The sequence below is a fragment of the Xenopus laevis genome, chromosome 7L, assembly GCF_017654675.1.
Source record: "Xenopus laevis strain J_2021 chromosome 7L, Xenopus_laevis_v10.1, whole genome shotgun sequence".
Classification (NCBI taxonomy): domain Eukaryota; kingdom Metazoa; phylum Chordata; class Amphibia; order Anura; family Pipidae; genus Xenopus; species Xenopus laevis.
In genome coordinates, this window is record NC_054383.1 from 87,877,619 (window position 1) to 88,021,797 (window position 144,179).

At 38.4% G+C, this 144,179-nt stretch overlaps 3 protein-coding genes across 5 annotated transcripts; 2 read left to right on the forward strand and 1 right to left on the reverse strand.

The window, feature by feature from the left end:
• Positions 1–12,668: 12,668 nt before the first annotated feature.
• Positions 12,669–35,279, forward strand: LOC108696512 (G protein-activated inward rectifier potassium channel 4-like). 2 transcript variants are annotated; one of them, XM_041569313.1, is made up of 6 exons: positions 12,669–12,806; positions 17,129–17,213; positions 21,822–22,099; positions 24,906–25,185; positions 26,336–27,590; positions 34,692–35,279. In XM_041569313.1, the coding sequence occupies exons 4-6, from the start codon at positions 24,967–24,969 to the stop codon at positions 35,036–35,038; spliced, it is 1,821 nt and encodes a 606-aa protein (XP_041425247.1). In that variant the 5' UTR covers positions 12,669–12,806; positions 17,129–17,213; positions 21,822–22,099; positions 24,906–24,966; the 3' UTR covers positions 35,039–35,279. The 2 variants fall into 2 exon arrangements, with proteins under 2 accessions (XP_041425247.1, XP_018081438.2); XM_018225949.2 differs by lacking the exon at positions 21,822–22,099 and having other exon boundaries at positions 34,692–35,278.
• Positions 35,280–40,632: 5,353 nt separating this feature from the next.
• zw10.L (zw10 kinetochore protein L homeolog) lies at positions 40,633–73,510 on the forward strand. The gene is given in 16 exon segments (NM_001092962.1): positions 40,633–40,761; positions 45,780–45,914; positions 47,597–47,698; positions 48,184–48,261; positions 48,670–48,829; positions 50,411–50,560; positions 51,088–51,279; positions 52,114–52,277; positions 54,412–54,594; positions 58,458–58,690; positions 61,543–61,614; positions 65,392–65,561; positions 65,831–65,961; positions 69,421–69,552; positions 69,993–70,195; positions 73,302–73,510. Coding segments are annotated over 16 exon segments (2,331 nt in total). The 5' UTR covers positions 40,633–40,656; the 3' UTR covers positions 73,423–73,510.
• A 4,885-nt stretch (positions 73,511–78,395) lies between these two features.
• LOC108696514 (transmembrane protease serine 5) lies at positions 78,396–120,495 on the reverse strand. 2 transcript variants are annotated; one of them, XM_018225951.2, is made up of 13 exons: positions 120,355–120,486; positions 115,636–115,725; positions 111,473–111,571; positions 104,343–104,459; positions 102,681–102,816; positions 99,734–99,847; positions 96,511–96,554; positions 88,625–88,787; positions 83,174–83,355; positions 80,877–80,975; positions 79,092–79,234; positions 78,663–78,815; positions 78,440–78,582 (listed from the first exon to the last, which is right to left on the reverse strand). In XM_018225951.2, exons 2-13 carry the CDS (start codon positions 115,655–115,657, stop codon positions 78,574–78,576), a joined length of 1,281 nt encoding a protein of 426 aa, XP_018081440.1. In that variant the 5' UTR covers positions 115,658–115,725; positions 120,355–120,486; the 3' UTR covers positions 78,440–78,573. The 2 variants fall into 2 exon arrangements, with proteins under 2 accessions (XP_041425248.1, XP_018081440.1); XM_041569314.1 differs by having other exon boundaries at positions 78,396–78,815; positions 120,355–120,495.
• Positions 120,496–144,179: the final 23,684 nt, after the last annotated feature.

Genomic DNA, 144,179 nt, shown 5'->3' on the forward strand with positions numbered 1-144,179 from the left:
ACTCATTTGCAGAGGAAGGTACATGGTACATTCTTGGCAGATTGAGCCCTTGCCCGCCAGCATGTGTAGTGTAGGTGCTTGGCAGGCAGGGTTAAGGCTTGCCCACCATATAGTGTTAATATTATGACTTATGCACATTACCACCTCAGAATTTTAGAAACAATGTTAGCATATACACATTCTATTGATACAAAATAGCATTATACCATTTTTATCATTTAAATGCTGCATAGTGCAACTGTGATACTTAACTGTAACTGTTTGCTTGCAGTTCAGGATTTGAATATAACACTAGAGAGATCTGCAGAGGAAGTGAAGAAGGATAGAAGGGTCTTTATGAATAATGGAGAATGGGACCTTCTTTATGTGTTGTCAAAATATAATTCCTTTGAGGATTATGAAGAAACATATGCAGAGCAGGTTTTGACTGTAAGTTTAAGACAAATTCAAATATTGCAGTCTATGAAATGTTATCATTAAACCATTATATAAACCACCAAGTAAATAAATAATAATGAATTCATAATAATAATGAAAACCAATGTAATGACTACACACAGGCCAACGTAATATATTAACTAAAATGAATAAATTATACTAAGGTGAATGGCATATAACACAATTTTTTAGGGCAATACTATGTGGGTATTATGCACATTGTAACTATCTTCTCTTTTTTAGGAGTACGTGTCTTGCATTGTGAAGGGCTCTGTAGCTCCTTATAGCCCTCCTCACCCTAATCATGATGGTTTCTGTTGTTCTCTAAAGATGGCCATACACAAGCCAATATATATTAAGCTGCAGACAGATTAAGTCAGCAGTTTATTGGGCAGTGTATGGGGCACTTGAGAAAGGAGGTTGTACCTCCGAAACGTCGCATGGACAGCTCAAATAAAACCACTGAATTTGTAGCACAATTGCTGAAGTGTGTGCCATCTGATTTTTTATTTTTCATATGGAATATTGAAACCCATTTATGCAGCAAGGTTTCTGGATAGAGCACCACAACATTTATATTGCAGTCTTTTGAACTATTGGGCAGTGTATGGAGCCCTCCAACGGCTTCCCTGATCGATATCTGGCTGAAAGCGGGTAGATGTTGATTAGGCAGGTCATAAATTGGACCGAGAACCACATTGGTTCGTTGATGCGGTGCTCCATCCGACCAACCGTATTATCATTGTTGTGATCAGCCCTATATCGCTCAACCTCAACAAACCAGCTCATCTCTGTATGTATGGCTAACTTAAGTCCTACCTCCTCAAAAGTCATAATCCAGCATCTTACATTGATGATATCTAAAAATATCAAAATAGGCTGTCTACCTGGATATATGTCTGTGCTAGTAACAGCAGTTCTGGTTGCATAGTTGGCCACAGGGATATTAAGGAGTGATTTATATGTCTCTGCCCACAGTTCCTAAGGTGAGGGTTAAAGCCTATCATTTTTTTTAAGGCAGTGTTAAGTGTATAGCATATGGCATGTAAGTAACTCAGTAGTGGTGGTGATCTTTATTCAGCTTTCAATCTGAAGCATTTGTCAGAATAGTGGTGTACCTACACCTGTAATTTATGCTGTCGCCATTTCTCATCAAATTATAATCACATAAAGTTGATCACAACACATTTTATAGACTTAAATTGCGTTGAATATCTTTCTTATTCAGGAGAAGCACATCCTAAGTGTGTTTATGTTGCCTTTTGCTCTACACCTAAAGACCACTCTGGGGTAGTGTGTATCCTAAGGACCCTCCATTGATAAAACATTAGCACACATTTAAAAGCTAAGTTGTTGCAAAGCAAAATGCTGTATCTAGACTGTTGTTTAATTAATGCATTCTACTGCAGGTGGTGATCAGAAGAAGACCTCTTTTTTATTTTGTGCACCTGATTATGCCTAGTGCATTTCTCATGGTTCTAGACATCCTTGGATTTTATCAACCACCAGAAAGCGGAGAAAGAATTTCTTTCAAGATCACCCTGCTTTTGGGCTACTCTGTCTTTCTTATTATTGTATCTGATAATTTACCTGTGACATCCAGGGGAACACCGCTGATAGGTAAGAACAGAAAAATCATTACCAAAGCTTTTTCTTATTAGTTATATTTGCAGGAAGTTCTTTAGTTCATTGTGTGAATTGTATTTTAATTCTTCTACCACCATTAAAAAAATACAGTGGTTATTTATTTCAGCAGTAGAGTGAGCAGATCTTGGACTGGAAAAATGTTCTAGATTAAGGGTCAGATTTATCAAGGTTCAAATTGAAAATTTGAATTTTTAAAATTGAATTTTGAATTTATTTTATTGTAATTTGACTAGGGAATAGTCCAAATTCGATAAAAAAACATTAATTTACTGCCCTTCAAGAATTCAAATTCGACTACCTACCATCTAAAACCTGCCAAATTGGTGTTTTAGCCTATGGGGGACCTCCTACAATAAATTTGGAGTCGTTTTTTAGAATTTTATTTTTAAAAAAAACTCTAATCGCATTTGATTTGAGTTTGCAGGTCGATCATATTCCGATCCGATATTTTTTTTAATAAATTGGAGTGGTCATTTTTTTTCTTTGAATTTCGTGTTTATGGGCGTTTTTATAAGCATCAAACGAAATACTCCAGCACACGTTTTCTGCTTAAGGGTTAACCTGTGTTTAATGTCAAGGTAACCTTTTTTGGCTTGACATTAGACACGGGTTAACCCTTACGTTGAAAACGTGTGCTGGAGTATTTAGTTTGAATTGATAGGTGGAGGTGCCGTCCTCCTATACCCCAAGCATCGTACGGGATATTGAGAGACCAGGGGGCAGATTTATCAAGGGTCGAATTTGAAGTTAAAAATACTTCGAAATTAGACCATCGAATTAAAATACTTTGATTTAGAATTCAAACTTTTTTTCATCAAATTTGGCTATTCTGCACTCGAAGTAAAATCGAACGATTAAATCCTTCGAAACGAACGATTTTATCTTACGATCGAACAATTTTTACTTCGACTTCAAAAACTTAGAAAAATGCTGTAGAAGGTCCCCCATAGGCTAAACTATCACTTCGGCATTCAAATTTTTTTAAAGAGACAGTACTTTGATTATCGAATAGTCGAATATTCAAACTATTTTTACTTCGAATTGAATTCGAAGTAAATTCGAAGTCGTAGGGGCCGATTCACTAAGGGTCGAATTTCGAAGTTAAAAATACTTCGAAATTCGACCCTCGGATTGAAATCCTTCGACTTCGAATATCGAAGTCGAAGGATTTAGCGATTAAATCCTTCGAATTGAACGATTCGAAGGATTTGAATCCAACGATCGAACGAAAATCCTTCGATCAAAAAAAGGTTAGCAAGCCTATGGGGACCTTCCCCATAGGCTAACATTGACTTCGGTAGGTTTTACCTGCCGAAGTAGGGGGTCGAAGTTTTTTTTAAAGGGCAAGTACTTCGACTATCGAATGGTCGAATAGTCGAACGATTTTTCGTTCGATTCGTTCGATTTCGTTCGAATTCGAATTCGAACGAATTTAACCAATTCGATGGTCGAAGTACCAAAAAAATACTTCGAAATTCGAAGTATTTTTCATTCGAATCCTTCACTCGAGCTTAGTGAATCTGCCCCGTAGTATACTATTCGATGGTCGCAGTATCCAAAAATTACTTAGAAATTTCAAATTTTTTTTCCCTCTAATTCACTTCGACCCTTGCTAAATCTGCCCCAAGGTGTGCACCTGTAACCTTTGCTGATCTACGTTTTTATAAACGCCCATAAGCTCAAAATTCGACCCTTGATAAATATGCACTATGAGTTGCACTTTCTAGTTAGAAAGTTACAATGCCAAAGAACATCAATCCCTGTTAACTAAAGTTAAGAAAATGTAATTTGCTTTCATCTTAAACTTTCCACTGCTATGTGAATGGTTTGCTCCCAACACACACCATCACTGAAACATCCTACAAAAAGTGTAAGAGATCTAACTTTCTGTTCTGTGTGCTAGGAATATACTTTATAGTCTGTATGGCGCTACTTGTAATCAGCGTGGGGGAGAGCATTTTCATAATCCGAATAAATAATAAGCAACATCTACAGCCGAAAGTTCCCAAGTGGATAGAGAGACTGGTCCTGGAGAAGATCACTGGCTTACTGTGCATCAGAAACCAAAAGATGTTTAGGCCACCAAGGGCATGTAGTTCACCTTCATCACAGGAAGTGGAGAGAACCAGTACTGGTGAGATGAATTATTTGGCATTTTATGTTTAAACAATCTATAAATGCAGTGGAGGTGGAGTATAAATGCAGAATAATGTACTTAAAATAGTTCCATTATATCCAGGTTGATAAAAGGTGCAATGTAACAGGAGGTTATCTATAAATGGAACTCATGGTGGTTTCATCATATTTCTACTTTAGATTGCGGGCAGCAGCATGTAGGGCAGGGGTGTCCAAACTTTTTGCAACAAAGGGCAGATTTAGTGAGGTGAAAATGTGTGGGGCCGGGCATTCAGCCTCACATCCATTCCGAGGTAGCTACTGTAGCTTGTGATCAGGATCACTCACTCCTGGAGATAGACGCGCACACATCGTTTCGGAAGTGGAGTCTGTTTGAAATTACCGCGCCTCATTTAAACAAGGAATCGCATAGCCGTAGCAGTAAAATTTGGGCACATGATTAGTAAAATAATCGTCTATACTGCTGCCTGTGTGCTGAAGGTGTTAGCAATAGACACATACTGGTACGTAGTGATGCATCGCTCTTGCATACTTCTTTAGTTTACTGTACTGGCACATCAGTACGTCTATTGCACCTTCAGCCCTAAAGAAGTATGTGAGAGCAGCGCGTCACTCTGTACCAGTACATGTCTATTGCTAACACCTTCAGCACACAGGCAGCAGTTTAGAGAAAGTGGCAAATCATTTCACTAATGTGCCCAAATATTACTGCTACGGCTGTGCAATTCCTGATCACACTGTGCTGGGGGGGCCACATTATTATTAATTTCTTGATGGAGGCTGAGGGCCGGTGTAAATTTGAAATTGGGCCGTAATTGGCCCACTGGCCTGACTTTGGACATGCCTGATGTAGGGCAACCTTCATGCAACTTTATGCGAAAATACAATATAATAACTATTGCAAATATAAGGATTTTAATCACTGAATAAATAAGCATCCATAGGTGCAAACCCCAATCTCCTAATATTTTTGATTATTACATTTAAAAATAATTTTTGCATATTCAGAATTTATAATTGTAAGCACATTTCCAATATACAATTAAACATTTTCATAGTTAAAATGAAAATTGTAATTGCAAAATGTAAATGTAATTGCAATTAAAAGCAGTATTTGTTTTCTCCTTTCTATTCAAGAGCCATACAAATCCTGTAAATTCTACCTTTATAAATAGTTTTTTCTAATGTCATCAGTTATAATCAGTGCTTGTGATGTAAATTCTGTCCCATGTCTCAGTCTGAACCTTGTGTATTATAATAAATAATTCTCCTCCTGTACAGGGAGTCAATTTTTCACTATGTATATAAAATAGCCAGTATAGTTTTTTATACATTTTCAAATGGCCCCTGCGTATTATGCCAAAATATTTGTGGTCACCCGAATTTCCTAAAATACACAAGTGAGCACCAATTATAACTGATGATATCACTGGGCATTATTTATAAGCTTTATTTTACAGCTTATTCATAGCTCTTGTTTCTTATATGTCAATGAACTAGTTAGGCTAGCAAATACAATGTTATGATATAAAACCAATTATTAGTTCAAATAATAGTTAATTGGGATTTGAGTTTGTCCAGTATAATAATGTGTCCAGGGACCAAAAAAGAAAAATAGAGAAACCATTGAAAGGGAAAATAACAGTTATCTAATGTAAAATGGAAGCCACATGTCTAATTTCAGTAGCAATTAAACTTTTTCCACATCCTGCTGTTATATAAGAACAAGATGAATTGATTCTGTTTTGCAGATCAAGTGACCAAATACAACCTCGAAAATGTTGCCAACTGCAGAAACTCAATGAAAGAAAACCCTGACATGCTGGATAGTATCCTACAGGAGGTTATCAGCATCAGGAAAACTGTGGAAAGCAGTTCCAGTCATGACAGTGAGGTGGAGTGGCTACAGATTGCATATGTCCTGGACATCCTCCTATTTCGACTGTATCTAGTAGCAGTTTTCACATATTTCCTTACCTTAGGAATCTTGTGGTCTAACTGGCACACATCTTTGAAAAATATTTAGGTTGTGCTTGTACAGACAATGTGATGGAAAACCACTTTACAGCACTGTATGCATAAGTAGCACATATACATAAAAATGTACATACGTTCAAGAATTATATTTAAAAAAATCTAGGTTATTTATTATTTCTAGAGCTAAACAGGGCAAACAGGGAAAGCAAAGCTATTGGAATAGCTTAATTTTCCCTGGTTGTCCTGTTTATTTCAAGAAATATTTATTATCATTATTAATATTATTATTATTATATATAGAGATAGATTAGATAGAAAGATAACTAGATAGATAGATAGATAGATAGATAGATAGATAGATAGATAGATAGATAGATAGATAGATAGATAGATAGTATAAATATGTCACCAGAGTAGATGCACAGTTACAATTGCATAGCTATGTCTATGATAGCTTCTATATTCATATTATAGAACTCATGTTTGTAGTCACTAATATTCTTCTCTACCACTCATTCATATGAGGAATACATGTCAAGAGCTTATAAGCATTTTTGTGCAACATTAATAATGTCATTAATTCCTGGCACCATCTCTATTTCCAGTGTCTTTCAGAATAAAAAGCTTTCTCTGCAATTGGTCGTTATTAATTTCACTCTTCAGAGGCTGTGGGATACATTCTCTAAACACTGTAAAATATTAGGCCAGATGTTCTTGGTGTTTTTTCAGCTAAACTGTCTTTTTTCTCTTTTGTAGAAGGGCCTATTTACAACCACAATCAATAATGGATGCAACGCTTGCATGCATTTACATCATTCATGAATGGTACTTGCATCATTTACCAGTGCAGGGCAACAGTGTATGATCTTTTTGTCATTTGTTTGGTCATAAACAAAAAAACTGCAGAAATATTTCATTCTACTGATTCTTCCTATAATAGGAAATGTAACAGTGTTTTGTCAAACAAAGGCATATCTTGTCTTTCTGTTGTTTGACCTTATTTGCAGTTTGCAAACTTGCACTGACAAGGGGACCCCTCAATTGACTCTTCGCTCTCAGTCATCTCACTGAACCCCATTGTTACATACCTTAATGACACACCAGGAGCCAGAAATGGAGTAAAATGGCCCCATTTATTCACATTTTGTTAAATAAATAGTACCTTGCCAGCCTAACCCAAGACAATATTCTAAAGCCAGGATTCCTTACGGGATAGCTACTATGCTCTGCCATTCCTCACTAAAGACTTGAAGGGGCAGATTTACTAAGCTCGAGTGAATTTTCGAAGTTAAAAAAGTTCGAATTTCGAAGTAATTTTTTGGGTACTTCAACCATCGAATAGGATACTACGACTTCGAATTTACTTCGACTTCGATTTGAAGTAAAAATCGTTCGCATATTCGACCATTCGATAATCAAAGTACTGTCTCTTTAAAAAAAACTTCGAAGTCATACTTTGACAAATTAAAGCTACCAAAGTGCAATGTTAGCCTATGGGGACGTTCCACAGCACTTTTCTACGTTTTTTTTGGTCTAATAAAAATCCTTTGATCGATCGCTAAAAATCGTTCGAATCGTTTGAAACTATTTTTATTTGATCGCAGGATTGCCAAATTTGTTGAAAAAACGTTGAATTCGATATTCGAATTTGAAGTTTTTTAATTCGAAGGTCGAATTTCTAAGTTTTCTATACTTCGAAATTTGACCCTTAGTAAATCTGCCCCTCAGTGATTACATCCACCACTGAGTATTAGGCTGCTTCCACCTACATAGAGGATGGCCCCAAACTCTGCTGCATCTCCCACTATAAAAGAAATTCAGCAGCCCTGCTGCCACTCCTGAATCTGCAGTCTCAATGACAGGAAATCCAGGAATGGGCAAAACAGCAAGTTTCATAATTTCCCACATTCTCTCTGTTTTGAAACACTTGTTAGCCTCAAGTCAAATTTGTTTCAGCCCCATATTGTGAAAAGTGGATGGCATAATTAAAGTGATGTTCTGCCAAATAATGAATACATAATGGATGTTCTGCTAATGAAACTATCTGTACCCTTTGTAAGCTATGAGCTATGTAAGTTACTGGGCAGGTTATCGCAGTCTCTGAAAAGAGCTATATAAATGTGTCAGCACTACACACATAATAGTTAATAATCCTATATAATAAAGTTGAAGTGTCTCTGCATCCAGTCCCTGTGTCCGTGGGATTGCGCTACTGCGCATGTGCCCCACGGACCGTCTCTGGCGAATTTTTTTTAGACTAGAACAATTCTGTTTTTATAAATGTTTGACTACATATGTTCTAGTGCCCGTTAATTTAACGGGCTTAATGTCTAGTTAATAATAATAATAATAATAATAATAATATGAGCTTCAGTGAGACCAACAATTTTGGATGCATAAAACAGAGGTTTAGAGAAGTGAATTGTGGGAATTTGCTCATAACTAACTGTTGTTGAAAAACAACTTCTTGTAAATGAAACTATTAGCTGTACACCATCACTATGGGAAAAGCCATGTGTTGTCCATGTTTGAAAAAGTGTTTTTTACCCCAAAACACTGCACATCTACAATAAAGAAGCCAGGGTAGGTCCCTGCTTGTCACTGCCTTGAGTGCCAGTGTATCCTTTCTCCATCTTTGACATCTATGACACCATGAGCGCTTTCTTTATGTATCTCTCAAATGATTTTCTGTAATCTCTTTCTTTCATGGTGTGTAAGCATAAAATGAATAAATGTGATTTTCTTATGATATTCTCATGATATTTCTCAGAAACAAAGCCATGGTAAGCGTGCCTCCTTGATTGTGATTGGCTGCTGTCTGCGGCAAAGGATTTTCCATTTGTCTGCTCAAAATTACTATTGCAGCATAAATGCTGGCTCTGAGCATTTCATCTATATAGGAGGATTAGAGCTGTAAGCTCCAATTTATCCTGCCTTATTTTTATCCAGGAAGATAAGCATTCATGCCTAAAGAGGAACTGTTGCTACTTATATTTAATGGCCATACCTTGGAAATTGGGCATGCTATTAAAATGGAGGCTAACAAAGCAGACTGTAATATTAAAAATATCCAGAAAGAAGCTAAAAAGCATGACATTTATGTTGTGCATTGTACTGCACGTTATGCAATATTTGATTTAGTAGTACTCTCTAGTTCAATTTGTTGCAATGCACATGCCATTCTTCTCAAGTACAAGCCCACAATTATAGCAGCTTATAAGGCATTAAAAATCTGTCTCCCATCAACCAAAATACTGTACTTCTTATTCCTCTGTGCTGTTTGCTTGCCTGTACTCTGTGATAACCCAGTGCAGGGTGTTGCAGATAGGGTTGCCCCCTTTTCAATATGGGGAAAATGGGCTGGGGCTGGGGTAGATGACATTGGGGGTGGTCCAGTGATGTCGGGGGACTGGCTAGTGATGTTGGGGCTGATTACAACAAGCCTTGATAAAGGGCCCAGTAGAGTCCGAAGTGTTGCCCTTACCTTGTATGTACATGGGCTAAATAAACAAAGAATTCACTTGCTTCACTTCAAATCAGTGGGGTCACTTTACTAAAGCGCAGTAAATGCGATTATATTTTTCCGCACGATATCACTGTGAATTTCTTTCCACCAAATTATTCACATCGACAAAGTTTACGAAACGGTTATGTGCTCTGAAATCATTGAGATCAGTTGCCTTAACTATGCTAACGTACCCGCTTAAGTTATTGTTAATTTCAGCGAGTTTCGAATTTTCTGGCGATCAGAATAGATTTGTGAATATTTTTGCTATAAAATAGTCTTAATCTTTGCGATTTTTTTGCCTATAAAATAGACATTTTATGGCAATTTTTAGTGACAGAAATGTGGTTCTTAATTGATAAAACTTTATTGAACATGCTGTATTGACAGCAATACAATAGAAATTTAATATGCTTTTTCAAAACTTGATAGATTGGTATGGCCTAGTTCAGGGATCCCCAACCTTTTTTACCTGTGAGCAACATTCAGATGTAAAAGGAGTTGGGGAGCAACACAAGCATGAAAAATGTTCCTGGGGTGCCAAATAAGGGCTGTAATTGGCTATTTGGCAGCCTCTATGTGAATTACCACCATATAGGAGGGTTTGTTTGTCAGTACACCTGTTTTTTCTGCAACCAAAATTAACCTCCAAGCCATGAATTTAAAAATAAGCAACTGCTTTGAGGCCACTGAGAGCAACGTCCAAGGGGTTGGAGAGAAACATGTTTCTCACGAGCTACTGGTTGGGGATCACTGGCCTAGTTTAATAGTATGATAGATAGTGGGCCTGCCTATTTAATCGGAATAACTCTCTGAAATTACTGTCACTCGTTATTTTCAGTGGATGCAATAACATGCGATCACATATTCTTACGCAAAATAATTCGCAACATAATATTTAACGCAAGTTAGTAAACTGCCGATAACATATTTGGCAAATATTCTGTCTATAATTTATGCGCATATTTTTACTGCGCTTTAGGAAACGGACACCAGTGTGCTGCTGGTTAATTTTTACATTGGATACAGGACCTGTTGGCTAAGAGAAGGTCATCGAGATCAAGCACCTGACACCCATATTGGTTATACACCAGAAAGGGTGAGCACTCCAAACTGGATAAAGTATTAACTTCAATGTCCTGTCCGAATTTCCTAATTCCTCATTCCAAAACTAGGCTGTTCATCCGGACAGGTGGCAACCTTAATTGCTGAACTGGAAGAATGCACACACAGATGCCAGACTGCAGCGTAGAAGTCAGCTTTATACTGCACTTAGCTTAGCTTCTGGTTTTCTAACACTTCTGGTGCACAACAGAAGGAACTATTTTTTCAAACAACTTGTCCACTAGATGTCATTTCACTGCAGTTTATGGAAAACATCTTATACATACATCCCAGATGATAAGGTTGTTTTGGGGAATTCTCCTGTTTATCTGTGGCAATAAATGTGGCTTCTGTCTTTTCCCAGACCTCATCACACTGTTCTGTCTTTCTCATTGCTAGGACTAGCTGAAAGCACAAACAGAACCTGGTAAAGTAGAAAAGAGTTATGCTCTGTTCTAGAGTCCGGCACAGGTCCTGCAACCCAACCCACACCCACCACACCGCCATATTCCCCTACTCTGACCCACTACCCAAACCCACCAGCAGTGAGTTTACTTACTACCCGACCTGGGAACTCAAAAAAACTGGAAATGACAGCACCTTGGTCCGGAAGTGGTGTAATTTTGAAGGCAGATCGGCAGAATCAAGAACTTTCTACTCAAAACCTAAACGCTTTGTGGGTACCCGACCTGCTGCAGGTTTCTATTCTATGCTCCAGAAAGGGGAAAGGGTCTGCTGCAGGCCAGCCTGACACTGCAACATTTTTACAGAAATTTGACTGGGTTTTTAAGGAGAAGTTTGCTAGTTAAAACACTGATGAGCAGAATATCCAGAATACAAGAGTTTGATTTATTAGTAAGGGGTGGGGTGAGTGAAAATGGATATACTACAATATACTGTACAGAATCATGGGCTGATACTGTAAGAAGTGGATTACAACAAAGTGGGGCAAATCACTGCAGCTAATGTACAGAAAAGCTAGCAAACTCACTATTTTGTGATTAGTTGGGACTGTTTGCATAAGCATTGGTAGGTAGATTGTTTAAATGGGGCTTACTATACAGAGTTTTACTTTTTAGGTTTGGGATAAATTGTAGATTTTGCAGGTCTGTCTGCTGAGAACTAATGTTGCCCTTCAGTGACGAGCATTGCTCTATAAGGTGCGCCAATGGAAACAGCACACCTAGTGGTTTCTGGGGGACTCCCTAGAGGGGGCCCTGATTGATGCACATTATAATTAGTAGATATGCTTTAGATTGTAAGCTCTTGTGCCTAGGGCCCTCTGGTCCTATTTTTACCCTGTAACTCTTGTTTCTTAAATTATTGTAAGACTGCTGTTAACTATAGATTAATGTAAAAAGCTGTGTTACATGCTGGCACTATACGGTATAAATAAATGATGATAATGGTCTGGTTTATTTTCCATACACAATACATTGCAAGTGCATCCCATGGTATGTGTTTGTTTGTATGTCTGCTAATACTGTACACAGTGAAAGAGAAGTATTGCTAAAGGGACTTTCTCGATATTCTCTTTAAAGCATTAATATATCTTATGGTATTGTTCCATTTACTCTAATATTCCGTGACTTGCTTATATAAGGGGGACATCTGGGAGTCTGAAGAACTTAATATAAATTGTGCTAATGAAAAGCCTTAACCACATCCCACACTGGGAGCCAATGAAAAGAGGTAACCAACCTTCTCTCACTGTCTTATTAACCCTGACATGTCCAGGCTGCTGCTGGTAGCTTGTCCAGTGGTTACATTTTCTAACAGTAATTCTGCTTGACATTGAGACAGATTAGCAAGTGACCTCCTTCTGAAAAGGATTGGAATCTCAGTTACACTGCAACACATTCAGCACTGGCATATTCATCAGCAATGTACTGGGTCTCAGACCTTACGTCTGAATGATTCTTCCAGTTGAAAAGTCAACCTGGATCATAATTTCATCTTCAATAGGGTTTCTCAAGATTATCACAGATGATATAATGAGGTAGGCGCAATTATTCACTTTATTTGCAGTATTTATGTTTCTCTACATAACAATTTCACAGATTATATCGTTTTAAGCTAATACACAAAATGATTTACTACTGCCTACATATTTTTCTGCTCTTGGTATCTTAAAAGTAGATGATATGCAAAGTTTTTGGGAGTAAAACTGCTGGTTACTAAGGTCTAAGCTACTGCATGTAATAGCTGTACTTTTCCCCAAGGGGTTTGGTTAAAGAAAAAAATGCTTTAAATCAGAAAGCAAAATGAAGAACATAGGGGCCGATTCACTAAGCTCGAGTGAAGGATTCGAATGAAAAATACTTCGAATTTCGAAGTATTTTTTGGGTACTTCGACCATCGAATGGGCTACTTCGACCTTCGACTACGACCTTCGACTTCGATTCGAACGATTCGAACGAAAAATCGTTCGACTATTCGACCATTCGATAGTCGAAGTACTTTCCCTTTAAAAAAAACTTCGACCCCCTACTTCGGCAGATAAAACCTACCGAAGTCAATGTTAGCCTATGGGGAAGGTCCCCATAGGCTTTCTAAACATTTTTTGATCGAAGGATTTTCCTTAGATCGTTGGATTAAAATCCTTCGAATCGTTCGATTCGAAGGATTTAATCGTTCGATCGAACGAAAAATCCTTCGATCGATCGAACGAACGTTTTGCGCTAAATCCTTCGACTTCGATATTCGAAGTCGAAGGATTTCAATTCGAGGGTCGAATTTCGAAGTATTTTTTACTTCGAAATTCGACCCTTAGTGAATCTGCCCCATAGTGTATTATTAAAGTAATACTTTATTGGAAAAATTGTATGTTAGTTTAACAATTAATGCATTTACCCAGAACATGGAAGTTCTTTCATCTTTCATATGGTGTATATGTTATAAGCATTGCAGTTATTGAAAATATTGTGCCATGACCAATAACTAATACAACAGTCGCTTGTACTTGATGGTAACTGAGCTACATAAATCCATATTGGTCCAAAACAATTCTATTTTTAAATGTTTAAATGTAAAGTAAACTTAATAATTGTATTTACAGTACTTGGAAATCGATAGAATGTGTTTGTTTGAAAGGTCTGTCCAGTTGATTTAATAGGTACCACTACTTTTTGCAAAATGAAATGTTAAAATTAAATCTCAGAGTTTATTTGCAAAGTTCTACACAGAAGCTGTATTGGGCTAATGTTTGCCCTAGTGCCCCTGCAACTCCTAGAAGGTAACACACCTTTCACAACATAAATATTCCAAATCCATCTCTATCATCCATGTACATGCAGAATGGGGACAGTTTTTGTTACCCATATGCGAACCATTTTCAGGGATCAATACTAATATGGAAAAAAATGATAACTATTGTAAATGTATTATTCTACAATGGTGTTTGTCAATTATTATGTGTTTACTACATTAAACTATCAGGAAAATGAAAATTGAATATAAGCTTCATCAAACGGAAATTGACAGGTAGATCCAATATATCTTATAGGGGGGCTCCTTTTGCCAAGAGAATGTATTAGAGATAACTCTATTAAAATCACCAGACATCATGTCTCTCTACGTGCAGTATTTGTGCAAAAGGCAGGGTTTTTTTTTAGATTTATTTTGTACTGGAGTCAATTATTTGAGTGAGCTCTAATACATCTGCTAAGAAATGAGCCCCCCTATAAGGTATATTGGATCTAACTGTCAATGATTATCTGACACCCAACTGCTGCATGAAGACAGAATGAATAGAAACAGATGTTGAGAGAGGGATATTGAAGATAAACTTGATTATTTCATAAACAATGCAGAATATTGAATTGATTTTATTTAGAAGTTGTTGTACGATGAAGCTTATATTATCCTTTCATTTTCGTGATAGTTCCCTTTTAATGTAATAAACATATAACAATTGACAAACACCACACTGCGATAGTTCCCCTTTAAAAAGAGAAATACGTGTAATTCAGACAAACATGTTTCTGAAATATCTAAGGAATTAAAGGAATAACTCTTGACATGTAATTATGATAGTTTAGCTGCCGCAAAAACTCATTATTAAGTAATGAAAGGCTGACATTTATGACTACCTATTACAAAATGATGCTTCTATATAAATATAAAACGAATGACTTTGTACCAGAATCACTTCCTCTCTGTTATTATACAGCTTAATCTGTGTGTTTTTTCTGCGATTATACAACTGTGCCAGGATATACACACATGTTCTGACTAAGCCGTGCACATTTGCAGACACACATACACACACAACAAACTGTGGAGCACGAAACAAGATTTGTAGGCACAGAGTTCTTCTTGCTCTTATATAAACTTATATAGTCATGATGCATAAATTCAAATATATATACAGCCTGTATATTTAAGCTGTAAATGCTGCCATAGCTAAATTAATTTAAAAGTATTCGCAAAGTCTACAGCTTATGTTATTTTGTAAATATGTCCAAAAGTGTTAGTTTCACTAGCTTCATAGACATTCCACTAGACGAAAAATTCCTGCCAATTTTGACTGTGGTCTTTATTATGTATCTTTAAACATTTGTATAGGTATTTTAATTTTGCTATGATTTTTTCCAATCTGGAATTTGAATTGAAATCTAGTTGCAAAGACCAGAAGAAAGAAAGACACAATGATTATGATGCATGCAGGGTGGTTATAATGTCAACTGATTATGGCCCACAAATATTCCTTTTTGACTTGATGTAGACTTATGATGTTGTATACCTTCCTGACATCACTACATGTGGCAGCTTTAAACTCTTACACTTTCTCCCCTGTAGAATTCACATCCCCTTTACATAGAATAATACAGTGTACCCTCAAATGAATTCCAATAACAAACCCACAATGCTTTTTCCAAAGTTGTAATGCAAAATGTATTGTGTTCAAGATACCATAGAAGATCACAGCATATCAGACATCCCCTGAATTATTATAAGGCACTATAACATTAAACATTGTTATCTGTGGTTCAGTAAGGCAGAGATTGCAGAGTAACTTGCTATAAGAAGGCAAAATGCTACAGGGATATGAATGCCTAATCCTGGAAACTACATCTTGTATAAGTACATAAATGGACTGTATACATTTCAGGACAGATCTGCACAATGCACTTACAGTCAAGTCCCAAAAGAAAAGTATGGTTTACTACCTGGTCAAGTTTTGCAATGTATTTGTCCATCTTTGAATAGTCTGTACATAAATATTATTACTTTAGGTAAGGAGTTTTTACCTAAAATACTAATAGATTATTCAAAGATAATATCTTCCTCTACCCTCAGTAGCTTCTGAAGCCAGACAGTAAACTGTTCCAGAGGATTTTGCATTGTATTAGTAATATAAATCAATACATTCTTATGGTTATAGTTATAATTATTCTGTGATGGAAATTCAAAATGTATATTACAGTAATGCTTGCGTCTTACAAGGCTCTACAGAGCTGCTTTACGGTATGGAGTATTTTATTTGTACTAAGAATATAGGACATCTTGTTGAATAGAACTATAATATTGAGCCTCAAAAAAGCTGATGTTTCCAGCTGTATTTTATGATAAGTTGCCAACTTGCCATGCAATCCTTGCAATGTTATTGCCTAAAGGTAGGGAAATATACAGTTAGGTCCATAAATCTTTGAACAGAGACAACTTTTTTCTAGTTTTGGTTCTGTACATTACAACAATGAATTTTAAATGAAACAACTCAGATGCAGTTGAACTACAGACTTTCAGCTTTAATTCAGTGGGTTGAACAAAAACATTGCATAAAAATGTGAGGAACTTAAGCTGGCCACAGACGCAAACATCCGATCGTACAAATCAACGTACGATTGGACTTTTCCATCTCCCGACCTGCCACTAACCATTCCGATCAAATAAAGTAATAAAAGAACAGATCAGCGATGTTCTGCCCCTGACAGCAATTGTACGAAAGTTATGTCTGACCAAAGCTAGTGACAGTCTCCCTCTGAAAATCGTACGATCGGCAATTCATGCAGAGATATTAATTTGGTATGAATTTCATAAATCTTTATTTTGAATGTCTATTACTAATAAATGTTTTTTGCGTGTAAAACTGGTAACTTTGGTTTTGTATTTCGAATACATTCAGGGCTTTGGCAGTGAACTGCACACATAAAGGCTTTTCCTATTATTATTAATTAATAGATACTAACATTCCCCTTTATTAAATGCATTGTGCAGTGTTGTTCACATATATTTGGCAATTTCATTGATGGTACTTAATCTCACATCAGTTAAGAAAGATAAATATTTCTTTCACCAACGATATTGTTGTTCTCACAGCCCTGCACCCAGACAAGGTGCATCTAGATGGAGGACTGCCTGAGTGAAACCAGGGAGAATAGCATCCCAGTGGCTGAGGTTCAAGGTAAGTCCACATTTTACTAAGAAGAGTACCTCAATGTAGGGGGAGTCCAATTAGCCAGTTCACACAGGGCAATGTAGGTTCCGGAAATTTACCCCGGCTCCCAGGGCACTCACAGAACTTTTTCTCAATTGATTTCACGTTTTACATAAGCCTCAAACAAAAAAGTTATAGTACACCATCTAGGCAACTTTCAAAGAACTACATAGCAGTGATAAGTGTCCACAGGTGTTAGAGTTAATTTTAAACCAATATGTTTCTTTTCATTTTTATTAAAATCTCATTACATTGTTTTTACATACTGTTATTTAGCTTGGAGAGTTGGAGTATTCATTGCTTGTTGCATTGGAGAAAGTGAGAAAGGCACAAAAGGCCCAAAATATGTCCGGTAGTCAGCAATAAAATTTGATTACAGCAGTTATAGTGCATGGAGAGTACTCTATATACTACACAATAGACTTGTGGAAGGTCTATGAGGATTGATGCACCACAACTTTAATTAATTGAACAGTGCACTGGAATACTTGTTAGTATTACCACTTAATGACGCTTCAGTATTGATTTGCATGAAAGGTAAATTCGCCAATGTATTATGCCAAGAAAGTATGTTTAGTAATGCCACCAGTCACTCAAAGCATAGCTTTGTTTGGTTATTAATTTAAATAATCTGGCAGTTAACAGAAATTTGTTTGGCCAGGTTGTCATGGTCCACTTTGGAATTATCCTATTGGTTGATTTAGTGATCTAAGGCCCATACAGAGGCTAACAGAATACAGGTATGGGACCCTTTCACCAGAATGCTCAGGAACTGGAGTTTTCCAGATAAAGAGTCTTTCCATTATTTCTAACTCCATACCTTGTCTACTAATATATCATTTAAACAGTATATAAACCCAATAGGATTGTTTTGCCTCCAGTAAGGATTAATTATACTAGATCTTAGTATCAAGTACAAGGTAATGTTTAATTATTACAGAGAAAAAGGAATTATTTAAAAGAAAAAAATAGAATTATTTGCTTATAATGGAGTCTATGGGAGATAGTTTTTCTGTAATTTGGAGCTTTCTGGATAACTGGTTTCCGGATAATAGATCCCACCCCATCTGTAATTTGGAGCTTTCTGGATAACTGGTTTCCGGATAATAGATCCCATCCCATCCCAAACAGATAGAGTTAGCAGCCCCACTTCCAATATTTTCCAAAGTCTTGCCAACTTCAATTAAAGCACCAGAGTGTGTTAAAAGTTGTGGAGGCCTATTTACCAACAGTTTCATTTAAGTGGTTTTAGGGGTTTTTGAAGCCACAGCTACATTCACTTTCTCTAAAAACATGAATGTCATGAAATGTATTAAAAGATCCTAAAACGTAAAAAGCCCGACCGTGAAAAGTTGCAGAAAACTTTTTTGACTTGTCGCACAATAACTACAACTTTTTTGTATTGTATTATCATATAAAAGCCAGCTTCAAAAACACCGAAAACCTCTAAAGCCACAAATTAAAGAAAATATCTTCTAGTTGTAAATCGAACACCTGCCATTGATTTTTTTCAGATATTTTTGGATTTGGAATTGTCAAAGTTTTGTTGCATAATAAATCCCAGAAAAATTGTGCTTTTTTTCCTTATATTTTCTTTTCAGGTTTAATAAATAGGCCCCTTATACATTTTAAAAAATAATATTTTCAAAGCTAACGATGAAGTAGATAAAGTAGCATGTGCTAGGATTCAGAAATGTGAATTATGTTTTTAATAACACCATTAAATGGAATTATAGAACAGAAATATTGTCCATTAGCAGGGAATTCGTCTATATAATTGCAAAAATGATCTTGAAGCAGGTTTAGTAACATTCTGCTGTATTTATTTCAGTTAGAATGGACAGCAGAGGATTCCTTCACACCACTTGTCTCGTCCACCCAAATATTCATTCCTATGATCCCTAATGTATATGTTTGGATGTTTTACAAAATCCACAAACTAATACCAAATAATTATTCTTTTTATTTTTGTAAATCCTACTAAATCCAGAAGATCGCTTAGATGTTACAATTCCCGCCCCTCCCCCCCCCCACTTCTAGCTTAAAGGAAAACTATACCCCCCAAACAATGTAGGTCTCTATTAAAAGATACTGAGAAGAACAGCTCATGTGTAAAACCGTACTTCATGTAAATTAACCATTATCATAATAATATACTTTTTTAGTAGTATGTGCCATTGGGTAATCATAAATAGAAAATTGACATTTTAAAAAATAAGGGCCGCCCCCTGGGATCATACGATTCACTGTGCACACATACAAACCACATGTAAGGTCACATGAGCCAATTAACAGACAGAGTTCTGCCTTTTGCTTCCTCACTTCTTCCTGTTACAGTTAGTGTTGTAGTATTTCTGGTCAGGTGATCTCTGAGGCAGCACAGATAGAGTCACGAAATGGTGGTTCAAGTCAAGAGATGTAAAAGGGCAATATTTATGTAAATATATATTTCAGTTTGGTAAGATTCTTTAATATGTCATTCAATTTGATATAAACTATCTGTTGCTTAAGTATTAATTTTGGGGGTATAGTTTTCCTTTAAGAAACGGAATCAACAATTTAAATTTATTCGCTAAAGGGAGTCTTTGGAGGATGAACCGTTATTTAACTCTGCATATGCATCATAGGAAAACAAGATTCTATGCTCATGCAGAAAAATTATTCCTTATACATAAATTAATCTTCATTTTTTATATTTATATTATATGTAGAACAGCCACTGAAAAATTGCTTATAATAGGTTCATCTATAACATACTAAAAGTTTGTATAAAGGCAAGCTTCTCTTTTCATATGATACTTGTGGAAGTGCAATCCATGTTGACCACTGCCCAGATAGACATAGCTACAGGTGTCATTGATCAACATTGGTTTTCATTTTGGACAATCAATAGTTTGAACACAGCAAAATGAGATTGTTCAAATCTTTTGTTCATGTCCCCTATACATAGACTGATGATCATCTAATATGCAATAACCACAGGTAGAATTGAATGACTTGGTCATTGTCATGCGTTGCCTATTTAAAGGATGCCAGGGTATGTAGTTCAGCAATAGCTGAAGAGCTACACTTTGCAGATCCCTGACAATCATGATTTCATTTCCTTTTCATTAATATAATTCCCAAAGTGTGTTTGATTAAAAGCTTCACATCTTGATACTGAGTAGCAGGTCTGATGAAGATACAGTGAGTAAGATCATGGCAATGGTTTTAATCAAGCAGAGTGGAGATTTAAGGGATCACTAAGCAAAGTATTTGGTATGGCAGAGCTGGCTGTGTGAGAGGGGAGGAGCTGAGGGATAATGCAGGTCAGTAGAAAGGCCATAGGCAGTACTGTGTGGGCACTCTGTCCAGGAATAGTAAGGATTATCCTGGCGACACATGATAAAATGAGCTGTACCACAAAGAGATCTGCAGCTTCTTATGTATTGGAACCACAAACAGGTCACTATTACAGTGTATTGTAGTAAGAGAAACAGATAGTAACTTTTTGCTGAAGCAAATAAAAACATTCTTTGGTGCATTTTGTCAAATATTTTTTTATTAATTAAATGTATTTAATTACATAAATCGTAGCACACATGCAAATAAAACTATTGACTTATTTTGAGAACACGGCACCTCAAAATATGAATGTAAAATTGATTCCTATGAGTGCATATTAACCACCACTTACTAGTTCTGCAATTCCGAAATTTCATTTTATTTAAAGGGGAACACCACACAAACATAACATAAGCTTTTTTGAAAAGTAACATAATTTCAAGCAACTATGCAATATACATCAATTAAAAAATATGCAGACGTTTCATGATTTTGGAACAGTTCCCTAAGCCTAGCACCCTTCTCTCCTGCTGCTCTGTCTGACTACTTTGCTGAGCTGGCTGACTACTGTTACTTTGTATCAACAGCCATCTGTCTTTAGCCTGCATCCTCCAAACCCCACAATTCCCTGCACATATGATTGCAATAAGGAAAAGAACATCACAGTGCAATGCATTGTGGCTTATATAGTTCCTGCATGCTGTCTGTAAGCTGTGGAGAAGTTGTTACAATGTGTAACATCAGTGTTTAGTCTCTCCTTCCTTGCCAGGATTTCAAATGATGCAGAAAGAGAAGAACTGTTAAACAGCTGGATTTCAGCATAGAAAATGGCATTTATTCTTACTTTTTGAAGAAACAGATAACTGTGATAGGAGTATTAGGGGTTTCTATGTTATGTGGGCCTCTTTGTCATATTTTATTTGGAAGCTGGAGTTCCCCTTTAATTTAAAATTTTGATAAATCTGCCCCCAAGGGTGACATTAGTGCTCTCTATAGAAAAACTCACCCACTTTCTATTCATTCACCAATTGATATAAGTTTCATAAATACAGTTCCCATAAGAATTCCATAGGAATGAATGGAAAGTGGGTGAATTTTTCTGTAGTGAGCTCTAATCTCACCCTTTGATAAATCTGCCCCTAATGGGCCGATTTATGAAAGTTCATGGAACATTCGTTACTCCAAATCGTACATTTTAGCGCAAATAAACACATTTTTGGTATAGTCACTTAATCCATGATTTTTTCATAGGTAAAATCCATAAAATCTGTGAATTCAAGTACAGCAAGCTGCCGAGGTCATGTAGTAATCAATGAAAGCTCCCTTTCTTTTCTTGCAACGATCATGGTTTTAAAAAACTTTTAATACCATTAAAATTGGACCTTCAGTAAATTGGCAACTAAGTGAAACATTATAACATTCCAAGTGTTTTGATCTCCACCTACATATGCAGCTCTGGCAAATGCTGCTTCTACCGAATACAGGGAGGTGCAACAACCTTTTGACTGCGACATGAGATTAGCACTAAGGTAAGGCAGTGGTTGACAAAGTTTTTCAGTTCCTGTCCAACCTTTGGCCAGGCCCCCCCAAGCTCATGAAATAAGTGCAGATATAAAACATTGTAGAATATATTGATGCATTAGTCATTTATTTATTATTTATTATTGACATCTATTTATAAAGCACCAACATAGTGTGCATATTGTAAACATGTTCTGAATGTAATCAGTATTTCATGCAAAAATAACAACAAGTAAATTTCAAATATATCTAGGATAGCTAATAAATATTCATCTGAAATGAATGCAGTCCCACATTTTGTGAACCACTGAGTAAAGCGCAAATAAAAAAACACAATTTGCACCTTTCCCACAATAATTAATAAGCCCTTCTCTCTTTAACTGTAAAACAGATTGAAACCCCTTTTAGAAGCTGACACGCAGCAGAAAAGAGTGACTTAGGGGCCAATTCACCAAGCTAGAGTGAAGGATTCGAAGTAAAAAAACGTTGAATTTCAAAGTGTTTTTTGGGCTTCTTCGACCATCGAATGGGCTACTTCGACTACGACTTTGAATCGAAGGATTCGAACTAAAAATCGTTCGACTATTCGACCATTCCATAGTCGAAGTACTGTCTCTTTAAGAAAAAACTTTGACCCCCTAGTTCGCCATCTAAAACCTACCAAACTCAATGTTAGCCTATGGGGAAGGTCCCCATAGGCTTTCCTAAATTTTTTTGGACGAAGGATAATCCTTCGATCGTTGGATTAAAATCCTTCGAACTATTTGCACTAAAATCCTTCGACTTCGATATTCGAAGTCTAAGGATTTTAATTCCCAGTCGAATATCGAGGGTTAATTAACCCTCTATATTCGACCCTTGGTGAATCGGCCCCTAACTGTATAGATAAAAAACATTTTATACGAAGCAGTTTTTCTGTATTCTATCTGCAACATAATCTTCGCTTTTCATGAGCTTCAGGCCTCATTTGCAGAGGATTACAGTCTATCATAATCCGAGCACTAAACCTGTTCCCTTTCTGCTTAGATTATTATGCACCATGTACAGAGTGTACAGAGGGATGTTCTGTGCTAATAAAGAATCTCTCTCCAGTAAGAGACGGCTCAACATACAGTGGCACAGATGTTCAGCGATGTTCACTATTTTCCTAACAAAAATATACTGTAAATATTATCTATGGCCGCTACATACTTAGGGGGTATCTACCTGTAGTTGTTTTTTAACATCCCCATGGCATTCCACTCCAGGAACCTACTTCATGATGCAATTCCAGGCAATACATTTATATGCATTATTCTAGTTACACAGATAACCCTTAATAGGCCAAGTGATCACTGAATATGCAAGCCAGGCACTATGAACATAATTTTGTTCTATGGAACTGATGAAACATCATGCACATACAGGTCATGCTGTATTTCCTATCTACTACTTGAATGAACAGATATGTATGTACATACAGTATGTATAAATTAATTTATAAAGCACTACTAGGATATGCAGCATTGTACAGCTTTACAATATCTAAAGGTGCACACAGGGAAGACAACTTTAAATTAAATAAATATAAGTATAAATATACAGCGTTTAAGTGCAATGTGAAAGGAGACACAGGAGGAAGGAAGTCTCACAGAGCTTTTACATTTTAAGTTCACGACTATAAATGCCTTTTCTAATATAATACAGACCAGCTCACCATAATAAAGCTTGATTTTCAAATTGGAATATGCAAAGCTCCTAAAGGATTTCATTCAAACAAGACATCTGGGGTCAAATTTACTAAAGGGTGAAGTGACTAATGCAGGCGTAACTTCGCTAGCAAAGGAGATAGACTGTATCGGTACTTCGCTCCCTCTCATGCTTATGATTAAGGGCGTTCTTGCCCGAAATGCGTCAAGTGTGATGCTGTGTGTGCCTATGACTATCGTCTAATAAAGATTTTGGATTTTAATTACTATCGGTGTGCGGGAAAACTCTATTTTCTTTTCCTTCGCTCCCTAACGCCTGGCGAAGTTGTGCTCTGGCGAATGGACGTAACTACGCAAATTCACTAAGATGCAGATTTTACTGAAAGTTATCTCTTGCGCCAGACTTGCCTTCGCCACCTCAGACCAGGCGAAGTGCAATAGAGTAGATAGGACTTCCTAAAACAATTGTTGTCCCAAAAAACGCTAGCGTCTTTTCCTTTTTCAGGTTGATAGGCTGAAAAATAGCGTTACATTTTGTTGGGGTAACCTGCTTCCCCCCTACATTTCCTAACATATGGCACATAAACTATACACTGGGCTCATGTGTAGGGCAATATGACAACTTTAGTTTATTTTATTAAGGTTTCCCGGGCTTGTGTAGTGTAATGTATTGGCTGCAACATATATGTCCATTAAACTTTAATTTCCCGCTGTATGCAAATGAGGCAACGCTAGTGCAACTTCGCTTTGCTTGCCGCAGTAACACTAGCACTACTTCGCCAGCATTCGGTGCCCTGGACGCAACTTCTGATTTTAGTGAATTAGCGTTGTCCTGGCGAATCTACGCCTGGCGAAGTGAGCGAAGCCGTCGCTGGTGAATTTCGGGGGATAGTAAATTTGCCCCTTGGTAAGGAGACTTGTATGCAAAGATTATGAAACCTGAAATGTGCTAGTTTTCACCATTGACCCTTGGGAATGAAATTAACCCTTTCAATGTCTTTTTATACATCTACCTGATTAAATAAGCCATTTATAATAGTTCATTAATAGTTCATTTAAATTTGTTTTAAAAATTATTGAAAGTTGATCAATATACAGATGATCTGTTGCTTTCTGTTTATGTTAGAATCCAACAGCAGCAGACACATGTGCTTGACTGGCCTGGAAAGGTTACCCTCTGATCCACAATGGATTTGTCTGTTCCAAGCAGCAGCAGCATGCACTTGCAGCAGGACAATGGCTCCTGCATACAGAATAACATCAGTGACAACAGGTTAAAAGTGGATGATCCTCGGGTGAGGAGATATTCCATCCCACCAGCAAAGACTCCCACGGCCAAGCATATGCTTGCATATCTACCACGGCCTCCTACAGACACCAGCAGATATGGAACCTTTCCTCAAAAGGTAAAAAAAAACACTCACTAATTTAATGGTTGATCCATTACTGGAAACATGAACCTAATAGCAGATATTTATTCAGTTAACTGATAAAAGTATTTAACTGAATAACAATGCCATACAAAGATTCATGGTATTCTGGAGTTATTTTCTTTTTCTCCCTACTGTAAATATTCTACCTAAGGCCATTTGCCGTAGGCACATGGTGTGTTTATTGTTGCTATCCTCCAAGAATCATATGTGATTGGCATTAATGGAAAGTACAATGGGCAGTGGCCAGCTGAAAAGAGAATCCTGCGTGGGTCAGTTTTAGTGCACCTACGAAGCAACCTACTTTTTTTTGTGAAGTGTCTGTCTACCCAAACCCACCCGAGCAAGAGATTTCCCCCAGCCCCTGAAAAAAACAGAAGTGACATCAGTAGTAGGGTCTCTAAAAAACAGAAGTGACAGAAGTAGGATGAAATGGACATGGGGAACTGGAAGTGATGTAACTAAGAGGCTGATTACAGTATTTCTTTTTCTAGCAATGCTTTAAGGCCATCCACAGTCTACCTAACTTCATCTGCAGAGTACCCATGACTACCCACATGAAATTTGGACTGGTCTTTATAAAAGCTTCACAGTTCAAATTTTCTGTGTGGTTTCTTAAAAAAAACAACAACAACAACAACAACATTGAACTAAACAATGCACAGTTCCTTTCATAATTTTATAAAATGTTATTGTCAAAAAATTTTTTTTTTTAATCATTCCATAATCATCTATTCTTACAACCATTGCTTGTTATAGGGTCATGATCCTTGCATCCAGATAGCAGCTTAAATGGCAAAATAAAAAGATATTAGCAAAACATTTTTTTTTTATAAATGTTAGTATCCTGAATTTACATAGCATCAATATATTCTGCAGAGCTTTACCCAAATTATGCTCCAATGATCTAACAAACGAGGTCTACCATCAGATACAACATATTCTGCAGAGCTTTACTCAAATGATGCCTCATTCACCTAAATCCTTGCTCCAAAGATCTCACAATCTAGGTTTTTAATCACATACACACACTATTGCCTATTATGTAAGGGAGAACATGCAGAGATGACCAATTACTACATTGTGTAGTTTGATTTTTTGCCTGATTGCCTTTCATCTTTTCCAGCCTGAAACCATGGTCGTTTCAACAACTTCTAGTGATGATTATCATCAGAAAACAGAGCATAAAACAGAACATAATGGTCCTAAAAAAGGAAGCATAATCTCAATCTCAAACTTTATCCCACATTCTGCCAATAGTACTAAGGAATCTCGTCAAAGGAGATCTAGTGCTGTGGATCCTACCAACTCAACTGCTGCCACCCAGCCTGTAAAACATAGACCTAGTGTAACTATAAACACAGAAGACTTACCACGCTACCAACAAGCAGCAAAGCAAGAAACACCAATACAGGAGGTCAGCAACAAGTGGCACCCTAAACATGCCCTTAGTGTTCCAAATATCCCCATGCGCAGTAAGACTCCGACTCGTAGTGTTGTATCAGCTCCAGTCACTACAAAATCCCACAGGATGCGTTGTAAGCTTATGTATGATGACCGACAGCTCTTCAACCTCACCAACCGACAGACACGTCAGAGATATGTGACTAAGGATGGAAAATGCAGGGTAAACCTTGGACGAATTGACGAAAAAAAGAGATTCTTGTCAGATATTTTTACCACTATTGTGGATTTAAAATATCGCTGGTTCATCTTTGTTTTTATGTTGTGTTACATTGTCACTTGGGTTGCATTTGCAGTCATATATTTTGTGGATGCCCTACTTAGAGATGATGTGAACCATATTGGGGACCCTAACTGGAAGCCTTGTATTGACAATGTAGACAATTTTCTTTCTGCCTTACTTTTCTCTGTGGAAACTCAAAGAACAATTGGCTATGGATCAAGGATGGTATCAGCAGATTGTCCTGAGGGTGTTATACTGATTATGGCCCAATCAATATTAGGGTCTATGATTGATGCGCTTATGGTTGGTTGTATGTTTGTCAAGATTTCTCGTCCAAAAAAACGGGCAGAAACATTAATTTTCAGTAAGAAGTGTGTGGTGTCCCACAGGGATGAAAAGTTGTGCTTAATGTTTAGGATTGGAGATCTAAGAGACAGTCACATGGTAGATGCAAAGATAAGAGCTAAACTGATAAAATCCCGTCAGACAAAGGAAGGGGAATTTATACCCTTGGAACAATCGGAGATCAACTTGGGTTATGATACTGGAGAGGATCGGCTTTTCCTTGTAGAGCCTCAGATCATCTGTCATTTCATCAATGACCATAGTCCTTTTTGGGAAATGACTGCAGAGTCATTGAAAAGAGAGGAATTTGAAATAATTGTAATACTAGAGGGCATTGTTGAAGCCACAGGTAAGATGTTATATTCTCTGACATCAACTTGTGTCTCTTTATACTAAAAGATAAATAAGTAAATAGAACCCCTTATATTATTTGTTTTACATAGTTATGCAATATAGTCTGCACCTTTTTAAAGTTATGTGTTGGTCTTTCTTGATTGGGTTTTCTTTTCTATTGGATATTACATATTCATCAAGAAATACTACAATGTAGTTGAGTTGTTATTTCTCAGTATTTTTTGCCTAGCCATGGTTACAGTGAGAGTAACCCCTTGCACAAGACCAGTGCTTTAGAAAATATGTTATATGCTATGTGCATGTAACAGTAATAAAGGACTAACTAGGACTTTGTACGATAACATTCTCCATCTTGTTAAAGGAGAGCGAAAGGCAAATTACACTTGGGTTGCACTGGCCTGAGTCTTCCAGTAAGCACCATGGAGAGAGCTTTCTCATTTCCTCTGACTTCTTGCTTGCGCAGTAGAGTGTAAAGCTGAACTGTAATGAAAAATCCGGCTATTTAATTCTACTGCGCATTTGACTGCCCTGGGAAATTTGAAAACCGAAGAACTGAAGAAGGAAGAGAATCGCTCTGTGGTGCTTGCTGAAAGATTTGTGCTAATAGGAGCACCAGCCCCGGTGTTAGGTAATTAAATAGAATCACTTGGGTATGCCTAACGTTTGGCACCCCCAATGTAAATTAACTTTCTATCTCCTTTAAGCAAGCAATGTCTTTGGGTTAGAAAAACACATTTTTTCCTTTGTGCTTCCCTCTCATAAGATTATTCTGAATCCAGTAGCAGAATATACAAATACATGCCATTCCATTACTGCCTTTATCCTAATGGTACCATGCTGTTGGTAAACCCAGCTCTACGCTATGAAAGAACTGAATCGCTTCCAGATTATAAATTGCTAAGGAAACTATTGGGGATTTATGAACAATCTGTTATAGGAAGAACACTAATGCTAAACTTAGATTTATTCATGCAAAACAGCAAGTCCGGGACAAAATACAGTTTTTTTTTGCACGGTTCCCTGAATATAACATGTTGATTCCCAGCTGTCACAGTTTGTCCTCCCAATATTTAAAGTGCTATGCATAAAGCCCCATGCAACTGGTTTCATAGCAGTTCTGCACAAAGTAGGTATAAATGCAACTTTCTGTAATTAATCTGGTCACAGTTGTGTTACTCTGTAATGTTTTATTTGAAGTTGTGTTGATCTATGGTGTGTTCCCTTACTTTTATTCCTTATTGTCTTTTGTTACACGTGTAATTTTTTTTTTGTAACTTCTTTTATTGATTTTGATCAGTTAAACATAATAAAATATTGTTTACACTTGTACCTTTCACACATCAAAATCAAGGTCACCATTGTAGTTATGCATATTATTCTGTCAGTCTTCTTAGGTTAAAAAAAAATAATAAGAAAAAACACAAGCTAATGTAGAAACATTAATTAAAATAGTGAAAAGAAAAGTAATGATATAATAATAACATATATCATATGTAACCTCTTTTCCAAAGCCAAATGTAATACTTTTCATGCCTGCAAACTTTGTACTTCATCAGAGTTTCTGATGAATTGCCAAGTTTGCGGACATGAAACGTGTTAGATTTTCACACCCACTGTTGTAATGTAACCTGATTATGCGCCTTAATAAAGCCAAGTTGTTATTAAAGATACCGGATTCCTAGATATACTTTGATCAGAGCTCCGCAGGGATCCAGAAGGAGATATTGTAGTCAGCAAGAAGTGACCGGCATATCATGAGAGCTGCGATTGGGTAGGAGACGGCACACTCTGAGTGAGCTCCGCTTTGTCGCATCGTTGTGGTGTGCTAGCATCCTTGAAGTTGCCAAATAATTACTCTTTATGTTTTGAATGCTCTGTAACTATGATTTTGCTGTCCTCTAAAACTGTACTTTAAGAGTGGAAGAAAACAGAACAAAGTTCTACTATCTCTGATACCTGTATAAGAAAACATATATGATTTGGGAATTGGCATTAATACTACTTTGGTTGTGCCTTTGCTTATTTTGTCTAACTTGGCATATGGTCAAGTCCAAGGGGCCCATTTACTGAGTTCGAGTGAAGGAATAGAATAAAAAAAACGTCAAATTGGCTACTTCGACCTTCGACTACGACTCTGAATCGAACGATTCGAACTAATAAAATCGTTCGACTATTCGATAGTCTAAGTACTTTCTCTTTAAAAATAAACTCGACCCCCTACTTCGCCACCTAAAACCTACCGAGATGCCATGTTAGCCTATGGGGAAGGTCCCCATGGGCTTTCTATCAATTTTTAGGTCGAACAAAAATCGTTCGATCTATGGATTAAAATCCTTTGAATCATTTGATCGCTTGATCAAACTATTAGTGCTAAATCCTTCGATATTCGAAGTCGAAGGATTTACATTCGGCAGTCGAATATCGAGGGTTAATTAACCCTCGATATTCGACCCTATGTAAATCTGCCCCCAAGTGTCATGTATATATTTTAAAAAGCCCCTTAATAAATGTTGCACATTTATAGCATAATAATGCAACTTGTTAAATGCCCCTAACACAGATTCTCCCCCCCACTTGGATTTTGTGCAACTGCCCTTTAGCATCTTTCCTAGTCCGGAGCCAAGAGGGAAATGCTCCCAAAAAAGCTGCTTTTTGTACGTGTCCCATCCTTCTCTGCGCATGCAACAGTGATGAGCCAGGGGGGCAGAGCAATTGGCTGCAAGAGTAGTCCAAAAGGTACATACCTAGCACCCCCCCCAAAGATGGGATCCCAATTCCTGAATCATTCTTGGTGCTACTAGTGGCCCTAAATCAAAGCCGGAACTAGGGCAGAAGAAGCACATGCCTAGGGCACAACACTGGCTCATCATTGTTGCATGCGCAGGGAAGGATGGGGGGGTTTGGGAGCTGGACTTAAGAACCTAAGAAGTGGTACAGTAAACACGTGTATTAACACTAACAGGGTAATCTTGTTCAAGGTCTTTTTTATGCCTTTAATGTCCTAGTAACGTATAGTATTTTTTTCCTGGGTGTCACATTCCTATTACCTTGCTAAATTATGAAGATCACTGGGAACACTTGGAAACTAAATACTTTTTCATGTTTTATGTGAATTAAATTTTAGAGATGCCTATTTTTTTTAATAAATATGTGCACATTGGAGTTTGGTGAGTTTTCTACTTTTTTTCCCAAATTTGAAAAAAAAATCTAATTTTATTTTTTTTTTCAAATTTATATAAATCTGTCACTGCGGGTGATGGCCTTCTGTAATTTGGAGCTTAGTGGATATTGGGTTTAGGGATAAGGGATCCCATACCTGTAATTTAAATGATAGTAAGTAAGGGCCGGTGTTCCCTATAAAGTCCAGGGGGAAATAAAATTGTTGAATGAAATATTCTGCATTGGCTGGCTTAATTTTAGTGGGACCAAAAATCCCTATTTACTTTTAAGAACAGTTGAGAATGTGGACATTAAAGCATGTGTTCAGAGTGATGGAGGGATGTTTGACATGTGGGCCAGGTCTAAACCTGTCCTGACTCGCAGTACATCTAGGGCGGTTTGTACTTGTCCTGCCACAGCTCATATAATTTTTTTTGTGTGCTGCCCGCCCCTATGATGTCATCTATTATGTCGACTAGTGGAGCAGGGTGGGTCCAGGGGTTAATTCTTTATCAACCTCAGGCAGGGTCAGACCCAGATTGAGAATGGACTGGTTGGGTGGGTGTGGGTCTAAAAATTTCCAACCTGCAAATCACTTGTATGAGAGCTGATTTCTAGCGCGCAGTTCTCACTGTAATTATATTTTAGGATACATAGGAAAGAAGCTAGAACCTGTGCATCTAAACACTAAACTATTATTCATATTCCAAATAATTTCACTTTGTGATGTGTTTTTCCCATACATGTTCACTGAATTTCGTCAAAAACCTTCTATAGTCAAATATTATACCTTTTCATATCTAGTGAGAGTGAAATTTAAAGTTTTTTTTTAAATTATAGTCAATTTACCAGAAAATGGCAATGTTTATTTATACATTACATGCTGAACACGTTCTAAAAAAAAACCACAGTCAATTTATCGAATTCCTGCTTTATTTTCTGTACCAAATCCACTAAAGATTGCATTTGTTTAAGTAGTCGGATAAAAATCATCCAGGTTAATCCAAATCAGTTTTTCATTTCCTTAATTTCACTAAATTTAAATTAATATTCTTGACCTCCTAATTCCTGGGAATGTGCTGCAGGATTTTGGCAATTTGCACTAAATGTTAACTAAATTAAAAAAAATTATTTATAATATACATTAGAACCTTAATTTTACATACCCAGATTTTAAACTTTCCCTTGCATCCCCCCCCCCGGGTTTTTACGCTTTCCAAGGATTTAAATTGTGTTTGACACCACCACCTGGGGAATGTAAAATCAGGGTTGTCCTGTATTGTTATTATGTTTAGTAAACACAATGCAGCTCATTTATCAAGCAGCCAAAGTGGTATACTTTTTACCCTTTTCCTAGCATTCCACTAGACAGCAGTAACAAGCATGGAGTATGATGCTCTCTTAGTAGCAATGTAGAGTGCAGCACCTGGGTTGGGCACTCTCCTGCTAGAGGGATCAAACTCAGGACAGGACCTAGAGCACAGTGGCAAATCCCATTCACTTTAAATGGGGGTCATTTCTAGCACTTGATCCATCCCCCATGAAGAAAAACTACTGGGGTGCTACGAATTGCACTGTGCACCATTACATTAATCGCGTGCATTGAGAATATGCTGCTTATGGTTGGAAAGATACTTTTATATATTTCTAGCTTTTGAAGAAGTAAGCACGCTTTAGAGTTTCTGAATTAAATAGGGCAAAACATATCCGCTGTTGTAAATCACAGGGATATAACAAGTAGGGATGCACCGAATCCAGAATTTAATTCAGGATTCGGTGTTTTTTAGCAGGATTTGGACACAAATCCTTGTGCCTGGCTGAACCGAATCCTAATTTGCATATACAAATTAGGGGCGGAAAGAGAAATCACATGACTTTTCATCACAAAACAAGGAAGTAAGATCTTTTTCCCACTTTTTCCTTTTCCGTCCCTAATTCGCATATGTAAATTAGGATTTGTTCGGTATTCAGCCAAATCTTTTACGAAGGATTCGCCCAAATCCCATATAGTGTATTCGGTGCATCTCTAATAACAAGTCATCTCAGCTTCCACTACCACACAGAACTCTGACGAGTCCTCTAATGTCTTCATACTTTATAACGGAGATTTTTTTTCTTGTATAATACACACATATTCTGATATAAATGAGAGCAGTAAAGGCAGATTCCATCACAAAGCACCAAACATAAGGACCTATTTTACAGACCATTCAATGTTTTGGTGTCTCATCTATCATTATGTGCATGTACTTACAGGGTATTGCATATTATATGCCAATTTTAAGTTCATGAAGGCTGGAATTCCACTTTATTAACATTATTAGATTAGTATAATTTTGCTTTTTGGTTTGGTTTCTGGTTTGGAGTCCTGGACTTAGTTTAGGATCTGGGCAAGTTTATTAGCCATAAGACCAATGATACCTGTTTTTATCATTTTGCACACTGCGATAGAGTGGACTATTTGTGAGAGTTTGTTATAATGAAATCAATCATGAGTTGCATGCTATATTTCTGCACAAGTATAATGAAGCCAAGGCCTGCAAAAGTAACACCTAATACTCTCTGCTGTAACTTGATGTTCATAAAAAGCCTCATTCCTCCAACATTTTAATTGACCTACAATGCACATTATAAGAGCTGCTTGTACTTGACTCTGTCTGATATCCCATGTTATTCTCTACTGAAGCCCCTCCACCTGACAAATCTCCAAACCAGAAACAAAATGCTGCTGGTGCAATTCTTTTTATTTGCTATTCTTTTTTTTTTTTTAAATCAAGGAAATGGAAGTCTAATGGGTGCGGGAATAGCAATTTGAAAGGCAAATTTTAGCTGGTTGATTGGCACTTGTAGATGAGAAAAACATACACTATCACCTTGACAGACAGCAAACTGTGATAATTCAAACAGATGAAGCCCAGATGATGAACATGTTAAAAAAATGTTAAACACTCAAAAACCAAATTTTTTGTGAAAAAAACTTTACATTTTTAAGGATTTATTATACCCCGAGGTTGGAAAAAGTCTGAATCCAAACATCCAGCATCTCAGACCTGTTGAGGTTGTATATAAGTAAAAAACTACTGAAGATATCCTGATCTGAGCTGGTTTTCAGGCAAAAATAAAAAAAGCTGAGTTTTTGGGTGGAAAATCCAAAAAAATCATACGATTCGATTTTTTCAAGTTTTTTCCCGCACAGGAAATTTTCAGGAAAAATGTATTGATAAATAAGGGGGAAAAAAACCCGTGCGGATTTGGTCGGAGTAATTTTCAGAAAATAATTTCAGATTTTGATAAATAATCCCCCTAAAGTCTAAATTGAGGAGCATATTTATTAGAGTGAATAGTATATTGTATGTATTTTAGGGGGGTTATTTATCAAAGTCCGGGATTATCTCAATATTTTCTGAAAAAAACTCAGACCAAATCTGCACTGTTTTTTTTTCACCTTATTTATTAATACACTTTCCATAAAGTTTAGTTTGCGGGAAAAATACCCAAAAATCATGAAAAATCGAAATCATACAAATTTTTTGGATTGTCCACCTGAAAACTCAGATTTTTTCAGATTTTTGCCCGAAAACCCTGAAATCATCGGATTATTGCGCCAAACCCAGCGTAGATCAAAAAAATTTGGGACTTCTCCCATTGACTTATATGCAATCTCGGCATGTCTGAGATGCCAGATTTTCGGATTTGGATTGGGGTATAATAAATTCTGAAAAATTCATGGGTTTTTTTACTGAAAAAACACGAATTTTTCAGATTTTTGGCATTTGGAGTTTAGTAAAAAGCCCTTAGACTCCAATAGGATGGCAAATAATTAGCTGATAATATGTTGACTTGTCCACTAAATGTTTGCAATAAAGGACTAGCAACTAAAAATCTTAGAGGAAATGTAACATTTCTTTCAATAATGTTTAATGTTTTTCTGATGCAGGTATGACATGCCAAGCTAAGACCTCATACACAGAGGATGAGATACTGTGGGGGCACCGGTTTGAGCCTTGCATGACTCTGGAAAAAGGAGCTTTTCGTGTGGACTATTCTCACTTTGATAAAACTTTTGATGTTCAGACACCCTGGAGTAGTGCGAAGGAGATGCAAGAAGTGAAGGAAATGGAACAGAATGATAGGTCCACTCTGAGCCTTTACTGGGACAACATGACTTGTCTTCCTGATGACTCAAACACATGTTCTGTGGATTTTATTCAGCATAATCAGGACAACGATTATATTACTGAAGAGGAATGTAAGGAGTCAAAGAGCAACGACCTTGATATCTAATAGAATAACCATTTAGTTGACAATGAAAAAGAATAAATTAACCAGACCTGATGGAAATGAAATGTGTTTTTATACTGCCTATTCTTCAAACTAAGTCATGTGTAAAACAGATCTGTACTTTGTTTTATTATTACACTTGTATAACAAGAAAAACATAATAAATAGTGAAAATATACTATTCAAACTAGGGTGCTTAATCTGAATATGGCTTTAGTGTCTCATCGTGCCAACATTCACAAATAAAAAAGCAAGTTCACTAGCAAGTACTTTACATCATGTATGTGATGATCATGGCTTTAGGGTGGTAACAACTACAAGTACGGATACTCTAATATGGACACAACAGAGAGTTCATATTACCTCATTAATGAAAATACGCTTCTGCAATACCACATGGTTGCAATGCAACAATCCTACCTCTTTTTAAATGGTGCACAACTAAACCTGCTGACACTGGGGAACCCTACAACTACCATTCCACTGGACCCTGCAGTAGTTTTTCACTGCAGGTTACATCAATAGGCATGGCAAACGTATGCCAGTTGAATTTGATGCAAATTTGGTTTTGAGCTTGTGCTGCAGAAGTGAGTCAATGCTACTTGCACCTGATTTGCATGAAAAGCTCAGACCCTCCGTCCGTGCATTTGGCTCAATGGGAGCATAACCACAATAAGGTGCCCCTATGATTGCCTTTTACAAGGAACAGTAACAAAAAAATAAATAAAAGTGTAATAAAAATTTTAAAGTAACAAAAATATAATATACTGTTGCCCTGCTTTAGTAAAACTGGTGTGTTTGCTTCAGAAACACTACTTTATGTTATATGGCTGTGTAGCCATGGGGCAGCAATTCAATGTTTAGGTTACATAGCAGATAACAGATTCACTCTGTATAATCCCGCTGAATCGCATACAGAGTTTATCTGTTATCTGCTAAGTAACCTGTGCCTTTTCTCCTTTTTCAGCTTAAATGGCTCTGCCCATGTCTACACAGCAGCCGAATCATATAAACTATGGTAGTCTTTCTAGCACCAATGAGGTGAGTTGAAAAACTCAGGCGGCAACACCCCTTAGGTTACCAGGGGCGACAAAAAGCTGCTCCAGGTACCTTTAAGAGCAGAATTTCACCTTTAAGGTAACTTTTAGTACGATATAGAATGGCCAATTCTAAGCAACTTTTCAATTGGTCTTCATTTTTATTTTTTTATATAGTTTTATAGCTATTTGCCTTTTTCTTCGGACTCTTTGCAGCTTTCAAATGGTCGTCGCTGACCCCATCTAAAAAGCAAATACTCTGTAAGGCTACAAATAAATTGTAATTACTCATCTTTCTATCCAGGCCTCTCCTGTTCATATTCCAGTCTCTTATTCAAATCAGCGCATGGTTGCTAGGGGAATTTGAACCCTAGCAACCAGATTACCAAAACTGCAAACTGGAGAGCTGCTGAATAAAAAGTGAAATAACTCAAAAACCTTAATAAAAAATTAAAATCAATTGCAAATTGTCTCAGAATATTACTCTCCATGTCGTATTAAAAGTTAATTTCAAGGTGAACAACATCTTTAAACTCTCTTCAAATTGCACTAGCAATGCGTCCCCCAGGGTCGGACTGGGGGGCCCCGGGGCCCACCGTGGCTGTTGTTCCAGGACCCCCCCTCCGTCCCACCCCTGCTGCTCCGTCGCACCTTCAGATGTGGGATCAGGGCCAGCAGGGCCCACCGGGTTTTTTCCCGGTGTCCCGCTGGCCCAGTCCGACCCTGGCGTACTCCCTCGGAAAAACCCTCCAGTGCAGGAAAGGTTTGGGGGGGCAAGGGGGGGCGACATTGAAGAAATGGCCTCGAATATTTCTAAAGCAATCACATAACTTTAATAATAATAATTTTCCCCATGGAGAAAATTAGCATGGAAAGGGTGATGTTGATTGAGATTTAAAAGTGGCTGCTCTATCTTTATAATGGAAGTTCACCAGCCTTTACCTGGCTAAGTACACTTTGGTGAAAAGGATAGCTTTCGCTCTTTGATAAGTTACCGGATTTTCACCTAGCGCAATGGTGCAAAGTTCTGTAGCACTGAGGTTTTTTGCTAGCGAATTGTCTTAATTGCTTCTTAGCAAAATGACGAATTTTCTCCAAAAACCCACAATTCGCATTTAATTTAGTAAATGTGCTCCAGTATACTGAATATAGCTTGGACTCGCGGAATTGCTAGTTGCTTAGTCATATTGTTAAATTTCTTTTAGGGGCTGATTCACTAAGGGTCGAATATCAAGGGTTAATTAACCCTCGATATTCGACTGGGAATTGAAATCCTTCGACTTCGAATATCGAAGTCAAAGGATTTAGCGCAGATAGTACGATCGAACGATCGAAGGAATAAAATCACTTCCTTCCTTCCTTACTTCCTTCTTATTATATGAACCTATTATTATTAACCTATTAGCTTCAGATGAATTAAATCAATTAATGTACATATATATAAACTGTGATTGTTTAAAATACCATATTTATTAAGTATCAATTAAAATATCATCCACTGGTTGATGTGGATGATATTTTAATTGATACTTAATAAATATGGTATTTTAAACAATCACAGTTTATATATATGTACATTAATTGATTTAATTCATCTGAAGCTAATAGGTTAATAATAATAGGTTCATATAATAAGAACAGTCCTCCTGAGACATTAAGAATGCAGGCAGTGATATCTGCGATTCGCGTTATATAAGTTAAATAGTTGCAATAAGTTTATGATTCTGTGCACTAAACGCTACACATACGCTACATGGTATCTATGACAACACATTGTAGCTAATCCTCGCGATAGATACACTGACCGTTGCGAATAGGGTTTAAGTCTCGCGATATTTCCTATAGTGACGCATCGTAAGGAAGTGATTTAAACCCGACGTTGGAGGTACGCTCTTACTACGCCTTGATAAAGCTATCACTGCGAAACGCGCGTCGGCGTTTGGAATTCTTTTAACTTTAAACTTTTAGAATAATTTCAGTCTTGAGAAACGGAATAGAAGGGGTGGGAAAAGAAATCTATTTCTATTGAGTGCTCGGGTATCTCCTTTTTCTCTGCTGCTAAAGCTCACAAGAGCCCGTGGATTCATGGTTTTTTTAGGCTTATTTAGCTTTCTTACAGAACAGGATTTAGTTAATAACACAAGACCACAAGTCCCGGGTACTCTGCCTCCTTATCTTTGTGGTGTCCCAGAGATAGAAAATAATTCAGGTAGCAGCTTTTGGGACAGCTCCACCCTCTCCAATTTTCTATTTCCTACTTGAAACCTTTTAAACCTGAGCATTTTTGTGTATTTTTAACAATTATTTATCCCATTAATTGCGGTCCTCCTTATATCAACTACACTATTTATTGATTATTAATTACTTGGCACTGTTTAGCACTTTACAATCAATTAATTCGTAAGCAATTATGAAATTTTAGTAATTGCTACCTTATAATAAACCTATTAGCACTCAAAGCACTTTAGTATTTTTTATTCTCATTAATTCCTGGTCGGATTGATTGTGGGTGCAAATATAAGGTATTTGATAATACACTGGATTAAAAGGTTAATTAATTATTTGTGTAAAGTATTAATTGTATTGAGTATTTACAACCTTTAAGTTTAAGTATAGCTAACTAAATTAATTTTTATAGCACTGGCACTTTAGTGTATTTGTAACTTATGCGAATCAAGCACATTAGTATTTTTAACGTTCTGTGATTGCCCTCACGCAATCACAAAATACTTTATAAGTAGTGTAACATCCGAGGAACTGCTGTACGAGTGGGAGGCAATTGGGGTTCTTTTTCTTTCGCATACAGAATTAATTTAAGTTTCTGACTTAGGTCAGACCTCTGCCTCCGCCGTGGGTTTAATTCACTTTTGAAAGGATCACCTTGTTTTTGTACAATGTAAAATAATTCATAATAGATTCTTATATAAAATGAATGGTAATCTACAGATGAAACTGATCTGGTAATCATAATTTCAGTTGACTTAAAGAGATTCTGTCAGGATTTTTATGATGTAGTTTTTGTTCCTGAATTACACTGATTACACTGCAAAAAAGTCACTCTACAATATAAAATTGAATTCCTGGACTAGCAAGTGTATTTTTTTTAGTTGTAATATTGGTGTGTAGGCAGCCATCTCAGGTCATTTTGCCTGGTCATGTGCTTTCAGAAAGAGCAAGCACATTAGGATTGAACTGCTTTCTGGCGGGCTGATGTTTCTCCTTCTCAATGTAACTGAATGTGTCGCAGTGGGACCTGGATTTTACTATTGAGTTCTGTTCTTAGTAGGGATGCACCGAATCCAGGATTCGGTTCAGGATTTGGCCAGGATTCTGCCTTTTTCAGCAGGATTCCTGAATCCGCATACGCAAATTAGGGGACGGGAGGGAAATCGCGTGACTTTTCAGGGAAGTAATTTTTTCCCCTTCCCACCCCTAATTTGCATATGCAAATTAGGATTTGGAATTTGGCGCGTTCTCCTTTGCGCACGGGTGCGCACGCGCGTTCTCCTTTGCGCACGGAGGCGCGTTCTCCTTTGCGCACGGAGGCGCGTTCTCCTTTACGCGCGTTCTCCTTTACGCACGGACGCGCGTTCTCCTTTACGCACGGGTGCGCACGCGCGTTCTCCTTTACGCACGGGTGCGCACGCGCGTCCTCCCTTTACGCACGGATGCGCACGCGTGTTCTCCTTTGCGCACGGGTGCGCATGCGTGTCCTCCTTTACGCACGCGCGTTCTTCCTTGTGCGACGTGGTCTGGTTCCTGGGACAACCAGCCGGCATTGCCGGGCAATGCATAATATAGGATGGAAAAAGAAGTGTTTTCTGCAGTGTGTGAACCAATGCTTTCTAGGCTAATGCAATAAATGGCACTATTGTTAATAAATGGGGCAAATGCAAATGTTTAACAACAGAGAGGCGCAAAACAGAGAAAACAATATTTGAAAATACAATGCGTTTAATTATTTTTGTTATAACATAATTCATTAATTTCCCCTTAAGCCATTTTACAAAGTGTAATTGAGGTGCCATTGATCCTTTTTTTTTTTAAAAAAAAAATGTGGTTCTAATAAGTATTTACTAATTTCATGTAAATATATGGCTCCGCACAAAGACGTCTAAAACTAAATGCAGGGCGCTGGGACTTAACAGTATTCGAACTCAGTTAAAAAAGAAATACGAATAATTAACTGTAACAAGCTGTCACGTACATGGAAAGCAAGGGAGGTGATGTGAAGTTGAGAAAGGGATTGTATTCTATAGCTTCCGCCCTAAACACTGCAGTCTCTGTGCCTGCCAATGTAATGCCGCCCGCATTTCAACCAATTAAACTCCAGCTTCAGGCGGCTTTTCCCAGGAGGCTTTGCGACGTTCTGTCATCCACCTTATCGCCTGAACCTCCCTCTTGTCAGTCGGAACGAAGGCCATTCTGGAAGTTGTAGTTTTGTCTTGACCTTTCTATGTGGGATCAGGCAGCTTTTGCACTACGTTTCCCAGCATCCATTTCTCTAAGGGACGAATCCCCGCGCTGTGACGATTTGAAAGTGTCCCCGTCAGCTCTTCGGTGGGGAAAGATCGAGGCTTCGGGATGGCTTCTTTTGTGACTGAGGTGTTGGCGAACTCGGGAAGGTTGGAGAAGGAGGATCTCGGTACCAAAATTAGGCGCCTGTCCCGCAGGGTGGACGAGCTGAAGGTGAGAGCTGCGTAACATGTCGCGGGTGCTCTTTTCTCCCCAGCTATGCTGAAGGGTTCGACACACACACCCAGCCACGCATTAAAGCCTTTACACATTCCAGTACACGTTTGTGAGTCACATAGTCTAATAAGTAGGTTGGCAGCTACTAAACTGTGTGTCCTAGTGTGGAGTGAAGGATTCTGGAAGTTTGGGTTGGTCAACAACTGGAGGGGCAGCACACTTGGCATACCTGGGCAAAAGACAGATGGTATGTTCCAGGATAAAACTATGTAGCTTCTTTACACGTGACCTCACTGAAACCTGATACATTTAGTTTCTTTGCAAAATATTACCAGTGACTGACACACAGAGACCAATGCATTATAATCTGCCATTGCTTTTCAAAAACCAGTTATTGTCAGATTTTATATTTAATATCGGTTTTGGTATATGATACACATTTTTCACGCCCTCTTAAAGGGGTTGTTCACCTTTACATGGACTTATAATATGACAGAATGTCTAATTGTAAGTAACTCTTCAATTGCTCTTCATTATTTATTTTTTATAGTTTTTCAATGATTTGATTTCTTCTGCTGCCTCTTTCCAGCTTTCAAAAGGGGGTCACTGACCCCCATCTAATAAATGCTACTGTAAGGCTACACATGTATTGTTATTGCCACTTTTTATTGCTCATCATTCTATTCATTCCCTCTCCTATTCATATTCCAGTCTCTAACAGTTGCTAGGGAAATTTGGACCCTAGCGACCAGATTGCTGAACTTGCAAACTGGAGAGCTGCTGAATAAAAAGCTACATAACTAAAAAAAAAAACACAAATAATAAAAAATGAAAACCAATTGCAAATTGTCTCAGGATATCACTCTCTGCACCATACTAAAAGTTTACTCAAAGGTGAACAACCCCCTTAAGATGTGCCGCCCTTTATTATACAGGTATGGGACCTGTTATCTAGAATGCCAGGGACCTTGGTTTTTCTAGATAATTGATCTTTCCTTAATTTGCTTCTCCATACCTTGTCACATGTAAACATCAATTAAACCCAATAGGCTAGTTTTGCTTCCAGTAAGGATTAATTATATCTTAGTTTGGATCAAGTACAAGCTACTGTTTTATTATTACATAGGAAAAGGAAATCATCTAAAAAACAAAAGTGAATTATTTGATTAAAATGGAGTCTAAGGGAGATGGCCTTCCTGTAATCTGAATAATTCTGGATACCAGGTTTCTGGATAATGGATCCCATACCTGTGCATTAGTAGTAGTAGTTATATATACACACACACACACACACACACACACACACCCCCCCCCCATTGGATCTTTGTTGCTTTATAGAGCTGTACATAGACTTTTGATTTATATTTTTTTAATGGGGCTTCAGTTGTTAAGGTATGCAGCTCTTCATACATTAGTTCCTTCAACTTAATTGGGGTATAATACAATTTATAAAGGAATCATTTGGCTACAGGTGACCAGCTGCGAGAATTATCTGACATAACGGTGAGCCTAAATACACATTTTCCTTGCCTTAACTTGTTTTATTCTTCCTGCATATTGGTATTTTGGCTGACAGTATGAGCTCCTTGTGTTATATGGCATTAAGTTGCTCTAACTGTTGGGATTACTATGACGAGCACAATTTCCAGAGACAGCTGTTGCCAGTTGAGTATACTTTACTGTTGCTTTACACATTTTAAGATACGATTTTAAACTAGAGAGGTACATTTCCTGAAGAAAATGTGAGTGGTGCTTGCCGTGGCAAAACTCAGGCCCCCCATATCTCTACGACAATGCCCCGCAGGGGGCAATTAACTGCCCAGCCCTCAGAAAATTCATAACACCCCATTCTCGAAGAAGCCGCACGATTTGACACCTCATTCATGGCTCTATGATGGGGGACTCAGTCAAAGTCGGTTTCAATGTTAAGTCTTCTGAATTTTAACCCCAGTTACCTAGTCATGGTCAGTGCCAAGTTTGGGGTCTCCGGTTTTAAAACTGTGAGAACGGCAGTAATCAAAAATTTTACATTTAAGTCAATAGGTGAAAACGGACTGGCTGTTTAGGGCTCCACCCACTTTTCCTAAATTTTGACCGCAGTCACCCAGTGAGTAATTGAGCCAAGTTTGGTACACCTAGCATTTAAACCGTGATAATAGCAGCAGTTTATCATTTTTCATTAAGGTCAAAGGCTGAAATCTGATTGGCTGTTGTTGCCCCGCCCCATTTTATTCCTAATTGTGAACCACAGTCACACAGTGACTAACATTCCAAAGTTTGGGAATGCTGTAATTTAATGTCTAAAAATGGCAGCATTTTTATTTTTTTCTATTAAAAATCAATGAATGAAATTCAATTGGCTGTTGGTGGCTACGCCCACTTTTTCTAAACTTGAAGTGGAAACCCCCAGCGACCACATTTGTGATATTCAAGGTCCCTGACTTCAATACTGTGAGAATGGCAGCCTTCTTAATTGTTCCCATTAAAATCAATCAAAGAAATCTGATTGGTTGGTTTTGGCCCCGCCCACTTTTCCGAACTTTAATCCCAGTCCCCCAGTGACCAACTGTGCCAACTTTGAGGAGGCTGCCATTAACCGTCTAAGAGCTGCAGCAGTTTAAAATTTTCCTATTTAATTGAATGGCTGAAATTTGATTGACTGTTGAAGACTCCGCCCACTTTTGGTAAATTTTAGCCGCAGTCACCCAGTGACCCACGGTGCCAAGTTTGGGAGCTCTGGCTTTATTACTGTGAGAATTACAGCTGTTTACATTTTCTCATTGAAGTCAATAGGGAAAATCTGATTGGTTGTTTGCGGCTCCGCTCACTTTTTTGGGTCCCCAAAATAGGACAGAAAAGTCACAACACCCCATTCCCGAATAAGCTGAACGGTTTGACACCTCATTCATGGGTCTGCGACAAACTAATTATTCGATAAATTCCCCATTATAAGTCAATGGGGCAAATTTGGGGACCTCTCCTGCCCCGGGGGTAAAACTTATACCCTCGTGTGGGGTATCATCTGACACAGGTCGCAAACCTCTTCAAATGTGGTAAATTTAACGTTTCTACAAGATTCCCTCTCTGCGCTAGAATCCGTCAAAAGTTGGCCTCAATGTTAATCTATGGGACTTTTCGGGGTGGTTAATTGCCCCCGCAAGGGGCAATTAACCACCCACCCCTTAGAAAAGTCATACCACCCCATTCCCGATTAAGCCGCATGATTTGACACCTCATTCATGGGTCTAGGACAAACGGTGCGGGACTAGTTACGCGCCAAACTTTCATACGGAAGAAGAATAAAAACTAGAGAGGTACATTTCCTGAAGAAAATGTGAGTGGTGCTTGCCGTGGCAAAACTCAGGCCCAAATCTGATTGGCTGTTGTTGCCCCGTCCCTTTTTTCCTAATTGTGAACCACAGTCACTCAGTGACTAACATACCAAAGTTTGGGAATGCTGTCATTTAATGTGTAAAAATGGCAGCATTTCTATTTTTTTCTATTGAAAATCAATGAATGAAATTTGATTGGTTGTTGGTGGCTCCGCCCACTTTTTCTAAACTTGAAGTGGAAACCCCCAGCGACCACATTTGTGATATTCAAGGTCCCTGACATCAATACTGAGAGAATGGCAGCCTTCTTAATTTTTCCCATTAAAACCAATCAAAGAAATCTGATTGGTTGGTTTTGGCTCCACCCACTTTTCTTAATTTTAATCCCAGTCCCCCAGTGACCAACTGTGCCAACTTTGAGGAGGCTGCCATTAACCGTCTAAGAGCGGCAGCAGTTTAAAATTTTCCTATTTAATTGAATGGCTGAAATTTGATTGGCTGTTGTAGACTCCGCCCACTTTTTGTAAATTTTAGCCGCAGTCACCCAGTGACCCACGGTGCCAAGTTTGGGAGCTCTGGCTTTATTACTGTGAGAATTACAGCTGTTTACATTTTCTCATTGAAGTCAATAGGGAAAATCTGATTGGTTGTTTGCGGCTCCGCTCACTTTTTTGGGTCCCCAAAATAGGACAGAAAAGTCACAACACCCCATTCCCGAATAAGATGAACGGTTTGACACCTCATTCATGGGTCTGCGACAAACTAATTATTCGATAAATTCCCCATTATAAGTCAATGGGGCAAATTTGGGGACCTCTCCTGCCCCGGGGGTAAAACTTATACCCTCGTGTGGGGTATCATCTGACACAGGTCGCAAACCTCTTCAAATGTGGTAAATTTAACGTTTCTACAAGATTCCCTCTCTGCGCTAGAATCCGTCAAAAGTTGGCCTCAATGTTAATCTATGGGACTTTTCGGGGTGGTTAATTGCCCCCGCAAGGGGCAATTAACCACCCACCCCTTAGAAAAGTCATACCACCCCATTCCCGATTAAGCCGCACGATTTGACACCTCATTCATGGGTCTAGGACAAACGGTGCGGGACTAGTTTGGCGCCAAACTTTCATACGGAAGAAGAATAAAAATAAGTTTGCAAGATAACAGTAGTGATGCTTTGCTTCGCAAGCACCACTAATAAGTTTGCAAGATAACAGTAGTGATGCTTTGCTTCGCAAGCACCACTAACTAGAGAATTAAAGGTGATGTTCACCATTTTTTTAACCCTTTCTGAAAATAAATAGATTTGGCCTTCTAAACCATATTTGCAATGTGGTTTAATTAAAAAAAAATTGCTCTCTTGTTTCTGCCAGCCAGGAGCCTCCCACCCTGAGGTTCTCTGTGGGCTCCTGTGGATTCTAAGAACTTTTTTTAATGAAAAGTACCAAAAACAACTTTTTTTTATTCTGCAGACTTTTTTTGGTGTTCACATAACACAATCATTGCAGAGAGAAAAAAAAGACTGTTGTCCTGTGTAAGAGATGTCTTCATAGAGTCTGCTTCATTGTTGTGTAGTTTTTTTTTATCCTTGTTTTGAAACTGTTAAATCATCTAATTCTTAGGTTACGTTTGAAAATATGTGAATTGAAATCAATTCATAGTGTATTTCTGTTTTTCTCGTTATAGGGTGAAGTTTGTGACATGATCAATAAAAAATATGATGAATTCCTCCCAAGCATGCAGAGTGCAGAAGACTTGGTGACACAAGTACATGGCCTTGTCAGTGATGTGGATGTTCTGAAATCAAGAATTGAAACTGAGGTAGGAACCTACTTGATTCTCTGAGAACATACAAAAGCATGTTGATTGTTAGACTCATTGCCAAAGTCCTCTTAAAGAGGCTGTATGGTCAAAAATTATGAAAATTATAATCCCCTTTGGCTTTGGGGAGTGAATATAAGCATTTTTCAAATTGCAAATAATTATTTTTTATAAGCCGATTTTGAGTTGCTTGCAGCGCAATCATATCCCCCACATACCTGCTCATCTTAGCAGCTCGCAAAACCTTCACAGCCCGTGGCTGTCTCTGCTGCTTAGCCAGCCTGCCTCTTCTGCTAGTCCGTCTGCCTCTTCTGTTGTCCTACCCTCCTACCAATGAAAAATGTGTAGGCAGTAAGGCAATGGTTGTAGTGATGGTGAGGCACACGCACATCGAGCAGACATCTACAAACAAGACTGCCTACTTGTTTTTCATTGGTAGGAGGGCCAAGCAGCAGAGATGGCCATGGGCCATGGAAAGCTTTGCAAACTGCTGAAATGAGCAGGTATGTGGAGGATATGATTGCGCTGCGAGCAACTCAAAACCGGCTCATAAAAAATAGTTATTTGCAATTTGAAAAATGGTTATTATTGGTTATCTGCTATGAAACCTGTGCCTTTTCTCATTTTTCCCCAGCCTGAATGGCTGCCCCCATGGCTACACAGCAGCTTGTTTATAGAAACTTTAGTAGTATTTCTAAAGCAAACACATAACTTTTACCAATGCAGGCCAACAGTAAATTATATTTTAATTATTTTAAAATGCTTTTTATTTTTTTGGTGTTACTGTTCCTATAAGAAGAACTGGAGTAATCAAAAGCTTTGTTCCAACAGACTGCAGGTTCCCAATCACAGGTTTGCAGGTATTGCTTGGGAACATGAAAGTTGTGAGTGTTGGCCACCTATTTCCACAAGTGTCTAACACAGGCCACCAGAATATTTTATAGTAAAGAAGGATTATGCAATATGTAGCAGTATTGCACATACTATCTCATTCTCTGAGACGGATTACTTTTTGTGTAGAGTTGATGCTCTTATAAGTGTATTTTTTTCTTCTGCCACACTTACTATTTTTAAAGGGGTATATTATTTGAAGACTAAAAATGCTTAGTAGATAAAATATATATATATATATATATATATATATATATATATATATTTTTTAAACAATTTAACTGCCCCGAGCTACCTTTAAAATAAGTTAAAATAAAGGTGCGAGTCAGTACTTGCTGTCTGTACACTGTTGAGTGGTGCACATGCTTGGAACCTTGGCATCCTCTGAATGTACTGCTGTGCTACAGCTGATAATTAAAGATAATTAGTATACTTATGGCATCAGCATATCTCTTTATTATGTATTATACAAGCAAAATCAGATCTTTTTAATTTTGATGCTGTTGAAATGTACTCTGTATACATTCTCATTTTATAAAAAATAAATAAATAAAAACACACTGCAAACAGTGTAACATCAGATCTGAAAATTATAATGTAAAGGAGATCATCTGGGTCAGACCTATATTACTGCGTTCTGCTACTCCCCCTGTCAACTCACCGCTAAAGTCACAGCTGGTCAAACCCATTATAACTATGGATAGTGATCTATCAAATTCCAGTTGTGCTAAGGTCACTAGTGTTTTTGGGGCCTTGTAACTTTCCTTATTCACATTGTTTTTCTATTACAGGTAAAAAGCGATTTAAAAGTTGCAGTTAATGAATTCACCGAATTAAAACAACAGCTGGAGAAAAACACTGTTATTTTGGGGGTCCTCAAACAACTTCAAGAGGTTAGTGGCATAAAGTGAAAATAAAAGTTCCTCCTTCTTTGTAACTGCTCTGGTATGATGCATATCCAACGTTTCGGCCCATGTTGGGGCCTTTCTCAAGGTCCTTGTAAGTATGCACACAGAAAACAAACAAATAATGCCTAGGTGCTGGTACATAATTAAATTATATTATCCAAAAATTAGACCACACTCATAGGGCTTTCATTTTAAAGCATAATAATTTTTCTATATATATGTATAAAAAACACTTTTTTTTTTTTTTTTTGAAAAGCCCTATAAATATAATTGAGTCACTGTCTGTGCGCCTTTTACTATTTGGTTTTAGGGTGCTATTACTTAGTCTCTATTGAGTCTAGGCTAAGCACTGTGCAAATTTCTTGTATGAGAATATCTGGCCTTTAAACCTCTATCTGGACCGCTGTAACCTAAGCAATGGAAAGGCATTAGGTCAGCCAAGTCATCTTACATGATCTTTTTCTGTTCAGTTTGACAGTGCTATTGAGAAATACAACTGCGCGTTGACGGGGAAAAACTATATTTCTGCAGCTCGACATCTAGAAAAGGTAAATGTTCAGTAATAAAAATGTTGATTTCTTTTACCTGTGTGTGTAAAAATATATTGTACACCCCTATATAAATATATCAGTGTTTTCACAAACTTGTGGTTACTGTTAGAGTCAGGTTATAGTTGCCTGCTTGGGGATGCATGTACTTTTATATTCTGTCTCACTTTACTGCCTTTGTTAACCCTGCATAATTATGCTGTCTTGCTAAGAATAATTCTGAAGAAATTAATAAAGTTGGGAAAGAGAATAAAAAAAACAGGAGCTATAATGTCAGTTGCATTAACAAAATTGATATTACAAATATCTGTAAATCATGTAATATGTGCTTTCATTATTGGATAAAAAATAAACATAAAGTTGTCTCTTGGGGTACTGCATTAGTTATTCGTACTTTTCATTCTCCAGGCTCACAGTTGTTTAAAAGTATTAAAGTCTCGAAAAGGATGTGAATTGAAGCTGCTGAAATCTCTTGGAATAGAACTGACTGTGCAAAAACAGAACTTGCTCTATCACCTTGGAGAAGAGTGGCAGCAGTTAGCAGTCTGGAAATTACCACCATCCAAAGGTATCAGATTTTTAAAAAAAATATATATATTTTTTAATGGCTATACTTTAAATGAATTCTCTTATGGATGCAGTATAGATCATAATCTAAATCACTAGTTTGTTTAATAGATGTCTCATTATACTGAACCTTTTTTCTCACAGTCTTACAGGGCTGCAATGATACCTGCATCTTGAAAGTCCTATGTATAAACAGATACAACTCCTGAGTTCCTATATGATCCATTTGCATTTAATTGAGGAAAATCACTGAGCTTTCAATACAGCTACATGCAAATGCATGTTGATTTTTAAATGTTCATGTACAGTCATGTAAAAAAAAAAAGTACACCCATGTTTAGTGTATTCTTTTTTTTAAAGTATGTGGACATATAAATGTGTGATCTTTATTCAAAAAGTCTAAAGTTGATACAACCGATACAAAAAGAAAACATGTACTATGCAGTAATGTTATTCTAATACCTGGTATTTCCCCCTTTGGCAGAAACAACTGCAAGTAATCATTGTTATGACTTTCCGACAGTCTCTAACATGAACTGGAAACATTTTCCCACACTCCTTGATTTCCACCATCATCCTATTCAATAGGGGCAGGTTGTTCTGATGAAATGCTGTTTTTGGTTTTCATCAAACGTGTCCTCTGGTACTGTGGCCTAATTACTTTGTCTCATCTGTCCAGAGAACATTGTTTCTATAGTGCTAGTCCTTGCCTAGGTGTACACGGTTAAACTTCCTATCGTGTAGATCTAATATGTGCTGCCTCTTTCTAATGGCTGCTCTTGTCTTTAAAGGGGGACTATTTAATATAAGTTCCTCATACTGAAGTATGAAACTTTCTAAATACAATGAATTAAAATGTCTGCATTGCTTTTGAAATGATCAAGTTTATATTCACTACTCCTCTTCTCTCAGCATCTGTTTCTCTTCATTCTGTCTTCATGCAAGAGTTGGGTGTCAGATATTCAATGACAGTTGCATCCAATGTATCTTATAGGGGGGATTCCTTTCCCAGCAGATGATTAAGAGCTCACTCAAATAACTGATTGCAGTTAAATTCTGCTCATGGGCTGAATTTGTAGGGACATCCTAGTCTAGGCTAATTGGCAGTTATTTGAAATAAACTCCACTTGTAGATGATCTTCTGTCGTTCTTTTGACATTCTTTTTAATTATTTATTTAGATGATTCCACAAAGTTAAATGTTTGAACTTTAAATAAGACATACCTCCAATATCCTATCTGACTATGTTCTAATAATTTGTACCTGATTATAATTTTAGGTTTAGTTTAAGATAGTTATAAATGTAGGGGTGTATATACCTTTTCCACATGCAACATTTGCTTTTATAGTTATTAAAATTCCAAAATTTAACAAAAGCAACACACTGTTTACATTTTGTAGTATATCACATGTATCTATAAATATAGCAGCAATAAGGATCAAATATCTGTTTGCTGGAAAGGCAAACTTTTCCATTGGGTGTACTTACATGTACTTCATTTTTGACATGCCTGTATATACAGTGTAAAAGTTAAATAGCTTTAATGATTTTGTACCAACCTGCTCTTATATTACCTTTTAGAAAATTCCAGCATGGAAATGATAATGAAGACTGAGCTCCATCTGTGCACCCTGCCATCAAATGATGAAAGTACAACTGTACCTCTGCTGGGCTCTGTTCTTCAGGCATTTGCAATCTTAGGCGAACTGAACACAAAGTTGAAATTCTTCAGTAAGATCACTCTTATATAGAAAAAAAATATCTTAAAGAAAAACTATACTCCCAGAGTAAATACTTATCCGACTGATGCTTTATATATTTTTAAATTTAAATAATTTAAAAATATTTGGATAAAATGTAGTCTCGGTGAGATGGCCTTTTCATAATTCTGAGCTTTCTGGATAATGGTTTTCCGGATAACGGATCCCATACATGTATTTGAAAATGGTTTATTTAGATGAAGCAGAGTTTTACATAATAGCTGTTTTATGTAATATATTTTTATAGAGACCTACATTATTCTGGAGTATAGTTTTCTTTTAAATGCATTCATTTGCCCTTTTTCTGCTCTTTACACTGTACATCTTTAGACCAGTTTTAATGGTTGTTCTCATCTTGTATCAAATCTGCCGCAAACGGTAAAATGTACTATAATGCCAACACACAAGAAGAATCATTTTATCCAGAACATTGCAATAATGCTAAAATATACTTCTGACCTTTTTTGCGTATACCTTGTTCCTTCTATTCTTCCACAGGCCAGTTGTTACTAAATTACATTTTGAAGCCCCTGGTTTCTTATCCATCCCTCCACGCCCAGATGGAAACACAACAACAGGGTGTTATTTTACGCTTTGAAAGGATTGAGACACAATTGGAGCACCCACCTCCTGCAGAGGTTTTCATCAAACTGAGACTGGTCTTTGAATTGCTTCATAAGCACCTATTAGGTAAGGGAAATAAAACATGAATATGGATTTTGCTGTGCTGTAATCTTTATACTGTAGTTAGTTTATAAATGTACAAGTTATACTATATGGTCAAATATATGTGGACAACTGCCTGTCCAATGTGTCATTGCCAAACTAAGGATGTTGGGTCCTCTTGTTCTCAGCATTATCCGAATTGTTGATGGCATTTGCGTCCATTTATGTGTAAGAGTTTGGGTACTGATGTTGGGTGATTAGACCTGGCTTAAAACAACTTTCAGGTCATCCCAAAGCTGTTCAATTGAGCTGAATTCAGGGCAGTCAAATTCTTTCACTCCCAGCTTTGCAAACTTATAATTCATTATTCTTCCTTTATGTGCAGCATTATTATCCTGCTAAAATAGGCAAAGGCCTTTGCCAGTGCATTGATGAGACTTAGACCACTGAAAGTGTAATTGTCTTTTATTGTAGTAGAACAGGGGTCCCCAACCTTTTTTTTTTTTTCACCCTGGAGCCACATTAAATTGTAAAAAGAGTTGGTGAATAACACAAGCATAAAAAAAGTTTTGGGGAGGGGATAATGGCTGTTTTTGACTATTTGGCAGCCCCTATGTGAACTGCCAGTTTCTAGGAGGCTGTATTCAGCAGCACACCTTGTTATGGAACCAAAACTTGCCTCCTAGCAGTAATTCAAAAATAAGCAACTGCTTTAAGGTCACTGAGAGCAACATTTAAGGGGTTTGAGAGCAACATGTTGCTCACTGGCCACTTGTTTGGGATCACTCTCTAGAGAAACAAACTACATTTTTTGCAGGACTTCTATTGTTGACATAAGATATGGTGTTGTCATTATAGATGTACCCGTGGAAGATTCCCCACAAACTGGTGAGACAGGCAAAGTGGTATTAGCAGACGTACTTGGTGAAATGATTTGGGAAGAAATCTCTGAAGCTATCATAAAAGATTGCTTGGTCTACTCCATCCCAAATAACAGCAGCAAACTTGTTCAGTATGAAGAGGTAGTTTACAAAAACAAATCCCTACTAATTCTCTACTTTCTTTGTTTTTCCACAAATTATACGTATGTTTTTTTGGGCTAACAAGCATTTCACTGTTTCATGACAAAATACAAAATAGGTACTGTTTGTTTTTGTTACATTTATTTTTTATCTCCTGGGATAAAACATCTATTTCAAGAAAATGACATATCAAAGGTATATAATGAGACTTTGTTGGGCATACAGCACGTCCATCAAGTTCAACCTTGTGGCCAAGTAAATCCTACCTATCTTTAAGCCAATGTAAAGCTGGCCATAGATGCAAAGATCCGATCGTACGAATCATCGTACGATCGGACTTTCCCATCTCCTGACCCGCCACTAACCATTTAGATCAAAGTCTTACCAGTCAGATTAGTTAAAGAACAGATCAGCAATGTTCTGCCCCTGACAGCAATCGTACGATATCTATGTCCAACCAAAGCTGGTGACAGTCTCCCACTGAAAATCGTACGATCGTCAATACACGCAGAGATATTATCAGCAGCCGACAGAAATTTTCTAACCTGTCCGATCGACCAAACGACCGATCTCCGCGGGACTCTCCACACACGTTCCGAAAATCGTATGAATCCTCGATTCGTACAATCAGATCTTTGCGTCTATGGCCAGCTTTAAGGAAGGTTCGTTAAAAAATTAAAAGCTTAAGAAGGGGAAAAATAAGCCTATTGGACCAGTGTCTGAATAAACATTGTTTTGAAAGCATTAACCAAGAACTAAAGCTAATGTTTCAGTACAACTCCTTTAGAAAGAGAATTCCATAACTTAAAGCATCACAGAGTTCATTTTATGTCTTGCTACCCTTATATATTTCTCGATAATGACTTAATTATGCCCATAAATCCCTAATTGTAGATTGCAACAGTGGAGATTGTCTTATGTTTCCAGCCTTCTGACAGCCTCAGACTACTCCACAGACCCTAGTCTCCCCTCCTGAATTGTATCACTGGTCTCCATTAAAATGCCAGTCCATTGCTCCTCTTTACAGTTCTAGTATAGGATCTATTATCTGGACACCTGCTATCCAGAAAGCCTCTAATTACAGGAAGACAGTCTCCCATAGACTCTATTTTAAAGTGGTGTTTCAGAAAGGTTGATTATTTTTTTTTTATATATATAGTTTTAAGTATATGCCTTTTTCTTCTGACACTTTCCAGGTTTCAATGACCCCATCTAAAAATCAAATGCTCTGTAAGGCTACAAACTTATTGTTGTTGCTACTCTTTATTATCCATCTCCCTATTCAGATTATTCAAATCAATGCATGGTTGCTAGGGGAGTTTGGATCCTAGCAATTGATTTGCTGAAATTGCAAACTGGAGAGCTGCTTAAAGGAGAATTCAACCCTGTATAAAAAAATCAGTGCCCCCCCCCCCCGGGGAAATGCCCATACTTTATACTTACCCCTTGGCGCAGATTCTGCTAGCAGAGTTCCACACATCCATTTTCCGGCACCTCGATAAGCTGACTGGGGGATCGTCAATTTCCGTCCAATTCGGCGCATGCGCAGTTGTCGCAAACCGGCAAACTGCTCCAACTGCGCATGCGCTGAAATAACTAAAAGTTAATTCAAAGGCATACAGCCATCTTTAATCAAATAATTCAGATTTCTAAAATGTAATTTCTTTTTCTCTGTAATAAAAAAACAACTCCTCATAATTGATCCCTACTAAGATAATTAATCCTTATTGGAGGCAATATAATCCTATTGGGTTTATTTTATGTTTAAATTCATTTTAAGTAGACTTAGGGTATGGAGAGCCAAATTACGGAAAGATCCCTTATCCAGAAAACCTCAGGTCCTAAGCATTCTTGATAAAAAGTCCCATAACTGTACCACAATATAGAGTTCAAAATCCAGATTTAAGTTTATTGTCCCACTTGAATTTTTTATGGTATTCAAATGACGAGGCTTTGCTATATACATTTTTATTAAACTATTATCATGCAGAAGGTTTAGTGGTTGTTTTAAATTTCATTTAATGCTGCTCTGTTCTGTATTGTTATATTACAAGGGGATAAACTTCTTAGCTAATATGCGAAGTCCTCTTGTGCCGAATGTATTTATATCAGTGGCCTTTTCTCTCACATTCAGGTCATAAATGCCACAGAGGAGTTTGAAAATGCTTTAAAGGGTATGAATTATCTTAAGGGAGATGCAACAGAACTTCTAAAATATGCACGAAATGTCAATGCCCACTTTGCCAGCAAGAAGTGCCAAGATGTTATTGTCGTGGCTAGAAATTTGATGACCTCCGAAATACATAACACAGTAAAGGTGTGTAAAAACTATTGCTGTCTTTATAGTTTAAATTATAATGTGTACAATTGCACAATTAAAGCCACTATTTTTGGGAAATGTGGGTGGAGTAAAATATAAAAATGATTTGTTACAGCACACAAAATGGAAAAGAAAAATATAGTTCTTGTGATTTGCCTGGAATGTTCTTCAGTTAACACATGATCCATAGCTATTGCCTAGAAATGCAAGGGGGGTTGTGTTCACAGGCAATGTCAGTGTTCAAGACATTCTGTATGAACCTTAAAGGACAAGGAAAGGCAAAAAAATAAAATCCCATTTTTACTTTCTTTAATGAAAAAGATACCTTTCTCCATTATACTTTAATTAAAAAATGTGTTCCGTTTTTATAAGAAACCTGACTGTATGCAGTGAAATTCTCCCTTCATTTACTGCTGTGGATAGGAATTGTCAGATGGTCCCTACCTGCTATGGGGAACAATTATACTTATGAACAGCAGGGGGAGCCCTCGTCTAACTTCCCAGCCATGCAGAACTCGAGCAGCTTTGTTTATGACGATCCCTAAGCAGCCAAGACCACACTGAGTATGTGCAGGGTCAGGGTCAGGCCAAGATGTATAACAAAGTTGAAAGATGACAGCCCCCTGTGGCCAACTTTGAAATCATAAATCATTTGTTTGATTAGGCTTTGTGGTGCAGTCCGTTCATGCTTATGTTTAGTATACAAAATACAGCATTTCTACCCTTATTCTACTTTAGACTTTCCTTGTCCTTTAAAGGAATACTTTTTTCCAAAATGAATCAATTAATAGTGCTGTTCCAGCAGAATTCTTCAAAAAGAGTAAACAGATTTCTTTATATTCAATTTTGAAATCTGACATGGGGCTAGACGTATTGTCAATTTCCCAGCTGCCCCAAGTCATATGACTTGTGTTCTGATAAACTTCAATCACTCTTTACTGCTGTACTGCAAGTTGGAGTAATATCACCTCCCTCCTTCCCCCCCCAGCAGCCAAACAAAAGAACAATGGGAAGGTAACCAGATAACAGCTGTTTAGTAGATCTAAGAACAACACTCAATAGTAAAATCTCATGTCCCACTGAGACTTCTTCAATTACATTGAGAAGGAAAAACAGCAGCCTGCCAGAAAGCATTTCTCTCCTAAAGTGCAGGCACAAGTCACTTGACCAGGGGCAGCTGGGAAATTGACAAAATGTCTAGCCCCATGTCAGATTTCAAAATTGAATATAAAAAAATCTGTTTGCTCTTTAGAGAAATGGATTTCAGTGCAGAATTCTGCTGGAGTAGCACAATTAACTGATGCGTTTTGAAAAAAAACATGTTTTCCCATGACAGGTTCCTATTAAGCTGGCCATAGATGTAAAGATTTTTAAAAGATCTTTTTGTTATCATGAGACCACGATAATCTCGAAACGATCGTTTAAATGTGCAATTTTTCCATCAACTAAAAAGACCATTTCAGGCGATATTGCCAGGAAAACTGAGGATAGCTGCCTGCTTGGCCCTGCAAACATAGATAGATTAAACTGGGACCAATAACATTTTTTTAACCTGGCCGATCAATTTTCTGACAGATGTCGGACGAAAAATCTTAAAATGTACGATCGTTCGATTCCCACTGACGTCATGATAATTTGACGGATTGGTCGGATTTCGCCAAAAACGGTTGTTCACCAAAGAAAATTCTTTGCATATATGGGGACCTTTAGACACTATCCCCCATATGTAATATAAGGCACTATGTTTGCCCAGGAGCAATAACCCATGACAGCCAATAAGACTCTTGCATTTAAACAGGTGAATAGTAAATGCTTAGAAAAAAAGAAGAAAAATTGATCAATGCACATTCCCTGGTCCCCTGTCATATCAGTAATCTATGCAGATGCATGTATTTACAAAGACAGGGGGTTTTTTAGTTCATATTACATATTATTACATATATACTAGTTGACCAACTGATGTATATAAGGACATTTCACTAAAAATGCATGCTATTTTGGTCGATACATTACAACTTTACATTGTACAAATATGGGGTCATGTACTAAAAGGCACCAAGTTTGCTATGGGGCAGTAACCCATAGCAACCAATCAGCAGGTAGCATTTACTATTCACAATACAAAAAGGAAAAATTTTGAGAGCACTCCATGGCTAAATAAAAATGTACTAAAATACATTGGAAGTGCTACTGATCTGGCCAAATTAACTACAAACATAGAAAAAAAGAAGAAAAATTGATCAATGCACATTCCCTGGTCCCCTGTCATATCAGTAATCTATGCAGATGCATGTATTTACAAAGACAGGGGGTTTTTTAGTTACAAAATTATGATCATAAGATTGATAAGCCACCATACCACGTCAAGGTAAAACCCATATGGCGGTCCCTAACTATTTACCTCTGGTCATAATTTCAAATGCTAAAGCCTCCCGGCATAAGAGCATTACCTGAAAAATAAGGTCTCCCGACCTGGGCATTGGTTTTCATCATAGGGCTTAGTCCTCCCCCGCCATTAGCTTTCAAAGGGGAGAGATAACCTAGACCCCAGCATTGGTTCCATGAGATTAATCCTCCCCCACTTCCAATGTATTTTAGTACATTTTTATTTAGCCATGGAGTGCTCTCACAATTTTTCCTTTTTGTATTTTGTATTGTAGCAGATTTATTCTGTTTGGAAGTTCAGCAGCTATGCTGCAGGCCAGGCTTCCATGTGGTTGTAGCACCCCCATACCTGTCTCTTTAAATGGTGGAACAATGCCTTTGGAAATGGGTGTTGGTCTGGGCAGTTTCTCTCTCTTAAAAGCCGCAAGCGGGGGAGGATTAATCTCATGGAACCAATGCTGGGGTCTAGGTTATCTCTCCCCTTTGAAAGCTAATGGCGGGGGAGGACTAAGCCCTATGATGAAAACCAATGCCCAGGTCGGGAGACCTTATTTTTCAGGTAATGCTCTTATGCCGGGAGGCTTTAGCATTTGAAATTATGACCAGAGGTAAATAGTTAGGGACCGCCATATGGGTTTTACCTTGACGTGGTATGGTGGCTTATCAATCTTATGATCATAATTTTGTAACTAAAAAACCCCCTGTCTTTGTAAATACATGCATCTGCATAGATTACTGATATGACAGGGGACCAGGGAATGTGCATTGATCAATTTTTCTTCTTTTTTTCTATGTCTGTAGTTAATTTGGCCAGATCAGTAGCACTTCCAGTGTATTTTAGTACATTTTTATTTAGCCATGGAGTGCTCTCAAAATTTTTCCTTTTTGTATTGTGAATAGTAAATGATAATTGCAACCTGCTGATTGGTTGCTATGGGTTACTGCCCCATAGCAAACTTGGTGCCTTTTAGTACATGACCCCATATTTGTACAATGTAAAGTTGTAATGTATCGACCAAAATAGCATGTATTTTTAGTGAAATGTCCTTATATACATCAGTTGGTCAACTAGTATATATGTAATAGGTGAGGCTAATTAAGTCGATTAAATACTGACTAAATGTGTCATCAATATAGTGCAAGAATAGTTAATGAACATAGGCTTGTACACTTTCACGAATGTGTTACCTAGTTAAAGCATTTGATTCCTCTATTTTAAGATCATTCTTTTAATTCACCGGGGTGCTAAAACTTTCTGCATTGTATGTATATACATGTATACATCACTTGAAGGGCTGCAGTGTTTGCCATAGCTGTGCTTCGCCACAGTTCAGATTGTTTCCGTTGTAATTAAACACATTCTTCTTGTACTACTTATGATTACAACAATAGCGCCAAATCTCAGAAATTGTTTTAATATATTACTTTTCGATTCTTTTTTTTTTTTCTTTCTATTCTGGCAACTTCATGCTTAGATTACACCTGACTCCAAAATTACTTTGCCAGTACTTCCAAAATGTGAAGATTCTGAGAAGGTGATAAAGAAGGAGAAAAAACTTTCACAAGAAGCTCCTGGTCTGGAGAACGATGTTAAACTGAATCAACATACATTTGCTCTCCCCACTTGCAGGATCAGTGAGTCTGTGCAAAAGTTAATGGAACTTGCTTACCAGACACTCTCAGAAGCGACCGCTAGTAGTAAACCATGGTAATAAAAAAACATAAGATTTCATTAGTGAAAGTCATTACATGTATGTGGCCTGTTATCCAAAATACTCCGGGCCTGGTGTTTTCCGGATAACAGATCTTTCTGTAATTTGGATATTCATACCTTAAGTCAATTAGAAACCCGTGTAAACATTAAATAAACCCAATAGACTGGTTAAGGTAAGGATTACAAGGTACTGTTTTATACTCACCAAAAAAAGGAAATTATCCAAATAATCCAAGTTTTTAAAAATTATTTCCATTTTTCTCTGTAATAATAAAACAGTACCTTGTACTTGATCCAAACTTAGATATAATTAATCCTTATTGGAGGAAAAACCAGCCTATTGGGTATCTTTAAAGGGATACTGTCATGGTAAAACAAGCTTTTTTTTCAAAACACATCAGTTAATAGTGCTGTTTCAGCAGACTTCTGCACTGAAATCCGTTTCTCAAAAGAGCAAACAGATTTAGATTTTTTTTATATTCAATTTTGAAATCTGACATGGGGCTAGACATATTGTGAGTTTCCCAGCTGCCCCCAGTCCCTTGTGCCTGCACTTTAGGATGGAACTACTTTCTGGCAGGCTGTTATTTCTCCTACTTATTATAACTGAATCAGTCTCAATGGGACTTGGCTTTTACTATTGAGTGTTGTTCCTAGATCTACCAGGCAGCTGTTATCTGGTTACCCTTCCCATTGTTCTGTTGTTAGGCTGCTGGGGGGAAAGGGAGGGGAGTGATATCACTCCAACTTGCAGTACAGCAGTAAAGAATGACTGAAGTTTATCAGAGCACAAGTCACATGACTGGGGACAGCTGGGGAAACTGACAATATGTCTAGCCCCATGTCAAATTTCAAAATTGAATATAAAAAAAAATCTGTTTGCTCTTTTGAAAAATGGGGTTCAGTTCAGAATTCTGCTGGAGCAGCACTATTAACTGATGCGTTTTGGAAAAAAAACATGTTTTCCAATGACAGTATCCCTTTGAGGTATACATGATTTTCTAGTAGACTTAAGGCATGAAGATAAAAATTACGGAAAGATCAGTTATCTGGAAAACCCCAGGCCCCCGAACATTCTGGATAACAGGTTCTATACATGTAATTGGGATAGTCATTTATTGCAGAGTTTGAATCACAGATAGATATATATATATATATATATATATATATATATATATATATATATATATATATATATATATATATATATATATATATATATATATATATATATATATGTTGTCTGCTTTTATAAACAATACTAAATATGTTTTATATGCTGATATGATATGTGAATTTTAAGGTAAATTATCTAGTTTCTCTAAATGTGTTAATGCTGTTGTTTCTTTGTTTTTCTGTAATTTCCCATCCGCAAGACTTTGATTGTGTTGTCACTTGCAGAGAAAAAAAAATTCCCCAAGAAAAGTATACTATAACTTTCCCATAAACATCCATTATCAGAATTTGAGAAACTTTCAGCATTTTTTTTTTTTTTTCATTTTTTCATTTTAAAAAATTCAGAATGCTGGCCATCTTGTTATATAATTTTCCCATCAATTCTAATGCTTAATGCCAGCTCAGAGCAGGAAAGCACATACAAGGAAATGAAACAATTTCTTTAGTTAATTTGCACTTGCAAAAAAAACCACACTTTTACTCAAAATCTTATGGGTAAATAAATTTGAATGTTATTACATTCGTCCCTGAGTGTAAAGCTGGCTATAAATTGGCAGATCTAAGCTACTGATTTGAAACCCTTCAGACCGAGTTAGCAGCAGCTATATCTGCTTGTGCATGATCCCTTCCCGACTGCCTCCACAATAAATATCTGGACAAAAATCGTCCAGATATTTATTGGAGCTTTCCATTTGTTGGCACAACAGGGCCCAATGATCAGATCAGGCCGATTTGGCCCAGAATGGGGGCGAATTGGGTAAAGATTGCAAATGAGCGGATCTTAATGTGTATGGCCATTTTAAGGGAGATTTCTCACATTTCACATTTTCTGGTTTGAGTGCTAGATTGAGATTTTAGAAAACAAGCAGTATGTTTCTTTACATGGCTCAGCACAGAACATTTTACCCTGTGCTGTGTGCCAAGCAGGGCAACAAACAGTTTGTACTGAGTTTGAATGTATGCAGAATCTGAATTTTGAGCATATTAGTGTATCTACAAAGATAATTTCAAAGGCAAACAGCATAGATGAAGGCTTCTGGAACTTAACTGCAATTGCACAACAAAAAGGTACTTGTTTAAGCACTATAGGGACATAATTAAAAAAATCTTAATAGTGTTCTGAAAGAAAAAAAGATTTATTGACCATTTTGGGAATTCATTAGAGTAAATGGAATCTGTTCCATGGGTACAAAATTAAGAACCGGTGAAATGTCTTGAGGAATGAATAATTTTATGCAGTCTGTTCTTTAAAGAGCTTGTAACATCAAACAAACGTAATGCTTTATAAATAAATTGTTAAATATGCAATGAGGTATGTTCACCATTTAATTGCCCCCCTAATGTACTGTATGGTCCTCCTCTTGTAAATATTGTGTGTTTGCTTCAAAAGCACACAAAGATGAAGATGTACAGAATACCTTCTGCATAGCAAATACACTGTTTAGCAGCTCTTTATTTTAAACAGATAAAATGTCACTCGTTGATCTTCAGACTTCTTTGAGCTGAAGACTTTCTTATATAATATTTGCAAATATTAAACCAAAATAATCCGTATATGTTTATTTTGTTTTGATGTTAAAAGCCCTTTAATGTGCCCAAAAATCAAAACACCTTGAAAATGTGTTCATTAGTGTTAATTTGTTGTTTTTCTGGCCCTTGCTTTATTTCAGCTCCATCCAGCTATTCTACACAGTCAGAAACATTTTCCATCTGTTCTATGATGTAGTGCCAACGTATCACAAGTGAGTGTTTCAAACAGCCTCATGAAATTCATGGCTTGTGCTGCACATCAACATTATTTGTAGCCAGTATGTTTGTATACACATTTTGCTTTTTTGAATGTTTTCCCATAAGTGTCTTTTGCGAAACAGACCTTTTTCTTAACCATTATCTGAAAGTGAATATTTTGTTGGTCATTTACTTAGTAGAATGAAATGCTTGCTCTATATCCTGAACCTGATTTAATATCAAGCTGGTTACGTTTGCGTGTGTATATGTGGGGGAAAAAAAAATGAAAAAAAACAAAATAAACCTATTTAAATATATATTTTGCCGATGGCACCGGCACATAGTAGTATTCTGCAGGGCACATACCACTTCTGACCCTGACACACCAGGCTCGATGCTACAACCCTCAATGCTTACCACTTTCTTGTAAAACAGCAAGATTTCCCTTTTAAAATTTGGAGATTCAGTTCATAAATGCTTAAACTGCCATCTCTGGCTCTCGTGGTGGGAGAAGCGCTGCGTACTACTCATACAATTCAGTATAGGTATGGGATACGTTATCCTGAAACATGTTATCCAGAAAACTCCAAATTATAGGAATGCCGTCTTCCTTAGGTGCAAACTTTTAGTTTTATTAAAAGTGTATCTCTAAGGAATGATAGTTTGCATAAAGGAAATAGCCTTGGACAATAGCAATAGATTAGGTGACTCAGTAGGAAATTCGGACTCCTTTTTATCTATATAGAATAGCTTTTGGCCCATGGTAGTGTCCATGGTTAAATGTAGAGTCTATTACTGTATTAGCCCCCCCCCCCACACACACACCATATATGGAAGCAAATTTTTGACTATCATCTCTACTAGACACCTGTCCTAACTGTACTTTTATGCAGGTCATGGAACTCCGAGGTTACTTCTAATATCCTCATATTTTCCAACAAGGGGTACTTTATTTATTATAAAGTCCAACATATGTATTGCACACTTGCTTGGAGACAGTGTTTAAGCTGTGCTGGGTGCGTTATCTCAAAATGTGGTGAGTTACTCCACTCAAAATATACATTGTCCAACGAGGTCGCACCCCACTGTATAAAAGTTTAAAACTTAGCGTTTATTTTGTAAGCATAAAAACAGCCAATGTAAGCAATGTTAGCTTAAATATACTCATCCATGTGGAGATCTATGCAATGTTTCGGGTGCTTGCTGCTCCCTTTCTCAAGCTGATCTCCATGTAATGCTGATACTACAATTCCCAGAAGCTCACTTAAGCCATGTGGCGTCTCATTAGGTCGGGATGACGTCACCATTGTGCGCAGTGGCGTGGCGTAAAAACGCTGTGTTAAAGGGGTTGTTCACCTTTGAGTTAACTTGTAGTATGACTTACAGAGTGATTCTGAGGTTTTTGAGTTATCTCGCTAGTATAGTGACATTTTAATTTGTGTTCTTTTTGGTGAAAAAGGGTGCATCGCTACATGCAATAAAGCTCATAAATTGTGCCATTGTGCAATTGTTAAAGTATATTGGGTGCTATATATAATGTTTTAAAGGGTTTGTTCACCTTTGAGATAACTTTTAGTATGATGTAGAGAGTGATATTCTAAGACACTTTGCAATTGGTTTTCATTTTTTTATTAAAGGTTTTTGAGTTATTTAGCTTTTTATTAAGCAGCTCTTCAATTTGCATTATAAACAAAATGGTAGCTACGGACTAAATGACACTAGCAACCATGCATTGATTTGAATAGGAAAGGGACTGAATAGAAAGGTGAGTGATAAAAAGTAGCAATAAGAATACATTTGTAGCCTTACAGAGCATTTGTTTTTTTAGAAGGGGTCAGCGACGCCCATTTGAAAGATGAAAAGTCTCAGAAGAAATAAGCAAATAATTATAAAAATATAAAAAATAAATAATGAAAACCAATGGAAAAGTTGCTTAGAACTGGCCTTTCTATTACATACTAAAAGTTTACTTAAAGGTGAACCACCCCTTTAATACACAGGCGACAACGTCAGCGTGACTTCCCTTCCCATGGATGTTTCAACAGTGGCCACCATTTTAGAAATCGGCTCAATTTATATAACCGTGTTCTTTCAATGCACAATAAATTGAAAAATGGCAAAAACATACATTGATCATAATGGCATAATTATGGATTTTGAAGGAATAAAGCTAATTCATACCTCAATAGACAAATATTATAAACATCTAAAAGGGGTGAAACTAATGGATAAATAGATGGAGAGCAAAATCCTTGTTGAGACCTAATGGGCTCAGGGTTTTCAACCAATGTATCCATTGGACTTCTGTCTTTTTCAATAGGAGAACCCTATCACCTCCCCTTCGAGCTGGGGAACATGCTGGATTACCCTAAATTTCAAATCCTCCGCTGTGTGTCCCTTTTCTATGCAATGTTTAGAGACTGGCAAAACACTATTACAAGTAGTAACCGTGGATCTATGTTGTGAAAATCTGTCCCTCACTTTTTGAGTGGTTTCACTCACATATACAAGATTACAAGGGCATATTAATATATACACTACATAACTCGTATCACAGCTGTAATGACCGGGAATTTTAAACTCTCTATTCGTTGTTGGATTGGTAAAGGTTGCTCCAGTTAGAACAAAGCGGCATTGTGCACACCCCCTGCATTAAAACGTGTCTGTACTTTTTAGATTGGTGCAATCACTGGATCTCTTTTCCTCTCTTTTTTTTTTTTTTCAATTTGTGCCATGATCCTGCATGCTATCTGATCTTCTTTGCCTCATTCATTTTTTTCAGTGGTAGCGCTTTCCACAATATATAATTTCTCCATCTCCCATAGACTTTTATTTTAATCAATGAATTCAAATTTATATAGTTATTTCCTTTTTTTCGCTATAATAAGAAGACCGTACCTTGAACCAAACAAAGATATAATTCATCTTTATTGGGAGCAAACAATTATATGCATTTAAATAATTTTAAATATTTTTTTTATCTATATTTACAGAAAGACCCCTTATCTGGAAAACCCCAGGTCCTGAGAATTCTGGATAATGGGTCCCATACCTGTACAGGTATAGGATCATTTATCTAGAATGCTTGGTGCTTATGGGTTTCTGGATAAGGGATCTTTCCATAATTTGGATTGCCACATCTTAAACATGCTAAAAAACATGTAAACATTAAATAAACTCAAGAGTATTGTTATGCCACCAAAGTACAAGAAGGCCATTTCCCATAAAGTGTGAATTTTTTATAAATGATTTCCCTTTTCTCTGTCATAATAAAACCGTACTCTGTAATTGATAGTAACTAAGCCAGATGGATCCATATTGGTTGCAAAATAATGCTATCGGGTTTATCGAGGTGATCCAGTTTACGGTAAATCCCCATATTTGGAAAAAACCCAGGTTCTGAGCATTCTGGCTTATGGATCCTATACCTGTATTAGTTATTTCTGTCCTGTACACATAAAAAAATTTAATTATACATTAAATCTACATTATTTAGACATTTTATTATGTGACCACACCAACACTGTCCATGTATTGACCCTACTGGCAGGTGAAACGTTACATTTGTGGCCATATTATATCAGAATGATAGTCATACAACAGTTATAGAGCCCATAGGCAGGTAAATGTGTCACATCCAGCCCACAAGCTCCAGTTCTACATCCCCTGGTCTGTTCAATGGTGCCATTATATCATACATATACATAATCTGCACCACAAACTAATATATTGTGTATGTTTTATATTGCTTGTCTGGGTAAATATTCAATATGTGCTTTCTTTTCTTTCAGAGAGAATTTACAGAAGCTTCCCCAACTTTCTGCAATTCACCATAACAACTGTATGTACATTGCACACCATCTTCTGACGCTTGGACACCAGTTTCGTTACCACCTCCCTTCCCCACTCAGTGATGGAGCTGCTACTTTTGTTGACATGGTTCCAGGTTTCAGAAGACTTGGTAAATTCTCCTTGACTTGAAGCATAATTTGGGGCATTTCTTAGTTCGGATAAAGACTGATGGATTGAAGCTGTTCGTAGTTATAGTGGAAACGTATACTTCCTAAAAAACTTACATGTTCTTCGTTAAACCATTGTTAATGTTTGAGATTCTGGCCATTTATTAATCATTGGTGTATGGGGATGGTTATGAACATATGTGCTTAATTATTAATGTTATCATAGCCATACGTCTTTCATATTTATTGTATATTGACTTGCTTTTAACAGGTACTGAGAGTTTCCTAGCCCAAATGCGTTCCCAAAAAGGAGATCTTCTAGAAAGACTTTCAAATGCAAGAAATCTCAGCAATATGGAAGATGAAGATAATTATACAGCTGCTCACAAAGCAATAAGGCAGGTGAGAGCATCAGTCACTTTTTTTTACATGTCAGGCTAATTTATTAACTGTGGGCAAAGTTACAGCAATTACCCATTGTAACCAATAAGTGGTTTGCTTTTATTTCAGCCAGCTGCAGGTAGTTCAATAGCAGCAAACATCTGATCTGGTTGCCATGGGTTACTGACCAAGTACAAATTTGCCCAGTGTTTATAAATTACCCCACAGTTTAGTGACATTTTAATTTGTGTTCTTTTGGTGAAAAAAGGTGCATCGCTACATGCAATAAAGCTCATAAATTGTGCCATTGTGCAATTGTTAAAATATATTGGGTGCTGTATATAATGTTTTAAAGGGTTTGTTCACCTTTGAGATAACTTTTAGTATGATGTAGAGAGTGATATTCTAAGACAATTTGCAATTGGTTTTCATTTTTTTATTTACCGTATATACTCGCGTATAAGCCGAGTTTTTCAGCACCCAAAATGTGCTGAAAAACTCGACCTCGGCTTATACGCGGGTCATACGCCAATCCCTCACCGGATCCCTGTCATATAGACAGCCCTGCTGAGAATAAGGATTGCACTTCCCCAAGCAAACAGCGTATAAGAAATTCAAATCCCGTAATATCGGATCCCTCACCTCCCTCTCCCATAGCGCATCAGGACTCTGTGACTGACGATCGCCGCCCGGAGCAGGTCCAGGAGCTCCGGGCGGCGCGTCCTTCCCTGCCGGCGTCGCTCCCAAAATGGCGGCGCCCATGGCCGCCACGTGGGTAGCGGCGCCGGCGCCTCTACCCACGTGGCGGCCATGGGCGCCGCCATTTTGGAAGGACGCCGGCAGGGAAGGACGCGCCGCCCGGAGCTCCTGGACCTGCTCCGGGCGGCGATCGTCAGTCACAGAGTCCTGATGCGCTATGGGAGAGGGAGGTGAGGGATCCGATATTACGGGATTTGAATTTCTTATACGCTGTTTGCTTGGGGAAGTGCAATCCTTATTCTCAGCAGGGCTGTCTATATGACTAGAGGAGCGTTCCTGTACAAAGTACAGATTGATTTTCAATCAGCCCCTAGGCTTATACACGAGTCAATACATTTTTCCAGTTTTCTTAGGTAAATTAGGTACCTCGGCTTATACACGGGTCGGCTTATACACGAGTATATACGGTAAGGTTTTTGAGTTATTTAGCTTTTTATTCAGCAGCTCTTCAATTTGCATGTTAACTAATCTGGTAGCTAGGGTCCAAATTACCATAGCAACCATGCATTGATTTAAATAAGAGACTGGAATATGAATAGGAGAGGCCTGATTAGAAAGATGAATAATAAAAATTAGCAATAACCATACATTTGTAGCCTTACAGAGCATTTGCTTTTTACAAGGGGTCAGCGATGCCCATTTTAAAGCTGCAAAGAGTCAGAATAAAAAGGCAAATAATTATTAAACTATAAAAATTTAAATAATGAAAGCCAATTGATAAGTTGCTTAGAATTGGTCATTCTACAACATATTAAAAGTTACCTTAAAGGTGAACCACCCCTTTAACTTTGTGTGCATAAAACTAAAACGTTTTGATGTGTGGGAATGTTTTGGCTTAAACAAATTTAATCGGTAATATTGTCAGGACCTATTATCAAAGATGAGAAAAACACATTTAGGGGGTTATTTGTCAATGGTCAAATGTTTTGTGAGGTTTTTTTCTATACCTCAAATGAACTCACAACTCAAATGTTTTCCGATTTAAGATAAAACTCATATGGAAAAATCTGTGAATCTGTGAATTTGAGGCGAACAACCCAAAAATTCTGATTAATAGAGTTTTCCGCGGGGGGACGAGCTCAAATTGCTCGAATTAATTGATTTTTCGAGCAAACCCCACCAAAAAAAACTCAAACATCAAGAAGGCTATTAACATCTTCAAATGGTTTAAGGGACCTCTGTCATTGACTTCTACACGACTTTTACAAGTTTTAGCTGGAGTACTTTTGGATTCAAGCTATTTCCATCTTCGGGGTATAATAAATCTCGAAAAATTTTAGTTTTTTTTTTTAACCCCCAAAAAATTATAATACAATTTTCGAATGAAAAATATCATGAAAACTTGAATTATTTTGGGTAAAAAACAACATAACCTTTAATGAATCTACCCCTTGTATTCCAAAAGTGCCACTAACTGTCCATACTGCAAAAATTCATAATGCAAAAAATGCCTCTTAGCACCTTTACTGCATGAGCATAAAAAGGAAAAGGGAGGCTGGTATATGTGAAAGCATGTTTCCATAGCCATGTATTTTGGACCTTAATGTAGTGATAAAAGGAAGATTAAGTTATTTGGAAGTGATGGTGTGGAGTGGCTGTGTGGCAACAAATTGAGTTGGCATCCTATTGCAGTGGGAGTAATGCCCAAATAATTATGGAGAGTTAAGTTGGAAAGAAACCTAATGCTGTCAGTTAAAAGTTTGCACTTGGGAAGCATGCTTTATTTTATCCAGACAATGAACCCATACAAGAAACTCAAGCACACAGCACTGTTTACATAATCGTTGGTTTGCTTCAGTGCCTCCCCCAATACCCAAATCTTCATTTCATTTAGCACCTGTGCCATAATAGAGTCCCAGATTTATTTCACAATAGTTTTAGAGAAACTCTCCCATGAAATGTGTAAGTCCTTGAATTTGCGGGTATATTTGTTAAATGTCTGGAATCTGTTTGAAAGAGCACCACACTTCCAATACAGACTTACTTAAGATAAAAAAGATAAATGTAATATTCAGATGGATAGAAGATATAGCAGCTCTTCTGACCTAAATATAAATAACAAATATTTGATACATGGGAATATTTGATGGGAATGCAGCATGCTGTGTCTTCATCTGTTGAGATAAAATTTGATGGAGTCTGACGCTTTTTTTTTCCCCATTGAAATAGAATGAATGTTGGATGTAGATGCATGAATAAACGACACCCTCCGACTAAATCTGATCCGACGTTACATTTTAGCTATTAGGGGATCAAATTTTGTAGGATTCTTCAAATCCATTAACACAGTCCTTCCAAGTGATTACCTGCATTCTCATCCGATGTTAAATGACCTTGCTCTGTGCTCAGAGCCTACCGTACCTCTCACACTGCTGCAATGAATCCAGTTTGTCACCAGGCTACTTGACTCTTAAATATTTATTTACATTTGCTTAAATTGAACTAATTTTCTCAAGTGCCCTGGTGACAGTGGATTAGTTTTACATTAAAGGGATATTGTCGCAGGTGTAATGCAGACTCACTTTCCGCTTTGTAAACTGATTTTTTTTGTTTTTAGCACAAACTATAAACGGAAAATATCACAAACGGCATGTTTTTGTTATTTTTGAAAGTTTTTTTTTTTTTAAGAATAATTATCTTATTAATCATCTCTATTTCTTGCTGTGTTTATACAGTCTTTATAACTGACACAAAGAGATACTGATTATTTTCTTCTCAAAGGTCGTACATCAACTGAGTCGCTTGGGTAAGGTATGGCAGGATGTTCTTCCTGTAGCTATATACTGCAAAGCAATGGGCACCTTATTAAACACTACTATAGTGGAGATGATCGGCAAAATTACCGCTTTAGAGGTAGGTTGTCTACTGTATTTAATAGTTGTGTACTATATTAAACAGTTATGTATGAAAAAATACTTTGGTTTTTCACACTGTGGTGCTGTTATTATCGATATCAAATGAACCAGAATCATTGTTTTAGTTCATGTCTACACCATTCTGGGCAATTTATTATTTATAAATAATATATTATAAATATATATATATATATATATATATATATATATATATATATATATATATATATATATATAAATTTTAATATGGGATCCATTATTTGGAAACCAGTTATCCAGAACACTTCGATTAAACCCATGTTAATAGCCAAAGAATCCTATTGGGTTTTTTTTTTTCAAGGGCACAAGCAACCTGGATGTTTATTTATTGTTGATATTTAAATACAACAAATTGTTAATCATGGCTAAAGTGGTTCCTTGCTACTTGCATTTTGACAGGACATCTCTACTGAAGATGGAGAGCGTCTTTATACATTATGCCGGACAATGATAGAGGAAGGCCCACTTCTATTCACTCCTATGGCGGAAGAAATAAAAAACAAAAAATTTCAGGAAGAAGTACCTCTCTATGTTCAAAAGTGGATGAAATTTAAAGAACAACTGATTATTTTGCAGGCCAGCTTGCAGGAGATAGTGGATCGGTGAGTGTGTTTTATGAAGCGTAAATTGTTAACATAAAGTCAGTAAATACAAAATGAAGTGCTTCCACTATACAGCCTAATTCTTTTAGGCTAAAGAAGTATTTTCAGATGTACTTCCACTTTCCCCATTTCTTGAGATATGCGAATGGCACAACCTGGTCATTGAGCATTTCTTGGTATAACATTATCGTCCGTTAAGAATTTAACTATTGTGTTCTTCCTCAATGGAATGTGATTTACATAGTGGATCCATACACGGGCAGATATAAGCTACCGACAGATTAAATCGGCAATTTATTGCCCAGTGTATGGGGCCACTGACAGGCTTCCCCAATCGATGACGATCGGCCAGGCTTAAAAATCACATCAGATAGAGGACCGCATTGGTTAGTTGATGAGGTCCTTGATCTGACTACCCTTTTTCCCCTCGTTATGGTCCGATCGTTGGGCTCTAGGGCCCATGATCGGATCAGCCCAATATCACCCACCTCAAAGCATATCGGGAGAGATTGCCAAACCAGCGCCTTTTCTTATGTATGGCCAGTTTAACACACTGTTATGAACTGACAGTTTTCTGCTTTTGATCAGAATTCCAGGAATCCTAATGGATTCCCCAGTTTGCTCTATGATTAAATACCCATTAAATATGTCCCAAAATCTATTTGGACCAGGATTCCACATATCACAATAAGCCTAAATAACAAATGAGTAAAATAATCCATTGTACATCTCATGGTGTCCAAAAGGAAACATGACACTATGAACAAGACAACGACATGGAACAGTGTTATTAAGAGTCCTTATCAGTAAGCAATGTCCATATATTTCTGTGGACACATGAATTACTCATTCAGTGTAGCACCTTTGTGTTTAAACTTATGGCACCACCATTATTCTTTATCCTATATATATTCCATTTATCAATTCCATTTTACAATGAGTATATAACCCAATTCTATACAAGAGGTACCGTATATACTCGTGTATAAGCCGACCCGTGTATAAGCCGAGGTACCTAATTTACCTAAGAAAACTGCAAAAATGTATTGACTCGTGTATAAGCCTAGGGGTGAGAAACTGGTACTATTTTTGCTTTATGCCATGTGTTTACTGACCACAGGCTAGATTACAAAAAAACGAAAATGATTTAAGGAAGGCACTCATCAAAAATTATTTTTATATTTGTACCTTTAAAAGGCATTTAGCTGCAGGGATCATGTACTGCTGTGCTTTCCCCCATATGAACAAGGAAATCCTTGTATGGGTAGCAATAATAGCAATAGCAGGTGAAAAGTTTGCTCCAGTTTTGGTAACCCTCAGCAACCCCTGATGGGTGTATGGATGTATTATTTATGTGTGGGACGTGCATGTACGGACATAAACTAGATTTGCTACATAAGCAAATGTCCTTATAAGCGTTTATATACAGATGTGTTCCCTTCATGACATCATGCCTGTTACGCTACGATGCTGTGAGCGCTATACACCTATGTGCGTGTATGTGGAGTGTTTACAGACGTTGCTACGCGGGGCCGGTCTCACCTTCTCGCACAGGGTGCGCACTTAGCTCTCGTTGAGTTGCTTGCAGTCATTCAGCTGCTCGATCCACTGGTCCAGCTCTTTAGTAAACGTCTTGTCCTCCATACCAGAACCTTCCCCTACAACCACACTATCCCACGGCAACACTACAAACACAAACAATTCCGCACTGTGCCGATCAGTTTGTTCCCCCTCCTCTCTGCCCCCGCTCCTGTCACACATTCACTGACACGGCTTACGCCTCTCGCAATACGGTAATGCGCACACATTGCAAAAAGGGGAAGGGCTGAGGAGTACTGTGTGACGAGAGCTTAGAGGGGAGGGGCTGAGGAAGCCACGAGCGGGGAGAAGTACGGGCAGCACGGAGGAGTCACTACACACACTGAGTAAGCGTCAACCTTTTTAGCTGACCCGCGTATAAGCCGAGGTAGAGTTTTTCAGCACATTTTGGGTGCTGAAAAACTCGGCTTATACGCGAGTATATACGGTATATTCTTTGACAATTTAACAAATTGAATTATAATATTTTCATAAAAAACAACTGGTTTTACGTTTAATAATTTGAGTCCAGATTTCCACTCAAAATCCAAATTGTGTGAATCATCTAATAGAAAAAAAGCCACTTCTTTTGAGTATAAACTTTCTTAATAGAAAAAGAACTGAGGAAATCATACCATAACACAATGCAGATGCATCAGATAGGGAATGCCTTATATTGGTAATCCAGAAGTGGAGTGTCCTGAATTTAGCACAAAGTTACAGTTTTCTGCAGGATTAATTCCTACTAGGAATGTGTTCTATTTTGAAATTTCCTTTCATCTGTGTATGTGCATTGAGCAAGAAAATAAAACCCATGCTTATGTTTTGCGGTGACAGAATCCCTTTAAATACATTTAAAAACAAGTTGTTTTTTTTAAAATGCATCAGTTAATAGTGCTTCAGCAGAATTCTGCACTGAAATCCGTTTTTTAAAGAGCAAACAGATTTTATTTTAATTTTTTATCTTGAAATTTGACATGGGACTAGACATATTGTCAGCTTCCCATGTGCCCCAGTCATGTGACTTGTGCTCTGATAAACTTCAGTCAGTCTTTACTGCTGTACTGCAAGTTGGTGTGATATCACCCCCTCCCTTTACCCTCAGATAACAGCTTTTTTGTACATTTGAGAATAGCACTCATTAGTAGTAAAAGTCCCACTGTGATTCCTTCAGTTACTTCAGTTACAAAAGAAACAATAGCTTATCTGAAATCAGTTCCATCATGAAGTGCTGGCTCTTTCTGAAAGCACAGAATCAGACTAAATGACCTGACATGGCTGCATACACAGAAATATTACAACTTTTAAAAAAAATACTTGTATTGGTTCTAGAATACAATTTGAAATGGTAAGTGAATTATTTGTAAAACAATGTAATTTAGAAATGAAAAGTCTACAAAAAAAAAAACGTGACAGAATCCTTTTACAATGCTTTTCAGTGAAACTGAGTGGCATAGGTCAAATAAATGTTACACTAGGATTTTATATATGCCGTGGGGGGATTTATTTTATTATATTTCCTTTGTAGGTGGGCAGATGGAAAAGGACCCCTTGCTGTGGAGTTTTCCACCAGTGAAGTGAAGAACCTAATACGAGCACTGTTCCAGAATACAGAAAGAAGAGCAGCCGCCCTGGCAAAGATCAAATAACTTATATAGCAACTTCACCATAATGCCTGTAAATTTTTGTACATTAACTAAGCTTCTGTGAATGCCAGTAAACAAATTCTTAAGAAGCCCTCCTCTTGTGTATATTTTAATTCTGGGGATAGTAGTATGTAACTTCCGGGAAAGCTGAGCATCTGAGCAGTGCCCAGTAACCATTGTAAATCTGACTTTTAATGGGGGGGGGGGGGGGGGGGGTTGTCCAATTTCATCTGACTGTGACATTCTTACCTATTTATTTCCTTATACAGTATGTACAGTTTTGGATACTAAAAAAAAACAAAAAAAAAAACTGTACACTATCAATGCTTCTAAACATAACTTCTGACTTTCTTTAAGGTGGACTAGAATTGTGCGGTTGGCCAGCATACCATCCCTTTAAGTCATGAAGAGGCAGATAATTATGAGGCCAACAAATTATAGCTGGTAACACAGGAAGCTGAAAATTGTAGTCAGCTCGCCATGTTTGGGGAAAAGAGGTAAAATACTGTATATATTGGCTTTCAGACAATGCTTAGATTTTTTTGAAGTTCTGTCAATGCTGAGGTAGCAAGAGAAAGTTTGGTTAGAGGAATAGTGCAAACAGACATACCTTCTCCTTTAAAGAAGGTAAGCTACAAAGACAGTGTATTGCCAGTAGATTAGCCACAATAGTGCAAGCTAGAAGACTAAATTCATTCTGTTGAATGCTTTACCATACCTGAGTAAACAGCTCTAGAAGCGCTCTCTGTTTCTTTAGGATAGCAACTGCCATATTAGCTTAGTGTGACATCACTTCCTGCCTGAGTCTCTCTCTGCTCACTCATAGCTCTGGGCTCAGATTAAAGCAGGGAGGGGGGAAGGAAGGGGAGAGAGGAGAAAACTGAGCATGCTCAAACCCTGCCTGGGAGGTTTAAGCTGAAGGCAGGAAGTCTGATACAGAAGTCCATGTGTACACAATAGAAGGAAAGAAATGCTGTGTTTCTTTTGACAGAGGACTCGGAGCAGCATTATTTTGAGGGGTTACTGGTGTATTTATATAGACCTTTCTGATAAAGCTTATTTATTTTTAACCTTTCCTTCTCCTTTAACTGTTATGCACTTCTGGTTCTGTTTAGGATACATGTCCGCTTCACTGATCCAATGTTTAATTTTTGCTGGCTGCACAAAGGGGTTTTGCTGAGAAGAGCAAAACAACATTTTTCAAATATATAAACAGTAAAAGAAATGAAACAGGAGTTTGTGTTGTCAGGCGTGCTTTTGTTGCAGGGGCCTGAATAGTTACAGGGGTATTTAATTCTCCTTTAATACTACAGTAGTAAGTAGGATTGTTGGAGGGCTGGTGCCACTGTTACCACTGAATCATCTGGGGATTATTTTAAGGAAGATAGTTTTTGTGAAGCTGTTTGCTGTGTTTTGTATCCACAGGAAGCATTATTTGTTGTTTATTCATGTAATTGGGTAGGGGGTAACTATACTGTAATAGTAACTTTATCTAACCACACCTACATTTTATATCCTTTACTAAATTCTGTTCAGAAAAGTGGCATCATAGAGGAAGAAAAATTCACCCTACATAAAACATCCTTTTCTCTGAAATATTATCAGTATCCGTCATGTTTAAACCTTTGAGCTCTTTGTTATTGGATTTGTTAATAATGCCCACATGTAATTGTTCCACGTTTATAAAAATGTATAAGGTAAAAAGGGTAAACTTGCATTTCAGACAGAACCTAGTGAGTTTGCTGCATGTGCTAAAGCTGGCCATAGACACAACGATCAGATTGTACGAATCGTGGGTTCGTACGATTTTCGGACCGTGTGTGGAGAGTCCCGACATTTTTCGTCCGGCGGAGATCGGTCGTTTGGTCGATCGGACAGGTTAAAAAATTTCTGTCGCCTGCTGATATCTCTGCGTGTATTGCCGATCATACGATTTTCAGTGGGAGACTGTCACTAGCTTTGTCAGACATAACTATCGTACGATTGCTGTCAGAGGTAGAACATCGGCTGATCTGTTCTTTTACTTTATTTGATCGGAATGGTAAGACTTTGATCTGAATGGTTAGTGGAGGGTCGGGAGATGGGAAAGTCCGATCGATCGTAAGTTGATTCGTACAATCGGATCATTGCGTCTATTGCCAGCTTAAGTTGTTAGCTGCAATGCCTAGGATGCTTAGTCCTACAATTACATTGCCCATCTCCATTTGCTTTAACGAGGTAATGAAATCTCAGCTCGTCAGTATGTTCGAATGCAGTGGATAACAATAGACAAGGCCCACCAGAGGGCGATATCTGCACACTTTAGAATTTCCGTGACAGAAAAGGGTTGGGTTGAGAACAGATTCTTTAATTTTACATAAGGTGTTTCCTAGGTTACTAAAAATCTGTATTATTGTACTTTTCGGGATGCATTAACAAAACACTGCACCCCACTCTCACCTTTTGCAGCAAGAATGGAGGGGGTACAGGCAACATCTTGATCTGAGCATGGTTTAATTATTCACGGGTAGCATGGGGGCTGCAATACAGTAACCCTATGACATTGAAATTGGATACTTAATTGTGCCTTGACTTACCCTTTAAAAGTACTAATTCTGCTTATTTGCTGGAGGATGCAGATATATGTTTGCTTTCTGAGACTGAAAATGGCTATGCATATGGATTTTACACTCATTACTTAAGCTTAGGAAATCAAGCAGCTTGGTGTAGAAAGTACAAGGAGCAAACATAAAATGTAGATTTTCTGCATCAAAAGGTTTTGGAAAAAATCTTCAATGCTTTTCAGTGCAGTACTGTACACTGGACCCTTTATCAAGGCTTGATTAAGGGTCCAGTGGGCCCAAAACGTTGCCTGTTTGATATGTGGTTTTTGGGCAAATAAATCAACCTTTGCAATCACTACAACTGACTTGGTGTGCTGCTGGAAAACTGACTTGAGATATTTATGATCCCATGGCAGGCTTGGATCTCCCAGTTCAGCACCAGACACCAGCGACTGGATGTCACTTTTTGGGAGTTTGAACATTCGATTCCTGTTACCCATAAATAAAGCCTCTTTTCTAAGAGGCACAATAAAAATCCACATTGGAAAGTCTCTTTTGTTCCCAAACAATTTTCATATATTAATAACTGTTGTTTTGCTTGTTCATATTTCCTATAGAAATATTTCATCTAGCACTGATCTTGACTTTAGTCTGCATAAGATTGAAACATTCCTCAAATCCCAGTTGAAATGATAAAAAAAAAACAAATGTAAGTAGACACATGGTCTCCAGTAATACTCTTTCACTTGTATGCACTCAAATACAATTTAAGCTAATGTTTTCAATTTAATATTACACATTATACTTAGGCACGAATAAAAAAAAAATGTTATTGACCTGATAAAATTCCTTTAAATGCCAGAGAAAAGCTACAGCAAATACTTAGCCAGCAGAAATATCAGTCTTTTACAATACTAGTGCATGACCCACAGCAGGAACACCCACACAAATGAAAGTTTATTCTTCAGAACAGCTGCACAATAATAGAAAATCTCTGATAAATTGTGTCCCCAGAACTGCTAGCAAAAATGTTATATCCCTCAATCAGAGCACGTTGCTTATCTACAAGGAACAGGGCTCCACAGTTCCTATGAGGCAAATGACCTTTTGTAAACATACTAAATCCACACACCCATCAGGACCCCACTGGACCCTTTACAGTTTATTCATTGGAACAACTAGGCAGCCTCATAATTTGCTGCACCCACTTATTCCATCCACATTCCATTGGGGTTTATGGAGTCTCTGTTCAGTTTATGCTTAAATTAAATCTGACTGAAATGTGCTTCGTACATTTTCAACAAAAAAGCAGACATGGGATCTGTTATCCGGAATGCTCAGGACCGATCTGTCTTTCAGATAAGGGGATCTTTCCATATTTTGGATCACCATTCCTTAAGTCTACTGAAAAAAACAGCCAGCAATATGGATTATGGAGACAACAAAAAAGGTTTATTTGCATAAAATAGATTCCATGGGGCACAATTGTGAATTTTCTTTTCATCGAACTTCATCAAAGTTCACCTCACTTAATCGGGTGTATTTTCACAACACAACTTATATTTTCTAAAAATGTAAGTCGATGAAATGTGGTGAATTTTCTCCTGGCATAAATTCTCTGTAGAAATTTGCCAGTATATTTTCTCCATATAATAGCAGAATTCTCTAGAGAATTTTCACCGTGGAAAAAATTAGCATGGAAAAGGTGATGTCGATGGAGATTTAAAAGTGGCTGCTCTATCTTTATAATGGAAGTTCACCAGCATGAACCTGGAGAAATTTCTCTTGGCGAAAAATATGCTCTTGCTCTCTAAGTAAATTGGAAATTTTCTACTGGAGAAAGTTCACCTGGAGAAGAAAGGCAAAGTAAGCCAATGCAAAGAGATTTTTCACCACTGTGAAATTAATTCTCCAAAACTTGTTGGTGTATTCTCCTTTTAGTAAATTGATGATGTTCATTTTTGGTGAAAACACCAAATTTTCACTTTCACCCTTTAGTAAATGTGCCCCTATGAGAGATGAACTTTCTTGGTTATAGCTTTCCGCATAAGTCGTCTCATACATGTGTATGAATTGTGCAGACCCTGCCTATCCATGTTTTGTACCAGTGTTTTATAATTACGTTCTTTCGTTATAGGTGCATTTAGTCATTTCAGTGTTTTGCAGGATACTTTATTCATTTTGAATGTCATACTGGAGCTTGAGCTTGAGGCTGTGGCCTAACTTAAGGTGTTACAGGTATGGGACCTGTTATACAGAATGCTCTGGAGGTATTCCGATAACAGAAATTTCTGTGATTTGGATCTCCAAGTCTGCTAGAAAATCATGTAAATATTAAATAAACTCAATAGGCTGGTTCTGCTTCCAATAAGGATTAATTATATCTTAGTTGGGATCAAGTACAAGGTACTGTTTTGTTATTACAGAGAGAAAAAAGGAAATCATTTTTAAAAATTTGGATTATTAAGATAAAATGGAGTCTATGGTCATAATTTTGAGCTTCTGGATAACAGGTTTCCGGATAACTGATCCCATACCTGTATTAGGCCTTGAGGTGGTTGTAGCCAAAGAATGAGACAGAACCCAGTGAGATAATGTTGTTCCATTCGATCTATTGGTCCTGTAAAAGAAAGAATTGTAATTATTTAGAAGACAGGCTGTGGTTTTATTGGTCAAATATTTAAACAATCCTTCTCTTACCTCAATCATCTGATAGATCCAATCTAAGAAGGAAGCTATTTTTGTGTACACTCCAGGGCGATTTGGCTCTGCACAACCCATTCCCCAACTCACAACTCCAGCTAAGCGCCAAGTGTAGTCTGTCTGACATACCAGAGGCCCACCACTGTCTCCCTGTAATGATACAGTCAATGAAAGGGGTTATTTATGCTGGACGCTAGGTAATATCAACATGCCAATTATATCAATATTATTATTTTACAAAAGGATAGGGCCCTATATTTTTTTTGTGGTTGAGGATTGAGAAAGGCTCTGGTAACAGGTAAACCAAGATAATAATAATAAAAAAACATTAATACTGAAACGGAAACCCTACAGTCAATTTAGGTTTACATGGCCAATAAAGAGAAAAGGCGAACAACCCCTTTAATGTTAATATAGGAGACATACCTGACATGCATCCACCTTGCCTTCCAGGTATCCTGCACATATCATTCTTGGAGTGATATCACCACCATAGACACAAGAGCTGTTGCATTTCCTTGTGCTAATAAGTGGTACCAAAGCCTCTTTTAGACTCTCAGACATGTGTACTACAGAGGGAGAGAAATTACATTTTGCATTGTATATCTTCTGTAGCACGCTGGATTTGTTTCTACAGTTTTCAGAGACTGCTATTAATGGTGGTCAAAAAGACTGAGAACAGGTTATTAAAAGGGTGGCTCACCTTTAAGTTAACTTTTAGTATGTTATAGAATGGTTGATTCTAAGCTACTTTTCAATACGCCTTTATTTTTCAGTTTTTGAATTGGTTCTTCTGATACTTTCCAGCTTTCAAATTGATTGGAGTCACTGACCCCCATCTTAAACCAAAAGCCCTGTAAATCTACACATTTATTGTTATTGCTACTTTTTATTATTCCAATTTCTATTCAGGCCCTCTCCTATTCATATTCCAGCCACTCTTTCAAATCCATGCATGATTGCCAGGGTAATTTGGACGCTAGCAATAATATTGCTGAAGTAAGCTGCTGAAGAGCTGCTGAATAAAAAGCGAAATAACGCAAAAACCACCAATAAAAAATGAAAACCAATTGCAAATTGTGTAAGAAGATCATACTTAGGGGCAGATGTATCAAGGGTCGAAGTGAAAAAAATTTCAAGCTATTTTTGTGGACTTCAACTATTGAATAGACTAAAATTCGATTATCGAAATTTATCATGTAATCTCTCTTTAAAACTTCGACCTCCTAGAACCTATCGGGAGTCATTTGGTGCACCTTGAAAAATCAAAGTTTTTTAAAAAAAAAAAAAAAACTTCTAATCGAACAAGATCAAATATGATCTTACTTGATTCGAACAAATCGAATACAGCCTATTCACTTGTTAATTTTTTTAAATAAATTTCGGTTGATCTTTTATTCTTCAAATTTCGACCCTTGATAAATCTGCCCCTAAAAGTTAATTGAGCGTGAACAACCTGTTTTGCTGCAAAGCAGATATTACTGAACAGTGAATGGTTTATTTGTTTGAAGGATTGTGCTGTCTGGCCCTAAAAGCTATAGTGTTCGGGACGGAACAAGCAAGCCAAACAATCCATTCCAGTGGTCCAGTTCGTATATTAGAGCTCACTTTCCACAGGAGGAAACTGACTGTCCCATCTCAGCCTGTCAGAGATTCTAATGCAGATTTGTCCTGCTGTACAAATATGGCAGCCCCCTCATACTGGAACATGGGGCATCAGACAGGTAATGTAACAGCATTGTGCAAATACTTTATGGCAAAGTTATTAGTAAATTTCAAAGGCAATATTATGATAGATGTAAAAAAGAGTTTCATTTTTGGTGTCGGTATCTTTTTAAGCTACTAAAAAAATGCCTTCCCCTTTAGACAAAACAGGGATTGTATGTCCATATACCCTGTATTGCAATATATTTAAGCTGGCCAACTACGTCAAAGTCATCCCTGATGTGGCCAGTTCCTCCACTCAACTTGTATCTGATTCATTAAAATTCTATTGCTTCAGTATACATTTTACACAGGGACTAACTTTTACCTATTTTAAGGAATAAATTAAAGATAAGGGATTTCTCACAAGTTAGCCTTTCAAATAAGAATAGAATATTAGGAAAGCCACCGTTGTAATTTTATATATCAAAATGTTCCTAAATGTTCCTTCTTATCTATTCTAAAAACTATGGCAACACAGTTTAGTGGTACCAGTTGTCTACTTACTACTGTCCGGGTGAGTGTGCCCCCAGCCTGTTACCCAGCATTCTGTACCCACTGGAAATTCTTGATCATACTGTGGTAAACATACAGGACGCATGTTGTCTGTATGGAAAAAAAAAGACTGTAAGCTATCAGCAGAAAATTAAGGTACACAGGTATGGGACCTGTTATTCAGAATGCACAGGACCTGGGGTTTTCAGATAAGGGATCTGTAATTTGGATCATCATTCCTTAAGTCTACTAAGAATCATTTTAACATTAAATAAACCCAATTGGCTGGTTTATCTTAGCTGGATTAAGTACAAGGAGAAAAAGGAAATCATTTATTTAAGATTTGAATTATTTGATTAAAATGGAGTCTAAGGGAGTCAACTGGAGCTTTCTGGATAACTGGTTTCCAGTTTACTGCAGCGGCTTTCAGTTGCTGTTTGTTTGTGGGCCTTTCTGTCCGAAGTTTAGTCTTCAACAAGTGAAATGCATGCTCAATTGGGTTCAGATCAGGTGACTGACTTGGCCATTCAAGAATATTCCAATTCTTTGCTTTAATAAACTCCTGGGTTGCTTTGGCTCTATGTTTTGGGTCATTGTCCATCTGTATTATGAAACACCTCCCAATAAATGTGACTGCACTTAGCTGGATTTGAGCAGACAGTGTGTCTCTGAACACCTCAGAATTCATTCGGCTGCTTCTGTCCTGTGTCACATCATGGATAAACACTAGTGTCCCAGTGCCACTGGCAGCCATGCACACCCAATCCATCACACTGCCTCCGCCATGTTTTATAGATGATGTGGTATGCTTTGGATCATGAGCTGTTCCACACCTTCTCCATACTTTTTTCTTGCCATCATTCTGGTAGAGGTTGATCTTGGTTTCATCTGTCCAAAGTATGTTTTTCCAGAACTGTGCTGACATTTTAAGATTTTTTTTAAGCAAAGTCCAATCTAGCCTTTCTATTCTTGATGCTTATGAGTGACTTGCACTGTATTGTATTTACTTTCATGCAGTCTTCTCTTTATTGTAGACTTGGATATCGATACACCTACATCCCGGAGACTGTTGTTCACTTGTTTAGCTGTTGTGAAGGGGTTTCTCTTCACCATGGAAATGATTCTGCGATCATCCACCACTGTTGTCTTCCGTGGACGTCCAGGTCTTTTTGCGTTGCTGAGTTCACCAGTGTTTTCTTTCTCTCTCAGGATGTACCAAACTGTAGATTTTGCTACTTCTAATATTGTAGCAATTTCTTGGATGGGTTTTTTCTGTTTTGCATCTTAAGGATGGCTTGTTTCACCTGCATGGAGAGCTCCTTTGACCGCTTGTTGTTTGTTCACAGCAAAATCTTCCACATACAAGCACCTCCCCCCCCCCCCTCAAATCAACTCCAGGGCTTTTATCTGCTTCATTGATAATGATATAACGAAGAAATTGCCCACACCTGCCCCGTCAATTGTCCAATTACTTTTGAGCCCCTGAAATGAAGTGATTGTGTTAAAAAAGTTTAGTTCCTCACATTTTTATGCAATCTTTTTGTTCAACCCATTGAATTTAAGCTTAAAGTCTACAGTTCAACTGCATCTGAGTGGTTTCATTTAAAATGTGTTGTGGTAATGTACAGAACCAAAATTAGAATTAACCTCTGAGTTCTATGATCTTTATAAAAGTGCTTAGCCTTTAGCCTTTTACCATTATATGCTCATGGAACTCTCTTACAGTAGGAGATACACTATTCTCTGTCTGTCTCTCTCTCTCTCTCTCTCTCTCTCTCTCTCTCCATGAATACATAAATATTCACATAGAACTGTACACTAAGGAGCCTAATTATTATGCTGTGTTAAAATTTGCAGAAAAAAAGCTGTGTAAAATAAAAGGCAAATTTATCAGTGTGTTTTATTTTACGCCATGCTAACACCATATTTGCCGTCATTATTTTACACTGCTTCAGACGTTTGTAAGTAAGTTTTGGCGGAAGTTGCTCAAAGAATCAGCTCTTGAAAAAAAAACGACACCATTTTTACAAATCATTCTGCTGTGTCTTTTACCATGTAATAAATCTGCTCCTAAATGTGTACTGTTCTATGTGTTCAATGAAATGCCGGCACAAAGACAGTTGTTAAAGTCGTTCTATTTTGTTTTAATCGACTAGAAGAATGTGCAGAACAAAATGGGTTTCATTTAAAAAAAATTTGATAAAATCTTTTCAAATCAGCTAGTGCATGGTATTCAAATTCAGCAGAGGCAACAAACATGACAGTAGCCAATATCTTTTTAAACCTGTTTATCAGATATTAGCTCCTACCGGAATAATTTAAGGGCTTCACCAGCTTCACAAGCGCAACATCATAATCATGACTTCTGCCATCGTACTTCTGGTGATAAATGATCTTCTTTACAGCAGATGTAGAAGCCAGCGGGTTTGTAGAGGCGTGATTGATAATGCCTGAAAGAATGGTCCAACTGGACGGCTGAAAAGATCTGTAACTAACAGATGTGGGAAAGCGATAATTTCATAAAAAAAGGAATAAAAGTTTATATAAGTAAGATCAAAAATTTTGCATTAGGCAGCAATTACATTCAAATTAATTGTGCAAGGCCCGTTTAAAAATGTTGAAGTTTTCAAGAAAGTCTTTTTAAAAAATTGCTTAAGTTATGCCTAGGGCAAGTCCCATGCTGTTAGATGCCGAAGTTTTCATTCAACTTTGCTCTTATTAAATATCGAACATTAGAGTTTCAAATACAGGTGTTTTAGCACAAGAAAATTCAAATTTGAATGTTGATAAGCAGCCCCTTAATATTGGCTGGGGTTCTTTGTGCAGTTCCGACTGGACAATTGTGGGATGAATTGGCCAAACTAAGAGCATTTCAATTTGATTAGGCTAATACTTTTGTTTATGGTGGTGTAACCATGATTCCAATTGCTACCTACGGCACCTATCCATATATGTATTGTATTGAAACCTTTAATACCATCTGTCAAGTTTGTAAGAGATTTATAAGAGAGAATTTGCAGTTTACTAGTCGACTTCTTATTAATCCTTTTTTTTTTTTTTTGCTCAAGCAAATGTTTTTTAGAAATACATTTTTTTCCAAGTACCCTAGCAACAATGCATTGTTTTGAAAAATTATGACTGAAATATGAATAGGAGAGGCCTGAAAAGAAAGATGAGTAATGTAACAATAACAAATATTTGTAGTCTTAAGGAGCATTTGCTTTTTAAATGGGGTCAGGGGCGATTTGAAAGCTGTAAAGAGTCATAAAAAGAAGGTAAATAATTCAAAAACTATAAAAAAAAAAAAAAAAAGAAAGCAGGCCAATTGAAAAGTCGCTAACAGTCATTCCATAATGTGCTAAAAGTTTATTTAAAGGTAAATGACCCCTTTAATTTGCACAGTATCCCTTTAAAAGACCAGTAGCATAAAAAAATTTTGTTATTTTAAAAAAAAATAACACCAAGACACTTTTAACTTTAAATTCGCAAAGTTTTTATTAAGAAATAACTTACCGATTCTCTGCTTGCGCTTCTCTTCAGAAACGGTGACAGGGCGACGATCCATTGTGCGGCGCTCAATTTCTCCTCCTTGCCTTCTATAGGGGATAGCCAGGGAGGAGAAATCAAAAGCGCACAATGGATTGTCGCTGTTTCTGAAGAGAAGCGCAAGCAGAGAATTGGTAAGTTATTTCTTAATAAAGATTTTGCGAATTTAAAGTTAAGTGTCTTGGAAATTATTTCCTAATAAAGACTTTGCGAATTTAAAGTTGAAAGTGTCTTGGTGTTTTTTTTTTCGTACATCAGTACATACACATTTTTTTTAAAAGAATTTTGTTACTAGTCCTTTAAGTTGCACTGTTTGAATGTACATAGTTTGTCAGCCTGAAAAAAAATCATAAATTATATAATTTAAAGATCAAATTTCCAGAATTTTTTCAGGCTAAAATTTTGAAATGAATCGATAACTTAAGTATGACCAAGAGACACTATATCCTCTTGTTCAGTATGTGTTAAATGAATAGAGATTGTGTCTATTGTTGTTTATGATAAATATAAATAGATATTGTAGACACTGCACAAGCGAATTGAGGCTAATTGTACATGGGGCAGTCTTTCCATAGTGTACTGTATTTTAGCTGGCAGAGAAATGGCTGAACCAACCCTAAAATACGGGGAGGCAGTTTTACCTGTTCACCCACTTGCTAAAATTAAGGATAGCAGCAGCAGTGCTATTAGCCTATAAAGGCGCTATAGGGCAAATTTACTAAACGTTGGAGTTGCGTCAGCAATGGCTTCTCCTCACTTCGCCTGGCGAATTTTCGCAAGCGCTCCGCAAATTCACTAAAATGCGCAGTTGCGCTCAGCGAAGAGGTAGCAAAGTTGCACTAGCGAAAATTCACGAGGCAAAGCGAAGTTGCGCTAGCGAAGGGGAATTTGCATACGGCGGTAACTTAAAGTTTGAATGGACGTATATGTTACAGCAAATACCTAAAACTACACAAGCCCAGGGAACCTTAATAAATGCAAATAGAGATGTTTTATTGCCCTACACATGTGCCCAGAGTATAGTTTATGTGCCATATGTTATGAAAAGTAGGGGGGAAGCAGGGTACCCAAAAAAAAAAATTTCGTCCTTTTGCAGCCTATCACCCATGAAAATGGAAAAGACGCCAGAGTTTTTTGGGACTTAGAAAAAAAATTTTTACTTTTTTTTTTTTTTTTTGAAGTCCTATCTACTCTATTGTACTTCACCAGCTCAGACTGAGCTGGCAAAGGCAAGTCTGGCTTAAGAGGTAACGTTCAGTAAAATCAACTTCTTTGTGAATTTGCGTAGTAACGATCTTTAGCCCTGGCGTTAGAGTGCGAAGTTGTGCTAGAGTCTATCTCCTTCGCTAGCGTATTTTTTCCCCAACGCCCATTAGTAAATAGGCGAAGTATCGAACTAACTTAACGCTGGTGAATTTTCACCACTTCACACCTTAGTGAATTTCCCCCTATGAGTTCAGGCGGCTGAATCCTTCAGCAGAATTGTCAGGGAACTGCTATCTGGTTGCCTTCCCATTGTTCTATTGATAGGCTGCTGATGGACTGCTATGGGGAAGTGAGGGGGTGATATCACTTGCAGTGCAGCAGTAAAGAGTGACTGGAGTCTATCAAAAGCCCAGTCCCATAGATGGGGGCACCTGGGAAACTGACATGTCTAGCCCCATGTCAGATTTAAAAATTAAATATAGAAAAATCTGTTTGCTCTTTTAAAAAGAGTTCAGAATTCTACTGGAGCAGCACTATTAACTGATGCGTTTTGAAAGAAACATGTTTTCCAGCAACAGTCTCCCTTTTAAGTTGCTGTAATTACACACATGAGAACTAAGCTAACATTTAACTGGAAGGTGGGTGCGTTAAGGCCCCCATAACTATTTGGCCTTCTGACTGCTGAGTATCCTAAAACTCCAATTTTTACCGACTTTCAGTAATACATAAAAACATTTAATACCCTCTAGGACACAAAGTAATTACTGGATTACTACTGCAGTTATTTTACTATTCATTACTTGTAAATACCTTGTATTTACCACATATTGTTAAATGATTGGATGCACGCCTGCTTGATTCTATTGATCATCCGGCGGCACAATGGATGCTTAAGAGAAAATCTTCTTTCGTGCATGTAATTAAAGTGTTTCTAGTGAGAAACATATTAAATATATTTAGGGATTCACCGAATCCAGGATTCGGTTTGGGATTCGGCTTTTTTCAGAAGGAATCTGATTCTGCTGAAATCCTTCTGCCCGGCCGAATCCGAAGGGGAGGGAAATCATGTGACTTTTTGTCACAAAACAAGGAAGTAAAAAATGTTTTCCCCTTCCCGGTATTCAGACAAATCTTTCATAAATCTTTTGTCCCTTCTAATAACATATCCCCTAGATAAAATAACATATCCCCTAGATAAAAAGAAAAGTAATAAATATGGAAACAAGATTCCTTTCAATAGCACTTTTCATATTATGTACAGAATGCAAGGGATATAATTCTGTGATACTGGATAATGCTACAAAATTCAAATCATGTATTTGGTCGTGTATGACACGGTATCAGAGAGTGATAAACAAGTGAGCTTGGTGCCTAGTAAAAATAGGGAAACTATTCCTGTCTTAACTGTGTAAATTGTTTTGATATTATCAAGGGACAATATATGATGTAACTATAAGATTGTAATAAATGTCACTGTTATATAGGGTAAACTCCTAGAGAAGTCAGAAAAAAAATGAATTTATTAAGGATACGATTCCCAGGAATTGGCATACTCCAGTAGTGAACCATTTACAGGAGAAGGACTTATATACAAACACAGGGGCAAATTCACTAAGATTCGTAGTTGCGCCAGCGTCTGCTTCGCCAGGCGTATTTTCGCCAGCGCTATGCAAATTCACTAAAATCCGAAGTTGCGCTCAGGGGAAGCGTAAGGTTGCGAAGTTGCACTGGCGTTAATTCGTCAAGCAATGTGAAGTTAAGCTAGCGATGCTTAATTTGCATACGGCGCCAATTTGAAGTTACAATGGAGGTATATGTAGCATCACTACACAAGCCTGGGAAACCTTCAAAACAGCAAATAAAATTTTTATTTTGCCCTACACATGTGCCCACTGTATAGTTAAGGAGCCATGAGTTAGGAAATGTAGGGGGGAAGGAGGGTAGCCCCAAAAAAAATTTAGATCTTTTTCAGCCTATCACCCATAAAAAAAGAAAAAACGCCAGCGTTTTTTGGGACTTGGAAAATTTTGTAACTTTTTTTGAAGCAATCCCTATCTACTCTATTGCACTTCGCCTGGTCTGAGGTGGCGAAGGAAGACTGGCGTAAAAGGTAGCGTTCAGAAAAATGCGCGTCAGTGAATTTGTGTAGTTACGTCCGTTGCGCAAATTTGCCAGGCGTAAGGGTGCGAAGTAACACTAGCGAATTTACGCCAGCGTCCGTTAGTGAATCTGCGAATTAACGAAAATGCGCTATGCTAGCGAATTAACGCTAGCGTTAGGCACTTCGTCCTTTAGTGAATTTGCCCCATTGACACCAACTTGCACAAGTGCAGTAGCAACCAATTGGGTCTTTGCATTCTTGTAGTAAATTAGTGAAAATGCTAAAATCTAAGGGACATATATTAAAGCCCCTCAAATGCAAGAGCAACATCATGTCCTCTTGTGCTCAGTTAAAAAGTACTTGCCATAAGGTCCAACGCACAGTAGCATTGGCTTAATGGAGTCCTCTATAGGTATGATGTGGGTTTGGGGCTCCATTGCTCCTTATGCCCGTTGGCACTGTCTAGCTTTTGTGTTATTGTAAATGCATTTATATTCCATGACCAACACTATATAATTGCCAAATTAAAATGCTCTCTGGCTGCCAGAGCAAGTGATGTTTAACAGCCTTAAAAACACATTCATTTTATTGTTACATTTTTTTTGATACTTTTACATTTAAATATATTTCTACCTCTGATTAAAATACTGCAGACTATACCACACCGTGGTTGCTTTGGTCAGTGGGGACCTAGATAGCAGTTTAAATTACAAACTGGAAACTGCAGATTTCAATAATTATTAAATCAACAAAAAATAAGGACTACCTGCAAATGGTTTTATTGTTTTACCTTATACTGAAAGCTATCATTACACTGAACAACCCCTTTAATGCAATTTATTTGCATTGTATTTCTTTATGACTGTGCAATGCTTAAGTAGTTGTTGAACAAAAATTGTAAACATACTTGTGCACACAGTGTGCTGCAGTGATGATCCACTGAGTTGCCACAACAGAGCCACCACAAACATGCTTGTTGTCACGGTACAAACTGACTTGCCATGGCCAGCGCCCTAGTCCAACATCACTACCTCCAATGATTCTGGGAGACTTGGAACGAGATCCACATTCTGTTGTCAAAAAGAGAATAATGAATTTAATAAATATACTCATACTGTAATAACCAGTAATAATAATAACCAGTGCTATCTGTTGGTATTGATGTTTTCTGTACCCTTAAGGGTAAGGTCACACTGAGAGATTCGGGGAGATTTAGTCGCCTGGCGACTAATCTCCCTGAACTGCTTCCGCCTTCTAGAATTAAAAATCGCCTGTGGCATGGCACTCCATTTTCCGAAGTCGCCTGAAGTTGCCTCACGAGGAAACTTCATGTGACTTAGGAAAACGAAGCGTTGCGAGTGCCATGCCGCAGGTGATTTTTCATTCTAGCAGGCGGAAGACGGAGAGGCAATTCAGGGAGATTAGTCTCCCCAAAGAAGAGGCGGTTTATCACATGAAAAGTCATGGATGATATTCAGTTTGAATTGCAGTTCAATTCAATATAAGTTTATCATGTGAAAAGTCAATTATAAAAAGAACTGGAACTGAATTAGGAGAAACCTTTTTTCTCCTTGAATTGAATCTGGTCCATGAGCTCTCACGTGATGAACCATAAAATAACACTTTTTTCTCACTGAATTGAATCTGGCCTTCTGTTAGAGTTGGGTATATGAGTCCCCTAAGATAAAGTGGACTTTCAATAAAAAACAATTGAAATAATTCACAACAATTTTAACAACTGGAAACTACAGAAAAAAAAAAAAAGTGTTTGGAACTACAACTTCAAGAGGCAGTTCTTTAGGAGTTTGTACATTGAACAAAAAAAAAAAAGTAAATCATCAACAGTAAGGTGAGAGGATGAAAACATTGAGACAGAGGAAATATAAGGCATGAAATCAGAAGAGGAGCTTAAAGGGAAAATATACCTCCATGTATTGACATGAGCTTATACAGTTGGGCCGACACAGAAAAGGTGCATAAACATTCTAAACTCATTTACATTCTTTACACAAACATACAGATTGCACAGAGCTGTCTTGTACAGCGTTATTGCTCATGACAAGAGCAGGGCAACCAGGCTGTAGTGGGACAGATTAGCTGGGTGGGGTGACGTCATAGTGGGAGGAGCCAAGGCGGGGATTTGGATGCGTGGGTGACTGAGACGGCATCCATTTTATCGTGAGGAAGCGGAGTGACAGGAACAAGAATGGCGGCGTTAGCAGAGTTATTGCAGCGGATAGCGAACCAGGCTGGTGAGAAAGGAGAGGAGTGGGTTCGTGAGCAGCTGGCAGTCTTTACTTCCCCAGCACAAGCCGCACCGTCGAGGACTCGGCGAACACAGCCACCGGAGCGTCTGAGCCCAGCTGAGGATGGCGGCCCCGTGAGTAGGAGGCGCAGGAGAAGTCCGTCTGCGAGGTCGGCAGGGAGCGAAGTGGCGGGTACAAGCGGCGCGCAGCAAGAGAAAGGTAAAGGAAAGAGGCAGGCAGCGAGGAGCGGACAAGCAAGGGACGCGAGACCAAGGCAGAGGCCAGCTTCACAAGATGGCGGTCGGAGTGGGAATAACGGAGGAGTCCTGACTGACACAGAGGCAAGGTCTGAGATAAGGCAGGTGGGGGCTGTTGGAGGCGGTCCACGAGGGAACAGGCAGGTCGCCCCTCAAAGAGAAGAACCAATGGCAGGAGTTGGTGAGCTGGGGGACAGAAGGGGGGAGAATGTGGTCGGCTTGGTAACAAGCCAGGCAGGAGACTGTGGGAACTCTGGGGGAATGGACTTAGCGGCACCTCTGCCTGGGGGTAGCTGGGAAAGGGGGGTGTCTTCTGTTCTTTTGCCCTCACAGATGATTTTGGACAGCAGCGGCCTAAGGAGAGACAATGATGCTCAAGGTGCAGGCTTGTCACAAGGCAGCGGCAGCAGCGCCAGTAATATTCAGGCAGCAGCAAACGCAGAGCAAAGTAATTATGGCAGGACAGCGCCACCTAACACTACAGGGGATGCAGTCTCCAGCCGTATTATTGGTGAGTGTGTAAATACTGTGGGGAGTGATGGAGGGCAATGTGATGGGAATTTGGCAGGTTTTATGGCGGGTTTAAAGGATTTGTTACAAAAATGGGAAGGGGGTTCAGGTCAGATTCAATCTAGTCCAGCAGCAGTTTGGGTTCCTAGTTCTCAGGGGGAGTTAGTGGCAGCTGCTCATAGTGCAACTGCAGTAGCCACCGCAGTAGCTGGTACAGGTGTCTCTAACATGGCTTCTACATCAAAAGGGGTGGAGCAAAATACAAGTGTCATAGATGGGTTGTCAGGAGGTGAAGGGCCAACAAAAAAGGATGAAGAAAAGAAGAAAGATGGGGTCCCAAAAGCACTACCAGTTTCAGATGCTGCAAAAGGGCATACATACATTTGTTTTGAAGGTCCACTGGGGTCACATTTAAAAATGGAGGTGAGGGAAAAGATTTGGAAAAGGGAGAATATTGATATTTTCACATTATTGCCATTGGAGAGGTTCAACGTGGAAAAATGGGAAAAAGGAAAAGAACATAGAAAAGAGGAGGATGAGGATAGGAGAAGATACAGACTTATTCCTCGTACGTTTGGGAATTGGCTTCAGGCCTTTTCAATTATGGCTAGTGTTATCGGGGAGAAACATCCCGAGCAATGCTCAGGCCTTTTTTGTTATTTAGATTCTATCTGGGAAGCTTATAGAGTGTATGGTGGTACGGCATGGCTGAAGTATGACGAGCAGTTTCGTCAGCGGATGTCAGTCAGACCAGGTTTACAGTGGGATCATAAGGATATCGGTGTTTGGTTAAGAGTCATGGCAGCGCAGAAGGCCCAACCAAGTACGTATACAGGGAGTATGGTTCAACAACCCTTTCTATCAGGCTCCGGCGGTCAGGGTGCCGCCAATGCAGCAGCTCCCCTCAAAAAAGGTGTGTGTTGGCCATTCAATGAAGGACAGTGTAAATGGGGAAATGGTTGCAAATTCCGGCACGAATGTTCAATATGCGGGGGATCCAACCACCCTGCGGCCAGATGTTTTAAGAGGCAGAAGCAAGGAGGGTTCAAGCAAGGAGATAATTTTGGAAAAAGGGATGAGCCCAATCAAAGTAAGGGAATTGGGTCCATGGTTGGCTAGGTATCCCTACAGGGACAAGGCACTGTTAATTGAGGAAGGTTTTTCTTTTGGTTTTCGAATACCTTTTCAAGTGGGTCAGTTGGGAGGAGGTTGCAAAAATCTTAAATCTGCATTGGTGCATACAGAGGTGGTGAGAGAGAAGTTGGTGAAGGAGGTTCGGTTGGGGAGAATGGCAGGCCCATTCTCTATTTCACCGCTGCCTAATTTGAGGTTGTCCCCGTTAGGAGTTGTGCCAAAGAAAGAACAAGGCAAGTTTAGGCTCATTCATCACCTTTCATACCCTAAGGGGTCATCTGTGAATGACGGAATAGCACAAGAATTATCTAGCGTGTGCTATGCATCATTTGATGATGCGATTATGTTGGTCAGAAAATACGGCGCAGGGGCACTGATGGCCAAAGTAGATATTGAGTCTGCTTTTCGTTTGCTGCCGGTGCATCCTGACTGCTTACATCTTTTGGGTTGTAAATTTGAGGGAGGGATATACGTAGATAGATGTCTTCCCATGGGATGCTCCATTTCGTGTGCGCATTTTGAAGCCTTTAGTTCCTTTTTAGAGTGGGTGGTTAGAGAAGTTGCGGGTTCTAATGCTATCATACATTATTTGGACGATTTTTTCTGTGTAGGGAGGGCCCAATCTAAAGAGTGTTTGGTGATTCTTCAGGTGATCCTGGCAGTTTTTTCGCAATTTGGGGTGCCGGTGGCAACGGAAAAAACAGAGGGTCCTGCAAGCACATTACGGTTTCTGGGGATTGAAATTGATTCACACGCCATGCAATGTAGATTACCTAGAGAAAAGGTGGTTGATTTGTTAAATTTGGTGGTGTACATGCTGCAGGCGAAGAAAGTGACGTTGAGACAGCTTCAGTCTTTGTTGGGAAAACTTAATTTTGCATGCAGGATTATTCCAATGGGGAGAGTGTTTAGTCGTAGGCTGGCTTTAGCAACAGCAGGAGTTCAGCAGCCGCATCACTTTATACGGCTCAACAGGGATCACAGGGCAGATTTGAGAGTCTGGAAAAAATTCCTGGCAGAGTTTAATGGTTGCTCGTTGTGGCTTGAGGAAGCTCAATCCAATGAGGATCTGGAGCTTTACACTGATGCCTCCGGGGCAATTGGCTTTGGAGCTTTTTTCAAGGGTCAATGGTGTGTCGGACAATGGCCTCAGGATTGGATAGAAGCAGGTTTGACAAAGAACTTGGCTTGTTTGGAATTATTCCCAATTGTGGTTGCGGTGGAGACTTGGGGTGTGAGTTTGGCGAATAAGAAAGTGATTTTTTATTCAGACAATATGGCGGTTGTCATGGCAATTAATAATATCACAGCCAATTCGCTACCAGTGATTAACCTTTTGCGGTACTTAGTGCAAACATGCTTGGGGCACAATATATGGTTTAGGGCTCGTCATGTGCCAGGAGAAAATAATGAAATTGCCGATGCCCTCTCTCGATTACAGATGGATCGTTTTTGGCAGCTGGCTCCAGGGGCACAGCAGAACCCCTCGTTCTTTTTGGAAGAACTATGGAGAATTCCATTGGGAAGTTGGCCGGTTGGGTGAGGAACTCTTTAGCGCCAAGTACTTGGGACTCTTATAACAGGGTATGGAACCAATGGGTGGATTTGGAAAGGTAGGTACAGGGACCTTTGGAGGATACAGAAAAAGTTGATTTATTGTTATGGTTCTTGGTCAATTTGGGGGAGGATTGTTCTTTTGCTAAAGTTAACAGGGCGTTAGCGGCCTTATCGTTTTTATTTAAACTACGGGGATGGACGGATATTACAAAGTGTTTTATTGTGCGGCAGGCAATTAAGGGTCTGCGAAGAAAGGGGGTTCAAAAGGACAAGAGAAAGCCAGTCACTTTCACGATTCTTAAGGGCTTGTTGGAGCAGTTGTTTTTGGTCGGGAAGTCGAGCTATGAAGTTAAGCTATTCAAGTTGGCTTTTTCTTTAGCTTTTTATGGGGCGTTGAGGATAGGTGAGGTTGTAAGTGCATCAAAGAAAAGTGAAGGGGGAATACAAATGGAGTTTGTGGAGTTGCTTGAAGACAGCTTACACATAACCATATTTGGTTCTAAAACGGACCAGTTGAAAAAAGGTTTATCTATTCACTTGTATGAGATAAAAAACTGTAATACTTGTCCAGTGCAATGTTGCCGTAGTTTTTTGGAAGTCCGTGGGTCGTCGAGGAGGTCATTATTAGTGCATGAAGATGATTCAGTACTGTCTAAGTTTCAGTTCACAGCCATTTTTCGGAAATGTTTGGAAGGCCTGGGGCTACACGGAGAGGATTACACTTCACATTCCTTCAGGATTGGGGCCGCCACAGAAGCAGCACGTTGCGGTTTGGGTGAGGCCACAATTAAACGAATTGGAAGGTGGGAATCCAACAGGTTCAAGTCATACATTAGGCCCCAATGAGTCTGGAGTACCAACAGTAATGCATGGTGGGTAACTTGTTGTTTTTGGGTTTATGTTATGTTCAGTTTATTCATTCCAGGTCGACGGCGGTGTATCGTTTGGCTGTTGGGGCATTCTTACATGGCCCGTGCAGAAAAAAGAGCTTCCTTACGTCTTGGGGGAAAATACTTAGGGATGCCAAGTCAGGAGGTGGAGGTTTGTTGGCATGGTCGAGGTGGTATGTTATGGAGTCAGCTCGTCCCGAAGGTGGAGGAACTTCAAGAACTGGGGAGTGCGCCCGATGTTATTGTATTACATTTGGGAGGTAATGATCTAGGGTCAGTTCCCATGAAGGAATTGATACAGTCAATGAAAAGGGATTTGTTGTGGTTATGGGTGAGGGCTCCAAAGGTGCTCATTGTTTGGTCACAAATGGTACCTAGAAGGTATTGGAGATACGAAAGATCACACAAGGCAATCGAGAGGGTCCGGGTAAAGGTAAACATGGCCATGTCAAAATTTGTGAGGCAACAAGGAGGCATAGCAGTGCGGCATAGGTTGCTGGAAGGGGGTGTTGAATACGGCCATAGAGATGGGACACATCTAACGGATGTGGGAATGGATGTATTTAATTTTGGCCTGCGGGAAGGGCTGGAAGTGGCCTTACGGGTGTGGGGGAGTATTCGAGCTTGAGGGGTCAAGCTTGTATACCTTGGCGGGTCCCTGGCAAGGAAGGTGAGTGGTGAAAAAATGTAAGATACTCAGGATGGTCATATCATGGGAGTTGGTGGTAAAAGTCCTCTCTAAGAGCAAGGGGGTCTCTGGGAGGTGGTTTTGTTAAGGGAGTTTGGCACGAAGACTTGCGTACTCACCATACTGGGAAAAATAGATTGGATGGTGGCCGGTACAGTTAAATGTGCAATTTCTGGGTTACATTGCCAGGGACTCAGGGAACAGGTCAGTTAAAATGTTCTGATAAATGTTTTATGAATTAATTTGTGCATGTCATATGATTGTCATGTATTGTTCAATTTGTTCAAACAGTTTTATCTGTGTATGTTCAATAAAGCTGTGGCCAAGAATTTATTTCCATTCGAAATAAAATGGTGTCGGGTGTTTCATTCATAAATATTTTGAGTTAACAGAGAGAGAACAGAATGGGAATTTGCCCTTGCTCTGGTCAAGATTGCACAGAGCTGTCTTGTACAGCGTTATTGCTCATGACAAGAGCAGGGCAACCAGGCTGTAGTGGGACAGATTAGCTGGGTGGGGTGACGTCATAGTGGGAGGAGCCAAGGCGGGGATTTGGATGCGTGGGTGACTGAGACGGCATCCATTTTATCGTGAGGAAGCGGAGACAGTGGGTTGCAGTGATCAGGAGTTTTATGGCTAGTCGTCACAGCAGTGGCAAACAATTTCTAGAAGGGAAGCTATAGAAGGGATGGTGAAGAAGATTGTTACAGCTTTAAGGGGTAGGCGGGTCCCTGGCAAGGAAGGTGAGTGGTGAAAAAATTTAAGATACTCAGGATGGTCATATCATGGGAGTTGGTGGTAAAAGTCCTCTCTAAGAGCAAGGGGGTCTCTGGGAGGTGGTTTTGTTAAGGGAGTTTGGCACGAAGACTTGCGTACTCACCATACTGGGAAAAATAGATTGGATGGTGGCCGGTACAGTTAAATGTGCAATTTCTGGGTTACATTGCCAGGGACTCAGGGAACAGGTCAGTTAAAATGTTCTGATAAATGTTTTATGAATTAATTTGTGCATGTCATATGATTGTCATGTATTGTTCAATTTGTTCAAACAGTTTTATCTGTGTATGTTCAATAAAGCTGTGGCCAAGAATTTATTTCCATTCGAAATAAAATGGTGTCGGGTGTTTCATTCATAAATATTTTGAGTTAACAGAGAGAGAACAGAATGGGAATTTGCCCTTGCTCTGGTCATGTACCAGATTCCACAGATTGAAAGGAAGCGATGTTACTTGTATAAACCATCTCCCAACCCCTCTGAAGCTCACAGCATGATGCAACCCTTTCTTCACCTTGTTCTTTTGTGAAGTGATGAATTTAGGGATGTTAAGTCCTCTACTTTCCATAGTGGGCAGTGCACCAATTCTCTGGAAAGTAGAGTAATTTCACGTCCCAGAATCTATTACTTCACAATAGAACAAGGTGGAGACGGGGGTTCGATCACTCGGTGACCCTGAGTATGTTTTTTTTTATAAGTCCTGAACATATGCCAAACAATTTATATCTGGACTTACCCGAACATTTTAAGGCAACAATATGACCAGAAAGGCACCCTCTCCTGTGAAACACAAGATGAAAGCATGAGGCTCCTTTAGTTTAGTTTACTTGCTAATAGAACCTACTCATACAGACCTACTGTATACTGCCATTAGCGAAATAATCAGTCATTTATCCTGTATCTTTTAACTATAATCGAATGCATCACCTACCTCTGGATTTTTTTGCCCCTTAACAGCCAGACACTTTTGAAAACATGGTCACTGTTTTTTTATATATATATTTGTGTCAGAAATAACCTCCTGCAAATGTTCTATAACTAGAATTTGACTGATGGTATCATGTCTGTACACAGCATTACAATAACCTTGTATTTATTTTAGAGAACAAACATAAAAAATCTGCAGAACAGAAGTTTTACAACTGACCATCAATCTCCAATAACTCTATATGCCGATCGTGACTTCATTATATGAAGAAATATTATCAAGAATAAAAAGACAACACCTCTAGTGATGGGCGAATCTGTGGCGTTTCACTGTGCTGAAAAATTTGCGAAACGGATCAAAGTGAATGGGTCTCTAAATAGTTTTGACTTCAAATATTATGCACGTGACTAGTCTGACGAGCGACAATTTTTTTGTCATGGCGGATTTTTCGCCAGCAAATTTTCGACTCTTTTCACTGGCAGCGAAACGAGTAAATTTGTCACAAATTCATGCCTGGCGAACACATCCCCTTCCCCCCTTGTTAACAGGGGCACTCCGCCAATGAGGCGAGATTAATAACTCACCTCAGATGGCAGATTGGTTTCCAGGTGCCTTTAAGAACTGAATTTCCGTTATTTTAACTGGAAATTAGGCTTCACTATTGCGAGAGATAGTTGCTGCCTCCCCCCGGAAAAGTGAGGGGCAAGGGGGCCGGCATTACAGGAGCCACCTCGGGCGGCTCCTTCCTCAAAAAAGGCACAGTTGACAGAAGATAGAACAAGCCTACAATGGAAGAAGCAAGTCTACATTAACTAAATTATAGAATGTACAGCGTAAACAAACTCAATGGTGATATGCATGTTGCCTTCTCTGTGTTAATTCACTCTTGAACTTTTGCTGTGTCAATAAATCAATAAAAATATAATTTTTTTAAAAAAAAGTAAAAAAAAGACAACGAAAAATGTTTCATAAATGAGGAAGGCTAGTGTGTCCAGGGCAGAGCTTTTAACATGCCCATTTGAACATTATGAGGATGGCAAGAAAACTTTAGTGTCTACATTAGCGATGAGTGAAATTTTTCACTAAGTTTTGCTGCAAAAATGACACCCATAGAAAAATTGCCACCCATTGATTTAATCCATTTCGGCAAATTTTTGCAAAGTGAAACGGGCCAGATTCGCCCATCACTAGTTCGACATCAACACTTGTCTGCATTCAAGTAAAAGTGGACTTTTTGGAGCACCCTGAAAATCAATGTCAAATACTCATTATATTTAATTTATCTCATGCATAATAGATGGTTTTATATAAGATAAATATTCAATCACATGAGACTATGCTGGTCTGTAGCCAAAATATGAAACCTGCCTGTCATACACATGCAACTAATTTGTTATCCTGGAAATAAAAAAGAAATGTTCAGAGGCTTTGCCATCTGCTATAGAGCTCATTATTAACAGAAATGTGAACACTAAGCACAAAATCACAAGCACATTTGCTACATTTTACCCACAATGCATCATGTTCTCAGAACTGCAGACATCAACATGGCATGCTGGATGGGGTTTTTCCTTTGTCAATATTTGTTTAAGAGAAAGGCTTCACTTGGTACACAGGTACAACATGAATATTTGCATTTTGCATGCATGTTGCATTGCATGCCATTTACTAAGTGCAAATCAGTTGCATTTGTTACAACACCCTACTATGGGAACCTCCTTAAAACAAGTTTTAATATTATGGCTTCCTTGAATTTGTTTGCCTTGTACTCTGTACCATATGATAATTGGCACTAGGTGCAAGTTGAAAGAAGCCTCTAGGTCAGTGGTCTCCAACCAGTGGCTTATGAGCTTCCTGTGTCCCATAATAAATGTCCACTATGAATTTCCTGGATGAAGGAGTGGTTCACCTTTAAGATAACTTTTATTATGTTATATTAATTAAGATATATATTATTATGTTATAAAATGACCAATTCTAAGCAAATTTCAATTGTTTTTCATTATTTATTTTTATAGTTATTTGCCTTTTTCTTCTGACTCTTTGCAGCTTGCAAATGGGCGTCGCTGACCCCTTCTAAAAAGCAAATGCTTTCTAAGGCTACAAATGTATTGTTGTTGCTAATTTTTATTACTCATCTTTATATTCAGGCGTCTCTTTTTCACATTCCAGTCTCTTATTCAAATCAATGCGTGGTTGCTAAATAACTTAACTCAAAACCTTAAATAATAAAAAATGAAAACCAGTTGCAAATTGTCTCAGAATATCACTCTCTACATCATACTAAAAGTTAGCTCAAAAGTGAACCACACCTTTAAACTCAAGTTTTGGAGGCATAAAGGCACATGTATACTACAACAGGGCCTCCTGCAGGCTAGCAGTCCACTTTGGGCTATCAGTTAGCCTATCCCAGACAGTATTTGGCATCCCCAAGGATTTTTTCTTCCTTATGTGGCTCATTTGAATGTGGCTCATGGGTAAAAAAGGTTGGCAACCCCAGATCTACTTGCATGTATCTTTGTAAATAGTGATGTACTGTGCTTTCATTCATAAAAGCGCCCTTATATGGCCAAAATTACCGTGACACCAAAAGCATCTGGACAATCTTCTAAAACCGCATGTCCCTACAAACCTAACATTGTCATATGTGTCTGGTTTTGCCAAGTTCCAGGATAATGCTACCTGCCTACAATTATAATGTCAATTGTAAAATGTAGTAGAGGAAGAGAAATAATCTGGGATGGTTTTTACAGAATTGTTTTCTAGTGTGGAAGAACTTGACAAGACTGCACTTAACAAGTCCTGATGTTGAAACACCTGTTTAACACTTGTTGGATAAACTGGGAGCCAGGCTTCATTTTCCCAAACTCACTAATGATCTTGGGTTAGATGACAAACAAATTGACTGATAATGTTCTGACATCTAGTGGAAAGGCTTCCCAGAAGAGTAAAGCAAACCCTTGGTTTTAGAATGAGATAACAAACACATATATCTTAGTTGTCAATGTATTTATCTTATTCTTCAGCTTACCTGCTTTTCCAGACATGTTCAGTTCCAGTGTCACCGGTGAGAGGAACTTGGACAAACTCTTGGCTGTGATTTAATTTGACATCTGTTAAATGTACAGCTCTGTGGTGCAGCAGCCTACAGTAAAATATCACAGAGTAAAGTTAATATGGAGTTATGGTAATTGCTGTCAGTAGAGGCTTTAATTGTCATCCAAATATGTTGTTTACAGATATAAACACATATAGGGCTCTTACACACGGGCGGTTTTTCTTGCACTCCCCTGCGTTGCTCTTTCTTCCATTCAGCGCAGGAGTAAACACACTCAATTATTGTGAAGGGGGCTGTACTCACACAGACGCATGTGTAATGGAAGCTGAAGTCTCTCACCCTCGTGTTGGCCATGGCGTCCAAGATGGCGACGGCGTCCAAGATGGCGACTCCTTCCTCCATGTGGATCCTGCTGGTCCCTGTGTGATGACGTGGGCTGCCTCCCGCTCTCCGATTGGTCGCCGGCGACGGAACGTTCGCCGGCGTCAGAACGTTCGTCGGCGTCACGACGTTAGCGTCTTGACGCCGGCGTCAGCGTCATGACGTCATCGCGTCCAAATCTTGGCGCCAAAACTCGCCTATTTAAACCCCCTGGACATTGCTATCATTGCCCAAGTATAGGTTCATCTTCGTGATTCCTGGGTGTTATATTATTGACTGATTCTTGTGTACCAACCTTGCCTGTTATTCGGATTGACCCCTTGCTGCCTGGATTGAAACCTTTGCCTGTACCTCGACTATTCTTCTGCCTGATCCCTTTGTACCATGAACTCGCTGACTACCTGCCTCCTCCTTGGTCCGCACTTCAACTGAGCCTTCAGGCCCTTACAGCATGTAAGCGCCAAATGCAGGTGGGACAAAGAATGTTGCATTTCACCTGCGTTCGGCGCATACATGTGTCTGTGTGAGTACAGCCCCCTTCACAATAATTGAGTGCGTTTACTCCTGCGCTCCCCTGTGGCTGAATGGAAGAACGCGCAACACAGGGGAGTGTAAGAAAAAACACCTGTGTGTAAGAACCCTTAGAGGGTGATTTGCATTAAAATGTAAGAATATTTTGTAGGATTCTGTAGCCTTGAACATTAGATATTAGAGGAAAATGTTCTTGTCGAATATCAGGTGCTGCTCAAGTTAAGCATATAAATGAACATGCAAGATAAAAATAGCCATGTCTTTCCTGGTCTTCCCTAACACCTTGCTGGGAGACCAACTGCTTTAGCACTATAGCTTAAAATATGTTTCCTGGTATTTGTTGTCCTAATTGCCAACATAAATCAAGTTCAGTTACTTATATTCTGACTATATAATAGCTTGTTATGCAAAGATGTGCCTAACAAGTATTTATAGATTACTTTGTACATTTATTGAATTTGTTTGGACAATGAGGTTCTTGTGACTTATTTGTTACATGGTCTGTCGTGCAAGATCTATTAAATTATGGTAATACGACTTTATGGCAGCATTAGCCAACTTTTTGCAAAATCAACAAATGTTGATTTTATATACAGTATTCTTTTACAGCAGGATTTTAAAGTGCTAAAATAATATAAAGGAGACATATTAGATAAATTAAACCACCCTAATTTTGTAGGCAATAACATATACTATATGGTACTTTTGGCTGAAAATTGGTTCTTTTATTGGAGTTCCCCGTGCATGTTCTATCGTGTTTCGAATGAGGGGTGGGCGTGTCCTAACGGTCCCTGCCAGAAGCACAGTAGGAGGGGGACAGCCAATCGCAGCCCTGCAGTTACACAAGCAAAGACAGGCTTCAGTTCTCCAAAAGGTAAGCCTAGCTGCTGATTTGTTCCTATCCAACAGTGCTGAGTGCCGCCGGCTCCCCTGTACAGCCTGGGAAAGGAGGCAACAGGAAGTAGAACAGATGGGCATGACTAATAGAGTTTTTCTAGAAATTTTAGTACCCAGAAACACAACTATATCTAAAAGAGTATAATGCACTGGTACATTCTTGTTTTTTTACATAATATATTCACATATAGCCCTACACATAATTGTATGTTTACCCATCAAGTGTATTTCACATTTTAAGAGATACATGAATCTCAGTAATAAATCTCAATACATCAATATATAGTGAATAAAGTACCCCCTCTTGTAAAATATAAGGATATCATAAGTTACCGAGGAGTTTCATGACCATATAAAAACACGAGGCCGAAGGCCGAGTGGTTTTATACAGGTCATGGAACTCCGAGGTAACTTCTAATATCCTCATATTTTACAACTGGGGGTACTTTATTTATTATAATACACAAGTTTCAGTGAGTCATGTGACAGAAATGACATCAGAACTCACCGTTTATAACTGATGACATCAAAACTCACCATTTATAAGGATATAATTTACAAGATATTCATGGCTTTTGTGAATTATAAAAATATTAATGGATCAGTGCTAATTTGGTATTTGCACATCATAGGGTGAGGTTGCAATTATTTATGTTGGATTGATTATTCCATGTATAAATAACATGTAGAAGGAACCACACCCACACATATATATAGAATTTTCATAACTCCTCTAGCACAATACAGACATTATTATTATTATCCTTTATTGTTGTCTAAATTCGTATTAATTTAGTATGTTGGATCAAAATGTGTGTGTATAGTGAATTTGTTAAAGATATAGGAACAAAAATGATTACAAAAAGTGTTAAAAAAACACATCTCAGTGTGAAGGTCATTCTAATTCCCTTTAATGTTTCATTATGAATATCTTGGGTGACAGCTTCATTTTAATGAATTGTACTTGGTAACCGACAGTAACATTGAATTTAATTATCAAAGCCAATTAATATTATCGGGCTTCCTTAGGGCAAATCTTACTTTAAATGTGTTACAATGAAATGTGATCAGAGATGATAAAAAGTGCTTATCTATGATGAAATGATGCTACCTGATATATCCCAAATGTCTGCATATAAGAGTGCCCCAAGTAGAATTCCACCTCTCGTGACACATCAGCAGCCATTCCTGTTTGCCTTTCACCAGCACTTCCAACAAGCAGTTTTTTGTGTTTATTCTGAAAGACACTAAAAGGTATTTCATTAAGGAATTTTCTGAATACAGTATTGTTCCTTTGAAAAATGGGCTTTCAGTTATGAAACACTGAACAAACTGGGACAAAAATGTAAACCTTTCTGAAGGAAAGGACCAAACTAACTGTAATTTATCTTGGATTAATGACTTTGCAACATGGTATCAATATCCAGGTGTTATGCATGTTAACCCTCAGAATCAATTATAATTAGGGGATAACAAGTTATCGAAAAAATCATAATGAGCAGTTGGAGTTAAATAGCAGAAATCCATTCCAGGAATGGGAACCATTCGTCTGATTTTTAGCAATTCAGTTAAGGATTAGGAAGACACTTTGGCAGGCAGTGTCCAACTGCAACTCTACTTTATTGAGTAGTGGAGACACAACATGCTTCTGGCATAGCCTTTATCAAATGTACATAACCTTCAACTCACATTTAAAGAACACTAGTGATATTTAAACCACATGGCCATATGAGTATTTTCATTTTAGTGACAGCACATTATTAAGAACATACATTCACTAATGATAAAATCATGATGGCGAACCCTCATTACTATTGATTGTGTATATATATATATATATATATATATATATATATATATATATATATATATATATATACATTCGAAAAAGAGCGACACTCACAGGTTGTTTTCAGTGTAGATAAGTTGTGCTTTATTCCACTCAACGTTTCGATCCCTCACAGGGATCTTCGTCAGGAGATTTGTTTGTAATCATAATTATTATGCATATGTCTCTAAAGATTAAGAAACCAATAATTCAAATGATACAGTACCTCATACAATATATGGATATTTGATTTAAGGTAGGGGTGAGATATTATTGACTAGTTATTTTTGGTAATAAAGTGAGGTCATGTAGCTCGCAGATGTCCCTGAAGTTGTTTCTTGCCAGAGTGATGATAAACTGAAAAAATTGGGGTTTTCGTCCAATAATTTGAAAGTTGAGTTTTTGGAGCATCAATCGTACAATTCGAATTGACGATTGATTTTGTTGTGACGATTGTTTTGATAAATTAGTTAAAATTGTGGAATTTTGTGGAGTGGAGTTTTGGTCAGCTTTGTTTTAAAACAAAATTAGATTCATTTGAGTTTTAGTAAATGTGGAACAGCATGTGAGGACCTCCAAAAAAAAAAAATAGGCCTATGAGTAAGTGCCCCAACAGCACGAAACACGTTTTTATGTCCTAATAAAAATTTCTTAATTTTTTAACTTGTTGCTTCTTTACTTTTGGAGGTCCTCACATCTTTTTTAAAATGCTGTTCTGGACTTGCACCCTGGGACTGGGGTGAACTGTAAATCCTCTCAGATTAATTTATTATCAGATTTTGAATTTTTGACTTATTAGTTATTTTTGAGTAGTACCGTATATACTTTTCTATGTGGCATTGGCACAAACCTTGCCATTATATACATTCTTTTTAGTAAATGTGCCCAGATAATAATCACAAAATAAATGTCCCAATACAAAAGAAAGAGTGACAGTTTTCAAACCTTTTCTAGGTGCTGTGGCAGTGGCTTCATTGTCTGTGTCATTGCATTGAGTTGTAGCATCAGGATCTTGCAGAGGCACAGTATCGTGGGAAACAAGCGGTGTCATGAAATATTCCACTGCAAATACATAAACAGGTATTGCTTTCATTTATGTTTTGATAACCATAACTTTTTTACTGTTGTTACATTTCCTGTGCCAGTATATCAAAGTATGGATTTTATCTGCATGAACATGTTACTGTATATGGACTATTGATGGTTGCGTTAAAGGGATTCTGTCACAGGAAAACATGGTTTCTTCAAAATGCATCAGTTAATAGTGCTGCTCCAGCACTGAAATCTGTTCAACAGATTTCTTTATATTTAATTTTGAAATCTGACATGGGGCTAGACATGTTGCCAGTTTCCCAGGTGCCCCCAGTCATGTGACTTGTGCTCTGATAAACTTCAGTCATGTTTTTACTGCTGCACTGCAAATTGGAGTGATATCACCCCTTCCTTACAACCCAGCAGGCCCTCAGCAGAACAATGGGAAGGTAAGCAGGTAACAGCTCCCTGACACAAGATAACAGCTCCCTAGTAAGAATCCCACTGTGACTCCTTCAGTTACATTCAGTAGGAGAAACAATAGCCTGTCTGAAAGTAATTCCATCATGAAGTGCTGGAAAGAATAAGCAGCGAGCCATTACAACTACATATTTAATGTGTCATTTGAATTTCAATATAAGAAACCACAGTGTAACCTTTAAACACTCAACTCCATCACACATATTTGAATACATTAATAAATCACTTAGCTGGAAAGCTTATTCCTCTGAAGTGCAGTGCAATAGAATGACATGTGACCAGGGCAAATTTATGTGGCATTAGTTACTAAATTTTGTTTCTGTTGATAGTATTTACAGAATTTGGTATTTCAGCTATAGCTGAACATCAGTCTTTCTAAATACAGTTTCATTTCTTTCTTTTTTATTTATTACGGTATGTGCATTTAGTAAGACATGCCAGTTTTATCAAATCTCTAAGTATTGTGGGTTATCTATTAACATACAAAAAAGATAATATAAGGTAAAACAATTTGTTTAAAAAATAATACAGGTAATGGATCCCTTATCTGCAATCTCTTTATCCAGAAAGCTCCGAATTACATACTCTATTTCGTGCAAATAATTAGAATTTTTAAAAACTATCCATTTTCTCTGTAAATACAACTATACCTTGTATGCAAGTGCTTGAATTGGGAACAAAAAGTTGAAGGGATGGTTTGTGTGGCTGTGAAGCCCCGTCCACAGGAGAAAGCCCAGCCTAACAAAAGTTGGTAGTGCGCCGCATAATTTTTTGTGAGGTCATGCCCCCTTGTGGCCATGCCCCCACTAAATCAGGATGTAAATCAGATAAATCAGGATTTCATGTATAAATACCACCAAAACCCATAGCACGGTGGCACTGAGGTAATATCACATATAAATCCCCCAGAAGTCAAAGAGGGTGGCAGAGTGGCAATATCATATATAAATACCCCCAGAAATCATAGCAGTGACAGATTCACAGAAGGTAAGGAAACAGTTAATAGTCAATGTGTGTAAGAAATGAGTTAAGGGAAGAGTTAGGGGGGAAGTACCAGCAGGCAGTACTGTTCTGCTCAGCCCACGCTCCCTGTCCTGCTCAGCCCAATCAGCCCGGCCTCCCTCCCTCCTCAGCCTGCCCTCACTGTTCTGCTCAGCCCTCCCTCCCTGTTCTGCTCAGCCGGCCCCCCTCCCTCCCTCCCTGCTCAGCCCGATCAGTCCACCCTCCCTCCCTGACAAAATTGAGCATCAAACTGAAACGTACAACTGACGCTCCGAAAACTCGATTTTATCAATGTAAAAACTTGACTTTTCCGAATTTTCAGACAAAAGTCCCAAATTTTTCGTATTATCCACCATAGATAACAATGGCAAAAAAAACTTCAATGACATCTGCCATTGACTTCTACATGACCTCGACAGGTTTGAGATGGTGTATTTTCCGATTTTTAGCAGCTTTGGGGTATGATAAATCTCTATAAAAATCTAGTTTTTTTCCATGAAAAATTCAAGTTTTCCTCCTAAAAACTTTGACCAAAAAAAAAATCAAGGTTTAATAAACCGGACCCTTAATAAATCTTGAATTTGTAGCGCTTTTAAAAACAATAGGGGAAACCATGTATTTTTAGAGATTTGTGGGAAAAAAACAACATTTGATTATTAGTAATTGGGCCCCTTAATGTACTGAGACACAAGTTACAGAAAGATCCCTTATCTTGAATGTCACATAGTTCCCATAAGATATATGCCTTGAGTTTTCCTCCATATGCATAATGTTAGTATTAATTCATATGGTGAAAGCTTTATACACCAGAGACCCTTTTGTATCAAAGGTGGGAGCTTTCTAATCATTGAAGTCAATAACCATAGCATCGCATCTTTACAATTTTCATTAGTAATCACTCAGATTATGGAACTTCACAGTATGGCAACAAGTAAAGCAGTAAAGGAGAAGACACCTGGTATACAGGCATTGTTCTTGTACACCTGGCAATAAAAATGACTGCCTTGATAAATACAATATATGTCCAATTATAAACACATTTGTTTCCTCTAACTTTGTTATTAGATATAAAATTTGCTCTAGGGCTATAACAGGATTAATTTAGAGTGTGTTTAGCGTTTACAATAACAAGTATGAATCAGAAGACATTTTTTTTTTTGAAGGATGGGCCATTCAATTACCTGACTACCTTTCTTATCATTTCTATTGCTATAGCTGGTGTGAAAGGCTGATCCAATAACCTGATGAATAATACTAATAGGAAGGGGCATTATTAGCTAATACAATAGCAAATAAATAATGAATTATATAGACACTAGGCAAGTGCAGGGAAAGGTGCAAAATTATAGCATCCTTTATACATATAATACGTGGGCTTTTTAACTTTCTTTATCTAATGCTATAATGCTTCTCATACAGGTATGGGACCTGTTATCCAGAATTCACTGGACCTGGGCTTTTCCGTATAAGGGATCTTTCCATAAATTGGTCCCCAATACTAAAAAAATAATTTCAACATTAATTATACCCAATAGGATTGTTTTGGCTTCAGTAAGGATTAATTGCCTCTTAGGTGGGATCAAGTACAAGCAGGGTCGGACCGGGGGGCCCGGGGCTAACCAGGGCTGCTGCACCAGGGCCCCCTCCGGACCCCCCTGCAGCGGCGCCGTGTGTGGTGCGTCTGTGCACGGAGCCGCATCTGTTCGCATGTGTGGCGCAGCATCTGTGTGCATGCGCAAGCACAAACTTTTATTCCGCAACCTCCGACAAAAGGAGTCACGCCATTAAGAGCCACATGTGGGTGCGGACCTGAGCACAGCCCACAAGAGCCAGGGGCCCACTGGGTTTTTTCCCTGTGCCCCGCCGGCCCAGTCCGACCCGGAGTACAAGGTATTGTTTTATTATTGCAGAGAAAAAGGAAATCATTTTTAAAAATGTGAATTGTTTGATTAAAATGGAATCTATGGGAGACAGCCTTCCTGTAATATTGAGCTTTCTGGTTTATGGATAATGGATCCCACACCTGTATTAGGACATTATTTTAGACTTTTATCATGTGAACAGATCCAAGGTACTTCAGCATCTAACATCCTCAGTTTGCTCATGCTACTGGTTGGGAGAGCGACAGGAGGGATCATCACTTGGGATGTCCCTGTTTTACTACTACAAATGCAACTGCATGCCTGCTGTAATCTGTGAAATCAGCAATGACTTTTCATTCAATTTTGCCCCACCATGAGTTTACTGGCACCAAATCTTGTGGCAGATTGAAAACCTGCAGCAGGCAAATGATTTAAAACCTATACTTTTTCTTTCATTGGAAACAGAAAACAGAATGAATTTCATGCTCCAACTAAGATTTTGTGGATTTGTTTTTATCCATTTTTGACAGGTATCAAGCTGTATTTTCCCATTCATATTTATAGAAAACACCTATTTCTTGTGATTTTTCTTTTGCATTTTCTAAGCAATAAGCACAAGTGATTTTACTGTAATTATGCGCAGAAAGTAGAAAAAACGTTCAACCTTCCCCATAAAATCATCTAAGGGAAACAATGAATAAATCTGTTGCATTTTGGCTGCAGTGGGTGAAAGCACAGAATCAGTTATAAGGCAAAGTAAATGCGATTTATGCTTTTTAGCAGCTACAGATGAAAGCATAGACATCATCCATCAACTCTTTATATTTGTTCTTGCTGTCACTGAGACATTTCAGTTTATTGCATATTAGACTTTTTACATGGCAGGGTGCCTGGCTTGGCAGCTTTAATGTTTTTAAAGAAAAGAGATGTGAAATCGCCAAAGGAGAAATTGGTTTCTGCGGTAGTGTACTCTTCATGCACAAACTGAAATACTTTTTTTGGGGTTAAAAAACACCCTGGGTACTGCTGGACTGCATTTTTAATTGAATTTTACTGTTCACTTCAAACATTTTCAAAATCTATGCAGTGACAAGAAATCATGTATTGGTCATGTCCAATAACATTTCAATATCAATAGAGAAGTTATGCTTCTCAGCCTAAATATTTTATACAGTGACATTCTTTATCATGTCAAGGGTCATAAAGAGCTGGAAAAAAGAGATGGTAGAAGAGGCCTAGATTTTGGGACAAGGAAGGGATGCAGTTCCAGAAAATGTGAATGGGGTTTTGTAGATGTTTTATCGTCCAAACATCAGTAATTCTACCTCACACGTTCATAGCCTAATGAGTCAAGACAAGAGAGTCAAGCGTGAGTTTATTATTTCATCCATATACGTTTGTACAGTACACAGTGAAACAAAACAATGTTCCTCTAGGACCATGGTGCTACACACAACAAAGACATACCGGACAACAGACAAAAAGTGCAAAAATATGCAACTCCTGCAAGACAGGACAGCATAGTGCAGGGATAGGACAAGACAGTGCACACTCGGCAGATGTAATATGTTAAGTAAATAATGCTAAATGTCAGACATGATGGGTGTATCATTGTGAAATGATAGTATTAAGAACATGATAAAGAACACGATAAAGTGCAGATGTGCTCATAGAGAACAATTGTATCCAATGGCTATTTATTTATACAGTGGCGTACAGTGGCTGTGTAATGTTGTGGTATATAGTAAGGTCAGATGGAGTGTGTGTGAGAGAGATCTGTCCAGTCCCTGAGTATTCAGGAGCCTCGTAGAATGTCTACTACTGTGTAGGGATGTGAAAATCGTAGACAAACAGGCACATCCCTAGTAATATGGACACCTCAGTGGGTCCTTATGGGGACCTTGTGCTTAAGTAACCCCTGCAGTTCACACAGTGTACACCAGATGGCACTGTGCCAGAGTATAAAAGGTTTAGGAACCATGTGCTCTGGGTCCATTGCTTTAGCCCAACCAAGCAGGCTGGAAGGGAATGGGTAGTGCTGACCCTAGGCGCCTTGGCCCTAGTAATTAGACAGCTATACTCGTTTTATAGATCGCTCTAGGAGTGATAGAGAGGTTATTTAGTTGAGCAGCTCAAGGCTCCGCCGAGGAGATTAGAGGGATTAAGATCCCAGGGTATTACTGACCCAGAGTAAGGAACCAAGTGTTGAGATAGGGATGTCAGGAGTTCCCCTAGTCTGCCACTGGAAGATATCCTGAAAACTGGGCAATACCCATCACATGCTGTCAACTTACTCTCTGCTGTATATTCCCTAGCCTGTGGGGATTCAGCCTATACGTGCTGTGAGTATATGCTTCCTTTATGCTGCTGTGTATGTTCTATACTCCATTGTGGATCAATGTGCTAAATGATCTCTGTGCTATTGTTCAATAAATACTGTTTTTGTTCAACTGTTAAAGAACTACTGGCGCCCATCATTGTGTTATCGCATAAGGTTACAGTTACACTACACCCTTGCCGCCACCCCGCTGCGAGGGCTTACCCCTGAGAAAGAGAGCTCATCGGTGGTCTCAGCCCACCAAGGAAAGTAGCTAAACTGTCCTAGCACAAGTCAGTTTACTATAGTGCTACAACTGCATTCATGGTCTTGCTTTTGGTAAGGCACAAAATAACCATTTTTTTGCAATTAAAGGAACAAGGGGCCACATTATAGACTTGAGACATGGAGGGAGGTAAACATGTAGGAAATACTGCTGGGTGATGGTGTGATACCATTAAAGGGATTCTGTCATGATTTTTATGATGTCTTTTTTATTTCTAAATTACACTGTTTACACTGCAAATAATTCACTCTACCATATACAAACATACAATTTATTCCTGAACCAACAAGCATATTTTTTAGTTGTAATATTGCAGCCATCTCAGGTCATTTTGCCTGATCCCGTGCCAGCACTTCATGATGGAACTGCTTTCTGTTAAGCTATTCTTTCTCCTACTCAATGTAACTGAATAAGTTGCAGTGGGACTTGGATTTTTATTACTAAGTGCTATTCTCATATGTACCAAGGAGCTGTTATCTTGTTTCAGGGAGCTGTTATCTGGTTGGATTTCCATTGATGGGCTGCTGGGGGGAAAGGGAGTGGGTGATATCACTCCAACGTGAAGTGCAGCAGTAAAGAGTGACTAAAGTTATCAGAGCACTAGTCACATGACTGAGGGCACCTGGGAAGCTAACAAGTCTGTTTGCTCTTTTGAAAAACAGATTTCAGTGCAGAATCCTTTATATATATATGTAAAGGAAAAGGGAGTTGGCATGACAGAAATCAACTATCTGTGGCAAACATTACATTTACTGATGGTAGGGTCACTACCAAATTTACAGTACAGTGAGTGTTTAGCATAAGGGCTGCTATATGATAAATTACAGGAGTTACAGGGAGACCCAATTTTGTGGAATAGCCATTGTGGGGCCTTTCGGGCACAAGAGTTACCTCTAGAATTACACATGGATTGGATCTTATAGTACACTACGTGCAGTTCTACTAGGTTTGTCTGAAATATTTTCCATTGCATTAATGACTTTTGACAGTACAGCTGAAGGGTACCTGGAATGGAGACTTGCAAGTGAAAAGTTCCTATACAGAACTTACAAGGACATGTGTACACAGAAAATAATTTAAGGAAGATGGTAAGTACCTATGATGTAAATTCCCACAGCAGTTCCAGAAAGTACAACAAGAGTAAAGAGAATGGCCATGTTTTTCTGCACGCCAAGGCAGCATGATTTTGATTTTCCTATAAGAAGAAAATATATAATTTACCTTCACATCAGGAAAAAACTGATATTTTTTTCAGCAGATTTATAGCATGGCCTAAACAGATTCTAAATAGTATTTGTAGGGACCTATAGGATATCCTATCCCTATAGAGTTAATCCCCTACCTTTCCTTGTAGTTCTCTTATCCTTTGTTATTGGGCACAAGCCCCTGCAACAGTTTAAGTGTAACACCCTCACCTATTGGACAAAGTGTAATGACACTCCCGTGCCACACTGCTATATAGTGCTGTGCAGGGAGTGGCCTCTTCCTCTTTGGCTCCTGGTGCTGCTCCTAGGTGATCTCCATTGAGCCTGGGATCACCATAGGCCCCAGTAAGTCATTTACCCCAAAGGGACCTGACACCTTTGGTGCTTAAGTCGGGGACCAGGTAACCCCGTGAATGAGGAACAGCTAGCATACTAAACTCATGTAATAGACTCTCTAGGAGAGTAAGACAGAGAGGTGTAGCAGAAAGAGCAGTTGTCGCTCCAACAAGGATTGTAGAAGGAAGTAGCTTTCCCACAAGGCCTGTTTGCCTTTAGAGCAGAGAACTCAGTTGAGAGGCATCTAGGTTAGCAAAGGACTACCTGTACCCTACCTGATCGATACCGATCCCCATCACTGGCAACGTTGGTTATCTGGGAATTGATGTACACCTATCTGCAAATACCTAAAGGAGTTGCTTCTGTCTGACTGTGATCCTTACTATGTCCACTGAGATTTCATTTGCTGTATCCAACAACTCCTGCGTGAGTAAACCTGATGTCATTTGCCTCTGGCATAATAAACCATCTCTCTTGTTTGCATAAAGAACCTCCTGGCTTCCAGTTCATCTATTTTACACTAATTAGCCTGTTGGTTGTAGTTCTACAACATCTTAAAGGGGAAGCTTCCATTTAGTGAAGGCTCAGCCTGAGTGTAGTTTCGCAGTGTAACCCATGCTCATACACTAGCTGGACACCTTTAACTATCTATGTACTGAATAGCCCAAGAAAGCGTTACATATTGTACTGTGGCGTAGACTAAGTATTTTATATCACTACTAGTTCTGGGGAATACCAAACTACAAATGCTTATAGCTGATATGCAGTTTCCATTGAGGTATTCTGTATTTTGCCAACATTGCATTTATAATACAATAACACAGCCTTCGTTTCATTTCTCATTTGCTGATAAAGCTACACTTTACTGAAAAATTAAAGTAATAATTGTATTTTAATGCCAAACTCATAAACCTCCTGAATTCCTAATCTATTTACGGCAATCTTCCATTTCCTTCAGCTGTCAGTGCTTTCTGATATTACACAGCTATTCATGTATCTTCTCAATTTAATGCCTTTGAAAACTCCAATAACGGCATTCCCTCCGAGTTCAAGCTTTGTTACTTTCAATACTGTTACTGGTAATAATCACTTCTGAACAGGGCAGCAGAAGCAGAATGACATTTTATTGCAGTACTATGGAAAATTGTGGTGTAATCTTTATATATTAGATAACAACACGATTACTGATTTAGTGCTAGAATGGGTGAGTCTCTTTAAGAAAAACCTTTACATCTATAATAATGTCTCAGAAGCCTACTTTGGAAAACTATGGGCACCAAACAGGCTAAAGCTTTGACTACATGAAGCAACCCATTAAAAGTTTAAGGTATATGTGTTACACCTCCACTCCACATGTGGCCGATTAATTTAGTATGCTAGCTGTCACCTTAATTGACAGAATGTCAAAGACTCAATATGAGGGTTGAGTTTTATTAACATTGACACTATGGGGGTTATTTACTAAACTCCGAATGCCAAAATCATGAATTTTTTTAATTTTTTTTATACAAAATCAGACTTTTAAAAAAGTTTTTCAGAATTTATTAAACCCTGAAGAAGGAAAAGTCTTTATTTGAAAATCCGGCATCTCAGACCTGTCGAGGTTGCATATAAGTCAATGGGAGAAATCCCAATGATTTTTTAATGTGTGTTGGGTTTCGAGCAATACCCCGAAGTTTTCAGAGTTTTGGGGTCAAAATGACGAAAAAATTAGAAAATCGGATGAAAAAGTGAAAAAAAATTTGTGAAAATCAGATTTTTTCCTGCAAAGCAAATTTTCAGGAAAATGTAATAATAAATAAGCGTAAAAAACCAGAGCGGATTTGATCTGAGTTTCTAGCAGAAAATATTGAGGTAAATTCGGACTTTGATAAATAACCCTCTAACACTAGGTTAAAATCATTGCCTTGACCCATACATCAAAACATGTATCAGACTCAAATGGGACACAACACTTGTCCTTATTATAGAATATAACGCCTGAACTGTGTCCAGTGAAACCAGACTCCTCTTTTTGGTTTTTTTTTTGGTATTCATGCTATTCTATTTTCTGAACACAAACCTAAGTCATCTAGTTGGTCAACCACACCCCCACCAGGACTTTGGCTAGCACCTTAACAATAAAATGAAATAGATGCATTCTCAAGAGATAGTAGTGTGTGCCTAGCAACCTGTGGAGGTCTATTTATCCGCAGTCTCAGTTGTGGTTTTAAAAACCTCTAAACCGCTAAATTAAGGGTGGTGGCACACAGGGAAATTAGTTGCCAATCGACTAACCTCCCTGAAATGCCTTCCCACCGGCAAGAATGCGAATAGCTGGCAGGGTTTTCCAAAGTCACCCGAAATTGCCTCACAAAGAAATTTCGGGTGACTTCTGAGGTCACCCGCAGTAGCGAAGATTTGCTGCTTGGTGACTAATCTCCCCATGGTCCACCATCATAAACTCATTTTTTCTAAAACTAAAAATGTCATGAAATGTATTAAAAGATCCAAATGGGAAAAGTTGCAGAAAAGTTGTGAAAAACTAAACTTTTTTTGACTTGTTGCACAATAACTATGACCTTTTAATTTTGTTGTACAAATGCCAGGTTAAAAAACACCTGAAAATCTCTAAAACCACAATCAAAGAAAGATATCCAGTTGCAAAAGGTACGTCTGCCATTGACTTCTACATGATTTAGAATGGCTTTAGCTGCAGTTTTATGGATTCTGAATTGTCGCAGTTTTATCACATAATATATTCCAGAAAAGTTGCACTTTTTTTCCCCTGTGACTTTTTTTGGATTATTTTGCTTAATAAATTGACTCATGGTAAATGAATTGGGGGTGAGTAGCAGTATTTGGTTGGGTTAAATATATAGATGAACTCAATATCGTATTCATAAAAATTAAGTGAACTTGCTGTGAAGAAATGAATGAATGCAGTTTTCTCCAGCGAACTATTCAATCTATGGGGCACATTTACTAAAGGCGCTTAGTGACAGACGCCTGCGCTAACGGGCGCAGGCGTCACTTCGCTAGCGAAGGAGATAGACACTAGCGTTGCTTTGCAACACCAGGTGCATTATCGCTCTGACGAATGGACATAACTCTGCAAATTTACTAAGATGCGGATTTTACTGAACATTACTTATTTCGCCAGACTTGCCTTCACCAGCTCAGACCAGGCGAAGTGCAATGGAGTGTATAGGACTTCCTCAATTTTTAGTGGAAATTTTTTTTTTGGTTAACCGGGTTCCCCCATACATTTTCTAACATATGGAACACAAACTATACAGTGGGCTCATGTGTAGGGCATTATAACAACTATATTTTCTTTATTAAGGTTCCCTGTAATGAAATGTATTTGCTGCAACATATACGTCCATTAAACGTTATCATTTCCCGCCATATGCAAATAAGCCTGAGCGAAGACCTCTAACGAAGTTGTGCTAGGCATAAATGAACGCTAGCGCATCTTCTCTTTGATTGCCGACGTAACGCTAACGAAAATTCGCCAGGGTTCGGCTCCCTGGACGCAACTTTGCATTTCATTGCTGGCGAATTTTTGCAGGTTAGTTTCCCCTATGAATCTCAATAACATTTGTTTTTGCCTAAATTAAATTTATAAGGTTCAGTAACGCAATCCATCAGGTCTTCGTCTTGATAAACTGTATGGTAATTGTGAGTTAATTTTAACATTAGTGAGACTACAATCATTTATGCCATGTAACCATACCTGCTTCAACTGAGGTCTTCATTTCTACCAAGGCCTGACTGAGCTTGTATTTTTAATGTCAGCAACACATTATGCCAAGGATTCATGACTCTAGAGAGAGAGAGAGAACAGCGTGAAATATCATTAACATGGTTAAGGTTCCTTAACTAAAGCTAACTGCTGAATGGAAGTATAAGGAGGTGTGCAGAAGTTCTGTAGTCCAGCAAGATCCTTGTATGATTCATGTGCATTGCACTGTTGCACTGGTTTTCTAAAATAAGTGTGCTGCGTGGAATAGAATTTCAACTGAAACCATAGTTACTTTTAACATGGCTCGTTACCATTTGTTGCCGCAAAATTAAAATTATTTTCATTTTTTAATCATCTTTTTCATAAGTTCTATTCTACTTCAGTTATAGATTACGCAGTGCTTTGATACTGAATTTGATAATTGCTGAATTCAAATTGGGCAGCTCCGGTAACTGGGTACCCGCACATTTTTTTATTCCAGATATATAAATAAATAGTGAATAAAGTACCCCCTCTTGTAAAATATAAGGATATTATAAGTTACCGAGGAGTTTCATGACCATATTCACCGAATTTCAGTGAGTCATGTGACAGAAATGACATCAGAACTCACCGTTTATAACTGATGACATCAGAACTCACCGTTTATAAGGATATAATTTACAAGAGATTCATAACTTTTGTGTATTATATATATATAATTTCATTTCATTTTACATCTGATCGGTGTCTGTAGTCCTATACTGTATTTAATGCAGGTTTACATTTAAATATCTCATGATGATGCAAATAGCATGTTTTATGATTCCTGTGCAATGTTCTTTAGGAATACCCATGAGTACTTATTAGTCATAGGCATATTTATACAATTATACGTTACTATTTCTTTAGCACAGAGCCATGAAAACAGTAGAAAAAATGCAATTTTGCAGTAAAAAAAAAAACACACAACTATAAAACAAGAATTTCTAGAACAGTTTTTTTTGTTGACAATTTATACATCCCTTAAATGGAACTATCCTAAATATAGACTCTATAAATATGTTGTAAATTATAACAACTCGATGATATGTACCGTATATACTCGCGTATAAGCCGAGTTTTTCAGCACCCAAAATGTGCTGAAAAACTCAAACTCGGCTTATACGCGGGTCATACCTCCTTCCGCGGCCCCAGCAGGACTGTCTGTGACTGACTGTGTCGCCGCCCGGAGCAGGTCCAGGAGCTCCGGGCGGCGCGTCCTTCCCTGCCGGCGTTCGCTCCCAAAATGGCGGCGCCCATGGCCACCACGTGGGTAGCGGCCGGAGCCGCTACCCACGTGGCGGCCATGGGCGCCGCCATTTACACACTGTATGTCAATGTACAAACTCAAGTAAAAAAATAAGGAAATCAACATCAGCTTGTATGAGAAAATCCATTCCACACCACGAGTCGCCAATAGCAGCAGGAATAACACTCTATAGCAACAGGAAGCACTGCCAAGAGAATTTGAAATCTGTTTCCAAGCCCTGCAAGCTCCTTTCACACTGCCATTCACATCACGTTTTATTAACTTTGTTGTACAAGCTCTACAAGTGGACTCCATCATGTTCCTGCTGATGGAATTATGGGGAGGCTCTTTTAAATAGTTTTAGATAGATTTCTATGCCATAAAACATGATTACACATTTACACATTCACATTTTGAAATCTGACATGTGGCCCCTAGGCTTATACACGAGTCAATACATTTTTCCAGTTTTCTTAGGTAAATTAGGTACCTCGGCTTATACACGGGTCGGCTTATACACGAGTATATACGGTATATATAAATGACTAGATTACACTCACACTGCTCTTTCCGTTTGTGCCCCTGACTTTACCTTATTAAATAAAGGTTATAATAAATATTTATCTGTTTCATTTGTTCTACTATGACATTTATTTTACTGGTAGGAAATACAGAGCAAACACTGAGACTGTGTGACCTTTAACTCGACTATGTAATGAGTACCAGTTTAGACTTTTGTGAATTCCACTCTACCCATACATACAGGGAGATGAAACCAAGAGCTAAGGGGAGAAGCAGCTGATTTGGACCAAAATGAAGAAAGAATATGAAATACAGTTCACCATAAATTTACAATTGTGTTTGTTTTAACCTTAACTTTCCATGCATATCATTATGTATGCAGACAAACAAGGTGTAAGAGATAAGTATTGGAGTATCTGGCAAAGGAGACAGAGCCTTAAAGGTATGCAGTGCTACATATCCATCAATAATATATATATATATATATATATATATATATATATATATATATATATATATATATATATATACTGTACACGGGGCCAGATTTGAATTCTGTACTCCCCTACCCCCCCCCCCAAATCTCACCCCCCTGTGCTCACATGACCTCCCAATGAGCTGCTACTCTGGTGTGATTGGCCCCAAGAAGAACCAGCACTCCCAGTTTTGTGATTAAATGTGTCTTTGACTTTTTTTTTCACTTCATGCTGCATCCAATGTTTCGTTCCCTTTTGGGACCTTAATCAAGGATAAAGGTTCCAAAAGGGAACGAAACATTGGATGCAGCATGAAGTGAAATAAAAGTCAAAGACACATTTAATCACAAAACTGGAAGTGCTGGTTCTTCTATGCATTATATGAATATACTTTAACCTTTCTCCCAGTAAGTGCAATGAGGCTGTGACCACAAAATATATACAAAATGCACGCAACCCATTATCAATATATTTAAGACAGAGACATTTTGTGCATACTGCTACTGAAAAATGCCTTACCCTTTAAACAAAACAGGGATTGTTTGTCCATATATTGCAATATATTTAAGATGGCCAACTACGTCAAAGTCATCCCATATCTGGCCAGTCCTATGCTCAATTTTATCTGATTCATTGAGAATTCTATTGCTTCATTATACATTTTACTAGCTAGCTCGTAAGTTGCAGGTAAAACTTAGTCCCTTTGTAAAATGTATAATTAAGCAATAGAATTCTTAATGAATCAGATGAAAATTAAGCGTAAGACTGTTGTTTAAAGGGTAAGGCATTTTTTAGTAGCAGTATACACAAAATGTCTCTGTCTTAAATATATTGATAATGGGTTGAGTGCAGAGGACCTCCTGTATTTGTCTATATATATATATATATATATATATATATATATATATATATATATATATATATATATACATACATACATACATACATACATACATACATACATACATAGTTATGAGTTAAATTTGTGAACCTATAGATTTCCTAAATTTCTTATATGAACGTGACCTAAAAAATCATCTGATTTTCAAACAAGTCCTAGAAGTAGATGAAGAAAACCTAGCTGCAACTAAATGTTTGCGGTAACTATTGATCAGCCCTGCACAACACCTTGGAGGAATTTTAGCCCGTTCCTCCTTACAGAACAGCTTCAGCTCTTGGATGTTGGTGGATTTCTTCACATGAACCACACTCGCTTTAGGCCGTTTTGCAACATTTCAATTGGATTAAGGTCAGAACTTTGACACTCCAGAATATTCACTTTATTCTTCTTTAACCATTCTTTGGTAGAACGACTTGTGTGTTTAGGATCATTGTCTTGCTGCTCCACCCCAGACCCCTCCTACCCCACAGTAAAAAGACCACCCAGGCACAAGCACTAAAACAGTATAAACACTTTTGGCAAAAGGATTTTAAAGCCTGCCACCACATCAAAGTAGACTCTTTCAGCAGGTACCTACTCTAACCTAAATTGTACTTCGCTTTAGAATTTGCCTGCATGTACAAATAAGAGTCATGTGGGTAAATAAATTGGTCAAAATAAAAAAAATTCACTAGTGGCCAGGGCCCCTTATACAAGTAAAAAAAAAAATTGGTGGCCAGCCCCCTCCCCCTCACAAAAAAAAAAAATCATTGGGGACAAGGGTCCCCCATAAAGTTAAAAAAATCATTGTTGGTCAGGGCCCTCCCTAAAAGTAAAAAAAAAAAATCATTGGCCTTCTGACAGTAGGGGGGCCTGGCTAAACAAGTAAGTACAGCACAGCCGGGCCTTCCTAAGCCACAAAAACCCACAGAGCCCAGGACAACTGTACCCCATATATATATATATATATATATATATATATATATATATATATATATATATATATATATATATATATATATATATATATATATATATATGGGTGCCTTGCATTATATGATAATACATACATACAATTAACTATTACTTTTAACATGCAGTTAATAACTGTATAGAGGATTGAACTACAATATAGAACACTTCTTATGTAAAACTGTATGATTGCCTCAGTAGAGAAATCAACTAACCCCATGTTATTGATCAATGAACCGCTCCGAGCATTTTGGAGACCTTATTTCCTTATTCCTTATTTGTTATTTTTTTTTTAAAAAACTCCAGGGCTGGATTGTTAGGTTATCTATATACATTAACAACACTTACATATAAGGCACTTTATAATATGTAAAAGTATATTAGAGTAGATGGGTGCTACTTACACATAAACAAAAACACACTTTATTGCTCAACCTTTTCCTGAGTATGTTGGACATTTGCAGTATCTCAGTTCAAAACATGGATAATATAAATTAAATGCATATTTATTATTATTTTTATTATTATTAATAAAGTTATAAAACTATTATTTATATTTGAATGTATCTGACTTTTTGTGTGATACTCACCAAAAGTAAAGCTGCACATGGTATGGTGAGACCTTATGGCTTGATGCTGCAGTTAAAGAGTCAGCGAGTACAGATGGTTATCGGGGCTGAGCGAGCAACAGATCAGCAGAGCTCAGCTGAACTGTGTTGTTGTTCGAACTGTGGGGTCATGAGACGAGAATGAACCAGTTACAGCTTTGCTTATATGAAATGGCATTTCTTTGTGCAGGGAAATTACGTTTTTGTCTGATTGTAAAGGTTTGTGTGATGTCCCTTTTCAGCCCTATGGTACAGCTGTCACAAAACCCATACTGTCTCTTGCCAAAGTATTCAGAAACAATTCTCTCATTTTACTAATAACAAACCCTGCAGTTTAAAGTTAATCTCCCATTTCTTTTTAAATGTCAAACAAATAAAGCTCAACAATAATAGCATTTTAATGTGACATTGTTTTATGATGTTGGCATAAGTATTTATTCTGAAAAATAACAGTTGTTTTAAAGAAAGTATTTACCAGCTTTTGGCATATTTGCTTCATGCTGTTCTGTTTACTCTGAGGATGCTCATACATATACATTTTGACAAAGACTCAGTTGTTAGCACTACTCTCTTATAACACAATTATTCTTTGGAGTTTGATTTCAATTTGGCAACTGATGGCAAGGAAACCCACACAAAAATGTATATCGAAATTTGAAATTTCAATAAAAAATTTTGTGGGTTGTTTGCCTTTTGAATCGGGGCATGTCCCTCTGGCTCTGCCTTAGGCTACTGGACTCCTGATTATAAAATACTTAAGGAAACCCACACAGACATGGTTTTCCCAGTGTATGTGTGTGAGCTTCCTTTGGATAATCGGACCGTGTCCGCATCTGTTCATTGATGCAGTCCTGCGATCCGACCGTCCGTATTGTCTGCATTATGATCCGATCGTTGGGCTCTAGGATCAGCCCGATATCGCCCACCTCACCAAACAAGCAAATCCCACACTCCAAAAATTAACAAGCAAGTTAATTCTTTGTACAACGAATAACTGGAGAAATAATTCCCTATGGTAGAGGATATAAATCAATAAAAAGCTGTTATTGAATCATAAATTGCTTTTTACTGCCTACATTCTTGTACAGCCCACATCCTTGTACTTGAATGTTCTATTATCGAGAGATGGTTAATAACTCAATGGCTTTCTATAAATAGAATAAAAAGAGGATGTCTTGTTTTTTTTTTGTTTTTACAGGTTTGGTGTACCATAGGATCTATTGGTGGTGTCCTGATTACTCTTATACATGGGGTTTTCTGGATAACAGATTTTTCTGTAATTTGGCTCTTCATACCTTAAGGGGCCGATTCACAAAGGGTCGAATATCGAGGGTTAATTAACCCTCGATATTCGACTGGGAATTAAAATCCTTCGACTATCGAAGTCGAAGGATTTTAGCGCAAATAGTGCAATCGAAGGATTATTCCTTCGATCGAACGATAAAATCCTTCGAATCGAACGATTCGAAGGATTTTAATCCAACGATCGAAGGATTATCCTTCGACCAAAAAAAACTTTGGAAAGCCTATGGGGACCTTCCCCATAGGCTAACATTGACTTCGGTAGCTTTTAGATGGCGAACTAGGGGGTCGAAGTTTTTTGTTAAAGAGACAGTACTTCGACTATCGAATGGTCGATTAGTTGAACGATTTTTAGTTCGGATAGTTAGATTCGAAGTCGTAGTCGAAGGTCGAAGTAGCCCATTCGATGGTCGAAGTAGCCCAAAAAACACTTCGAAATTCGAAGTTTTTTTACTTCGAATCCTTCACTCAAAGTTTGTGAATCGGCCCCTAAGTCTACTAGAAAATCATGTAAACATTAAATAAACCCAATAGGCTGGTTTTGCTCCCAATAAGGAGTAATTATATCATAGTTGGGATCAAGTACAAAATACTGATTTATTATTACAGAGAAAAAGGAAATCATTTTTAAAAATATGGATTATTTGAATAAAAAGTAGTCTACGGGGGCAGCTTTTCTGTAATTCAGAGCTATCTGGTTAACCTGTACCTTTCTTTTTTTTCCATCTTAGGCCAATAGTTATGTAGCACTGCCTACATTTAACTGATGAAATAGTAGACCTGAAAGTCAGGTTCTTGAGATTTACAAGGCTATTTTCATATAGTGGTATAAACAAGATAATAAAATGTAAGGCCTCAATAGGGATGTAGCGAACGTCGGAAAAAAAGTTCGCGAACATATTCGCGAACTTGCGCAAAAATGCGAGCGGTTCGCGAACGGTTCGCGAACCCCATAGACTTCAATGGGAAGGCGAACTTTAACATCTAAAAAAAAAATTTCTGGCCAGAAAAATGATTTTAAAGTTGTTTAAAGGGTGCAACGACCTGGACAGTGGCATGCCAGAGGGGGATCAAGGGCAAAAATGTATCTAAAAAATCTGCCTGTGTGTGCTTGGAAGAGATAGTGTAGGGGGAGAGCTGTTAGTGATTTCAGGGACAGATGATAGTAAGTTTGCTGGCTAGTAATCTGCTTGATACTGCTCTGTATTGGAGGGACAGAAGTCTGCAGGGATTTGAGGGACATTTTAGCTTAGGTAGCTTTGCTGGCTAGTAATCTACTGTTCTCTTTAAACAACTGCCATACGTTGACCTTGTAGGCATTGTTTGCCCAGTTTTTTTGGACGCAGCCACTGAAGCACAGTTGCCAGAAAAAATATGCCATATAAATGCTGAAAATAGTAATTTTTCGCCATACGTTGACCTTGTAGACATTGTTTGCCCAGTTTTTTTGGTTGCAGCCACTGAAGCACAGTTGCCAGAAAAAATATGCCATATAAATGCTGAAAATAGTCATTTTTTGCCATACGTTGACCTTGTAGGCATTGTTTGCCCAGTTTTTTTGGTCGCAGCCACTGAAGCACAGTTGCCAGAAAAAATATGCCATATAAATGCTGAAAATAGTCATTTTTTGCCATATACGTTGAGTCAACGTATGGCAAAAAATGACTATTTTCAGCATTTATATGGCATATTTTTTCTGGCCTCTGTGCTTCAGTGGCTGCGGCCAAAAAAACTGGGCAAACAATGCCAACGTCGTTGACCTTGTAGGCATTGTTTGCCCAGTTTTTTTGGCCGCAGCCACTGAAGCACAGAGGCCAGAAAAAATATGCCATATAAATGCTGAAAATAGTCATTTTTTTGGTCGCAGCCACTGAAGCACAGTTGCCAGAAAAATTATGCCATATAAATGCTGAAAATATAAATTTTTTTGGTTGCAGCCACTGAAGCACAGAGGCCAGAAAAATTATGCCATATAAATGCTGAAAATATAAATTTTTTTGGTTGCAGCCACTGAAGCACAGAGGCCAGAAAAATTATGCCATATAAATGCTGAAAATATGCATTTTTTTGGTCGCAGCCACTGAAGCACAGTTGCCAGAAAAAATATGCCATATAAATGCTGAAAATAGTCATTTTTTGCCATACGTTGACCTTGTAGACATTGTTTGCCCAGTTTTTTTGGTTGCAGCCACTGAAGCACAGAGGCCAGAAAAAATTAAACCAGTAGGGTTTGCACCCTAGTTTGTAACGGTGGCGGAGGGAGGAGGACGCTAAAGGACAGCTGTGTGTGGAGTCATGAGGCTTGAAGAGAAGGACAGCTGCATAGAAGTCAGAACAAGTCTTCCGGCGTGCAGTAACCCTCCGAGATCCACCCCTCATTCATTTTAATAAAGGTCAGGTAATCGACACTTTTGTGACCTAGGCGAGTTCTCTTCTCAGTTACAATCCCTCCTGCTGCACTGAAGGTCCTTTCTGAGAGCACACTTGAGGCTGGGCAAGACAAGAGGTTCATGGCAAATTGTGACAGCTCTGGCCACAGATCAAGCCTGCACACCCAGTAGTCCAGGGGTTCATCGCTCCTCAGAGTGTCGATATCTGCAGTTAATGCCAGGTAGTCCGCTACCTGCCGGTCGAGGCGTTCTTTGAGGGTGGATCCAGAAGGGTTGTGGCGCTGCCTTGGACAGAAAAACATTTGCATGTCTGACGTTACAGACTGGCCAAAGGGCTTTGTCCTTGCAGGTGCGCTCGTGGCAGGATTACTGGCACCTCTGCCCCTGGAATGTTGATGAGTTCCTGAAGTGACATCACCCTTAAAAGCATTGTACAACATGTTTTGCAGGCTGGTTTGTAAATGCCGCATCTTTTCGGACTTGTGGTATGTTGGTAACATTTCTGACACTTTATGCTTGTACCGAGGGTCTAGTAGCGTTGCGACCCAGTACAGGTCCTTCTCCTTAAGCCTCTTGATACGGGGGTCCTTCAACAGGCATGACAGCATGAAAGACCCCATTCTCACAAGGTTGGATGCAGAGCTATCCATCTCCGCTTCCTCATTATCAAGGACTGCATCATCCACGGTCTCCTCCCCCCAGCCACGTACAAGACCAGGGGTCCCCAAAAGGTCACCACTAGCCCCCTGGGAAGCCTGCTCCTGTTGGTCCTCCTCCTCCTCCTCCACAAAGCCACCTTCCTCCTCTGACTCCACTTCTGGCACCTCTCCCTGCGTTGCAGCAGGTGCCTGGGTTCGTTCTGGTGATTCCGACCAGAAATCGCGCGCTTCCAGCTCCTCGTCACGCTGGTCTACAGCCTCATCTGTCACTCGTCGCACGGCACGCTCCAGGAAGAAAGCGAAGGGTATTAGGTCGCTGATGGTGCCTTCGGTGCGACTGACCATATTTGTCACCTCTTCAAAAGGTCGCATGAGCCTGCAGGCATCGCGCATAAGCACCCAGTAACGGGGGAAAAAAATCCCCAGCTCTGCAGATCCAGTCCTACCACCCAGTTCAAAAAGGTACTCGTTGACGGCCCTTTGTTGTTGCAGCAGACGTTCCAACATAAGGAGCGTTGAATTCCAGCGAGTCTGGCTGTCAGAAATCAAACGCCTGACTGGCATGTTGTAGCGCTGCTGAATGTCAGCAAGGCGTGCCATGGCTGTGTAGGAACGTCTGAAATGGGCCGACACCTTTCTGGACTGGGTGAGAACGTCCTGGAATCCTGGGTACTTGGAGACAAAACGTTGGACTATTAAATTTAACACATGTGCCATGCAGGGCACATGTGTTAAATTGCCCAGTCTCAATGCTGCCAACAGATTGCTTCCATTGTCACACACCACTTTTCCGATCTGCAGTTGGTGTGGGGTCAGCCACCGATCGGCCTGTGACTGCAGAGATGACAGGAGTACAGATCCGGTATGGTTTTTGCTTTCCAGGCACGTCATCCCCAAGACAGCGTGACAACGGCGTACCTGGCACGTCGAATAGCCTAGGGGGAGCTGGGGGTGCACAGGTGTGGAGGAGGAGAAGGAGGACCCAGCAGCAGAGTAAGAAGAAGAAGAGGAAGAAGACGAGGTAGAGAGCGATGGAGGAGTAGAGGTGGTGGCAGAACCGCGTGCAATCCGTGGCGGTGACACCAACTCCACTGTTGTTGTTGAGCTACCCATTCCCTGCTTCCCAGCCATTACCAAGTTCACCCAGTGGGCAGTGTAGGTGACATACCTGCCCTGACCATGCTTGGAGGACCATGCGTCAGTAGTCATATGGACCTTTGGCCCAACACTAAGTGACAGAGATGCGGTAACTTGGCTCTGCACATGTTGGTACAGGTGTGGTATTCCCTTTTTAGAAAAAAAATTGCGGCTGGGTACCTTCCACTGCGGTGTCCCAATTGCTACAAATTTGCGGAAGGCCTCAGAGTCCACCAGCTGGTATGGTAAAAGCTGGCGGGCTAAGAGTGCAGACAAGCCAGCTGTCAGACGCCGGGCAAGGGGGTGACAGTCAGACATTGGCTTCTTACGCTCAAACATGGCCTTCACAGAAACTTGGCTGGTGGCAGATGACTGGGAATGGGAACAGGTGGTCAAGGTGGAAGGCGGAGTGGAGGGTGGTTCAGACGGGTCAAGGAGAGCAGAGGTAGAGCAGTAAGATGCTGGACCAGAAGGAGTGTGGCTTTTAGTTTGCCTGTTGCCTTTGAGGTGTTGCTCCCAAAGTGCTTTGTGCTTGCCGCTCATGTGCCTTCGCATAGAAGTTGTACCTATGTGGCTGTTGGGCTTACCAAGGCTCAGTTTCTGACTGCACTCATTGCAAATTACAATGCTTTTGTCAGAGGCACACACATTAAAAAAATCCCACACTGCTGACTTTTTGGAAGTGTGCGATCTGGCGGTAACAGTAGAAGTTGGCGGCATTGGCGGCAATGGCGGGTGCGTTGGCCGGCTGAACACAGGTGCCGATACATGTTGTTGCCCTACTGATCCCTGCGGGCTGTCCTCCCTGCTTCTTCTAAGTCTTATTCTCCTACTGCCTCTCTGACTCTCCGTCTCTCCATCTGAACTACCCTCCTCTTGCTCTCTTCTACTAGGCACCCACAAAACATCAATCTCCTCATCATCATTCTCCTCAGATGCATCAATTTCTTCTGACACATCACAGAAGGAAGCAGCAGCGGGGACCTCCTCCTCATCACTCATTATGTCCATCTCTATCGTGTTCTCTGCCAGAATTAAATCTGGTGTAAGGTCCTCATCTCCTTCATCTTCTTCTGGCAATAATGGTTGCGCATTACTCAGTTCAAGAAACTCATGGGAAAATAACTCCTCTGACTCCAGTGAAGAAGGGGCACCGGTGGTGGAGGAAGTGTTACGTGGGGTGGCCATAGCAGTGGAGGATGAGGAGGATGTTGTGGTAAAGTTAGAAACGGTAGAGGATGGGGTGTGCTGTGTAAGCCAGTCAACTACCTCTTCAGCATTTTGGGAGTTCAGGGTCATTGGCTTTTTAAAACTGGGCAATTTGCTAGGGCCACAGGATTGCATAGCAGCACGGCCCCTAGCACAGCCTCTGCGTGGCGGCCTGCCTTTGCCTGGCATTATTTTTAAAAAAACAACAACAACAAAAACTCAGTTGGTTTTTCTGGAAACGATAATACACACAGCTAGATGGCAGTTTGAAGAAAACAGTGTGCAAATAATGCCTACAAGGTCAACGTATACACTACTACAGTGGTGGATACGGATTACGTAAAATATATGAATGCTGCTTGAAAAAAAGTAACTCAAGTGGTTTTTCTAGAGACGATAATATTATCAATATTTAGACAAAATGTGAACAAGCTCACACAGCTAGATGGCGGGTTGAAGAAAACAGTGTGCAAATAATGCCTACAAGGTCAACGTATACACTACTACAGCGGTGGATACGGATTACGTAAAATATATGAATGCTGCTTGAAAAAAAGTAACTCAAGTGGTTTTTCTAGAGACGATAATATTATCAATATTTAGACAAAATGTGAACAAGCTCACACAGCTAGATGGCGGGTTGAAGAAAACACTGTGCAAATAATGCCTACAAGGTCAACGTATACACTACTACAGCGGTGGATACGGATTACGTAAAATATATTATGGCTGCTTGAAAAAAGTCACTCCGGTGTTTTTTCTGGAGACGGTAATATTATGGATATTTAGACAGAATGTGAACAAGGTCACACAGCTAGATGGCGGGTTGAAGAAAACAGTGTGCAAATAATGCCTACAAGGTCAACGTATACACTACTACAGCGGTGGATACGGATTACGTAAAATATATTATGGCTGCTTGAAAAAAGTCACTCCGGTGTTTTTTCTGGAGACGGTAATATTATGGATATTTAGACAGAATGTGAACAAGGTCACACAGCTAGATGGCAGTTGGTTGAATAACACACTGGGCAAAAAATGCCTACAGGGCAAATAATGCCCTAAAAGGTCAACTTATACACTACTACAGCGGTAGTAAAATAAAAAAAGTAAAATAAAAAAAAATGAATATTAAAAAAAAAAAATTAAAGTTGGTGCTGCTGAACTACTAGGAGCAGCAGATTAGCACACCAGTCCCACTCCCCAACACTGCTAGACTAATAGCACTGGGCTCTTATAGTAGTAGTAGTAGTAGTAGTAAAACAACAAAAAAATAAATAAAAGCAGTCCTTACAAGGACTACTGTTATTGCAGCAGTCAGCAGATGAGATCAGAAGCAGGACAGCTGCCCACGGCAGCTACATACAGAGCACTGCAGTAGAAGGTAGATTACTAGCCAGCAAAGCTACCTAAGCTTAAATGTCCCTCAAACCCCTGCAGACTTCTGTCCCTCCAATAACAGAGCAGTATCAAAACGATTACTAGCCAGCAAACTTTCAACTGTCCCTGAAATCACTAACAGGCAGCAGCTCTCTCCCTACACTATCTCTTCAGCACACACAGGCAGAGTGAAAAAACGCTGCAGGGCTTCGGTTTTTATAGGGAAGGGGAGTGGTCCAGGGGAGAGCTTCCTGATTGGCTGCCATGTACCTGCTGGTCTGGGGTGAGAGGGCAAAAAAAAGCGCCAACAATGGCGAACCCAAAATGGCGAACGTCGCGCGACGTTCGCGAACTTCCGGCGAGCGCGAACACCCGATGTTCGCGCGAACAAGTTCGCCGGCGAACAGTTCGCGACATCTCTAGGCCTCAATAGTATTTTATCTATGTGATATGCTAGGGTATATTTACTTGTTTAATACATGCTTTCAAGAAGAAGTAAGTAGATGTATGATGGAATGCATAAGAAACATTAATGCAGTTATCATATAAATAATATAGTGGATACATGATCCATATAAAGTACTGCTTAAATGAGGCACTGATAAAAATAATAACTTAAAGGGATCCTGTCATCGGAAAACATGTTTTTTTCAAAATGCATCAGTTAATAGTGCTACTCCAGCAGAATTCTGCACTGAAATCCATTTCTCAAAATAGCAAACAGATTTTTTTATATTTAATTTTGAAATCTGCCATGGGGCTAGACATATTGTCAATTTCCCAGCTGCCCCATGTCATGTGACTTGTGTCTGCACTTTAGGAGAGAAATGTAACTGAATGTGTCTCAGTGGGACATGGGTTTTTACTAGTGAGTGTTGTTCTTAGATCTACCAGGCAGCTGTTATCTTGTGTTAGGGAGCTGCTATCTGGTTGCCTTCCCATTGTTCTGTTGTTAGGCTGCTGGGGGGGGGGGAAGGGAGGGGGTGATATCACTCCAACTTGCAGTACAGCAGTAAAGAGTGATTGAAGTTGATCAGAGCACAAGTCACATGACTTGGGGCAGCTGGGTAATTGACAATATGTCTAGCCCCATGTCAGATTTCAAAATTGAATATAAAAAAATCTGTTTGCTCTTTTGAGAAACGTTTTTCAGTGCAGAATTCTGCTGGAGCAGCACTATTAACTGATTCATTTTGGAAAAAAATTTTTTTCCCATGACAGTATCCCTTTAATGTCTTTAATGACTATATAACATAGAAGACCTGAAAAATATTTTAAAATATACTGTGGGTTACTATACCTGGAGCTAGTGATGAGCGAATTTATTCGGCAGGCATGGATACGCAGCGAACTTCCGTTTTTTTTTTTGCCGTGACAAAGTTGTACAAGTAAAAAATTTACGCATGTAAATTTTTTTTGACGCCCATTCACTTTAATGCATTTTCACAAAAAAGTTGCAGAGACAAAATTGTCGCTGAAACAAAAAAGTTACCATAAGAAAAAACACTCATTGACTTTAATGCATTTGGAGTGAGAATAAATTGTCGTGCACAAAAAATTTTTTTTGATGCCTATTGACTTCAATGTGTTTCACAAATTTTTCTCCGTTTCGCAAATTTTTTGGCAAAGCAAAATCAGACAGATTCGCTCATCACTACCTGGAGCAAATTTTGAGCCATCATTACATGTATGAGTATGGCTATGACAGAGAATGGGGAGTTTCAGTGCAATGTAATATTCAATAACACAATAAAAAGATAGCGCTCTCTCATTTGCATATGTACTAAACACATAAAATGAAGGTGTCAAGATTATTAGTCCTACATCCTGAACTTGATGTTGTATGCCATTAAAATCTTTAAGCACTTTTGCAGGATCACGCAGTTAAGCATTAACCTTTGGCCATTTACCCTTTACCAAGGGTTCATTAGTGAGACAGATAGAAGTTTATAAACCCAAGTTAATTAAGGAACACCGGATGAATGGCAGCAAGAAGCAATATTAGGTTATAATACGTAAAAATGAAAGAGAAATTGCCAATGCTGAAATATATTCCAAAGTACTCCTGCTGCCAAAACCACTAAGATGCCAGTCTAACTGACTGACTGAATTGATTTTTTTGTTTTTGCACAAAGAAAATAAAAAAATGTTGCCAGTGACAAATTTCAATCTATGTTAATGTACATTAAGTATACTGTATATTACAATATGAGTTGTAGGTACCACATTATAAATTATTTTATTGTGAAAGGGACTATAATATTTAGCACACTAACAGACAGTGTGGGCTTGACCAATTTCCATTGGCGTTTTTTTTTTTGCCATGAAGAGCTGGTACCACAATATGAATTAAACTGAGCACTTAACAAGGAGTAGTCATTTCTATAATTCACAAGTCTAGAATTGTCATCTAGATGTCATGCTATGATAATGTGCAGTTGTAATATCACTCATGTATTAGAAGGGATGATGTATCCCATGTCATAATGTTACATTTACCAATTTTTTGTTATGGACCCAGATTAGGTTTCAGAATCACCTTTGGATCCACCAAATTTGGTTTAGCATTATTTATGTGACACCTTTTAATTACTATTCTTTATATATTCAGTAGCTTGCAATACTGAATTTCATAGTGTGGAAGGTACTCTTGACAATGAAAAAACGGCTTCAAATTTTTTGGTTAAAAAGATCTGGATTTGCATGCTTGAGCTCTCCATGGGGTGTGTTCTACATCACTCAGCAGGGAATGCCCATAATTATAATTCAAACATTTTGTAACTTAAGACCTGTAGGTAGGAGACGCTTGATAGAAGAAGACCTCCTGGATGTCTCAGGGTTTGTATGCGTTACTCATCATATAATTCTAAAACCAGACCTCTATTTACTCAAGGATTGTGTTTTTTCTATCACACTTGGGTTTCCACAGCATTACTTCTGGCTTGCAGAAGTTTAATTGTAGAACAATAGATGTATTCTGTTAAAAGAGCCAGACATAGGTATTTTTGCAACCAGGGAAGTCTGTATTGGAAAAATTGCACTGAAGCCTTCAATCAAACTGGATGAAAAATCAAAGAGAGAAAACGCATATTTCATAACGTCCCTGATGGCTCCAATATTTGACAAGAAGTTTGAGCTCCTGCTGTTTAGAACTGATTAAAAGTAACACAGCCAGTGTCTCTTTAGAAGTGGAAGGTTGAGCATCAGCAGCATGGGAATAAAACAAACACACTGAATAACTTCTGTGTCAGCACATGCACTGCTGTTAAGAAGAATTCCGTAGCTTCGAGGAGAGTAGCACTCATCCTAACAGCACAATCACTTCCCATCTAATGTTGCTTACAGTGTAATATTGCAAGCAAAAATGGCACATCTCATCTCCTAATCATATTACCATTCTCATTGGAGGATGCTCTTCTACCATTCCGACAGCTGACCCTGGGTGACTTGGAAAAAAACTTTATTGTGCTATAAGTAGTTTTCAAGTGTTACAGCAGAACAATAGCTGTAGTTCATACGTTCTTAAGACAGAATAAAACTATAAAAATGTTTCAAATTGACAGTGTCCTTTAATGGAAAAGGGGAATAAAACTTTCACCCAAATGTTGAATGTGGTACAGTTTCAAATATAATTCAGAATATTATTAAGGATAAAGCATATTGGGAACTATAGCCCAGCAACATAAGGGTTGGATTCTTATAGTAACACAGCTCAATAATACTTTCCAGCTCTACAAAGCCAGCAAATAAATTAATGTAACTTTACACCACTCCTATCTTTTTGCTTATCTTTGCAGGAAAAATTAAACCGCTCTCCCTAGCTTTGAAAAGCTCTAGCTGTTCAAATGTAACTTATACTATCCTTATAATTTGCAAGAGTGGGTACTTTATTCACTATATTGATACATTCACATAAATAAAAATATATCCACACATACCAATATTAAACTATCTTAAGATCTTGAAATCATTGTAGTCTTGGGTGTTATGCTTGGCCAAGAAGCTACTCATAGAATCTGCCATCACAACATCTCACTGATCAACCATTGCACAACAGAAAAAAATGAATCATCCTTTCACCTTACTGTCTGTGAGGGTACCTGCTCCAGTGGGGCAATGCTCCCTGCAGGGACACCCACAGCTGTTGCTTCATTTGAATGCTGATGTGCACCACTTCTGGGGTTGACACGTAGTTGATGCCAAATTCAAATATTTTAAGGGCCCATGGCCAATTAACGGATTGCCCAACGTAGGTGTATATCCATAGTTCCAGGGTGTGTTTATGTTTTGCTTTATAAAAATATATCACAACCCAACCCACACTATCACACAGAATAGGTCAATATTACTTTAATAATTATATGCAAAACGTTTCATCAAAATCAATAAGAGTGGTTTATTAAATTAATTAGTACACATAGTATTAAGGCATTACAACTGTTTAAGTATATTATAATAAAAGAGTTAACATCAATACATCACCAGATATTCTAGCATCACTCCACGGCTGGGGATTCTGCACAGGAGGAGAATTCCGGGAATCTCACAACGAGACGTTGATCAGGCGTCTACCAACAAATTATCCCGTTCTCCTCCTGGAAATCCCCTTCTTTTATTGTCTTAGTTTCAATACACGTGATTATTCATGCGCAGTTGTTACAACATATTACATCGGCTCGTGCATCATGCACGAGCTTCATTATATTCATGCGCAGTTGTTACAACAAATTACATCGGCTCGTGCATCATGCACGAGCTTCATTATATTGTGCTATCTAATTACTAGCTTACGGTTATGCGCAATAGTTATATAAAAATCACAAGTCAGACATGCGTAGTATGTTATTTTGAAGAGGTGTGGCGCATGTCCGCCACTCCGTATCCAATCATAATATTACAATATTTCAGGGTCAGTGAATCATCCATCCCTCTGCTCAACAACAAGTTTGTACTCTAATAACCTTTATTCCTTATTAACAGTAACTGCAGCACAGGCCATTACTATCTATACTATCTGATATTATTTTATCTTTCTGTTATTTATCACTCATTCATCATCAAGTACATCAGACTCGTATCACAGTTTATATTGTCTGATCCTTGTCCTTGAACTTGTCGTTGGCCATGCTGCCTGTACTGACCACTGCCTGTTACTGACTAATCTTCGGATCCTGATTTTTTCCCGCTCTACTGATTGGTATTGACTATCGCCTGGGACCTTGACTACACTTCTGCTTCCTAATTTGGTACCACATTGCTTGTTTCATATTGAAGTGGCTGCCTGTTCCCCCTTCCTTTCTGTACATGTTCAGTTCCCTTGCCTGCCCAGAACTCTCTCCTTGGTCCACTCATGTTAAGACCTGGCGGCATCCGAGTAGTGGAGGGCTCCTTCCAAAGGGAAAGTTGGAAAGACAGAAGAGTGAGCTGTGACTGTTACCTTGGTGTTAGTTCTGGGTTTGGGGTACCATACGTTACACTGTCAGCCAAAAAGTCAGATGAATTGGCTGTCACTCTGATTACACATTTTTACATTGCTGTGTAGTTGCAACAGAGAACTTTCACAACATGATATCAGTTTCCTTGCCTCTCTCCTCTTGGCTTCCTGCACACTTGCAGTTTTATACATGCTTTCAGTCTGACTAGCTTCTATATAATATTATACGTGAGTGCTTGGAAGAAGCAATGAATACTTCATAAATGTATCACATTTGAACATTTTACACTCTTTGGGGCCTATTCAAGGGGAAAATTCAAATGCTTAGAGGAAAAGAAACCATATCGATGGCAGATGTCCCTGAAGATATTTCTTGACACCATGATCTGCACTGGATAATCAAAAAAGGCTGGGTTTTTGGATGATAACTCGAAAAAAAGGCTTCAAATTCAAAAAAGTTGAACTGTACATTGAGACTTTTTCCGCACTCACTTTTTCAAGCGGATTATTTGATAATTGAGTTAAATTAGTGGATGAGAGTATCTACCACTACTATATACAAATATCACCTGTTCTGCTTCACTCATATTCAGCAACAGCATATCATTTTCCATATGTATTAGCGAATGATCCCTAAATGGACAGAATTCAAAATAAATAATTGGGAATTTAATGGAGATGCTCTTGTTCTGGTTATACGCTTGATTAACAGAGTTGAAAAAAATGTTCCTAGTTGGAGTTTTATACATATACATAATAAAGAAGATAACTGCCATCTAGAGGAAACACTAATTCTGCAAAGCAAATAAAATATTCCAATTCATTTGCTCGGCCAAGTTGTGTAAGTAGGATGTAGTCTATTATCAGAATTTAACACTCTGAGAAACTCTGGGCTTAATTTCTGCCTAGTTAAGTCAGAAAAGCCGAGTTTCTGATTTTTTAGGAGCTGTGGGAAATGTAATCCACATACTAAGCTTATAAATATGAATTATTTCAGTAATTATTGTAGCATATTCAGAGGATACACACACAGAACTGTGTTTTCCTTGAATTTAGCTTAAACAGATTGCTTTGGCATTTATACTTTTTGTACACCTAGTAAGTTAACAGGTAATTTATATGTTATAGGTAATTCAACAAAATCTTAGGATCTTCGTATGAATATATATTTTTCTGTAAAAAAACACAGAAAAAATATTAAAATATCTTGGCTGATTATATAAAATATCCCTTCTTCAAACAATCATTTTGAAATGGTAAACTATCAGCCTGAAGCAAATAAGGTTAGCCATTCTTAGTTCTCTTAGTAAGTATCTCATTTGTTGCTAATGTTATTAAAAGAGAACTATTGTTTTTGCACGTTGATAGAAATTGTAGTGATTGTGAAGTTATTTCTAACAGATATACAGAAAACAGAGAGGAATGTGCAAACACTGCTTCATAACAATTATGTGTTTACAAAACTTTTCATTAATATATAATGGAAAGTTTAGAATAACCTTATGTATTGTGTAATAAAAGTCACACTGGTCTGGGGTACTTTTTCCAAGTATTCCCTGTGTTGTCCTGGGCACAATATCCATCCTTCTGATGTCTGATTACAAAGTTTTATCTATGCATTTTTAATTCCTTCCAGGCGGCTGATCTTGGCTTTTCATATTGCTATGCTTACTGGGAATCATCCTACATCTGCCATAAAAGTAAAATATTTTTGTGTAAAATATGGCCCAAGTAAAGTAGGACTATCCTATGAGCCTTACCTTGCAGCCAAGGAAGTTTGCACTGGTTACCATACTGTGTGTTTTTATGCATGATCTGAAATGACCTTATTTTTGTTGGAGGCCTATTTATTTAAGGTCAAATTCTAGTGGTTTTAGAGGTTTTTGAAACCACAACTAAATTCACTTTCTCTAAAACCATGAATTTCATGAAACTTATTAAAAAATCCAAACTGGAAAAGCACGAATGGAAAAAAAAAATCACAAAAAATTTGTCTTTCGGTATTGTTGTCCAAAAGTCAGCGTCACAAAATACCAGAAAACCTCAAAAACCACGGATCAAATAAAGATCTTCTAGTTGTAAAAGGGACATCTGCCATTGACTTTTACATGATTTCAGTTTTATCTGGAGTATTTTCGTATTTGAGAATTGTTGCTGTTTTGATGCATAATAAACCTTGAAAAACTATTTTTTTGGGATTTTTCCAGACAAAAAGCCAAACCCGAAATAGATGGGTTTAATAGATTAGCCCTCTAATGTACTGTATTTAACAAAAATTACCATATTTAAAAAACATTTTTACATCTTAAATTTTCCTGGTTGGGCTTTTTGGGGCAAAACTTGAATTTTTCAATCTTTATCATACCCAGATGCTACAAAAAGCCCACCATCTGAGAACTATTGAGGTCCTGTATAAGTCAATGGGAGAGGCACCTATCCCAAATTGAAGTTAGTGTGGTCTTCGGTGGGTTTAGCCTGAAAATCTGAACTTGTGTTTTTTTGGGCAAAAATTTAAAAATAATCGATTCTGGAAAAAAAGCCCAATTTTATTGAGTTTTACTGTGATCCGAATAATTTGGGTTATTTTATGAATAAATAAGGTCAAATCGAGCATAGGTCGTGGTTTTATAAAAATAAAATATGAGATAAATTCAGACTTTTGTAAATAATCCCCTAAATGTTGAAAAAATTCACATACATGTTAAGAAAATTTAGCAGTTTAGTATTAACTATTAGCTATTATATTGGGAGTTTTAATTGCACAGAGAGCATTTTTAACACCTGCTTAAAGGTGGTGTCATTTTTGGTGCAAATATAATTACTTTCTTAGTAAATGTTTTATTACATGTACTGTGCACTGACAGATGGGTCGCTAAATATTGCACATTGCATGTATTTTTTCCATTAACAACTTTACTTACGTTCTGCCACGGTAATGTATGGTAAGTTACCGTGAGCATCAGTATAAATATACTGTCTTTCAGAACTGTTCACATATTCATGTTATATTCTGGAGTAGCTCAGTGTCCAGAGATATAATATATATATATATATTTTTTTTTTAGACATTCCTGACGGACAGAGTTAAAATCTTAGAATTCAAACCTAGTTGAACATTGTTGAGCAGTGTGGCTCTATTACACATATTATTTCTCAGTAAGAAGAAGGCACTGACATTTAAATTTAACTTCCTTTTTTGAATGAACTGCTGGAACAATTACCTGAGGTTACTGGCCAGTTACATCCATGACCTCAGTTAAAGGATAGTTCTCAATTTACCAGGGACACCAAGGGGCAGATTTATCAAGGGTCGAAGTGAATTCGAGGGAATTTTTGAAGTTAAAAAAATTCGAAATTCAAAGTAATTTTTTGGATACTTCGACCATCGAATAGGATACTACGACTTCGACTTTGTTTCGAAGTAAAATAGTTCGAATATTCGACCATTCGATAATCATGGTCCTGTCTCTTTAAAAAAAAACTTTGACTTCAATACTTCGCCAAATTTAACCTGCCGAAGTGCTATGTTAGCCTATGGGGACTTACTAGAGCAGTTTTCTATGTTTTTTGAAGTCGAAGAAAAATTGTTCGATCGATGGATGAAATCCTTCGAATCGTTAGATTTAAAGGATTTCATTGTTCAATCGAACGATTTTACTTAGACCGCAAAACGGTCAAATTCGGTGAAAAAAACTTCGACTTCGATGTTCGAAAGTCGAAGTAAAGCCATTCGATGGTCGAATTTCGAAGTACTTATTACTTCGAAATTCGACCCTTGATAAATCTGCCCCCTAGAGTTTTTTCATCTGGAACATACCGAATTGTATAGCTGGCTAAGGATTGATCTTGCAAAGTATTTGTGGTGTGAAAGATTAGAAAATTCCTCCAAATAAGTCACAGAGTTGTTAAAACTGTTATTATTTTTACATCGCCGAAGAAAGTTTTTCAAATCAATAAATAAACAGTTCACAGCGCAATTTTTTATTCATTTCTTCCCAACAACCTTTGGCTTTCTCTCCTCATACATTTATATTAATGTGATTCAAAACTCACCATGGCAAGAATGAAAAGTTAATGCACTCACGTGGTTTTTAAACCAAGCAATTGTTCTTGCCCTATGCCTTGGCAGCTACCGAGAATATCAATGATGCCAATGTATTGTACAGTTACTTCATGCTCTATGCAATCTCCTGCATGGCTTTCTCTGGGATAACATCACCTGGTGTGGACTGAATCCAAATAGCATTTTCTCTTTATCAATAGATACAAAAATTTACTTTAATAAAAAGTAAAACAAATATGAATATAATTTTAGCTGCTAGATAGGAGTTAATTTCAGTGTAAATTCATTCCAGAGTGATTAGATATCTACTTATTGGTTTTTTTTAGACCTCGAATGAACTCACAACTCATTTAAGAAAAAACTTGATTCAGCGAGTTTCAGTTGCAAAACCTGAAGACTCGAATTGATTGAGTTTTTGGTGAAAATAATCAAATCGCTTGAATTGATCATGATTTTTGGCAAAACCCTCCAAAAAAAAAAAAAAAACTCGAACATCATGGAGGCTATTAACATCTTCATATGGTTCAAGGGACCTCTACCATTGACTCCTCCATGACCCTATTTCCAGGGTCGGGTATAATAAATCTCGAAAAAATTCAAGTTTTTATTTTAACTCGTAAATACGAGTTTTGACCAAAAAAATCAAATCGAAATGTAATATTTGTTAAAAACACAACTCGAACCTTAATAAATAATCCCCTTAATGAGTCTTTAGATACATTTAAAATACATTTTAATGAATCATCATAATGTATTTGTCATCTAAAACCAGAATCTTGTTATTCAAGGTGGAAAGTTCCCTGTCTCATAATATTGTGTGGCAGTATACAGTTTGCAAGCTTGCTAAGTTTTAAATGAAGCCCAACAAAACAAAATTCAATCTAAATGTCAAGCCTATGATTAACGGGTGTTCCCAAAACACGTCAGGCAGACACTTATGTTTTTTAATGCACTAATAAAAAGTGTTTTTTACTTTTTGAGAAGGTGTGCTCCACATTTTCCTTCTTTCATTTCGAAAAGTTTTGAATGGATTCCATTCACAGGAGCAAAGAATGAACTGTCTGAACATTGAGCATGCAGAATTCTCATTGGAGGATTCTCCTGTGTTAGTTGAGCCATAGGCACTAAAGTACTAGACAGCAGTGCTGGTTTAAAGAGGACATACATATTTCCTAATAGCATTACTACACCAAATGACAAGTGACTACAACTTGGCATTTTCCAACAAATTTTGCATTACAAACATGTGAGCTGTTGTGGACATTAAGTAGACCATGGTAAAAGCTTTCATCAAGATTAGTTACCCTCTAAATGCAAGGGCATCCTCCAAAGATTATCTTGCGGTGATCCCCAAGTTACAAAAATATATTCACATTTTTGTTATTTGATGATTACAGTGTTCAGCAACAGTTGGTTAAATCATGGATTAACAACAGGATTTAATAAATCTGTTTGAGGTGTGGCTTAGTTGCCAAAGTAACTGAGAAAAGGCTTATTCAATTTCCATTGTGGAGATAGATTTTGGGGTTCTATATCGTTGTACAGGTACAGAATAGCTGCCTCCAATAGACTCCGTTTTATCTAAATAATCCAAATCTTTTAAAATTATTTCATTTTTCTGTAATAATAAAACACTACCTTGTACTTGATCCAAAATAAGATATAATTAATCCTTATTGGAAGCAAAACCAACCTATTGGGTTTATTTAATGTTTACATGATTTTCTAGTAGGGTTAAGGTATGAAGATCCAAATTACACCAGGTTCCAAACATTCTGGGTAACAGGTTCCATACCTGTATATGGATATTTATGTCTCATCTCTCATAAAGTGCAAGTATATTGACTATTACAGTGCTTTTCTACTAGAATTTATTTTGTTTTCATATTTCAGTTTATCACTCTGAACCTGATGTGTTATCAGCAAACCAGATGATTAATAGGTTTTGACAACAAATGTGTTCTGACTGAGCAGCTCCTTTTTGCATGACAATGTTGTTGACAGTGACACTTTATTAACTGGAGCTGAAAGATACACTGATTCCATCTGGTTTTCCAAAACGTTCAGAACAGTTGCAAATCTCATCCTTCCATTAAAATAAAAATAGACCATGAAACCAAGAACTGACAAACTGTATAAGAACATAACTGGTGCAAAAATGTCAAACAGGACTTGAAAATCAAAGGGTAAAGGAAAACTGTGGGCACAATCCCAAGTTTAAGTAAGGCTGAATATGTGAGTTTTCATTTTTCTCCACTCTGGGCCTTATCAATAGTTTTGTCTAGACAAATTTGTCATGGGTCCCTGAGCAGAACCAGGGATTACAGCAGAGACGGTAGGAAAAGTACCAACACCATAAGAAAGTTTGTTAGGTAGGCATGAGGCAGAGGTGTCAACTATTTAACAGCTACTAAACAGATGAGAGATAGTGGCAGTGGTTTGGTCAATAATGACACTGACAATGCATTGTTCTTGGTGTTATATATGTATAGACCACGATCGGGAGGTCAGCTTGGTGAAGACAGTGTTTTGTTGTTGATTTGACTGCATTTGTCATGGATTTTTGTCTCTCTATGGGGTGTGCCACATCCTACACCTATTTTGAGTATTCATCATAAGCCTGGTACAGGTCACTGCTGTGGTGAAGTCCCCTAGTCAGAGAAGTTAGGAGTTGACCAGGAGGTATGGAGGTGAGTAGGCTTGCATAGCCTTGACTCTTTTGGTGCTTTTCTCCATAATTTCCATGTATGACAATAAAGGACAGAATTGTTTTATTTCCATGTGTTACATAGCTTCAGTAAATGTTCTGCCTTGTAAATAGAGACAGTAAGAGTGTGTGTCTGGAAATGATGTGATCTTGTATGTGGTGTTAAATTTGCTGGGGATGAAGGACTTAACTGTAGACTTTATTATAAACCAGGCTTTGAAATACCTATACAGGATTATTTCTGCAGGATGCTAGATACCCCATATTAATACAGAATATTAGCAAAGATTTTGTTGTCTGAGACTCAACTGTGTTACTCTGATGTTTTAAGCTTTTGTGTTAGCCTTTTTTGGGGGCTACAAATACAAAGAACCGGGATTTTTTTGAAAATGTTGGATTAGAATGTGTGGGTGTCCCAAGACTTCAATACCCAGTGAAATATGTAAAGTGAGTGAGGGTGAATCCTTATTGTTTCATAAGGATAGGAACCTACCAAAATGTTATCAGTTTTTTAGAATTTTAAAGAGGCTCTGCTGGACCCAGGAATGAGAACTGAGGAATTTGAAATGCACAGGTGCAGAGATAGAAGATGCACAACTGAGCTTGAGTAACAGAATAAAAATGAATAAAAGAGAGATGGGAGTCAAGAGCTACATACAACTAGTATTGCTGGTGTAAAACAAATTTGATTATAGTCAAGAGCTACATACAACTAGTATTGCTGGTGTAAAACAAATTTGATTATGGGGTTATTTATCAAAGGTTAAATTTCAGAGCTACGTGAGATTTTTTAAACCTCAAATGTTTTCTAATTAAAGAAAAAAACTGAATCAGTGAGTTCAGAGTTAGCAACCTGAGCTTTCGAGCAAAACCCGCTGAAAAAAACCTCCATCATCATGAAGGTGTAATGGAGTCTGAGTCAGGATTCCTAAATGGTGACCAAGATGGCGTCCAAGATGGTGGCTCCCTGGTTCCTCGCAGACGCAGCCGGATGACGCCCACCTCTTCCCGCACTCTGATTGGTCGCCGGCGACGGAATGGGCGTCGGCGTCAATAATCGGCGCTGGCGTCGGTCGCGCGTCGGTCGCTGACGTCAGCACGTCCGCGCACATGTTATGACGCAGATGCGTCCAAAATTGGCGCCAAACCTGGGCCTATAAGAAGGAACTCTGGGAAGTCATCAGTGCCCAATTATAGGTTTTAGCTTGCTATTCCTGGGTGTGTTTCTTGTGATATTCTTGTCTATTTTGTGTACCGACCTCTTGCCTGATTCATCGACTTCGAACCTCTTCTGCCTGGACTGATATTATTGCCTGTTTAACCATTCTCTCGTCTCATCCCTATTTGTACCGCAAACTTGGACTTTTGCTACCTCCTCCCTTGGTCCTCACTACCTCTGAGGCCTTTGGCCTTACATTATAATTGGGCCATGGACCCTTCGGAGGAGAATCCAGCGCCGCCTGATGTCGGTGGAGCGTTTCGTGGTCTGGCTTCCCGGATGCAGTCCTATGAGGTACAGCAGTCTCATTTTGTTCAGGCTCTAGAAACAATACTTGCCAAGTTGTCAGCTCTAACCCCCGCTGATCCTGTTCCGGCACCTGTACCTGTGTACCCACTTCACGTCTCCGAGCCCCGCATTCCGGCTCCTCCACTCTACAGTGGTGACCCTGCAGCTTGCCGTGGGTTTATCAACCAGTGCGAGGTCCACTTTGCACTCTCACCCAGTCAATTCATTTCTGAACGTGCCAAGGTGGGCTTCATTTTCTCCCGTCTGCAAGGAAAGGCATTGGAGTGGGCTTCACCTCTATGGGAGAAGGAGGATCCCATTATCGATAATGCCAGAGCTTTCGTTCGTGAACTACGAGTGGTCTTTGATGCTCCAGGTCGTGCCACTGCTTCCTCCGCACGCCTGTTCCATCTTCAACAGGGAACTTGCTCGGTCTTGGAGTACGCCATTGAATTCCACACCCTGGTTGCAGAGACGTCGTGGAATAATGACGGGTATCACGCTGCCTTTTACAACGGTCTGGCGATACGCATAAAGACTGATCTGGTGTCCAGGGAAATTCCATCTCGTTGGGAAGATCTAGTCGCCCTGGCCATAAAGGTAGATACTCGGCAGAGGGAGTTTCAAGCTGAACTCGACAGAGAGCGCTCCCCAACCAAGAGATTCCACAGGTTCCAACCTACTCTGGCTCCTCGTTTCCAAAGACCCTTCCTTCCCAATCCGGCTTCCACCTTGTCTTCTCCAAATCCTGCGGCTCCTGCTTCTTCTTCCCTGCCTTCGGAAGAACCGATGCAGAATGGACGGGCTCGTCTGACCGAACAGGAAAAGCTTCGGAGAAGGGCTGCTGGACTTTGCCTCTATTGTGGTGGAAAATCCCACTTCGCCTACGAGTGCCCAGTGAAGCCGGGAAACGCCAACACCTAGGTAAGACTGGGGAGACTTACCTGGGTGGAATTGGTCTTTCTCCCCATTCTTCTGCTCAACGCTTCCTCCTTCCTGTGCAGATTCGTTTTGGAACCCAGACGATTTCTTCTGAAGCTTTCCTTGATTCCGGTGCAGCTGGGAATTTCATGGATAAAGTCTTCGCTGAAAACCACTCCATTCCCCTGCGATCTCTGGCTGTTCCTCTTCGTGCTCTGGCGATCGATGATCGTCCATTATCCTCTGCTACAATTTCCCACTCCACCGATGAACTTTCCGTTATTGTGGGATCCATGCACCTTGAAAGACTGTCCTTTCTTTTGATCGATTGTCCTTCTACTCCCATTGTACTTGGTTTGCCCTGGTTGAATATTCATAACCCAGTAATTGACTGGGCTTCGTCTCAGATCTCCCGATGGAGTTCCTTCTGCCAACAACATTGTTTACCCACCAAATCCATCATTAAAGTTTCATCTGTGTCTTCTAATTCTTCTTTGCCCTTGGTTTATCAAGCCTTCTCTGATGTCTTCAATAAAAAGTCTGCCGAAGTCCTGCCTCCCCATCGTCCCTATGATTGCCCCATCGAACTTCTTCCTGGAACCATGCCCCCCAGGGGTCGCACCTATCCGCTTTCTCCTTCTGAAACCTGTGTCATGAAGGAATACATTCAAGAGAATCTACAAAGGGGCTTTATTCGTCCTTCCTCTTCCCCGGCTGGAGCCGGCTTCTTCTTTGTAGAGAAAAAAGATGGAGGTTTGCGGCCCTGCATTGATTATATAGGGTTAAATAAAATCACAATTAAAAACCGTTATCCCCTTCCTCTCATCTCCGAACTGTTTGACCAACTCAAAGGGGCTTGTCTTTTTACCAAGTTGGATCTTCGTGGGGCTTATAATTTAATCCGGGTCAGAGAGGGAGATGAATGGAAGACCGCATTCAACACCCGTGACAGGCATTATGAATATCTTGTAATGCCATTTGGTCTCTGTAACGCCCCCGCGGTCTTCCAAGAATTTGTAAATGACATTTTCAGGGATTTACTGGGCCAATATGTAGTGGTGTACTTGGACGATATCCTTATTTTTTCCAGGAACCTTG

Coding starts and splice junctions, on each gene's coding strand:
- LOC108696512 (XM_041569313.1), top strand. CDS start 24,967: ATGGATTTGTCTGTTCCAAGCAGCAGCAGCATGCACTTGCAGCAGGAC. Junction 25,186..26,335: donor ATGGAACCTTTCCTCAAAAG/GTAAAAAAAAAC, acceptor CATCTTTTCCAG/CCTGAAACCATGGTCGTTTC. Junction 27,591..34,691: donor GGGCATTGTTGAAGCCACAG/GTAAGATGTTAT, acceptor TTTCTGATGCAG/GTATGACATGCCAAGCTAAG.
- LOC108696514 (XM_041569314.1), bottom strand. CDS start 115,657: ATGAAGACCTCAGTTGAAGCAG. Junction 104,460..111,472: donor TGTGGGAATTTACATCATAG/GTACTTACCATC, acceptor ATGTATTTGCAG/TGGAATATTTCATGACACCG. Junction 99,848..102,680: donor AGACATTTGGGATATATCAG/GTAGCATCATTT, acceptor ATTTTACTGTAG/GCTGCTGCACCACAGAGCTG.